The sequence below is a fragment of the Pezoporus flaviventris genome, unplaced genomic scaffold (assembly GCF_033815535.1).
Source record: "Pezoporus flaviventris isolate CSIRO_AGI_PZ_B2104156 unplaced genomic scaffold, CSIRO_AGI_Pfla_v1 ptg000030l, whole genome shotgun sequence".
NCBI lineage: Eukaryota > Metazoa > Chordata > Aves > Psittaciformes > Psittacidae > Pezoporus > Pezoporus flaviventris.
In genome coordinates this window covers 3,679,104-3,800,999 of record NW_026892578.1, presented here as the reverse complement: position 1 = coordinate 3,800,999, position 121,896 = coordinate 3,679,104, and the positions used below count along the sequence as shown (strand labels likewise).

General features: G+C 39.2%; 1 protein-coding gene across 1 annotated transcript; it reads left to right on the top strand.

Annotated features, from left to right (window-relative positions):
* Positions 1–687: 687 nt before the first annotated feature.
* Positions 688–113,582, top strand: GABRB3 (gamma-aminobutyric acid type A receptor subunit beta3). Its single transcript, XM_061459747.1, has 9 exons — positions 688–1,116; positions 1,270–1,361; positions 1,520–1,587; positions 82,974–83,194; positions 87,234–87,316; positions 88,402–88,539; positions 97,638–97,790; positions 101,800–102,044; positions 113,008–113,582. Exons 1-9 carry the CDS (start codon positions 1,037–1,039, stop codon positions 113,356–113,358), a joined length of 1,431 nt encoding a protein of 476 aa, XP_061315731.1. The 5' UTR covers positions 688–1,036; the 3' UTR covers positions 113,359–113,582.
* The last annotated feature ends 8,314 nt before the right edge of the window (positions 113,583–121,896 follow it).

Below are 121,896 nucleotides of genomic sequence, written 5' to 3'. Positions count from 1 at the left end.
CACAGGCGACACATCAAGGAGCCAACAGCTTCCACCGTGGGGCCCTTTGGCATCAGTGCAGCTTCCCTTCATCACTGCCCTGCATAACAAGCCTCGATAGGCATGCTTTAAAGACAGTGGAGGTTTTGCCTGGCAAAACACAATCATCTAGGTCTGTGTTGATGGCATCCTCACAGGCACTGTTGAAGAGAGGCTCGGGCACAGCGCTGAACACACACCCGACTCCCAGCCGTGGCGCGGACGCTCCCTGGCCCTTTGCGATCCGGGCTAGGGCTCCCAGCCCGTCTCCCTCTCCTGCCCCAGCGGCCCCCCCTAGACCCTGCTTCCTGGGGCAGGTGGGCGCAGGGTCCCCGCACGGCGCAAGCAGAGGGGCAGGAGACGGCGGCCCGGCTCCAGTGGGGTCCCACCGCGGGGACCCCCTCACCCTCCCGAAGAAAAGGAGCCGGCTGCGGGGAGGGGGCTGCGAGGGAGTACCTGAGGGCAGGTGCCTCGGGGCCCGTGCCGTGGCCGGCGGGGCGGACGTGCCCCGAGGCGGTGCCGGGGGTGCCACCGCCCGCTACTGCCGGCCCGGTCCCGACAAGCCCCGCTGCCCACCGCGCCCGTCCTCGGGGTGTCCGCCGGGAGGGACGGTGGCAGCGCCCTCCCTCCCTCGCTCTCCTCCCCTTATCTTCTCTCCCCTCCCCTCCCTTCCCCTCCCGGCTGGCGGGAAGGCAGCTGGGCGGGCGGCGGCGTACGGGGACAGCGGGCGGAGGGGAGGCAGGCGGCCGGGCTCCGGCGGAGGGCGGCTTCCTCCGGGGCTCGGCGGCGTCCGGCCGCGGGGTGGGCGCACCCGGGTGCGCGGGCTATTCCCGCGGGCCCAGCAGTGGTGTTGGGACAGGGGGTGGGGGGATTTTTATTTGGGGGGGGGGGGGGGGGGAACGGCCAAGTGGGGGTATTACGGGAACTGTCGCCTCCGCCTCTTCCTCAGTGGCAGCCGGGGCAGCCGGATCGCGGCGGCTGCTGCTGCTGCTGCTCGGAGGGACCGCGGAGCGGAGGGATGTGGGGCTTTGGAGGAGGCAGGATCTTCGGGATCTTCTCCGCTCCCGTCCTGGTGGCCGTAGTCTGCTGCGCCCAGAGGTAGGAGCCAGCATTCCCCGGCGGCGCGGGGTGCGTTTCGGCAGGAGAGCAAGCTGATGCTCCCCCCTCAAGCGCCTACCATCGCCACCGATCCCGCGCGCCCCGTCCTCTGCTTCACCCGCTCGACACCCCCCGTCTCTCTCGCCCCCACAGTGTGAACGATCCCGGCAACATGTCCTTCGTGAAAGAAACTGTGGATAAATTGTTGAAGGGCTACGACATCCGCCTCCGGCCGGATTTCGGAGGTGAGTCGCCCTGTCCGGGCTAACCACCCGGAGCACCCCTCATCCTCCCTGCTCTCCCCCGGCCTGCCGCCACTCCCGCACGGCGGCCCCAGCTCCCGCGGCCCCTCTCGCCTCCAGGTCACGGAGCAGCGGTGGGTAACAGTGTCATCTTCCCGCAGGTCCGCCCGTCTGCGTGGGGATGAACATAGACATTGCCAGCATCGACATGGTTTCTGAAGTCAACATGGTGAGTAGCGGGAGGCCCCGGCCGGCGCCGGGGCTACCGCCCGTTCCTCGTCCCTCCCTTCACCCGAAGTCGGTGCCGCCTGGGCTGGCTGCTGCCGGGCTGCGCCGTGCGGCGGACGCTGTCCTCTGCTTGAAAACTTTATTTCCCCGGAGACGCCCCTTCCCTTTCCCCCTCTCATTGCCGCGGCTGTGCGCGGTTGGTCCGGCCGAGCCTGGGGATGCCGGGCCGCCTGACACCCCCGTCTTCTTCCTCTTCCCGGTCTTCCTCCCGGAGCTTGCTGGGGCTCCGCCAGGCCCCCGGCAGCTGCCGCGGTTTCGCAGCCGGCGGGACGCGGAGCGGAGCGGAGCGGGCTGGCGGAGGCGGTCGCAGGGTTCCCGGGGCGGGCGGCATCAGTGCTGCCCGCATCATTCCGCTCCTTGAGCTGTTCCGGGGGAAAAAAGCCCACCAAGCCAGCTTGTCTGTGGATAAACTCTGACATGTGTGAGCGTATTAATTATTGTCTACGGCAGGCGCGATTGCCTGTGGACCTCGGAAGAATTGTAATTTTGCTTCGCGGAGTGATGCTGTGCGGGGCTGCCAGGTTCGCTGAGGAGAAGGGTGTTAGTGTTTCTGCATTTCGGTCCCCCCGTCTGTATAGTTCGGTGATTTGAGGCGAACAGATAGAATTGAGGTTTCTTGTTCTAGTCCTGAATCTGATGTGGATTTTTCATGTTCCTGAGCAAATTACTCCTTCCCTCTGTATCTCAGATTCCTCGTTCTATTCTTAGTTTTGCAAACCTGAGGTAAAAAGACCAGCCTACTCTGCAGTGGTGTAGTTACATTCATGGCATTAAGAGTAATAATCTGCACGTTTGAAAGCTGAGCTCTCTTTCAATAAATATGACACTAACACCGCACTACCCCTCCTTCAGTGCAGTGTTGCAGTGTTACAAGCTGGCATAGCTTGGCTTTATGCATGATCCGTGTATCTTCATTAATCCTGCCCCTTCTGTTTCCCACTATACCCAAAATTCTCAGATAGAAACTTCTGTTCTACTTCCAATCTTTTAAGAAGTGGTTTTAACAGAGACACCTGTTACCTGCTTGCAGTTAAAAGTGCCACTCTGCCTCTTTACTCATTCAGGAAGGATATACAAGACAGTTCTTAATTATAAGAGTTTATTTTAGGCTTCCTGCAGATTCAGGCAGCTGTAGGGAAACCTTGTCTATTCCACAGGCTTTTCTGTATCTGTAGGATTGCTTCTCAGAAAGATGGAAGCCGAGTCTTTGAAGGGTAATTGAAAAGTCTGACTCCAGTATCCCCACTGCCACCTTCCCCACCTTTGGCTAAGCTCCAGGCTTAGGGAAGCACTACAATGCACATTAAATTAATATATAACACTTTGTGTATGTGAAATGCAATAAAATCAGAGAAAGGCAGACTGAGGCCAGAAAAAAAAAAAATAAATGAGGGGATGTATCCTGCATTTTGTGGCCTTTTTATTTTCCCTCCTCCAGCTGTGGGAAAGCCTGTTAGTTTTAAATAACAGCTTGCCCAGTCCACTGTAGCAGGGCTATAAGGAAAAGTAAGTAATTACACTACTTGTGATGTTGCTGGATTGGGTAATTAGATCTTGAATTATACAGGAACTCTTCAAGAGGATGGGTGCTATCCCTTTCCCCTGGACAGTGAGATAGTGTACCAATTGCTGAATTTTCTAGCAGCCCCACAAGTAAGTGTCTGCTCTTTTCTGTCAGTTGGCAGAGCTGTAAAGAAGTGGGTTTTCCCATGCCTTCTCATGGAGCAGTGCAAAGTCTGAAAAATATCAATATAGATCTTGCAACAGAAACAAATATGTGTTTCTGAAGGGAGATGTTGAAGTACTGTTGCAAAACATGGATTAATTTGCTTCAAGAAAAAAAGAGTAGAAAGAGCTTCTGAATGTGGAACACCTTACTACAACTGGAGTTTCAGCTGAACTTGCATCTTCTCCCTGTGAAAGAAGTAATCTTTGACTAAGCACAAGTACTGCTCAAGTTGATTACTTCCACTTATTTTAGGTAACTTCCTACTGATCTGCTGATTCTTGAGTAAATACCAAGAAACAGTGAATGAGAATGATCAGAAGGAGCTTTTCAAGATTACTGAAGTAATAGTAATATAGTGATAGTAATGATAGTAATGTGGAGGGGGGAAGGAAGGTCACAGTTTGAAGACCTAAGGCATAGCTGTTGAACTTAATGCTGGTTACTAACAAAACTTTTAATCTTTGGCATATTCTTTTTGCAAAAGATGAACTGTAGTAGTATGGACATTAATTTCTTTGATTTAAAACTAGACATTTGTGTAACCTTTATAAATTAGCTTGTTAAAATTCATCTCTATATTAAAAAGAAAATAACCAGAGAATTAACATTCTTCAATGTTATGAATATATATAAAAAGTTATTACAGCAAGTTTTATTATACTGCCTTCTAGGCAGCCTGTAATGTAGCTTTCAGTGATATGATGGCAATTCTTTGTAACAAGAATTATGGCTTGTATCATATTCTTTTCTATTCTTAATCAAACTGTAGGCTCGCATATAATGTATTCCTCTATGAATCTTCAGTTACTAGTTACTCTGGCTTTCCAGCACTTAAAAAATTTGTGTATCTTTAGTATTTCTGTTAAAAATTATTAAAAATCTTTTGGCCTTCTTACATCAAGGCTACCTGTAGCTATTTTTCAGAATAAACTTATTGAATAGTAAGGTGCCGCTTCCTCAGATTACATGGAACAGTTAACATTTTTCTTTGCTTTTGATGATGAAATGCTAAGCTGGATCAGGAGGACTGATGCAAGTATCAGGACTGCACAGCGTGTAATTGTTTTATTGAAAAGTTTTAAGTAAGCGGTTTCTATTTGATCGCATAACCTCTTGAAAATATCGATTATCATAGTTGAAAGTGTTACTCTACTATTTACATCATACTGAAAATACTAAACATTTATTAAGTAAAAATACTGTGCTTTGATAGTTATACTTTGAGTTATGGTAGCAAGAATTAATTAATGAAGTTGCATCTAAGTAGTGCATTGTTCAAGGAAGGTCTGCAGTCTGTTAATGTCCTGTACAAATATATTGAGATATATATATGTGTATCACCGCATGTGCTTTATTTCCCTGTGCATGCTTTCCCGTTATTATTTGCTTATTTCACAAATCATATCTGTAATTTAGTACTGAAGTACCTACCTATTTTTGTGCATGCTTCCGATAATTGCATTTAAAACTGCTATAACGTGCATCTCCAAACAAAATAGTAATCAATAATGGCAGACATAATACTGAGAAACTACTGTTGGTCATCTTATAAATAACGAGTATGAAAGATTACTGTTGTCAGATTTCAATAATTTAGCGTTATAATTTATCATTTTACATGATTTGGGTTGACTGTGTTCTGCACTTTCTGTGTTTTAGAGGCATGTTTTGCTTAGACAATGTGAATTGAAAAAGAAATAGTTCTTGTGCTTTTTACTAGTCTGTCAACCTATTTCTGATCAGACAATATCCACAATTTGTGATTTTTTTTTTTAATAATCTGATTCTTGTTCAACATTTGCTCTGTGAATCAAATGTGTTAGTTCCACGCATATAATTTTGAAGAACCCAAATAATCCTGTAGCTTTTTATCCTTAGGAAGTTAAATAATCAATGCACTGAATCTCCACATAACCTCCTCTTTAAACTCATTTGTTATAGCTGTAAGACTAAGGTGCTGTGCTTTCATTTTGCAGTCATTTTAGGATATGTTTTATAGTTTATAGAAGATAATGCTATAAAGTGGATAGAAAAAAACAAGGAGATCAGTTCAAATATGAACCTTTCTCCTTAGATATAATATTTTGCACAGAATAGTATGGTCTCCTGAAAGACAGCAAACTTGTGCTACTGCTCTCTGGAGTGCTGACTACATTCTCTTTGAGTATAGAGGGGACTTCAGAGCTGCTCATCCAGGGTTTTTCAGCCTCTAATATCAATATAACCAGCAAAACTCAGGAAGCATCATTGGCTGTATGGTCATCCTGCTGTTTTGAGAATACTGTAAGCAGAAAATGAGGTTGACATATGGTCAGACCGTAAAACTTACGAGTTGTTGTTTCTGAAAAAGATTGTAATCTGTTCTATGCTAACACTGTAATTTTTTATTTTTACATATGTTCCATTATAAAACTGCAAGTATGCGTATGGACTTCATTGTGTCCCTGCTGATTTTCAAAGCAATTTTGACATCCATCTGACAAACTGTTTTATTTGCTGCTCTAAGGTCAACAGAAGTTCTTACTCACTGTGAGCAAATATCATCTACTATTCCTTAGGTAGCAATGAATAGGTAATTACTCTTAGGTGAATTAATTCATACTTTACTTGAAGTACTGAAGGTGCAGAACCTTCTCACATCTCACTTTAGGTATGTAAAAAATGGGGTGGGATTCAGTTTATGTAAATTGAGATGTATGCAATTAGATGACCAAATGAGAGCCGGATTGCTAAATTCTAAAGCCATAGTTAACGGAGGTCTAGAACAAAATGTGGTGTCTTAGGCAAAGGTGTCTACTGTCATTTTTGTTTCATCATGTTGTATGTGCCCTACAATTTCCAGTCCAGGTTGTCACAGATCTCTCTCAAGTCCTCTGCCATGTCTGTGTTCTCTGTGCATGTGTTATACATGACATCAACTCCTGAAGTTTAAACAACTGACTCTTACTCTTGTGAATACAAGTGGTGGAGCCCAGAGAGCTATTTATCTTAAAGAAGACACTTTAATAGTGCTTCTTAGATATTTTAGGTGCCTCAGGGTATCCTGTTTGAACTCAAGCTGCCTCTTCAGAAGGGTAGGGTACTCCCATAGATACTGTGCTGTACCTATCAGCCATATGCAGGGGTCTTGCATAATCCAGGACATCCAGAATGGCACCAGACACCCTTACTTGGGTAAGTGAATTGTTCTCTAGCTTTCTGGCTAAAGCTCATCCTCCAGGCTCCCTCTGGAATCAGAAGCAGGCAGGCACTAGTATCTTAGACATCATGTAGACTTTTTGTGCTTTGTGTTTTGGTGGTTTTGTTTGGTTGTTTTTTTTTTTTTTTTTTGTTTGTTTGTTTCTGTTTTTGGTTTTGTTTTCTTTTTAAGATGGAAGGATTCATCTTTCTAGGACGTGTCCATCATTCCTGAATGGCTATGAAGAGAGTCAAAGTATCTTGGTTAGTCTTTGAGTAGGTGTAGCAAGACACAGAGAAATGTAACCTATGTTTCCTATCATAAATGTAGCTTATATTTCCTGTCATAAACAGCTAATTTCTAAATAATTGGCAAACAGAATCTCAAAGTAACAGAATCTCAAAGTTACCTCATGCAGGAAATAACTGCTTTGTGACATACTTTGCTTTGAAGTTTCAGATGGAGAAATTAAATGAGTTGTACTAATAGAGTGATTACATAATCATTTTTATTGCAAGCACAAGTTTTCTATCTAGAAGATTCATGTGTGCACTGCTTGATCACAAATAGAATAGATTGCTGATTTTTTGCTTTTATATATTTTATAATTTGATGTACATAGGGAGAATAGTAGATCATGCTAAATAGTGCAGAGAGACCATGTAAATAATTTCATGTGTATATATATATTTATGTATATGTTTGATAGATAATATAAGTTAAAAAGGGAAGAAGAAGAAATAAATACTGCCCAAGTGGGGAAGCATCTATCTCCTGAGGCCCCGCAAAGCATGCTATCACTGTGCTGGTGATGACCAGCATCCATCCACTAAGAGATGGCAGCAACAGTTACTGCTCCTGGAGGACAGTTTATCTTGTATCTTAGCAGGTTACCTTCTCTCTAGTTGCCAGATGGCAACCAAAACATCCTTCCTTCTAATCCTCTGTCTCAGCCCCATTCATTTTTCTTCCTCGGGACAGGACCTATGAACTCCCCCAGCCTGCCTCACTCTGTCTCTCCACTCCTGTCATGTTTCATAGTTCCCATTGACAGAGTGAGAGAAGTGCTAGTAGCAGACAGCATGATAGAAGAATGACTCCTGTTTGACCAGAGGAATTGATGACAGGCTTCTGCTTATCTGCAGAGGAAAGCAGCTGTTGTAAAGGGGAAGAAATACCTGCTTATGTAGAGACAAAGAGGTAGTTAATGTTGCTGGGAGGTGGCAGTAGGCTTTTAAAAAGCCAACTCCAGCTGCCAGCGTTGGATTGTCTGGTCTTGGATGATGAAATAGATACAATCTGTGCTGACATAAATCTAGAATAACTGCATATATTTCAGGGGACAAAAAGGGAATTCAAAATTTTGTTTACAAATTAGAGGAATGGCCCTAAGAAGGGGCAGCCACAAAGTGCTACATTTTGTAAGGAAGGTAGAATCCACTATTTATAATGGTACAGAATCGCCTAAGCAACAGTGCAGAAAAAAAGAATACAGAGGTTTTACTGGGCCAGAGTCTAAAGCAATCCAAGTTAATCCAGGTCACAGGTGCAATACAATTGAAAAAAGGTGCAGCTTACTCCTGAGTACATAAATAGAAGTGTCATTCACAAGACACAGGGGTTTCTCTGTCCGCCATTAGTGACGGCTGTGGAGGAATGCTGTGTCCTGTGTTTTCGTGCTCGCTTCAGGGAGATGGAAGTGAACAGGAGGTTTAAGGAAGGGAAACAAATGTTTCTAATTAAAATAATTAGAAAATGGGGCGTATGTGGTGATGTTGAAGTAAATGGTTTTGTTTAGCACTGAAAAATGGGATGGAGAAAGGACATAAATTTCCCAATATGTGGGAAGCTGGTGGTGAGAGAATGATGATCAGCTGCTCTTTGGAACCAGTTGAAGTAAGACCTGAAGGAATTAATTAGTTGATTTCAGATTAGTTTTCAGCTAGCTAGTGTTATAGCATCTCCTTTGTTGCAGATTTTCAAGAAGAGACCAGAAAAATACCTCTTCCAATGTTGTTGCTCTTGTTTCTGGAGAAGCTGGGCTAGGTGGTACTTTGGGAGCTTTTCCAGCACTGTATTTCTGTGAATCTGTGCTCTGATTTAATCACTGTTTTTGTCAGTCCTCCTCTGAGTTGTATACGCAAGTGTGTCTTGGTGTGGTTTCAGGTATCACTGCTGGTCTCATGCTGATGCTGCAGAAGATGAGGAGTTTCCTGTAGATTATTTATAATATATGCTAGTGTAACAAGGATAGTCCATACCATGTGAGGTGTCATAAGTTGCCAACATTATGTATCTATCTTCATCATGTTCTGGCTATCCCTGCACTGATTGCAACAGGCATTGCGTGTATGTCCTTTCAAATATACAGGAGTTGTAAAGTACAAGGTCAGGACTTCTGTGCATGTAACTTCTGTGCATGTAACTTCTGTGCATGTAACTTCTGTGCATGTAACTTCTGTGCATGTAACTTCTGTGCGTAAGGAAATTTTTACTTTTGTTAGCAACCTTTCACTGTGCCCACATAATGAAGAAGTACAGTAATTTAAGTTATACAGGAGTGGAAGATTTACAGAAGCTTTATGGATTTATACCTACTCCATGCCTAGCAGTTTTTCCCATTACTTTGAAGAAGAGAGGAAGCAAAGAGTTATATTTATATGAAGGTTTCTATCCATGCACTGAGTGAGTGCTTATTCAGGTAATTTTATGTCTTTAATCATACAGAAAGCTCAGCAATATGATAAAGCCATGGCAGACAATCTCATGTTTCACAGAAGCAACCTACAGACACAGGTCCACCCAGCCAAGTGTCCTGACTCTCATACTGGCTGGTAGGGAAGAATGAAATAAACATGCGTTAATAGCTCTCTAGTGTACTCTTGAAGCCTCCCATGATTTGTGACTTCAGACTTCCTGTATCTCAAGACTCTTTGATCATGTGCCACCGGAGCATTGGGATCATTTAGTAATGATACACTCTTCCCCACAATTTTCATTTTAATAGAGATGTGATTATATAAAGTATTTAAACTTGGGAAGGATCAAGTGCAATCCATTAATACTGAAGGGTAATAAAAACTTTCAGGGGGAGAGGTTGAGTAATATTTAGCTACCGTTAGGGGTTTCAGCTTATCCAGGACAAACTTTCTTTTTTTCTCCCCTATGACACGGAGTCATAAAAAATAGCTGAGAGAAGAATCATTTCAAAAGGAGAGTTCATTTAGTATTTGTAATTGAATTTCACAGCTCCTCATAACTACAGATATTGCAAGGAAAAAATCCCCAAGTCTAGGCATGTCTAATTCATTATTCACTATTACGGATTCGAGCCGATAATTTTGGCAAAATAATTTGTTCTCTCAGCAGTTAGGAACCAGTTACAGGTTGCTGTGATAATGTAACCTGCAATATGAATGTAATATTGCATACAGCAGAGAGGGAAGGTAAAACAGCTGTGCTGGGAGGTCTGCAGTTACACTGGATAATTGGCAGTTCAATAGCACTTAATGACTTTTTTTCTTTATACTAATATGAATGTTGAATTTTCATTAGTTCATGGGTATGTCTCCATGGCACAATACAGCACTCCGCAGAGATGCAAGAGGTACTTCTGGTGCAGTTAGTACAGCTTCTGGAAGCTGTAAAGTTATGTCATTACAGAGCTCCATACAGGATTTTGTATCAGTGGGAGTTAGGTCCTTGATTATGACTTGTTTTACAAGCTTTAAAGAGGTTATCCAGCATATGACCAGCATCCAGCCAGCGCTGGTAATCTTCTCCCCTTAAAAGAGAGAAGTGCTTCTATAAGACGGATATTTTTGTTGTAAGGCAGGTATTTAAGATAGTAAGGATAACTGGCCCTCCAGAAATGCTCATCTAGAAGTGCTAACAAGGTAAGGGGATTGAGAAGAGAATGCAAGGAGTTGGCTGACCTAGGATAAATGAGCAGTTTTTAGTTAATGTTGGGATGAATGAATTCCACATATTGTTCGTCCTTAACCTGCTGGGGTGAATTCCATGTATTGTTCCTCCTTAACCTGCCTTTTCACAGGTAAATAGAAGAGTCTCCTGAACTGATACACAGTTGATCTTTAGCAGCAGTAAGTAATGTTACCCAGTAGGTTAATGCATGCAAAATTTTGTATGTGGTTTCAATTATGGAAGGTTTTTCAGGTAGGCTTTGTGTGAGTCCTGATTGGAAACACATGTAGGACAGAGAAGATAACCTTTAAAAGCAAGCTCAAATCCATGTGATTAGAAATAGGACATCCCTTGTTCTTTTAACTGAGATGTAAGATAGCCCCACTATTACACTCTGCTTGTCTGTTAACCCTAGAGTTACTTGAAAGGAGCAGCTTGAGTCACACATAGTTATTTCCTCACCACAAGGGATATTTTAACATATCCCATTCAGGTGGTTACTTGCCCATAATAGGCCTGGCAATTGAGCTCATTGCTTAGTTATAATGTCAAATGTTGAATTGTAATCCAATTCACAGACCACATGAGCTTCACTGGGCAGGTCTTTGGGACTGAGCTGGTACAGAATCAGAGCTGAGAGCTTCCCCTTGTAGCAGCTGAGCTTGGCTATGCAGGGAAGCTGAGCCCCTCTCACATTTTTCAGTGGGAAAATAGGTTGAAAGAGTCAGAAATTGAATCTTCCAGACTTAGAATGCTGAAATGTGAACTAGTGGAAACCATTTTTTGACTTAATCTGAAGTTATTTTGTAAGCATATAGCTATTTTTCTTGGTGGTTTCTGATGCCACTGTGCCTCTTAATATGCACAGAAATTTTGAAGTTGAAAATAATAGACAGTACAAACATGCATTTGAATTCTGAATTCTAAAATACACCAAGTCAAGATGGGATTACTGAGTAATGCAGTTAAGCCTTGTTATTCATTAAAGATCCAAAAGGTGAACTTAGACTTTTTTTTGTAATATAACACAATGACATTTCTCTGCATCAGCAATGATTTGTTTTAGCTTCTGACCTCCTAGGCTGTTCAGATAGCAATACTTGGCCTTTCCAAGCATTTTCCAGTCATGTAAAATAGGCTTTCTATTTGGATGACAAAACCATCTCCCAATGTTTTGGGATGGAATGACTGGAACTTCATATAGGACTTGGAAATTAGATATGACCCTCAATTTTCTTTTCTAAAGGACCCATAAGCTATGCATCTGCTAGATTTATGGATTGTGATGCTCCTGATGATCTGTAGAATGTCAAGACTTCTGTGCTTAGAGCATGGCACATGAGCTCAGGCATGCACCAGCTGTATGTTAATCATTAGCATGGGTTCGGCTCAGCATTTTCCTAGGTTATGCTTGGGTACTCTGGAGGTTAGCACATGCTGCCTCCATTCCCAGTAGGCAGCTAGAATGCAGCTACTTTTCCTGTGAAATGAGTTAATGTAGGTAGAAGCAAGCTGTGCCATGACACACCATGTCCTACCACTTGTCCTTTGGACCAGAAAGCTACCTGTCTCACTTTATTTGCTAGGCTAGGTATATCCAGAAAGTTCAACTTCCTGCATCCAAGTGAAGTTATGTCATCACCTTTTCTAAGGGGAGAGCTGTGACTCTCCAGAGGGGATGCATCCTATCTGAATGGCAGTACCTATATTAGAAGATAACTCATAGAGGGCTTGTTTCTTTCCATTCTCTGTACAGGGAGCATGGCATGGGTGAAATGCCTGTCTGTTTTGCTCCTGGCAGTAGATGAAATGAATACTACCCGACTGTCTTCTTGACTCTGCCCTGCTCTGAGAGCTCTTTGTTTCTCTAGAGAAAATAGGTGGACAAATATTCTCTGCATGTCGGCGAAACTGCTGTTGCAAACTTGTTTTTCAGGGATGAGCTCTCTCTCTTGGTCTTGCTTGGCTTCATAGCCATTGACTGTGACTTCCCCCAAAGTTTGAAAGCTGCGTGTTAAGCAGAGCAAAAAGCTCTGGTAGTTCAGCAACGGCTACTGAGGAAGAGAAGAAGGAACTTGAGGGGGCATCTGAGCCAGCTACACTGGGCAGTTAACATGCACTTAAATTGAGATGCAGATGTTCGTGACATTTTAGGTAGATAATAGTTGTTCTGTGGAGGACTTCCAGAGTTCTTATCTTCATGAAAATAAACTAAAGAAAGTACCAGTCCTCTAAGCAGCCTTTGTTAGGTACCTAGAATGTAGGTGGAAGTTAATTGCCTAGATGAGGTGGATTGGACTTCACCTTCACTTCATGTGACAGAGAAAGCAAGTTGTCCTTGGGCAGAGAGGACTTATGGAACATAAAGAGAAGTAGTTAGTAGTACCTGTGTGTTTGTGTGATGAATGAGAATTGAGTAATTAAGAGAAATATTTTATTTCCTTTTAATAAAAAAAATGGTGTCTCCTTTGGCATTTCTTCAATTATTTTGAGTTGAGTTAGTTTGGGAATAGATTGGCTATATTTAAAATGTTGATTATCTGTCTACAATTCTTCTTCTAAACCCTCCCCCTTAAATGGGCAGGAAAAAAAAAAAAGGGGAATAAAAAGATGGGCAGTGAATTAGAAAATGCATTTAAGAAAGTTGATCAGCTTATCTTTCCAGTAGACCCACTTTAGTCGCATGCTCATGTATTATTAACCTGACTGTAAAGTACTGCATCAAGTTTGATACTGTACGTCTTTCCCGGCATACCCTTTTAGGTGGTGTCAGGTGCCTTTCGAATTGGATGCTGATGCTGTAATTTTGAAAGGAGAGCCAGAAGTTTGCATCAGTAAACTATTTTTTTATCTTTACATTAAAAAAAAAAAACCTCTGAAGAAGACTCCTTTTGCTTACCTTCCTAAAGAAATAATGTAACCTTAACACTCATGGTGTTACCCCTTTCTTTAATTAGTCACATCTAAAAGGATCTCATTTATAGTCTTACCTTATATTCCTCTAATTTACCCACAGAGACACATGAATAATGTCATTTAGTAACCTGCTGGCACAAAGGTTTCTATATGTGAAAAGTGGTTTAACTGAAAAAAGAATTACTCCACTCAAATGTAAGTATACCTATTAATTTGACTGCTGGTGCTCAATGAACAGCTGTCGTTATGACACAAGTCATAATCATTTGTTACTACTTTTCCCTAAAAGTTCCTGAATGATTTTTTTCTAATAGCTGAAGAAAATGACCACATCTCATGAGGCTCCTGTAGGAATCTGTCTCAATTTTTCTTTGTCTTCTCTCTGGACTCTTGATTATTCACATCTATTGTTCCCCAAAGCAGGAGGCTGCATTTTTCTCATAGTTATCTTTCTAGTCTTTTTCCTAAGGTGCTTAGTCTATAAAATAAAGCAACAAACCCCAAACAAACAACAAACTGTTGTGCGAAAACCAGATGCCTCCCTCTCCCTGAAAACGCTGCTGAATTAAGCTAAATACAAATGTAGCTTGCTATTTTCTGACACAAAATTAGCTAGTCCTTCTGAGCTTGGCTGTAGCTGATGCTTGCTGTTGCGAAGCATGGTAATAAATGAGTTTTAAAGCTCTTTACAACGCTGTATATTGTTTGATTGTAGCATTTACAGAGCTATATTAAATGTCATCTGCACCTTGCTATATGTAGCATTGTTGAATCCAATATGTGTCTTACACATTGATATGTTATTGTGATCTCCTTCATGATAATAAAACCAAATCAAACCTGAAATAAAATGTTGCGATGAATCTGTACTTAATGGCAGATCACTTCTGAGGAATTCGATTAAGACACAGCAATAATGCAGTAACAGTGTTGAAGATTCAGAAGATAGATTTAGTTAATTGCTTCTAGAGGACACAAAATGAAACACTACCTTTCAGAGATGAGTGATAAATCTTCGGATACATGGAAATAATGGGTGTGAGGAACTGAGTAGTTGTAACGATGATGAAGGCAATCAAAGGATGAAAGTGTCAGGGTTACTTTTCAATCTGTCATTGAATTGTGGTCATCTTTCACTGCAACCAGATTTTGTCCTAGTTTCTACTGAGACAACTAGTATATTTTCATTTTTTCCTCCCGGTTGTCTGTTGCTGAATCTTCTTGTCAGTTACTCTTCAGTCATCTTTTTGTCAGCAGTATGATAATTTTTCATCAGTTCTTCAGCACAACCAGCCCATTGCCAGTTAGGCTTTCTCATATTCTTCAAGACGCCCTTGCCTATGCTCAACACTCAGCTCCAAATCCTTTTCTGTGTGTCCTTTTCTACTAGTGTGGCATGGCTGTCAGTACAGGCATGTTAATTTGTTGAAAACAGAAAATGCTTATTTTTAACGATATTGTTATGCTATGTCTTATTTTTTTGTTTATTTTGACTTGAACAGCAGACTTCTGTGCTGTACAAATAAATATAAGAAAGGTCAAATTTTAAAAGACTTGAGGGACAAGACGTTTGCAAAAAAATTCCTCCAGTTTACTTCAACCTGTGCTTTTCCTGTAGTGAGCCATACTATAAACTGTGACTGTTTCTGCTGGAGTTAGAAAGCACAGGGAAGGAAGATGGGGGGAGAAGGGAATTGTTCAATTTTTAGATTACTGTAAGATTGTAGTGAAGTGAAAGTTCGATTTTATTTGGTTATCATTGCTCAGCAGGGACAGAGCATGTTTATTATTTTTCACAAAAAAACATTGGTAAAGACACAGTTACTTAGAAGGCGCTTCAGTCTCTGTGTGATCAAAAATATGTATTCAGTATTCCTCCAAGACACTTATTGATTGACTGAAAAAACTCGAGGGGAGATTATTCTAATTACATCATATCAGGCTTCTGAGGAACACATTTCCCTTCCCCTTCCCCTTTCCTTCCGAAACACAGGGTCAAATTTGGCTATTACATGCAGTGATGCATTTTCAGTGGTGTCAAAGAGAAGAGGTTTCATTCCATCCTCTGTCAGCTTTCACACAGACTGGCAAAAGCAAAGGAATTCCAGCACTAATGCCAATATTCTGACTGTCAGCTTGTCCCATTGTGTCTTCATAGGATGGCACGAAATCTACAGACATGCAGATCTCCATGCCAAGGCCAGGGTTTTTAAACAGCTAGTTATCATAGCCTAATTTTTTAGGTGCTTTGAAGGGAGAGAAGTGGCCATGCCTTCCATCCTGTGTATATTCCCTGGAAAACTAGGAATACATTGTGAGTATTGGAGAGTGTGTTAAAAGCAACAGAAGAGTTACATGCATTTACAAGACTAAATTCCAAAAATACTTTGAATCTTAATTTCTTTGAAAACCTTCTTTTCAGACATTAATTCTGTTGATCATCCCATGATTTGTACAAATTTCAGGTCTTGTTTTACCCTCCCCTTGTTTCTAAAAGCAGCAAACCCCACAGCCGAGCTGTGGCTGGTATTCAGTTCAACATCTTCATACAGATGCAAATGGTATTGCATACTCTTTAGCTTTACAAGAACACTGGCTGGAGCTCTCAGATGCTGATGTGTTGGTAAACCTTGCACTTGTGCATTAATCACTCTCGGGCTTATCTTTGTTGTTGTTAACTAAGTGTTCTCTTTAGTGGCCAACAACTGTAATGTCGGTCATGATTCCTGCTGATACATAGTCTAGTGTTGTACTGTATGTTTTGTGTATGAAAAGGCTTTTTTAATCCAGAGGTCTAGAAAATAACCTGATACTTTTCTAGAGTCTACTTTATTGGCTGTTGTCTCAGTGCAGGAGAGTAAGAAGCTGACGATTCCCTTTGGGCACAATGTTAGAAATACCTCCCTGGAGCTAATACACCTTTTCTGTCTAGGTGGGATATGGAGAGAAGCTTATTAGCATGAACAGGGGACAGAATCTGTGTGCAGTAGGGTCTATTTGACACTTACATGACTCGGCCAGCGTTGCATTTCTATAGTCCTTGATCTGCTGCTGTTCATGCTGGGAGCTGGCTCCGTCTGGCCAGTTTGAGATCAGAGGAACAAGATGCTGATTTAAGAAAACTTCCAGTTTTACCCTTCAGCTGCTCTGACTGTAAGCTCTATCTGATGAAGATCTGATCACTACATTTTCAGAGCAACGTTTTCTTAATTCTTTTCTAGCAAAACTGTCAGTGAAAAATAGCAGAAATCTGAATAAAAAAGTTTGTTCAACTCAGTGTATAGGATCTACCAGAAGGTCCAACACCATTTTTTTCTTGGTTTGCCTTCATGGGTATAAACAAACTAACTAGAGCATTAGACACTGGCAAAAGGGAGAAAAAAAGTTGTATTCATTATTCAATAATCTGCAGAGGCTCAGCATCATTTACAGTTAGTGTACATCCCAAAGAAATTATTAGAGACTTGACAGTTCAACAGTTACTGCCAGGCTATGAAGAAATATCCCAAGGAACCAAACTAAATTTGACCTGCATTCGTGTGCTTGTGTGCCTGTGTCTGTGTTTCTTATACTGTCCCACCATGACCTTCAGCTCCTTCTCTTGACTTACACAAAAAAGGAAGGGACGCACACACAGATATTGCTGCCAATAGGCTACTTCGCTACAGTTCTGGAAAGTGTTCCTGAGTGCTGCAGGTCCAGCCAACCTTACCAATAAATTCTTGGTGTGCTTCGTGGGGTGGCTTTGGACCCTGCCAGCTGGCGCTTCCTCAGAGGCTTCCTTCAGAAGCCTGCACAGGCCGAAGACACTTCTGATACCCGGCTAGCATACAGCCACCCCTTTTTGGAGGGTGAAAAAGTCTCATAGTACAGACTAGAGATGTTCTTGCCACATGGCCTCAGTGCCAGGATGTATTTTTAATATCCTAGTCATAGTTAATTCACTAGTAGAGACATAGCCATGGAGTCTCTGAGAAATTTATATATTGACCTATAGGCCTAATAAATTCAGCTTTTTTTTTTCTGTACCAGGTGTACTGGCTGTTCTGCATTGAACCTTATTAAACATCCTCACTAAGCCATTCCTGTTGAACTTTTAAACGAAGGTGAATTCTCAGAAGGAATTCAGAGCTGGTGAAAATTCCCCACAGTTTTTTTTGTGACAAAAGGCTCCAGTGGTGTTTGCTGTTCAGCTTTTCCCAAAGAATTTTTTTTTTTCTGAAGGAAATGCATGACTAGAGATCAACAAACCCCAGACCCATAGCTCATGCAGGTTGTCCCTTTTGGGTGTGGTGGCCAGCTCTGTGGACACCATCACCCTACACTTTTCCTCCTTGACACCGTTAGAGCCTTTCTGTGATGCAAACTTTCCTTCCACTTTTTGTTGTAGCACTCTAAATAAATATTTGATGTTCAGTGCATGAGAGATGAGGGAGAAAATGTCAATGAAGTTAAGACAGATAAAAATTTGTTTGATGTGTACTGATCAAACCAGGTAATTTTTAACTTTAAGTGCTACATAGATTATTTTGCAGGCTTTATGTTAACAGAAGTGGGAAACTGTCTATTTTGGAAACATGTCAGTGGAGAATGAAGCCAGCTGACATCTCTGTTTCTAGCAGCAATCTGTAAGATTACCATTAAAAAATGTCTTCTCCACACTGAGCTGATCAGACTTATCTGTGTATTCTGCAGGCTGACCTTTGAGCTGCTCATGGGGTCCAGAGGGTCTGATTCTGCCCACAGGTATTTCTTCTCTATTGAAAAGCCTGACAAGCGAGGTGTGGGTGGAGGATAGTTTACAAAACCAAGGTCCAATACTGTATGTCTGTAAGGGAACTGCTTACCAGAATGCCATGTTAACCAAGCATTTAAAATAACTGTGGAAATAGCTTTCATTGATAGGTCTCAAAGTTCATTCTAAAGGAGTTAAACAGGAATTAAAAGGTGTGGAGCCACAGATGAGAGAAGAACCATGTCCTACATCCTTCAGCAGACCAGTGACAGACCCTGCTTTCCTGAGATGTGGTCCAGTTTTTGGTGACGAAGGCTAGTACTGTGCAACCCAGTAGGTGCAGACCTGCAGAATGCAGCTGGGTACTCAATGTCCATATCAAATCCTGGGTGTTTGTTTTGTAGAAGTAGTTCTGGTTTGGTTTGGTGGGTTGCATAACAATTTATAGTTCGAGCTTTGGTGTGCTTGTAGAAAGCACCTCTGGTTTGGGCACAACCAAAAGGGGTAAAGCTGACATGCTCTCAAAACAGCTTTGCAGTGTGAACCAAGGTATAGTAAGGGAGAACAGTTGGCAGATTCACTTCAAAAGCATGTTCCCATTTTGAAGTACAGTGCTAATATAGATAGCTCAAGCCATACTGACTGCCAATTTTAAAATGAATTGTCATTTCATTTTGGGACACTGAAGCACATCTCCATCTGATGTGTTATTTATTCATCACTTAATTAGCAACTAGTTGTAAAGTGATATCTTCATCTTTGTTCTCATCTGTGCTGTTCACAAGAAGCAGTGGTAAAGGGGTGTGAGAATTGTTGTATCAACTCATACCAAATGTCTTCTAGCCCAGTATACCTCTGACTTGGTCCAATATCAGATGTTTAATGAGTAACACAAAAAAGTGATACTTCCCTGGAAAAATCTCCCCAGCCCCCATGATTTTCAATCCAGGAATATTGCAGATGGTTGCAGTTGGTTTCTTAATGATTAAACTAAAGGATATTAAAATAAATTATTGCACTTATTTAGCTAATATGCTCCTAGATAAAGGATATATCTATATATAGGTTTTGGCTGCGTTTTTCCTTGTAGGTCATACTTTCTGCAGCATTTTGTTATAATGCACATCATCATCATTGTTAGTTGTGCTTATTAAATCCCCAGAGCTGTCCAGTGTTAATCACTGACATTGCAGTGAAATCTAACTCCTTTCACTCACGCAGATTTCTGGTAGATGCTTGCTTTCACTGTTTCCTCTGAATGCCAGAAAACTTCAATGTACAAACAGTATGAAGCAGTGTGTGTCTGCCTGCAACTGTAAGGGGGAAAACTGCATACTCTCCCCTAAATATCTGGACTTTTCTAATCTGTGTATCTCAGAGCAGCACCTCTTTTGCTTTAAATTGCACTAGTCCTTAAAAATCTTTCTGAAGTAATGCTTGAGTTATGCTATTGGGAATTCAAGAAGAGAAAATCTGAATGTCTATGGATAGTCAGTTGTGGATTAATTTATGCTTGAGATTGCTTTTCCTCAAGATCCTTTTGCCTACAATACTGAGTTCTGCAGTATAAGGTATAGGAGTGCGTAATCCCCAAAATGAGAGTTTCTGATTACTTCAATGAACTTTAAAAAAAGAAACTGTAATACATTTTGAAAGGTGTTAAAATGTGTATTTTTGAATACAGAATAAGAATTGAGAGTTCTTTCAAGAACTGGCAACTCCTCCCTTTCCAAAAAGATAAAGCTTCACAACGAAGTAATTGTGAAATCCAGGACAGAAAATTGGATTGCATCTCTTTAAAGGGACAGCATATTTTTTACTTGCATCATAAACAGGTGGAGAACAGGATATTTTTCCTGTGTTCAGAGTATTCTTGAGGTATAGAGCCCTTATTCAAGAGTTGGTGATGAGTTCCCAGGTGTCTCAGATTAGGCATAATTTGTGGTTCCTTGTACAAACAGAACTTTCACTGAGATACAGTCTTAATTGTGCAGTATGTACTTTCTCACATTCTTCACCTCAGCATCTTCTTCGCCGTTATCTACCCTGTAACTGGCATACAGGTTTCCATTAAGTCAATCATTGCAGCATCAGGTATGCTGAAAAACAAGAGGAGAATGGAGAGTGGGCAAAGGGAGAAGCTAATCCTCACAATAGTTTTCTCAGTCTGTTGTGGTGCTACAGACTGCTCAAATTATTTTCTAGTGGGTTATTTCAAGGTCTTCCAAGACTATTTTGATGGAATGACCAGGTGGTGCAAGAGGAGTCACAAGTGCCTGTATGTTCTCCACCCCTCCTTAAACCACAGCTGTGGGTTGTCAGACTCCAGTGTGGATTCTTGCCACAATCAGATGGGCAGACAATAGACTCATGGTGATTTTCATGGAATCAGAGCTGTTATTCTTACAGTGCGTGTGAAGTACCCCTGTAGAAGCCTTCCAAAAGTCATCTGGAGTGTAGGAGAGTACACCAGGCTTAATAAGTAGACTTATTGAGATGCGCAGTCTTCTCTTGGGGCTACTCCCAGATGTAAGCCATTAATTGAGCTGTGTGGGAACCAGACTGTCTATTTAATGGCAATTTTATTATTTACATGTTTATTTTGGCCTAGAATAAGCAAAACCTAATATTAAATATTTTCAATAGAACATTTTAAAAAATATTTCTTGGGAGCAGTCAAAATGCTTTTTATCATAATGCTGATTTTTTTTTTCTTCAATGTAGTGCTAATTTATCATGCAACTATACTGAAATACTTACTGAAATATTGCAACAAACATTGATTTTCTTCAAACAGGTTTTTCCTAAATGACATTTTGTCAAAATCAATATATTCTGGCAGATGAAGTATAATTTTGATTCCATACTACTTTTTAGCAATGTGTAAACAACTGCAGCGCTATTGGAATCTGCTCATCATGGTGCTGAGCAAAGTGCAAATGAGTGAGTAACAAAACTGGTATCTTTGTGCCTGCTGAATCGTTCTAGTACAAGTGGGAAAATAAAGACTTAAAATAGCCTTTATTTACTTCCTACCATGTAGGAGCAGTAACAGAGCTAACTCCAGGAAAGCAGAAGTACATTGAAGCCTGAGCTTTCAAGTTCTTATTTTCACTGCTATTTTAGACAGCACGGGTTAACACTACTGTTTTAGAATGTGACGATCACACCTTTGCTTTGTAACTATATTCTATGTCGTGCTCTAACAAATCTCTGCTTGAAATTAATTTATTACATTGGTACACTTGGTTATTTATTTGTTTGTTTCTATGTTAGCCTTTTTTCCAAAGAAGCTTCTGTGGAACAGGTTAGTCCTTCACAGTGGAATCCAGTTGCATCAAATACTTTCAGAGAAGTAAATATTTACATACCTATTAAAATATTTCTCTTAGAATTTATAGCTACAATCAGTTCTGACTCACTAACCTCAAAAGATTGGGTATAAATGTACCCTATCAGGCACACCTTTATGATGTTTTGTAAACTTACCTACACTCAACAAAGGGCTGCTAATTTTACAGTATTATTTGCTGTATTATGTTAGCTGAATGAATATATAGGTCAATATTTGGTCCTCACTCTGGACAGGGACAGATGTGAAGGGATGTTACTATCTTTTGACTGATGAGTTCTAGGTGGGAGGTGTAGTGTGGTTGTAGCAGCCAGCGGGGTAATGGTGTATCCTTAAACACACAGTAAGCTGGATGAACTGAAGTGGAGCCTGACTACGTGTGATTTTCTGCACTGGGAATGTGAAAGTCTTTAGCTGATGCATGCTTAGGTTGTGCTATTAATTCCTATCCAGGTATCACAAAAATCACAGAAAGCCCTAGACTCTCAGGACAGACTTATTAGTGGGGCCATACTGGGATAATTTCATACTCCTTAAGATCCTGCTGTCATGCCTACAGTCCAAGCTCAGGAAAATAGCTCCAGGTGCACACAGTGATGTGGCATTTGTAAAGACCATGTCATTGCATTGGAGTGATTACTACTGGAAGAGCAAGTCAGCATTAGAAATTGCTCTAAAAATGGAGACTGAATCTCCTGTTTGATGCATAATTTGCCTATTTCTGTCTGTGATAGATTAAGTAAACTTTTTTATGCTTTAACCATCACAGACTATGTGATATATGTGTCTAAAATATGTATATTTTATATCCTCAGTATCATGTGGCTACATGTATTAGTGAATTATAGTGAGGAGGACAGTAAATCCTAATTGAAAGGCTTTGAAGTTGAACCATTTTCAGTGCTGTCTTCCAATGAGGGTGCTTGTAACAAGCACTGAGCTGCCTTCATTGCAGAACCTCATGAACTGCTGCAGAAAGTTTTTTTCCTCTTTTTGGTGCTGACACATGACACATGTCTCAGATGCTGGCCCCCTTCCTCAGATGCTGTCGTGCACCAGATACAGACGACAAACTAATTTCTTATCTGAAATAATTCCATGGCCCAACACATGTGCCTCTATCCACAATGCCTCACTTCTGAAATCAGTAATACTGTGGCACTTTATATTAATTGGGAATTAGATTTTGTTTGTTTTTAAGATGTTGTGTGTCTAGAATACCTTTATTAGTTATATATATGGGAAAAGAATGTTTACAGTGAGTGGAATGACGATTGCAAGACATCTTAGAATCAATATTTTAGAAACATGTTGATTTTGAAATCATTTCACAGAAGAATACAGTAAAACAGGGAGGCAAAGATCCCAATTTCAAAAATGTCTCTGTAGTGGCTACTAAAAATATTTTAGCATAAAAAATGAGTTCTTACAATTTTAACTGTCTTAACTGATGTATTAGACCTCCAGTACTGGATGCATGTTAGATAAGAATAAATGTAAAAATGTAATATGTAAAATGTAATACTTCAGACAAGCTCATAATTATTTATTACTTGTTGATCCCTTAATAGAACATTAGTCATCTGAGTTTTCATTTTATTTTCCTTCAAGATATCTCATAATTTTAAAAATAAAAAATGACAGACTTTAAAAATTCTACATAAATGTGTCCTGGCCTGTTATTTAATTTTTCAAAATGACATTTTGGTTTTGTTCAGATTGTGTTTCTGCTTGAAGAGTTCATACACATTTTTGTAGTGTCTGAACTGCTCCTGCTTGTAAGGTAGGTATTTGCCTCCAAGGTACAGTCCTGTGTTGCACTCAGTCTTCTAAAAATCCAGTTAACATTTTAGAAAGGTAAAATCATCAATAATTCTATGTTCTTAAAGAGGAGTAAGTAAAATAAATGAACACTAAATCTTATATTGTTTCACTCAACACTGTTGTTCCTATGCATTAAAGAGTACTGTTTTAAAGAGTATTCTTTCAGATCAGTAGTGCTAGTAAAAGTAACTCCTGTTTCCATTCCCATTGTGATAATTTTTCTTCCAAGTACTTAATTGGACAAGATTATCATGTAAAAAAAGTTGTTTACTTGCATGTGTATTTAGTTTTCCAAGAGTTGTTGAGGATTTCTTAATAATAAATTGAATTACTACAAGCAAAATGTAGAAAAGTAGCACTAAAAAAAAAAACCTGCCAAAAAACCCGCAACTTTCTTTCATGCAATTTCAGTATTATTTTTAAAGTTTTGAAAACCAGCTGTAGACTTTTACTTATTAACAAGTTGCAGTTAAAACTCTAAGATATACTCTCCATTGTTTTTACTGCAAAGCCTGATAAAAGTAATAGCAATTCTAACAGTATCCCTTCTGACATTTATTTTAAATGGTCTTTCATGCTTGAAAAGCTCATAATAAATTTCTAATGCTCATGTCAATGAAGTTTATTTCATTGCACTTTCACTGCAGTGACACATAGTGCATACCATAGCACAACAGAGTGGCCACTGGAGGAAGAACCCTCTAAATAAGACGTGAGTGACTTCCAACTCCCACAGAAATACCGAATATCTCTGGAGGCTCTAAGTTTTCTGCTTTAACGTAGAAAACCTGCCTTGACTCCAGTAATAAATTCCTAATCCCTTCGTTGTCATCTGTTAGAAGTGTGGATGATTTCTGACTAGAATCCTTCATCTTGGCTTAAATGTTTTTATCATATTCTTGAGTGGAAGTATGAGCAAATGCAGCTTAACCTTTTGGGGATAGAAGCTATTTTAAAATACAGAATTTTCATGCTATTTTTACTATTTTCTGTATTGTGAAGAAGCAGAGAAATAGAGTTGGGGAAAAAGATAAATTATTCTTGCTTCAATCCTAAATCTACTGCTTCCATTCAAAATTAGATAGAGCTTGAAATACTTACTGTCCCCCCAGAGGCACTAGATTAAATCAAATGGAGATTACTTAACTCTCCCAGTTAATACATTTGAGAAATTGCGGGAGGAGCCAGTTGCACTGGTGTGAGTGTTGAAGTAGTGAAGGACTGCTCCCATGCTCCTGGAGCCTTCTGTGAGGACTGTACATGGGTCTGGGTACTAGTGCCACTCACCACAGGCTATGGGATGGTGCAGCGGCTCTGGTCTTTTAACCTCTTTTCCCTCTTGCTGACAGCACTGACCCTTGTACTTGCCTCAAAGACAGACTGCCGACTGCAAAGGGAAGGAACAGATACAAGAAACATCACGCTGTTGGTCAGCGTTGGCAGTATTCTCTTCTCTGTTGAAACACATTTAGCCAGTGCAGGAGTGCAGCCTGAAGGCCCCCAGTTTGTAATCTGGCAGCAGGAAGTTTCCTTTCAGTTCATCTGTTGAAAACCACCTTGGAAATGATGGCATCCTGGCTATTCCAGTCATGCTTTTGCAGGAGTCCTTCCTACTTTGTTTATAGTGGCATTAAGGCAGAGCAGTGTAGAAGGGGTGGAGAACAAGGGGAGAACCTTGCCAGGGTTGTTCAAATTGGAAACCATATTTTAAGGCATAGGTTCAGCATCTCTGTCACTCACACTGTGGCCAGCAGAGTTAAAGACACTCCTGATGTTAAATGGTTTCCAAATAAAAGTGGATAAATACGCTTTTCTGACTTGGTGTTGTGATTGGGGAAGAAATGCTCTTAAAAGGATTTATTTGTGGAAAAGTTTAACAGATACAGTTTCGAGATTCATGGTCCATTTAAAAATACAATTTGACAAATGACCTTACGCTTTCAGATAGACAGTAAAATATGAGTAAAGCGTTATTTTTCCCTTTGATTGTTCTCATACATGGCTAGTTCAAGTGCAACATCATTCTTACATAGAGTACTAATTGCCATATTGTTTTATTCCATGTAATCGTTTTACATTTTTAATTTTAAAACCATAATAAACATTTTGTAGGAAGATCAGAAATGAAAGTCAAAATAATTGCCAATAATTAATTATGAATTGTTTACTTCTCAATGAAGGGATAGCAAATTGACTTAAGATTTAGGTGACATCACAACAATAGTTTCTGTGATCACCTGATAAACTCTAAGTTAACACCTAATCCTGAGATAATCTCTGCTTGTAGTGTGCAGGTATTGAAAAGAGTAAGAGCAGTTCAGAGGCATTACAGGAGACATAATATACACATACCATAAAAATAATGTATATGGTGGTGGTTTAGAAAAAGTGGGAAGGAGAGGTGATCTGTAGGATATATCGGGCTGTGGAGGAGACTTACAGTTAAGTAGTGGAAATCTCCATTTTTAAACTGCATACCAGCAGCTCAGGAAGAAACAGGATCAGTCAGTATCTTTTGCCATGTCCAAGTAAACAAAAAACCCCCACAATCTCACTTCATTCAGCAGAAATTTCCATATTTGTTTTTTGTTCTTTCAGCCCTTGTGAGATAGTCCCCCTCATCCTCTTTTCCTGTGCACCTTCATTTGGAAGCTTTGTGTGTGAGGGTTTGTAGGTGAAGCAGAGTGTCATCTGCACTTCTGGCTCCAAGGCTGAGGCATCAGTAAATGAACAGCAGCAGACGCTTTAAAAAAGAGACTTTGGGAAGGATCTGAAGCCTTAGGGTGCTCAGTTCAGGGCTGTGTCTGAATATCAAGACCAAAGAGCCCAGGTCAGCAGAAGCTGGGGGAGGAAATGATTTGCAGAGTGTTTTTTTAGACAGAATCATAGAACGATAGAATGGCTAGGGTTGGAAAGGACCTTAAGATCATGTAGTTCCACCCCCCCTGCCTTGGGCAGGGACACTTCCTATTAGCCCGGGTTGCTCAAAGTGTCATCCAGCCTGGCCTTGAACACAGCTGCCTAGGTCACCCTATTCCAGTGCCTCACCACCCTCACAGTAAAGAACTTCTTCCTTTTTATCTAACCTGAACTTCTCCTGTTTAAGTTTAAACCCATTGCTTCTTGTCCTGTTGCTACAGTCCCTAATGAAGAGTCCCTCTCCAGCATCCTTGTAGGCCCCTTCAGATACTGGAAGGCTGCTATGAGGTCTCCACGCAGCCTTCTCTTCTCCAGGCTGAACAGCCCCAATTTTCTCAGCCTATCTTCATACAGGAGGTGCTCCAGTCCCCGATCATCCTTTTTGCCCTTTGGACTTGCTTCGACAGCTCCATGCCCTTCTTATGTTAAAGACACCAGAACTGTACACCATACTCCAAGTAGGGTCTCACAAGAGCAGAGTAGAAGGACAGGATCACCTCCTTCAACCTGCTGGTCATGCTTGGATGCTTGTTAGTACCAGTGTGTGCGGAGTCTGGAGAGCATTCAAATCTTTTTATTTCCTAAACCTACCTTTTAAGCTTGAAAAATATAATTTGAATGTACCTACCTCATTTGAGTAAGACATTTTTCTTCAGTGCTGCTGTGATCCTTAGCACTGCCAAATGGTGGAGAGTGTAGAAGTGTTAGGGTTGGTCAGGGATTATCTGGCAGAAGGTGCAGTGCTGTGCGAGAGGGTGGCAGTGCTCTGTTTTATGGCCAGATGCCAGATGCAAAATCTAATGATGGCTATTGCATCTTGAAACTGATTACAAAGCTGAATTGTATTAGTGCTTGTCAGATATAAAACCAATTTGTAAGGTATTTTGTTGTTTTATGGGTTTTGAGCAGTGAGAATTCATTTTTTAAAGGTTTGTTGTTTGTTTTTGTTCAGGTTTTTTCTGCAACTGTTAAGGGCCAGAAGCTTCTAGAAAACCTGAAATTCTGTAATTTATATGACTCCAAAACTAGAGTTTCTTTCCTGTACCTTTCTTTTTTTATGCTGAGCTCCTGCATAGAGGTTTGTACCTCTGAACAGAAGTTCTCTACTCCAGAAGACTGTATGCCCATAAGCATGTAGATAGGGTAAGACATCAGAGGGAAGTAGTTAGGACTGAGAAGCAGAATTACAGGGGTGAACTTGGAACATTTCATCATACATAAAATATGAAAGACAAAAAGAAGGGAAAAAGTGTTTTTAAAAATCATAGGAGTTTGTTAGGGTTTATTTTTTCCCTGAATTTTGAGTGAAGGCAACATTATTTTTGATTCTTTTCTCATGAGGTTGTGCTTTTAAAAGTCTTTATGCAGGGCCTTCTTGATGTGAATTTGGAATAATGGAAGTTGTAACAGTTGTAAGTAAGTTATAACAGCTTCTTCCAGTTATGGTATAAGAAGCATATTATACAGGCTTTACAAAGTAAGTAGTAGCTAAGTTTCTTTTGCATATAGTGCAAAGTTAATTTTTCCCTTCTGGTAGGGTGTAGAAAGATTTGATTACAGAAGTGGATAGTTCTTAATTTTGTAGCAGTTTTACTTACCAGCTGAGCGACTGGAGCATTCAGAAAGCATTTCTACCTGTGTATTTTACAATAAGCTGATCTAAAAATGTTGGTGAAGGAAAGGATCCAAATCATCTGAAAGATAAAATGAACTTACTATTCTTCCTCCCAGTGAGACCTCACTGGCCAGACAGCTCTGAAGCTCAGCCATTTTATTTAAATGTTCAGACAATTCATAGAGAACGGCAACAAAACAGGTTGCATTGAAATCTGTTGACCCATATATTATTTAGAAAACACAACAAACAGTACTCCCACTGTTTAGTATTTTTATAGGCAGTTGTGATGTCTGCATGGTGTTTCTCAAGAGTATGGGCAGCGTAGTTTAGTGTCTCATTCATTAACTTCAGCTTGTCTACACTGTGGCAGCCTTCGGTTTGAAGACATCTTTTGTTATAATTGAGAATTGTATTTGCATATGTGCAATAGGCTCCCTTTTTTTCAGACAATGAAACCAGATTACGAACCAATAAATGCCTATGGCGTGCATATTTAGAGTCAGTGCTTACGCTTCAGTGGGCTCTTCAGCATTTGTCCACTTAGTGAACTGCTAGCTTTTTAACTAACTCAATGTGCATATATTGAAGATATTTGAAATGATAAAATATGCAATGAAACTGAGTTGGAAGTTGCAGTCCTACTATATATGTTAATCACAAATATTACTCATTTTAGGTTACTTGGATAACAGCTAAAATGTAATTAAATTGAATCAGGGTTGCAAGGCATGTTTAGGAAAAACTTTGTTGTATAATGAAAAGGGAGAACAAATGTGACCTGGATTGTCTGCCACTTTGAGCTTGAGTATTAGTTTACTAGGACTACTTCAAACCATTTATTTGATGTCTGTCTCCATTTCTTTGAAAAATAAGGGGTGGAATGGTAGCTGCTGGAAACTTGGGAAAGATTGTGCTTGGTGTTTGCAAAGGTTTCAGTCTGTATGGAAAGCTGCTGCCAAACCACTTCAAAGCCTGATAGATGCTAGCATATTGAATTAAGGTAATTGATTGTATCTGGGACAAATTCTTTGATTTGGAGAAAGAAGGAAAAAACTATTTTAAGCTTTGTAACATTCTACATATTAAGGTGATCGAATTGCTGAATTTTCTCACAGTGATCAGAGTATACAACTCAGCTGTTTTTGCATTTTAGGGAGAGCTTGAGCACAGGCCTCAGTGCTTCATTTTTAAAGTAAAATGAAACTTATTTTCTTTTCCTCATCCTCTCAGTACTACTGTGCACTTTCAAGGGCTGTATCACAAGTTCCACTTCAGATTTTCACATTCCAAGGTGGACAAACCCACTTAAGAAAACATCAACCTGAATTACTCATGCTCACAACTACAAAACTTTGAGGTATCTTGAGGAGAAGCTGCAAGTAAACAAATGCATTAAAGTCAACATTTAGTGCAGAATATAGATATGCACTACTAGAAATGCAAAGTAGTTTACTTTGATGATAGTGAATGTTTTAGATAAAAGAACAAAAAGAATATTACTGCATACAGAGTTCAAGAACAGTTACACCGATAAAAATCCTATTTTTCTCATTTCCATTTCCCTGATGACAATACTTGTCATAACTTACGATTTTAATAATTTTGGAGTTGGATTAAATGTGGCAAATATTTCACCTGGGTCTTAAGTACAAAACTCCTTCTGCCTTCTATTATCCTACTGAGATGTGTAGTAGGCTTTTAGTGAAGGACTGCTTTGACTTACCCTGTTTATGCCAGGCTGGAATTTTGATTAGTTAAGATGAAAATGTCTTCTTTGCCTTTGCCATTGTAAAGAGTATGTAAAATAAAGACCGAGTGCTTTGAGCTATACGGATGATTTGTTAATGTTTGTACTCCTTTTAGTAATGTTGAGATATGGTGCCATCATTGTATCCTCATAAAATGTAATTAGGTATTGAATGTTTGCTTTCAGAAATGTTCATCCTGAGCTGCCTTTTTTCAAGAAGTCTGACAGTGGGCTGTGAAATGGAGCATACTCAGTTCTCCCACTGCACCACATCCCACAATATCTTCTTCCAGAAATGTTTAGTAATGTCTTAGTGTTTAGTTAACAGATGTTATTTACTTTGCTGCATACTGCAGGTGAGAGGCATCAAACCACTTACCTATGTTCTTCAAAATATATTTAAGTTCCTAGCTCTATCAGGTTTAGGAAGATGATGGCTGAAGTGATATGCTTGCCAAAATGGAATGAGTGATGAAAAAATCCACATCCACTAATAATTTTATATAATATAATTTTAGAATATAATATAATTTTATATAATATAATTACTTTCTGTAATTATAAAAAAGTCCAATAATTTACTCCTCAGGTGAAATATGGCTACCTAGCTCCATAGGATATAGTTTCTTTTTCTTTTTTTTTTTTTTTTTTACTTGTAGTAGCTTTTGGCTTAGACAACACTCCAAGTGAACAGTGCAGTAGTAGTATAGATACTGAAGATAAGTTTAAAGAGAAATCTCTATTTCTGATGCAATGAGCAAAAATGGGGTTAAAAAATGATCCTAGGGCCCTTTGCCCTTCTTCTTCAACTTTGTCTTCATTTTCTTTACCACCTCTGCCTTCTTGTATCATCCACTTTCACCAGAATACTTGTCTGATATTTCTGGAGTGCAGTTTTTGTGCTTTTTTGTTTCTCTATTTTCCTCCCTGTTGGTAAAATGTCAGAGTGTTTTTCTCCTAGAATTTTTCAGGCTTCCCTGTTCAGAGCAAGGCAATGATAGAATAGTGTTAATGGCCCTTTCCTGAAAATACCCCACATTCAAAAACAAAATAGCTTGCGCTACATTTGCAGCCATCAACTTCAGTGGCTGCAAACCATTTCAATATGGTGGATTTCCTTGTCACCCAAACCAAAATTGGTTGGAACAGGCTGTGTTTCTCTGTGAAGTTTAATCTAATTAGGACTGGCAATTCCAAGGGTGTATTGCAGCACGCAGTGGCTGAGCTTATTGGAGTGATGGTGTTGCCATCCTTATACAGCCATTGTGTTTTCAGGACTTGGCTAGAGTACTGCTGTGCCATGATGCACTCCTGGTGCTGCACCATGGGCATGAGAGACGTCTGTGGGACCTTTTAACTATCTGTTCTCATTTGTATGATGTATTTGCTGGGTTTACCGAATCCTATGTGTATCACCTACCACATAGAAAAACTTCACAACAATTAGAAAGCCTGCAAAAGAATTAGAAAATCATAGAAAATTAGAAATTAGAAAACCATAGAGAAACCTGCAAGAGAGAAAACGATTTCTCTCTTACACTCAATCAGATTACTTTTGAACACAGATGTGCTCCAACATTGCTCATAACTTGAATACATAGCAATGCAGTACTTTGCATATAGACACTAAAATAGCCTTATGAAGCAGATCTTGATTTGCCAAATTTCAACTGTCAGCTTTCTCTGTCTGTCCATATGGATGTTAAAGACACACCCTGGCACACAATCAGGAGATAAATGTGGGATCGTTTTAGTCCTGAAGCGAATCGGGAGGTACCTCCCCAAAATAAGTCAGACAGTTTGCACTGTATGTGAGAGACCTTATATTCTGTAAATGGCTGGGTTTTTGTCCATTGGCATGTCCATGTCAGATAGATCTTAGCTCGTATCAAAAATAACTGAAGGGCTGATGGTTCCATCCCATGGTAAAAAAATCAGAAGTGAGTTCCTGTGATTTTGGAGAAGGCACTGTTTATGGCACTGCACTGTTACCTGAGCAGGCATTGCTTGTATTTATACTGCTGCTGTGTGTGCCTTCTAGAAGTGCTGAAGCAATTTAAGTTTTGCCCATAGAAATACTCTGGGCATAAGAACATTAAGCTTGCAAACTGGAAGTCATGCCTTTTACATAAGGTTTAGTAGTACAGTAGGAAAAACACTGGCTTTGCCAGTTTTCGACTGATGAACCTTAATTTAAGAGGCTGTTTCTGCCCTTCTAATGCCACTGGTTAGTAGCTTACTCTTAGTTCTCTTAGTGGATGGAATTATGACTCCATCTAATCCTGCCATCATAAGGGATGGCTTTCAGAATTTTTATGGTACTCATGTGGTCCCAGTCTCCGTTCCTATGCTTATAAATCTGTGGTGAATTTACTTAAATGCAGCCAGTATTTCACCTGTTTAAAGAGTAAAGGACTTCACCATGTCTTATGTGCAACATGATTAAAGTGAGGAGGATATGATCAGTAAGGAGTTAAATAATTTAACCCTCAGGGTTAGGGCTGCACAGAACACAATTCAGGCTGAAATTATTCAAGTATTTGTTAATCTTGCTTATTGCTGTGTCCAATGAAAAGTGCTCCCTTCCCCCGTGAGACACAGAACTCCAAAATCCTGAAAATATCTTCACAGCAAAATGTCAGCAGGATAAATTAGCTTAGACAGACAGTCCTATAACTGCAGCTATAGCCATGAAATAATCTTCAAATAACCTGCCTGGGTTTTCGTTAGAGATTATTTTTGTATTGTTTATCCTTACACATTATGTTGTCCTACATTGGGAAAACCCAGCTTTTTTTAAAGCATTCACTTGATACAAATAATAGTTTTCCATTCCATAAACAATTCTCCTAAGCTTGTTTGGTTTGTCAGGCTGGTCTGTATAATTTGGGAAACAAATCTATAGTAGCAAATGTTTCCATTAGTTTTTCTCAGCCAATCCACAGATGGAAAAACACTGGGTGAATTGTAAGCAATGATGTTTGTTTAATGACTCCTTGCTGCTGAGAGTGCCCATGTGGCAGTAAATGAGTCAAGATGATGAGATGCACAGATACCTGTACAGGTTTGTGTGTAATAAACAGTTCTTGAAGAACATTTTGTGATGCATGAGCCAATGGGTGCTGCTGCATCCTTCACCTTGTACACTGTTGTTGCTCAAGAACATGCTTGGAGCTGAGGAACTTCTCTGGTTACCCAGCAAAGAGGTAAAATCTGTGAATCATACACTTCTGCGATTCAGGCATCCCATTCCAGCTGGAGTGGTGAGGTTAATGCCAGCTCAGCAGTTGCGCAAATGAAAATGGATTTTCAAACTAGAAACACCGGTTTTGACAAGGCTGCGTTCTTTTGTGGGTGCTGGCATCTGTGTTGGGTATTTTGCCGATTAGTACTCATGATGTTGATGGATTGCACTAACCCATCTTTTTACTGTTCCTGTTACTTCAGCATTATCACTTTGTGATTTTGATATTTATGATGGCTCAAGTTCTAGAGGACCTTCTAATGTATACATTGGGTAGCAAAACTGTTGTAGCAGCTATTTTGCTTCTCTCAAACTTCTGTTATGTTGTGGAAATCCCAGTTGCCTGTGTCATCCAGTGTGTGTTTTAAGTAGTCAGGAGTGTGATTAGACATGGACCTTTTTCTACGCAAAAGTGATTTTTCTACTCAAAAGAAAAAAATTAAGAAAATTTTTAATTAACACCTAAATAATTGCAAATAGCTTGGGGATGTGTTTTTAAAAAACTCTAGATTTCTGAGATTTCCTTAATTTCCTTCATTTTGTTCATTTCTTTTTCAAATCAAACCTTTGCTTTAGTAAAAAACACTATGAAATTTCACTTTGAGAAGAGAAAGAATAGGATCTGATTCTGATATTCCTACTGTTGTTACTCAGTTCTCTTACATATGGGCTTCTAGTGGCCTGTGATAGGCTTACTATAGCAGAATGAAGACACTGGAACCTACTCATCCCTACAGTATTCTTACTGCACTTTAGCAAGCTTTTGGAATACAGTATAATCAGTATAATATACAGTAATACAGTATAATATAATAATGATACAATTTGCCTTAAAAGAATCCCCTCTCCCATTCCCACTCACATACATACTTTTGCTTGCTTTCCTCTTAGGTAAAGCATGTCTTGACTGTCACTTTCTTGTGAAGAGTTTTTCCAGATCTCCTTAGGAAATTTTTGTTTCGTAAAAATAAATAAATAAATAAATGAGAAAAAAAGATTATTCTTGCCCAGATAGTTTAATTCCTTCTGAAGAAGATGTCTTTCTCTTTTTGGATATTTACATAAAACCAGTGGTTGATCATTAACACTGAAGTATGCTGCTTTCTTTTTACTCAGCTCCTAATGATCCAGAAAGTTATTAAAATTCTTAGTCAGTAGATATAGTTTAAGAGACCCAGACTGTCCAGAGGGCCGTAGACAGAGATTGCTCTTAAAAATGCAAGACATGTAAACTAATTTTTGCCAGCAGTTAATCAATAGTATGAAAAGTAGAAAACTTCTGACAGAGTAATAACTTTTAATTATTGTTCTGTCATTCTGGTAGATAGAAGTTCCTCTAAATCTGTGTTGAAAACAACAGAGTTTCATGTATTGTTATGACATTTTCTAGGCCTGTCAAATCATGGGTGATCAGATTTTTTTTCTTGGTTCTAGGCTCTGCCTCCCTTTCGGAGCTGGAATGTTCTCAGTGCATTTAATGCTATTTAATGCTATAAATGCACACTGCCTAATTATTCTTTTCTTAGGAAACATCCCTTTTATTTTTCCTTTTTAATCACACAGTATAGCAAATATACACTTTAAGAAATACTTAGGAATATTAATTGATTTTTTTTTTCTACTGGTTATACATTCATTTTCTATTTTACTAAAACAAGCACGCATGTGTATTTGACTAATCCTTTTCTTCTGTTTTGGTTTTAAATAGTAGATTGCAGTCGGCATCATGTGCGCACAAAGGAATTAATGGATTGTAAGAACATCCTTTCAGCCTTGGCTATGCTACCTGAGTATCTTGTTACCATATTGTAGGGGAAGACAATAAATTTCCAATTAAATTGCGCCAGTAAGTACAAATTACTCTCATTTTTAAATATGGTAGACAAGGAGGCAACATTGATCCTAGAAGGTTTGTGATTGATAGGCAAAAATGGTTGCTGGGAGTATGTATGTGTGCCCTAACTTTTCTCAGTATTCAACATGAGGAAAAGCTAGGTAGTTGCAGAGAGACTAATCTGCTCCAAGACTGAAACCGGGAACACAAAACATAGCAGAATAGCAACAGGCAAGGTTGTACATCACAACAGAATGATAGTATTTTAGAACATTAGACTAGTCAAAACTGGGGAGGGGGAGGAGGGGGAAAACCAAACACAAAACCCCACAGAGCCCTTTTGTAGTTTACTAATAACAAAATATCAGAAAATCCTGCATGATAATCTATGTCAGCTAAAGAAGATTGACTTGGAGCTTCAAGGAACACCTCAGGTAATGCAGTTTCTGCTGCATACAGATGCTTTACTTATTTTGTGCTGCTTCAGCACTTTTCAAAATGAAGTCATTGTCACTTAAGTGAACTTATGTAATTCAACACATTTAGCTGATAAATTGATCCAAAGTCTTCCTTGTGTGTATTCACTGGAATTGCACCACAGGTGAAATTGGCTCCTTTTTTTTTTTCTTTTTTTCTTTTTTTCCTCCAGTACTGAATTATAATCTGAGTTACTATTTTGCATCAAAAGGCAAATGCTAATAATAGCAATCAGCTTGTTTAGTCCAACATTCTAAGTGTGTTAGTGGCATAATGATTTCAGATATTATGCTTTATCAGCAAGATGCTTGGGGGTGGTGCCAGCTGAAGAGTATGTAGTGTAAACACCAGTGACATACTAACATAAAGATTTTTTCGTATTCATTAAATGTACAACGGTTTAAAAACTATTAACATAAGGTTGTCCTCATTCAGTCCCTGACTCACTTTATTAACAATAACTGTAAGATTTGCTTGAAGAAATTGCCAGTAGAAAGGTTTGCTTTCTCACTGCTGCATTAATCTAAGATTCTACACATGGCTTAAATTATAAATGATGGAAAACAGAGAAGAGTAGAGGAATGTAATTAAATTACATGACCAAGTTGTCTCAGTCCAAACACCTTTGGTCAAAAACTGTGCCAGCAATTGCTGTCACAGTGTTCAGGTTGACCCCCACTGAAATACAGCTAAAAAGTACTGTTTGAATTTTAGAAAACAGAACTGTAAATAAAGATCTGGTGAATAATATTAGCAATCAAAAAAAGAATTTACAGCTACTAACTGAAGTTTTGTTTGTGTATATCATAGGTTACACACTTCTTGATGTAATATCTTGCTATGAATTCTGCAAAACTGCCTATCTACTAGTTCCCTTACTGCACACTCAGGGGTGTTAGGACACTCTAAAAGGTTTTGCCTGAATGGCCCATTACTCATAAAAACAGATTTCCCCACATGGGGGAATGCACAAAATGGTTATTTGGAGTTTTCTGGCTCTTGCTTTCTCAGGTGACAGTCTGACTCTTCTGTGTTGCAGAGCTACATGTCCTTCTTCAAGCTCATCCTTCATCCCAGACTGGTGTCGAAAAATAAAGCTCTGGAGGCAGTACTTTTCAGATGAGATAATGTGTGTCAGCTACATATTTCATCTGTATCTTACATACTCTTGTAAATACTATTTTGTAAAAAAAGAAAAAAAAGAAACAACTCCCAAAGCCTTAGGCTTTATTATTTTCTTCTCTACTTGTTCATGAATAGACTTGTATTTTTGTTCATTTTGATTCTTACTTTTTCTTCAAAGTTCATCTGTCTTGGATATTTTATGATGTTCATGTTAAAACTGTTATGATGCTTTGGTGCATCAATGATATTTTCTTTAGTAGGAGTTTTTATTATGAAACACACATGAAACAACATAAAAGGAAATTAAAAAATCTTATCTTAAAAAATTGTTTGATATCAAAACTGCTGAAAATAATAATTTATCTTGGTAATCTATTCAATAGAAGATAAGACCTGATTTCTAAACATATGCTGCCCTTCTGAATTTAATGTTAGTGAAGTGACACCAGAATTCACAGATTTAAAAATTAAGGACAACTCATTGACGTCTTGTTTCAGGGAAGAGTGGGCTCACTGCTGCGGGTACTGGGATGACATATCATCAGTATTTTCTCTACTGGCAAAGGTGGCTTTGGTGCTTTCTCCTTCCTGTGGCCCCAACTACTCTGTCCCCTTTGCCACAACTTTGCAAGGCTGATGGTTGTGGCAGTGCAGTGTTTTGTCCAGCTCTGTCAATTATTTTTTCAACTAGTGTGCTTCAGAGAGAAGCTCTGTATCCATTGCACTGGTACAACTGAGGGACAGCATGCAGTGATAGGGAAATAAGGATACAGAAAGTTGAAACAAGTGTTTTATAGGTTTATAGGAGTATGATTTCAATTTCTGTTTTTTTTTTTTTAGCAAGTTTTAGTTAATGTGAGAGAGCAATCCGCTGACCTTGCAAAACCTTTTGAAAGTTTCCCAGAACTGGGATGCACCATCTTCAGAAGTTCTGGTTTCTGGCTTTCTCTTCTAGAGCTAGTCACTGCTTGGGTTTAAGTTTTCACTGAAATTTTCTATTAAAGTTATTTCCACTTTTAAATCCCATCCTGATTACAGTGTTACAGGGGTAACAGATCTCGTATGCTCATTCACTAACCTGTTGTCCTTTTTTAAGGGAGTTTAACACATAAAGATGCTTTGGGCGTATATCAGCTGTCTAACTAGCAGCATTTTTCAGTTCGGGCTGAAAATGGAGCATTTACATTAAATAACTGTTCCTTTTCCCAGGAGAAGAAGTTCATAGTGCTGAATCTCATTATTATATCTGAATATAAATAAACAAAGTCCACGATTTTCCTAACATACACATGCAGAACTGGTCATCACATGAAAACATAAATCTGAACAGTCACGGTGACTAGCACTAGCTCTTGGTAAAGACAAGGCACAAGTGTACATGAATAAGCCTTGGGTAATTGTGCCCCTGGCTCAACCAACCAACAATTGCTCTTGCTGAAGACATGGAGCTAGCTGCCCTCACTAAATGAGAAGCTGGGTAGTACCTCAGCATCAAGTGACTGTACTCAAAATCCTGCATTCCTATTCATGAAGTAAACTGTATTGGTTAAATCTACTTGCCTAGTATCTTACATGGTTTTGTACTTCACTGGTAGATTGGCTTGAGGACAGTCACAGCTGAGGTGCTGAGTTACAAATGGAATTGCAGGACTTGAGTCAACTATGATCATCTGTCCATCTACTGTCTGCCTAAGCCAATTACATATGCTATTCTTTTTCTATCATTTCCTCTCCTGTTCTGCTACCTCTCTTCTGGCATTTGTTGCCTTGCCACTTATTTTTCATGCTGCCTTATGTATCTATATATAGAAAGCATGGCACTCTGTGTGACACTAATATGACTTCTGTTGCTGTCATGCTCTCCTTTCTGCTTCCTTTTGTTTTTTTTCTTTAGTGTTTCTTGGTGTAGTAAGTGCTTTGGTTTAGGAGCTAGCTCAGAGACCTCTGTTGTGGAATCCTGTTTTAAATTAATCCTGTAGTGCAGTCTTCATAAATGACTAGCATTTAAATATAGCATATTTAAATAGCATCTTCTGAATTTTGTTATGATGAGCATTGCATGTAAGTGCCATGCATTCAGCATAGCAAAATAATTTTTAAATGGTCAAAGAGAGTTCTTTAAGGAATGAGGCGGGGAAAAAAAGTCTTTACTATGCTATTTTTCAGTTCTGTTGTGAGAAACTGTTTTACAAGGAAACCATACCTGTGTCTTTAAAAATCATAATTAACATCACAGAAACATCACTGACTTCTATTCATAGGTTATAACAATGCAGTTGTCTTGCTGAAAACCTTGTATTTATTAATTTTAATAAATAGAACCTGCTGGAATAAAATATTCTACTATCAGGGACAAATTATTTTTATTTTAATAGAACTTGCATTCAAGAAATGTATCAGGTAAAATGTCAAATCTATGTGGAAGATGTAAATAGATGGTACACACTGCAGTGAGGACTGTTTGACGAGAAGTAATTTCTGAGTGTAGTGAAAGTGATGCTTTCATCTGACGAAGTAATTTTTCTTGAAAACTAAAAATAGCTTCTTATTCAGATAGATTATCTGCCAATGTTGCATAGAAACCATTTTTCTCTATTACTGTACTTATGTAACACTGGCTTCAGGCTGAAAAGCACAATTGTATTTTTGTTAAATTAGTAGTTTAAGGTCAGGTTTTTTCTCCCTCTGCTGCTTTATAGATATGTGCAAGTCTTATTTCATGTAACCTCTGTGCCTTTGTGTGACATACTCAACTTCTTTAATACAATGGAAGGTTCGCAGTAAAATGCTGTGGAAGGTGGACTTCTGCGCTTCGTTAAGCTGATGTAAGTTACAGCTTCTTTTGTGAGCTCTCTGTGGATCGCAGAGGATGGTATTGGTATAAAAATTTAGGAGTTGAATTTAAATAATTCCATTTTTCTGTATTGCTGATGAAAATGAACTCATATCTCAGAGTTACTGAACTGGGTTTTATTTTTTTGTTCTTTTTTGTGCTGTTGCTCCACATTAATATCTTTTGGACAGACCCAGAGCTGTTTGGATAACAGACTTTTCAGTGCTTTTGAATCTTTGAGTTTTAGTTGTATTTAGCATTCAATTTCATCCCCTTTCAATGATTATTTCTCTGTGAGGGAAACACTTTTGTTATTACCTTTAGTTATTGAAATGCATTCTGAATTATGATTTTAGCTTTATAATAAAGACTTTTCCTCTAATTTATTTTCTGTATGTTTTTTCTGCAAAACACCAGGACTAAACATTTGAAGAGGAATTTTCATGGGTCTGTGGGTTCTCTGTACTACTTCATGATTTTCTGTTTCCCCTGCCTGTCCCCCAGCCTTTGGAGCGCTGTGTATGTCCACCTTGGCAGTTGCTGAGTGCTCCTGCCACCTGCGTGTATTGATGGTTGATCTTCAGAGATACAAAGCTGGAATAAGTAAGGCTGTGGTCCTCAGTGTTTATTAACACAGCATCTGTATCTCTTAATGCTGTGATACGCCTTTATTATAGATGCAGAGATACTTTCGACTGGGAAGGAATATATGTCCTCTGAAGAAAAGAAAAATTAAATCTTTGTGATAATGACTTGGAAGTGAACCATTTGACTGAGATGGAGCGTCATATGAAATGGTGCTTCTGTCCTGAAATCTGGCTTGGCTGGAGTGTAAGAACAGGTGGTTGTATAAAGAAAAGACTGCACATAGGCTCTCAGATTGAACCTAAGCTTGTTCAGAGATCATAAATGGGTTCTACCCCTTTATTTTAAGAAAGTACTCTAATGTGTAAATCTTGAGGTTATATACTTGTGTTAGCTGTGGTCTGAAATCCTTTTTTTCTCATCTTTTTAAAAATCCAGTTCCAGCATCCCTATAAACATACTTTGGGAAGCCTTTTGCTACCGGTCATGGTTTCACAACAAGCAAAACCTGCGAAGGTCCTGCAAGCTCAGATAGATGTGCCAGTTACAAGCCATTTTTTAACATGTACAGCTGGCCCTTATCACAGTCTGTGAGCAGAAGTACTCAGAGAAAAGACTCCAAGACATGCCTTGAATGATGGTCCCCAGCTTCCTATTCAAGGGGTTTGGCTGATAAGTGCTGTGACTGTTTTCTGGCCTTTGTAGCATCACCTGGAAGATCTCTTGGGTCCACCTTTTTAGGCATAAGATGCAAAGGGCCAGAGGTGCAGCATAGGCACAAGCTTCAACATGCTAAATCTCTTTCCACTGAAATTACATTTTCCCGCTGAAACCTGAAAGAAATTTCCCTGATTTAGTTACTTGTGTCATCCTGAAAATGTCATGTAAGGCACTGCTGGCTGTAAAACTTCCTAGCCAGTCGCCTTCAAAAAACGTATGTCACTCAGCAAGGTGGAAGAGAACTCAGTTCCACCCTTTTAAGAACCTTGTTACTCCCTTGTTTCTTCCAAAGCTGCATTTGCCTGTAGTTTCGTGTAAGGATTAGGACTCCGAATCTTGTTTAGTCATTTTGCATCCTTTAAAAATCTTTCAAAGGTCATAAGATTCTTCTTACTTTCCTAATTAGCAACAAATAATATCCCAGAATGCCTTCCTGCTTTTTCTAATGGCCCTTTTCAGCTACATCTCACTTCAGATGAGGTTTATTTGAAATTTCCAGAACAGACGAGTTTTGGAGATGCAACATGGCAAAATGTGCTAAGAGGCTCTTCAAAACATAATTAGCACCTATTTGTCCTGTGTCTCCTATCTTACAAGTGGCTTTACCAAGCACTCTCAAATTTGGGCCAAAGAAAGGTCTGCTAATGAGAAAAGTCTGCAATATCTGAAAAGAAACAAGCATTTTGTTGTGTTAGGGGGTGGTTCTTTTGGTGGTGGTGGTGGTGATGGGATTTGTTTGCTTGGTTTGTTTTGGGGGTTTTATGTTTTTTTTTGTTTTTTGTTTGTTTGTTTGTTTAGTTTTTTTGGGGGTTTTTTTTGGTAGGATCTAAAGGCTCAGGGTGGGGTTGAGAACCCTGGAAGAAAAGCAAAGAAGTGCCAAACAGTAAATGATTACGTCTTTGCCTCATTCTCCTTCTGCTCTCCTATAGCAGAAGATACTCTAAAACACTGAAAATCACTGAGTTTCTTATTCTTGTAAAAAATTAAGTTAAAGGATCAAAGGAACAAATCTCACTGAAATGTTTTCCCTGTTCCTAGAAGAAAATCTTAAATGCATAGCTTCTTTCCCATGAAAAAAAACAGATTAAAAATGCCAAATCAGAAAAGCATCTTAATTGTGCAATTTCCTTCAGCTACAGAGCTTTTAGTCCCCCTGCATTTTCCATTCACCTATAGTGAGGCAGCCTGACAGGACTGCTGTGCACAGCTATTAGGTTTAATTGCAATGGCTTTACTTTGCTTTTCTTTAACCAGAACTATTTGTACCTAAAAATAGAGCAATTATTTTCTGATTTAGATATAACATCTCTAGGAGCTTAACGGGTTACATACTGTTTGCAGCTGAATAGAGATTTGCAAAACACTTACAAGGGAGCAACTCTATTTGTCGGGAAGCTACAAGTTCTCAGTTGGGGAATTGTTTTAGATGATCAGCCCATGTTTGAGTGCTTTTTCTTTTAATTTTTACTCTTTAGTCCTTCCCTTCTTCAGCCCTCATTTCCTGGTTTTGTGTGTGTTTTTTTTGTTTTGTTTTGGTTTTTTTGTGGTTTGTTTTTTTTTTTTTTGGGGGGGGGGCGGGTGTTGCTTTGTGGGGGTTTTTTTTTTGTTTGTTTTTTATGTGTTCTTTTTTTTTAATTTTTAGCAAATGATGCATTTGATGTACAAGAAGGAACAATGTAGACCTCATTAAACATAAATGTTCAGTTAAAATTAGATGATTGCTGTTTAGCATTTTATATGCCTTGTGTAAAGAATAGGGGACAACTCACATAGTTGAGGCAAAGACAAATATGATTGGTGGTGCCCTGTCCTGTCCCCCCAAATGAAGGACAAGCCTTGCCAACTTACCACTTCAAAAGTGCGTACTCTAGGCCAGCTACCTATAGCCAGCTACATCTATTGCAGCTGACAGGGTGTTTCTCCACTGATTTTGGCAAAGTGGACTCAAGGTTACTATACAATGAATAAACTAAAATTTGCTAAGAGCAACACTAAGTTCATCACCACCTGCCAAATGTTTTTTCTTTCTATTTGTTATGGTAAGTTAATTAACGTATCAAACAGATGGTTTTGTGATAGAACACTGTTAGCTAAAAAGACCTTATGGCCAAAGCCAGTTTATGTAAAGAGCTCCATTAGTTTATTGATCACCATATCGTTTGAGTAAGTACATCATAAGAAACAGCTAGATTGAAAACCATAGTCAGCTAGTGGCACTCCTGTCTCAAGGTACAATTCAATCATTTCTGCTTGAAAATTCTACCTTTAGCTGTTACATACTTGAATGAATGGTATGTGCTTTCCAAGCATCTTACTAGCAGGGGTTATCCCGCTCTGCTGAGAGAGTTCTTGTCTTTCTACATTACTCCAATTCCAGCAAGCAACCGTTCAAATCTAGGAAAATATTCATATTCAGCATTTTGTCTGTGGATTTCCAAGTTTTAATTTGATTAAAGACTGTGACTTTAGCATCCTGAGAAGCAGCATAATTATACAGGCGGTGGAAAAGCAGGCTGGAATTTGCTCAGGAGCTCATGTCAGAACCCCAGGTCACCTGGAGTGCCAGCAGGGGTATTGGGGTTGCTGTATTATTGCTTTCCCTAGGCTGGATACAAAATCACACCTATCTTGTCAGCAATGCAAAATTCTTCCCAGTCCCCACTGCTACAATTCTGTTAGTGTCTGAAGGAAGACATGTCTAAGGGTGAAGTGGTAATTTGTTCTCTAACTTTGGCCTCCCAGCTGAGATTTGTCCCAGTGGTGTAATTTAGATCTTATTCACAGCAGCTCACTTAGGTGTGTCTTCAACCTGGAGCATGTACGTTGTCGCCTTTGCTTCTTTGTGACCTCTGCCTAGGCATAAATTTAGGAATGTACTGAAATGTTTTGGACAGTGTGTATTCATTTAGACAAGCTTAAGAAAAGCTTCTTAATCAGCTCTCACCACTGGTACCTTAACTATGTTTGTGATAAGCTTTTAAAGACTTCATTAAGGAGAATGAAATATTGCATACAAGCTGTGAGCCACACTTCATATGGGAATGACTGTCTAACACTTGCAGCCCACACTGGATTTAGACAAATGGTTTGCAAGGAAAAGGAACTCAGCTGTCCATTTTTTCATGTTCTTTCTAAAACTAAATACATTTAAAAGTCTCTAGAAGGGAGCTCTTCAGCCAGTTAGCACATTATATCAATGGGAATGGTAATTGCTATTGGTTACTCAATGTTTTCTATAGTGTTTCTACAGATTTTCATTTTGCAGCTATTGCAATTACACTAATTATTCACATAAATGCACCCTGTACTTGTAGATAGATATCTTTTTGTTTGAAGAATTTACATACTAATGGAATCTTTTCAATACAAATTAGGCCAGCTTGAACTATTTAAGTTAATTTATATAATAGACCTTGCCTATGAAGCTTAGCATTTTGGTCTTCATTATAAACAAGAGTATCTGGGAGTACACTGGTTACTCCTGTGAAGCCTTCCTACTGTGAAGAGGGAGTGAAGTTTTGTTTGTTTAGATTTTTTTAAAAGTTTCAATTTACCATTACTGCTTGCTGCTGTTTTACTTGCCTGGCTTATTTTCCCACCTATTGCCATTTAAAACAAGGAACACAGAGACAGTGGGGTTAGATGTTAACATGCAAATTCAAAGGGAAAGCCACTTGCTCTGTTTAACAATATGAACTGATGCTTTAAAAAATTATCTACTTCAGTGCTAATTTTACCTTTTGATGGAAGTTGGTTTTTAAATATGTAAAACGTAATGAGAGGGCAAAGCCATCATCAGTAGCTTAGAAAAGTTGTCTTGTTTGCCTCAGAATAATTGTGTGACCTGCCTCTTAAAGCCAGGTCTGCTTAATTAGCAAACTACCTAGAAACACAGGAGAGTGCTGCAGAAACTAGCCAGCGGTTTAGCTGCGGGAACTCCTGAAGGTTGGTGGGAGCTTGGAGGAAAAGTACAGTCCTTTTAGTTCGCAAATGTTTTTAGGGCTGAAGACACCTAGAAGCCCAGAAACTACCCATCCAAGATTCTGCTGAAAGAAAACAACTGAGTCAAATAGTCTCAGAAGACAAAATTGCTATCTTATGAAAATGTGTGGCATAATAGGGAACACTCTGTGGAGGGCTTTACAAGGTACATACTAACAGCGGTAACATCTTTCATTAGTCAATTCATGTTCAATATTGATTACTAAGAGAAAGACAACTCTTAGATTCTGCAGAGGAAGAGGAATATTGACTTAAAGAAAATCAAACAGCCTCCTCTTCCTGCCCCTCCAGTAGTGTTTACTCAGAATGGAATTCTTTAAACAGTCTAAATTTCATGGTTCAGTGAATGAAGACTCTGTGGACTGTGCCACTACTACAAGAAAGAGACAGTTCAGTATCTTTTCAGATAAAGCTGTAGACTTTAGCAAAAAGGCCCTTATTTAAGTCAAAAATAACAATTGTAGCCCATGCTAATTACATTATGCACACTCCAACAACTGATAGCCATTGACCTGTATGGAACATTTCCAGTTACAAACTGATTAAAGCCGCTTCAGGCAATCATTCTTTTTTACGAGGAAGCCCTGATGCCTGATGTAATGACCTGACCAATGCTAAGTGAATGCAAAGCCCTCAAAGCAGAGTGGTACAAATATAGACAGCCAAAAGGCCATGCACTGGATGCTTATCAGCTGTGAATGCTGAGAGCAGGTTTCACAGCCATGAATAATTCTCAGCTGGCTAGTCATCCTTAGCACATTCCCATGTAGCCAAGTATATAGCGGCTAATTTATTTCTGGGCTGAACCAGATAAGTTTTAAAAAATGTCTTAGTTTCCAGGGTGGTGCAGGAAGTTACATTTATATCTTACTTGACTTTGATAAGTGAGTGAAAAGCATTAGTGGAAAGTCATTGCTCTGCTCATGGCAGCTCAAGCACTGCATCTCTTCCTCCAGCCATTTGCTAGTCCTGGGTTAAAAAGAGATGGAAGACTGGGAACCCCACTTTCTGGTGTAGGTTTCTGCGTACAGAAGGTGTGTCACCTTTCCTGTCAACAGTCCTTGAGGACTCCAATGTAAAATGTAGGTATTTACATAATTAGGATACACATTTAAGGGCCACTAAACATGAGACTGTAACTATGTTTGACATCCTGTAGAGCCCTGAAGGCTTTAGCAAACTGATTTGCTGTATGTGAATAATGTAGTTGTCATAAATTGAAGTTACCTTTCCTGTATCTATATTTGACAGTATGAAGCAAAAATTGCCATATGCTGCATGCCACGCACCCGGACGTGAGCATTTCATAGAATCATAGAATAGTTTGGGTTGGAAGGGACCTTCAGAGGTCATCTAGTCCAACGCCCCTTCAATCAGCAGGGCCATCTTCAACTAGATCAGCTTGCTCAGAGCCACATCCAGCCTGGCCTTGAATGCCTCTAGGGGTGGCTTATCCACCACCTCTCTGGACAGCCTGTGCCAGGGTTTCAACACCCTCCTAAAATATTTCTTCATCACATCATTTATCCAGGTTGCTTTGGTTCTTTATATGCCAGTCTTCTATACCCCATCAAGGTGATATAAAACTTTCCCCACACCAATGCTGCCATGAATGGTTAGAGTGAATGCATTTCTGAATTATCCTTTTAATTTTCTCTTTATTATTTTCAAGATGGTGAAGTCATTAAAATTCATGGGTTTAATGCTTTTTTACTCTGCTGCATTGCTAAATAACTTCCCCCCTCCGCCCCCCTTCCCATTTAGGAAAAAGGAGTAAGGCTAACTAATGTAGTTATATATTAAAACCACTTATCAGTGTTTTATATTAAGTGATAAAATGTTTGCTTGAAATTTTCAGATGCTAATTATTCTTTGGGGGGGGGGGGGGGGGAGAAAATTATTATGGATGGTAAGGTTTTGGTGGGTGTTTCAAAATCCAGCAAAGGTTAAGTTAGAAGGAGGAGGACGAGCAGAGCAGTAAACAGTGATGAAGAGTCTGAAACTGTTTGCAATTCAGTAGGTTCCATGCTTCCAAGCTCAATATAAGTCAGATCAGCTACCTTACCTCACTGATCCTTTCAGACCACTTATATTGCAGGTTGCTGCTGCTGGTCACAAAAGCAGGAAAGCAAGGTGAAGTCATGAATAGCAGGAGAGGAAAAGTGAAGGAATTTCAGAGCTGTTGGGAAACAGGAAAAAGTTACTATCCCTATTTTCTGTAATATCCTTATCTGCTTTCCTCTACTTGACTGGACCATCTATGATTTTATTTAGATTAAAGGAGGATGTACACATTTGGTTGTGGAGCCTAATGGATGATAGTATCCCAATCTAAACAAATAGAAATTCAAGCCTATACAGACATATTGGAATGAAGCAGCGTCCATTCTCCATCCCTGTTCATTCAAAACAGATTCACAGTGACCCACATGTCATGTAAACCCTTTATGATTTTCTTTTTTTTTTTTTTTTTTTTTTGGGGGGGGGGGGGGTTGGGGTGGGTTGTGTTTTGGTTTGTTGTTTTGGTTTGTTGTTTTTTTTCTTTCTTCTGCCCAAGAGGGTTCTGGCCTGTTGCTATAACAACCCCATAGCATCATCAGAGTACCAAACACAAACAGCTAATCCAGACCGTTGAGCCTCAGTTCACCCTCTTTCACTGAGTCCTGTGTATCCTTTCAACAATAGTTTTATGTGACGTGCACTGAGGATTCACGTGGGCCTCCACACAGATTAAAGTTTCCACCAGACAGCACTCAGCATAACATTATCCTATGCAGCTTCTCTGTGTTTCTACTTGGTGATTATTAGAGCGAAGATTAGTGTTAGACATATGATTTTAAACAAATGAAACAAGCAGTATACATTTGCACTGTGAAATTTAATTACATTATTGTGTAAATGAGATTGTTTTTTTTTCTTAAGTTATCTGGGCAGTAGTTTATCCAGCTATAATTAAATCCACAAACAAGGGAGAACGAGCTGCAAGATTATGCAAGACTCATGTTTAGGATATACTGTGGCTGTGTCACTGGAAAACAACCAGTGAAACAGCATTTCCATGGCTGGCATGAAACTGGTACATCTTTTTTCTTCCTTGAAGAATCTGTTTCAGATTCCTTAAGTACTGTATTTTACTGCAACATCTGGGAGATGGAGAGAACATAGGTTTTCAGAATTACAGAAAATGATGTGCCAGCCCCCAGGTAGGAGAGTTAGCTTGTTATTTCCTTTCCACAGAGCATCTCAGTTTGGCTGGGCAGAAATTGTCTTCCCCAGCACCAGGGAGAAACAAATGTGGACTATGAGTTAGTGAGAGGAGCTTCCAGTTAAAGAAGAAGATGTCATAGTGAGCCATTTTCCTTATTTAAAGTCATTGTTTTCCAACAGATGTGGAACACAGCTCTTTATGGGGTTTGAAAGAAAGGCCACTGAAGATCATGGTCTTTCCCAATATATCCTTTGACTTGCAAACCAGCTGGAGTAGTTTTCTTCCTCATTTTCTCTTTGGTCTCTATAGGTTTCTTTTGGAGTGGTGTTTTTTTCCTTCTCTAAGTATATTGAAATTAGAGTTGTCTTTTTGTTTTTTTGTGTTTGTGAAAAAAGTGAGTTTGATTCGGAAGACGCTCTTCAGTTTCCAAAGGAATAATAATAATAATAAAAAAGACTATTTAAGTCAGAATAATTAAATAGAAGAGTTTTCATTTTATTTTATAGACCTTCAGTGGGCATGCTTACACATGGACATCTGAAGATCAGTTCCTTTCTTTGTTGAAGTGGGATTTGACTCATCTACTGTTTGGAAGACATAACCAGGAGCATAGCTCACTCACTGTCCTGAGAGTGTCTCCCATTTGACAATGTTGTACTTGGTGTGTAACACTTTGGTGTTTGCTGAAGGAGCTCAGTGTACAGGTGAATGTGCTAGCCATCTGGTAACAGAATTAACTTCATGTTTGCTTCCTAATGGGTCCCTGAGCATTTGTATATTTTAAACCTAATGGAAGAGCAAGAAGCCTTAAAGATAAGAGTGGCTTAAAGGCATTTCAAAATACCCTTCAGAATACCCCTTGCAGGGACACTTGTCTGAGACATCTGAATTGAAATCTCTACAACTAAAGCCAGCTAGCATCCCTCTTAGATGTCTTAATGGATTAAAAAAAAACAAAACACCTCCCTTTTTGCCTGCCTTCTTTCTTGCAGTGGAGTAGTTCAAAGTCCAACTTCTTGCTTCTGTTACTTTGATTGTATTTAAAACGTTTGAAATGTCTGGTGATAAGTAGCTGCTGTCTCATTAGCATCCTTTCTAATGACGATCTTGCAGCTGATTTGATTAACCCTGCTTGAGGATTCAAAGAGGTGTAACTTGTTGGCATAGGTCGGCAGTCTCCCATGCATTTTGGTACTGTGACAGGGAAACAGGCAAAGCAAGACCTGTGTGGCTAGTGCTCTCCCACCCAAATTTGGGTGGGGAATAGGGTATGGATGGAAGTTCAGTTCCACACTTCCCAGGAATCTGGCTCATGGAGCGCACGGAGGAGTAGCTAGAAGCAGTTGTCTGGAGCAGAGCACTTGCTGCTGAGACTCGCTGTTCTTCTCCCTTGGATGTGATACGTAGGCATGTTTCCTGAGCCTACCTTATACATAGACCCTGGAAGAAGGCAGAGTGGGTCTCTGAAGTACCCTCTTGGTATTTCCAAACTGTTGTTTTTTTCTTGGTTTTTTTTCTTAATTGTTAATTAGAATGGTTAATTCTCTTGTCTTTTTTGTACAAGTGACCTATGTTTTCTCACATTTTCCCAAATTAAGAGGTACTGTGTTATGTACTGAGCTTTAGGGGGAAAGGCAAAACTATCACCTATTTAGCATAGCTAGTCTGAGCAGAAAAATGTTCACTTAGAATTTTATATATGTTTTTCTGATCATATTTGTAAATAATGCCTGTGTAAGCAATTTTATTTTTTTTTACTTAAAAGCAGATTGTTTCTGATCATATTCTTAGCACACTTTGATCAAAATTGCTCTAAGTCCTGTATAGCTGTATTAATTTTGCCTTATTTCCCTGCTGAGGTAGCTGACCACAAAGGAATTACAGCAATACACTTCACAGTTAATGCCTGAAACATAGGAAGTCCTGCCTCTAGGTTTGTTTGCATCTGCTTGGTTGGTTGGTTTGGTTTTCCCTGGTACTGTTTATGAGTGGGTGATGACCACTGCCCTGTGTTTGTCTCTGATTTGCCAAAGCCTTAAGTTTGATCTACAGATGCCTGAAAAAGCCCATCTGTCATCAGTATAGCAAGCCTTCTGATGTTAACCTGTTTTCCCAGGGGGGGTAAAATTGCTCCTCATGTCATGTACTGGTATTTAGGCTGATCTTGGCTTTCCTTGTGTTTTTGACAAGAAAGGCAGAATTCAGATTCAGTCTCTGCAGTTGCTGTTCCTGTCCGTAGCTGCTCTGATACAACCCATGCACCCACAAGTTTTATAGTAATGCTCCTGATCTGTGGTTGCCTGCCAGGCAGCTGTGTGCACTGGAGGCAGCCTGGGAATTCTGTGAAAGGGGATAGAGCACAAGAGTGGCTGGGGGCTTTTCCAGGACTGCCTTGTACTCTGATGTATAGATCTGTACATAGTCTGTCATAGTTTGTTTACAGATGAAGTAACTTGCTTTAAGCCTTTCTTCTCTCCAGAGAACCAGTGAAAGCTTCCCTTACCTGTGCCAAGCATAGGTAGTTTTGTACAGCAGCAGCTGTACTGGGGCTGTAGTGTGAGACAGCACCAAACCAGACAATTATTTTCAACTTGCCATCCAATTCAGCCTTGATCCACAGGAGTTAGATTACATACAGTCTTTTAAGCTCTCCCACCCAAATATTCTTACGTGGAGCTTCTGATTTCCTTGGCTATAATGGCCTGAATCTTACTGAATTTCCCTTCCTTCTCTTCTTGCCTGTCCTCCTCTCAATCTCTTGGCAGCCACCAATAGAAGTCAGCTCAATGGTGAACCTGTCACAAGCCAGAATCTGTAGCAATGTCTGTACTGCAGCTTTGCCTACAGAAGGTTGCTTTCATGATTGTCCTCTGTAACACAGATGTATCCTTCCAGTACATTTGTCCTGATCAAATTCCCCCAGCTAATGTACTTAGGAATGTCTGCAACGTCTTCTCCCGGTTTCTAAAGGTCACTCGCTTAGGATGGTCTTCTTTTTATTTCTTCTCACTAGATTTTTTTCATGAGGGTGAATGGAGTTCATCATGAAGAGTTGATATAGTGGTGGTCATACTTTGTCCCAGAACTAAATCGTAAAATTATTTAGATTGGAAAAGACCCTTAAGATCATCAAGTCCAGCTGTTAGATCATCGAGTCCAACTATTAAGTTGGAGTTACTTACTTTTTTGGATTTTTATTAAGGACTTCCAAACCAGCTTCAAATGGTGTTAAGACAAAAAAACTTGACAGAAGCCACACAATAACTGAGCAGTTTTTCTATTCATATTGCCTTTTTCAAATCCCCAAATTTCATTCAACAGCTCTTCAATAATTATCTTGTAAAAAAAATTAATAATATATAGAATTGCCTAAATTGGACAACAGTTTGCACAGAGTATTATTTTGCCCTTCTGTTTAAAAGCTTGTATCATATAGCTCTGCTACCCATCCAGTATTCCTTACATCAAGTTTTAATGACTCCATAAAGTGAGTGATGTCTGACAGATACATTTTTGGTATTAATTTGCTTAAGTACTTCGATTTAATGAGAATGACTGAATCTTTTCCTGTTGTTCTTGCTGGCTCTGCTTTGTGAATTTTTGAAGATTACTTCTGTATACAAGAGCTGAATAGGATATAAACATTCCTGTATTCTCCAGACAGACATATGCTTGAATACATAAACTTACACGTTTTATCTGGTTTAATAGGTAGAAACTGTACTATCAGTATAATTAAGTTATATTTTGATACTTCTAAGTACTTGGAAGAAGCTGGCGTGCATGAATCAGTAGACTGTAGTTGCAAAAGCACAGGTGTCAGGCATGTAATTCTAACAGACAAATTCTAAACTGGCAAGATTAATTATTCTCGAAGATACTATTTCCAGCTGGTAATATGCTGTACATATAGAGATATTAGGAACTGATATGTTTGCCTATTCATGGTAAAATCCTGCCCGCTTTGAAGACTTTGGCAGTGAGCTGTTCAGGAAAGTGAGTGTTTATCCTATCAGTGCACATATCGTCAAGCATTGTTTGTCTGGAGGTGCTTACAGCTTTGGGAGTTGAAACCCCCATTCTGGTAACTTTTCTCTGAAGATGTCTGTGTGGGAAAGTTGGAAATGGACATCATAGACATGGGCTGAAAAGGAATTGAATCAGTTAAGTATTTCTTTTATCTTTTATCTTGTTTCTCTTTTGACTCATTTGTAAAGAAAAATGAAACCCTGATAGAGAAACAGCAGGGGCTTCTTCTATGACTGAATTAGCAAAATAGAACAGAAAGTGGGAGAAGTTATATGGGAGGCATGAAATTTGTTTGACATCGGAATCTGTGGCCTGTACTTTTTGCCTACTGCTTGTGACTCAGTCAGCTATTTCAGTCTAATGTTTCTGCAACTTCTCAACTTCTGCAATTTTTGCTCATCTCTGTTTTGTTGTTTTTTTTTTTTTTTTTTTTTTTTTAATTTGTATTAATTTTGTAGTAGAGAGGGTTGGAGCCCTTTGCTCACTTATCTTATCTACTGTCCCTTTGGGTGTGGGATTTACTCTGTCTGGTGTCCTGGTACAGTCACAGGAAGGGAGTGGGTAGTCTGATGGTCATGTGTCCTATCTGCAATCCTGTGCAGAAATCTTAGATACCCAAGAAGATATCTAAGTTTGTGTATCTATCTTGGTAACTGAACCCTGTCCACAGGTACCAAGGGGACACGTGAATCAGCTTCCAGGCCAGCTGAAGGCGTTACTGGGAGGTGTTATGAGGCACAGGACTAGATAAAAACAAGGTCTGCCATAGTCACCAGAGTGCAGAAATGCACTAGGCTTCAGCAGAACAAATTTTAGTGTCAGAGAGCCATTCACCTCTGTATATTTACACCTATTGTAAGGAAATGCTTGGCAGGCACTTTTTTCCCCCACATTGTGCCTCTCACATGGAAATACTTCCTTGGCTTTATAATTGATAAGTCCTTCAGACCAAGAGTTAATTTCTCTTTAAAAATAAAAAGAAGCCTAGGTTGGGCTTAGGGTCTAATTTTAAATAAAAATTTGTTTTATACTGTTAATTATTTTATCACTGTTCACTTATTCTCTTTTTATCTACAATACATAAAAAAGGATTTCTAATAAATATGAAATTACAGCTTTAAATAGTCTGAAAAAATTAAGCTAATGATAGTGTGTACAAACAATTTAATTACCACCTTGGGATGAAAATTTATAGAGTGTATTTCTAAGATGATAACAACACACCAATGCTTGTCCAGTAGTCTGTGAATCTGTCTGGCTAATGTAACTGCCAGAACCAATTTGAGATGAAGTAGGTGTCTTGTTTCTTGCTTTATTTCTACAAGCAAATGTGTCGTGAAATTTTTATAGAGGCATATGGTGTACTTGAAGAGGTTAGTTATCTGTTTACTATCTTGAGTGGTAAGTAGACAAGCTTTCCTATTTACAGATCATTTGGCGGCAGCAGGAAAGTGAAATATAAAGCTTTTTCTAAACCTATTGTAAACAAATATCAACTATTCAGCTCTAGAAATATAATTAGGGGCTGAAATGGAAAAGAATTGCTTGTGATTATGTAGTGAAAATTTGTGCATTTGAAATAGACATTTGATTCAGATTCTGAGGGATTTAGTTCAGAAGTGGCTTTGTTTCAACCCCAATTAGTCCAAGTTGAATAACTTGTCTGTGGAAACTGAATTGGGGTTCATATGAGGTGCCTGAATTATGAGTGCATTTTTCCTAGGTTGCATGTGCAGTCAATGGAAAGAGAAGTGCACCCCCAGAGGCTTCAGCTTGTCTGAGATCTAAATGGCCCTCTGGAGTACCTTGTCTTTCTTTACTGGCCTGGGGCATTTACACAGCTCACTTTTGTAAGTGTTTAAAATTCAGCAGGATGAGCCTGGGCCTAAGGACTTATGCTCTCTGAAGAAGTAATAGATGTTTTCTTTTTCTTTTTCCTGTCATTCATGAAAAAGAAAATGTTGTTGTCATATAGCCTGTATCTAGAATCGCTCTCCTGGGTGAACTTCTCATGGGGTACCGTTTCTGTTGTCATTCAAGATCCACTTGAGTTTCTGTTCATTGCCTACAGTGCATAATGGCTCAAGTGATGAACTTTGTCTTTTTTGATAAGAAAAGAAAAAAGAGGGAAGAGGAGAGGTGGGGCAAGGAGAAAGGGTGAGAAAGTGGGGCTAGGGAAAGGGAGAGGAAGGAGAAGGGAGAGGAAAAAGGCAAGTTTAAAGGAAAAATAATCAATGGTTTAGAGTGGGCGAATTTGAATTAATATTAAGCAGTCAGCAAGCTACTAGAAGGTTCAAAAATGGTGTTTTAATCTGGTTGCCTGAAGGTGCCAAGCATTCAGTTCATAAGTCATCTTGTGTCAAGTACCCAGTAGAGTGAAAATGTTCTTTTTCTTGAAAGATGTGAAATGGGTTACAAATTGCAAGGTCACAAGCTCCTGTGCAGGTGCCAGATCCTGAAAGCTCTGAAAAAACAAAACCTTGAGCACTAACTGTGCTATAAGTAACGCACTATATTATGGACTAGAATTATTTTGTAAAGAGCCACTGAAAAAATCTTAAGAAATCCTTGTAAAATAAGTACTGTTTATTTTGTAAGTGCAAGGAAAACAAACTAACAACAAACCAACTTACCCCCTTTCTAAGTTAGTTTATCTCATAATCAATATTTGCATTCCTAAATAAGCTAAACCTATTTTCTTTTTATGTATATATTCTTTCAACTGATGTTTATACACAAACATCAAACCAACAGCACAAGGATTATAGATCTAGTTGGAATTGTGTTAAATTTTTACCAACTGTAAGTAATAAGTGTCTGATGGATAGAATTTTCTTTTCCTTTTCATTTGTAACTTGTTGTGTTGTTTTCTTCATTAACAATCAAAAAGGAAATAAAATGTTCTACTAACCATTGCCACGGATTTTCTATCCTGTTTATATGTATTGTAATTTGTTTTATGAAAGACAAAGGGAAAGCTTGTACTGGCATTCTAGTAAGTGATTAGAAAGTGGGTAAGTTGTTGGCTTTTTTATCGCACAATCAAACCAAACAGTAGTTATTCTACAAGGATTTCTTACTAGTTGTCTCACTATTTATATCTGTTGTCAAATCAGTATTGCATACCAGGGACATATATCCCGATTTACCAAAGTCAGTTTACCGAAGTCATTTTGGTACTCTTTTTATCCTAGTCCTGTTTCTGATGAGTTCTTGGGCTTTATGTACTGCCAATGAGAGTAACATCAGCAAACCAAGTGTTGAGGACAGTGTGAATATTAAAATGTTTTATAAGGCAATAAAAATGTTCTGAAATAGTTTTTTTTTCAGCTAAAATAGTTTTTCTGCAAACTTCCCAAGTGTTCTAAGTCCAGCAGCCCACAGGCTATCCAAGACAGCTGCAAATAAACGTGGGAGTACAGAAGGGAAAATAGGATGCATTTTTGTCAAAGGGAAAATTATTTGGCAGGTATACAGTCTTTGAATTTGTGCCAGCCAGATTATATTGGTAGACAAAGATCACATAATAGTAGAAAGCTGCCGAAAGAGAACTGTGCAAGGAAGAAATGTGTTTATCTCATGTTTAAGGGGATGCAAATGATGTGTGTTGTGTACGTCAAATATCCTCAGTAGCATTGGGGTGGGTTCACTTTTTCCCTAAAGCTGACATGGAAATTTGGCAGACACTGTAGTTTGATTAATGTAATTAATTCTTTTTTTCTAAATAAGGTAACTTTTAAATCAAGCTTGCTTTAATATTTTCATTGAGATTGTTTAATTGAACAAGCAGACAAGCAAATACCAGATAACACATTGCATCCTGTTGCTTGCTCTTATCCTGTGGCTGCTAATACTTAAGATTTATGTCAGTGACAAAGTAAAATTGCTGATAGGAAGGTGAGCACTAAAAAATGCAAAAATACTGTATCTATAGTGCACAATATAAACTTTATTATTTTTTTTTACAAGGAGTACAATAAAATCTGCATAGCAGGCTGACAGCTCTACTGCCTTCAGCTATCTCATACATCTCCCTGGCTTTAGCCAAGTTGTATCATTGCTTTTATACAGATATTCGTTGTGTCAGCTGACATTTTACTGCTTTTTATTTTTTTGCAGCCTGAAACAGCAGTCACTGGTTCTGAAAGAAAAAGGTGCTTTCACCTGCTACCCCCAGCATTTGCATTAAGCTGAAGAGGTTTGCTATTTCTAAGCAGACTTGATTTTTAAATTCATTTGATTTCTAAACATAGTAATAACAAAATCTTGTATGAGCAAGAAATGAGCAAATCCTGGATTTTAATCACGCACTCCAGTTAGTTATGAGCTGATGTTTTCCTGAATTGGAAACACTGAGAGGGTAGTGCAGCTCTAGGAATGAGCTGATTCAGCCCTTGAGTTCAATACATAGGCAATTGGGACCTTATTTGTTTACCCTTTCTTTATATTACAAGTGTAAAGTAACACTTTCTTTTTTTGCTCTGCATCCACAGGGTGTCAATTGCTTCTACTTCAATAGTGGAATAAACCTCAAAAACTGAAGTGAAAAATAAAGGTTTTACTAAAAAATATTTCAGCCATTCTAAAACACATTAATGCATAAACAGTCTTTGAGCATTTTTCTGTTAATCTTTTCCATTAGTCTGGTGCTTCACAGTGTGTATTTCAGACAAAATCAATTTTGTAAATACTAAAAAATTAAATTGTTTTTGTGAATATTAATTAATCATTAAAACTGTAACAACACATGCAGATGTTACTGTGCTGAGATTCATGCAGTTCGATAACATGCAGGCTCTTGTTACGTTCCTGGGTAGAAAGGGAAATGAGTCATTTTGGTGTTATTTTGTCCAGACATGGTGTTTATTTACAAAGAAAACACACAAAGGCAAGAATAGATACAAAGTCCTGTTTTCCTGGTCACACTGCATAAACAATAGGAATCTCCCTTGTATTCAGAACTAAGTTGGTCACTGACATAAGTACTCTACCCAAAATCCTGCCCATGATGGGTCTTGGCTTTCTCCCAGGGCTGCACATGCAGATGTCTCCCCATCGAGAATGCAAATGATAATGTGTGCCTGGACTTGTGCAAACCATTTGACACTATGGTGCATGATATCCTTGTCTCTAAATTGGAAAGATGATAGGAAGAGCCGACATCGAAGGATCAAAAAGCGACATCGCTATGAACGCTTTGCTGCCACAAGCCAGTTATCCCTGTGGTAACCTTTCTGATACCTCCTGCTTAAAACCCAAAAAGCCAGAAGGATTGTGAGGCCCTGCTTTGAGACAGGTTAGTTTTACCCTACTGATGATGTGTTATTGCAATAGTAATCCTGCTCACTACGAGAGGAACCGCAGGTTCAGACCCCTGGTTCATGAGCTTGGCTGAGGAGCCACTGGCACGAGGCTACCATTTGTGGGCTTATGACTGAACGCCTCTAAGTCAGAATCCCGCCTAGACGCTTGATGTTGTGCTGTTGCGTCATCGGTCGCTCGAGATTGACCCAGGAAATGACAGTGTTGTTCAGAATGTGTGGATTAAAGGCCTTCCTGAATATTCGTTAGTGAAGACAGGCCTTCTTCATCGGAGAAGGAAAACTCCTATCTTCAAACCTGGGCTGGTGGAGCTCGCCTAGCCTTGTATGGTCTTCCATTGAAGAGAAGGACACTCTTACAAAACCTACGACCTGAGGACTTTGCTGTCACCGTCCTAGCTAGCTAGGCCATGGCAGTTAAACCTCAGGTGTAAAGGGTGGGGCAGTTCTGCGCAAGCTGCGCCTCACCTAAAACATCCACTGCGCAGGCTGGAAGGGCTCACTCTCACTTGTCTGTATGGGCAGGCGAGGGTCTAAACGGTAGGTGACCAGGTGGATGGGAAGCTGCAGATCCAACCTTGCATGCAGGGCATGCTACCAGCGCATGGGTAGATCGAGATCGCTCAGGAGTTGATAGTCCTGGTCGGACACTTCCTGATTGCCTAAGCACCCTTTCTTCCACCCAGATTTGCATACCCCACATGCCCTTGGTCATCGTGCTTGTAGTAAGCGTGGTTAAAGCCCTTCCCAAATTTTTGCTCTCGAAGCCAAGCCATCAATCAGTCAATCAAATCGGAAAGTCATGGGTTTGATGGATAGACCACTCAGTCGATAATGAATTAGCTGGTGGTTGCACTCAGAGAGTTGTGGTCAACAGCTCAAAGTCCAAGTAGAGATCAGTGACTAGTGGTGCTCCTCAGGGATTGCTACTGGGACCAATCCTGTTCAACATCTTTGTCAGCGACATGGACAGTAGGTTTGAGTGCAACCTCAAGTTTGCTGATGACACCAGCTGTAGGGTGTGGTTGACACACTGGAGGGAAGGAATGCCATCCAGAAGGACCTTGACATGCTTTAGAGGTGGGGCACTGCCAACCTCATGAAGTTCAACAAAGCCAAGTGCAAGGTCCTGCACTTAGGTAGGGGCAATCCCAAGAACAAGTACACACTGGGTAGGGAATGGATTGAGAGCAGCCCTGCAGAGAAGGACTTGGGGGTGCTGGTTGATGAGAAGCTGAACATGAGCCAGCAGTGTGCACTTGCAGCCCAGAAAGCCAGCCGTATCCTGGGCTGCATCAAAAGGAGCGTGACCAGCAGGGTGAAGGGGGTGATCCTGCCCCTCTACTCTGCTGTCGTGAGACCCCACCTGAAATAGTGCATACATCTCAGGGGCCCCAAACACAAGAGGGATGTGGACCTGCCTGACTGAGTTCAGAGGAGGTCTAGGGAGATGTCAGAGGTCTGGAGCACCTCTCCAATGGAGACTGGCTGAGACAGTTGGGCTTTTTCAGCCTGGAGAAGAAAAGGCTCCTGGGAGATCTGATAGCAGCTTCCAGTACCTAAGGGAGCCTGCAACAAACGGGAGAGGGACTTTTAAAAAGAGCAAGCAGTGATAGGTCAAGGGGAAATGTCTTTAAAGTGAAAAATAGATTTAAGTTAGATAGAAGGAAGAAGTTCTTTACTGTGAGGGTGGTGAGGCACTGGCACAGGTTGCCTGAGAAGCTGTGGCTGCCCCATCCCTGGCAGTGTTCAAGGCGAGGTTGGATGGGGCTTTGAGAAACTTGGTCTAGCGGAAGGTGTCCCTGCCCATGACAGGAAACTAGATGATCTTTTAGGTTCCTTCCAATCCAAAACATTCTGTGATTCTATGATTTTTACTCTGGCTCTTTCTTTCTTTAATGTGCATGTTTATAAAGAAATTAAATGTCAAACATACGTATTTTCAAATTGTTCTTGGACAATACATAATCCTTTTTTGCTGACCTGAAGCATGTGTAAGGTGCTGTTCTGCTAGTGTTTCAGCTATTTCTATTCTTTCCTTGTAGGTCTGGGTTCTCTTGTAAAAGCATTCCTGCGCAAGTATCATACTTCCATTTGACTGAAGTACTTGCCAGGCTTCTTAAGGGAAGTGCATTAGAGTTTGTTTTTTTTTTTTTCCCTCTGGCTTCAGGAAGGCATATGATAGAAAAATATTTTTAGTGTCAATCTCTATTGCACATGGGTAACATCCTGCGTTGCTTTTATTTATACTGGTTTAAAATACATTGGCTAATGACACGGTATCACATGATGGTGATATATAATAAAAATATTTATTTCTTTCATTGCCAAACAAGGGAGAACATAACCCCTCAAGCCAATCTGTCTGACTTCATTGCAACAGAGCATTTTTATTTCCCAGTCATTTCCATCTCTGCTGCATGGGATGTTTCTATGCTGTAACTAAATCGTACACATACAAAAGGGTAAAACTCAGTTGTAGTGTGTTCTGGGAAGCCTTTTCTTGTGAAGTGATAGCTACACAAAATTAATGCGGTTTCATCATTATGGTTGGAGGCCCTTGTAACAACTGCACTGCATGTTTAAAAAAATGTTAGGGCTGAAGTTCTAATGTCAAGGTTTTATGGTTGTTGCAGTCTGTTTCTGAGAAAGAAAACAGCAAAGAACTTTGGAAGTTATTTAGTAGCTTAAAAACTTACAGAATAAGAATAATATTGCTGGACCAAGATTGCTGAGTAAGTATTTTAATTACTCTCAACAATTACCCTGAGGTCCTCTTGAGGAACTGATTTGAAATCTATGTAATTCAAAGAAGAGTCTCCAAATGAATAATTGCCATTTCCTTGATGCTGTATGTGTAACTATCCAGGTAGTTAGGCTTGAATACAAAGTTAAAACATGCAGCAATATCAGCCTCTGGGAGCTGCCAGAGAGAGAGGGATCAGTAACCAAAGTTACCATTTTTTACCTGCTTGTAATTCTTAGAATAAGTTAATTTGATCCTGGGTGGCTCAGTTTGTATGTAAAACCCTGAGCATTTTGATAAAGTCATTAATTGTTAATGTGGCTTCAATGATGTGTATTTTTTCTCCATGGGGTTTGGAGTGGTTAGATTAGTGAGGTTTAAACTAGTTGCATCTAACAGTGAATAAATACAGCTGATGCATAGAAGTATGGCAAGAGCCAAGGCACAGCAACCAGCAAAGTTCCTAAGATCAGCCTTTCAACATTGCCTGACTGCTTGTTATTCACAGCACTGTTATAAGGAAGAGAACTACTTAGTAAAACACATTCACATAAATACAAGTATTGGCTTGTGGAAAAAGATTGATTCCAGCACCTTATAATGCTGTGTTTCAGTTTCTGCACTGCTACATCTGTGTGAATTCAGACTAAATCCACAGCAGAGAAATAAGGAGGAATCTATTGCTCTGGTCTGATAATACTGTAGCAACAAGTGTAATCTAAAAAGCACAAAGTGGCAGAAACAAGTATAGGAGAATACATTTAGAGGAAGAAATATGATTTATGTGGTAAGAGGAATGCATTTAAAAATCACAGACCAAATCAGACACAATCAGAAACAAAAGTATGGCAAAGAGGATAATGCTCCAGTGGCACAGACCATATAATGGATGACTGTAGGTGGAATACTAAAAAAACTCCAATAAATAAAGAATTTGCCTGAGCATAAACTCAGTTTATAGAAAGAAATATTTAGCAGAAAAAGCCACTATTTGCCCTGAAAGGAGGGAAGCATGCATGTTTAATTCTGGGGTGTATTTAATCTTGCATCATACCATTCTTCATGAATCATTATTTTATTGTTTACTGGGAGAAACTTACATCTTTACAGCAGCAGAACTCCATCTGAACCTGTAGAGTTCTAATAGCATCACATTAGCTGAGTCTGGCCCATTATTTGTAAGTTGTCTGTCTGAGCTCAGCCCAGAATCTGAATCACACAACAGAAGTATTTTAAAGTGTGCAGCTCTCCTGCTATGACTCTACTCTAGAGAATGCTTATCCAGGCATGGACATGCCATACATCTGGTGCATTAAAGCTATGAATGTGCTCTCATCCTGTCGAAGTACAATAGTAACTGAACGTACATGTAAATCACACTGTCACTGTTGTTGCAGTTTTTCATTGGTATCTTCTCCTTTTAATGCTTCCTAACAGTCACAAATTGAACAGAATCCTTGAGTGCAAGAATAAGCATATTAAAATAAAACTTATAATGTTGACATGATGATGTAGAAACAGTCAGAAAGCAGCAGCTGCTTATACCCGGACTGTAACTTACACCCTGGTTTTGCCAAGTGTTGGGGTGCCAAAGCAGAGCTTTAACTCTGCTTTGTGTCTTCTTTCTTCATTAGCCTGCCTTGTAAGTTCTTCACTGAGCATCGGTCACACTTAGATCCTGATACTGAGGCATCAGCTGGCTCCTGTGAAACTCTGAAGTCCAGATCACAAAGGCACAGAGACTTGCAACTCCTATTTACCGACCCATCACACCACTCAAAGTACACCCTCAAAGTGGGCACTTTTCTCCCTTTCTCATACTCCTGGGCCTTTAGATCACTTTTTGGTGAGGCTGCCCATCAGCATATGGCATCAGCCATCTCTACACACTGCAGGAGTGCAGTTTGTCACTGTCATCCCTTCAGCATCAGTAGACTCCATGCACATGATTTCACACACACTTAAGGTCTGTGATTTGGTTTCCAAACGCGCACTGATATGTGTGTGCAGTGTGAAATACACACTTGAATAGGGGTCCTAGTTTTGGCTGGGATACAGTTCATTTTCTTCCTAGTAGCTGGTGCAGTGCCGTGTTTCGGCTTTAGTCTGAGAGCAGTGCTGATAACACACTGATGTTTTTAGTCGTTGCTAAGTAATACTTACCCTGATCAAGGACTTTTCAGTCTCATGCTCTGCCAGTGAGGAGGGGCACGGGAAGTTGGGAGGGAGCAGAGACAGGACACCTGACCCAAACTAGCCAGAGGGTTATTCCATGCCACAGCACATCATGTCCAGTATATAAACTGGAGGGAGTTACCTGGAAGGAACCAATTGCTTCTCGGGTCAGGCTGGGTATCGGTCAGTGGGTGGTGAGAAATTATATTGTGCATCACTGCTGTTTATTGTGGGGTTTCTTTTGCTTTTGCCTTTTAAGTTTATATTTTCTTCCTTTGTTATTGCCCTAATAATTATTATTAGTAGTAGTACTAGTAGCATTATACTGTACTCTAGTTATTAAACTGTTCTTCCCTGAACCTGTGGGATTTGTATTCTCTATACTCTCCTCCCCATCCCGCCTGGGGAGGTGGGAGGAGGGAGGGAATGAGTGAGTGGCTGTGTGGTACAAGAGTTACCAGCTGGGTCTAAACCGCGACTGAGATATGTAAATAGCTTTATGTCTTTAGCTCTAAGCGTGCTTGGACAAGCGCCACAACTTCAGGTTTAATTGAGATTTTTGTTTTTAACAGCATAAATCATCTAAAATAAACAGCTTGAATCTTTCATGAGTGACAATCCATGACAGCAACCAGTGAGTCAGATCAACATTATGTAGGAAACTGATGCTTCTAAATGTAATAATTACTTTTTTTTTTCTAATAAGTTAGAAAAATTCTGATTAATTCCCATGGAAATTTGAACAATTTAATTGATGAGAGCTTTGGTAAGGAGTTTAAGATCATAAGTAGTTTAGGAGCTTACCTCTAACTGCAGGTAGACACCTTCGGAAAAAAAAGACCTATATTTTTATACAAATTGGAGTTTATGTTAGGACTTTCTGCGAAAGGTTCTTGCTAAATAACGAAGAAATGTGGCTGAGTGGTTCTTGATGCAATTAATTGTAAACTGTTTTAGATTACATCTGAACATGGAGTGTTTCCTTCCCTAGGATCAAGGTAAGCAATGTGAATGAATTGCTATGCTGAAGGTACACATGTTCTCTCAATCTTGTTACTCATTTTAAAGGAAATCAGTGTGCAGGGAGATAGTCACAGTAGACTCCATTTTTCATTTCACCGACCTAAATGAGCCAGTGTTTTATTCAGAAGATGGATTCTCTCTTCCCTTGGATTTTCATTAGCCCTTCACTACATCTTTTCCATTTTAAGTTTTTGAGGAAAGGTGTCCAGAACTTACAGTGTATTTTAGGTAAAATTTTAACTTCAACCTTGAAATTTTAACCTTGTGCAGTGGCATTGCTACTTCTGTCACTAGCTGCATGCTGAGATTACAATAGCATCTTTCACATAAACATTTCATTGATAACTCAAAGTGCTCTTGCAACTACCCAAAATACCCAACTTCATCTTCTATGATTTCTACCAAATAACTGATCAGCTAACATTGTTGTTCTTAGTCCCTACATGCATTACTTTCCAATTCTGTGCTTCAAACTTCCAATTTCAAACTGCTTTTATCCTCTTTGACTTAAAGGAGGACTTAACTAAGTAGGAGTAACTGCAGTATTTCCCAGATGTGACAATCGAAGAAATTCTAGCCTTATGAAAGGCAGGGGCTAATTCCTTACAGTTTTCAGTATATTTTGCATTTGTTGTTACTGGAAAACATGCAAATGACACGACATTTTGTAGCCGTTTGAAGACTATTCCTGCAAAGGAAGGTCAATCAATTTTGAAGAAAATTGAGAAGTATGTAAAATAAATTCTTGTACTCCAAAAACCCAATAATGTCTACTGATATTTAAAAAAATCAATTTTAATTAAATTAGCCTTTTAGGATACATAGCCTTAGATAAAGGTTTTGAAACAATAGCTCCAAGCAGTGACTCTTCATATACTTCATATGGCTTCTGTATGATCAGCAAATTACTTTTTTGAAATAGTAATGTTAACTATAAACTAGTAGCTTTTTAAAGCCTAGGTAGGGGAGCCATGTTACTGAAAATGTGAGTTAGTGTGGCATGAAGATACTGGATGCTTCTCTTATATACAGTAGCATGGAACCAAGATTTAAAGACTGCATGCCTGCACATACAAATGCATGTATGTTCTGTGTATCTGGTACGAAAGATAAATCCTTTGAATTTAATTATCTTATCGTAGACTCACTTTATTAATCCTTCTGAAATATTTCTACCATGTCATGTTACTGTAATAATAACATATACATCAATAATTCTTGCAAAGGCCTTTTTTAAGCATAAAATATATTGCTCCACCGGGGAACAGAGTCTGAATTCAAAGAAAGTAAATTCTTTTGTTAGTGTAAACGCATTTGTTAGTTAGTTGTAAAAGATAACCAACCAAGCATGCTCTTCAAATGCATCCATTTTCATCATTGCGACCAGATTTCTAAGAGCTTTCTTCCAGTACGGCATAAAATATTTTAATGTGTTCAACATCCAACAGCTTCAACTCTGAAGGCGAGTGGCTGAATTTAGGACCATGTAAAAATGCTGTCCATATAGGAATGATTCCTTTGTGAGATAAACCTGGGAAAGCATGAAAAAGAGATAACGTAAAACTGGGTTATATACTGAATTAAAAATCACACATACGTTTAATTTCTGAGTTTAAGATACAGTTTACTTTTTGTTGGTTTATGTAAGTAATGATTTGATAATTCTTTTTGCACTAGTAGATGATAACTGCAATTATAATTAGGAAAAGGCACAAATTTATAGTCATTACAGAAACTCACTAATTGTGTAGAAAAAGTATCTGTTTACATAAAAAGGAATAGTAACAAAATTCACTATAACACACTAAAATGAATGGGTAATTTTTAGCTTGTTCATTTATTTGCAGTGTCATACAGTATAGTTTTAGGTACAACTTTCTCATTTAGCAGAATTTGAACTGCTTACAGGTTTTGTACCATGTAGAAAATTTTATATTTGGTTATGAGCAGAGCCATTTTGTCTACATTCTTTGAATAAAATCAGATTATCTAATAGTGAAACAAACATTCTTAAAATTTAAACCACTAACAGAATTTATCTGGTTTGAACAGATTTTTTAAAGTCAAATATTTCCTTCTTTACCTGCATGATCTGCATTCTGTGTAAGAGAGGTGATAACCTAACCGACTTTGCTTTGGTGTGAATAGTGTGACTTCTTTATTTGTTTGAGATTATGTTGCTCTTGTAACAGTTTTCAGAGTTCAGCTTTTGCTGATCAGATCACCCTAGAAACCCATTGCACCCTCTTTCTGCCATATAACCCCAGAGTCCAGAGACATTACAGCTTGCTGTCGTGCAGAGCAGCAGCCTTGCCAGGGACAGGGCAGACTACAGTCAGTCAGAAATATGAACACAAAGCTGGCAGCTGCTCCCTTGCACAGCAGCAAGACCCTGCACATCAGGCGAACAGTGTTACCTGCCTGCAGGCTTGCATGGTGATAGCCAGCTGTGTGGCAGAAGTTTGTCCCTGGGCATGGCAGCAAGTCCAAGAGCTGTGCTGTCAGTAACTGACCCAAATTCCAGGGCTACAGACGTAAGGGAGAGCAGTGGAGAGGCTGCGCGAGGGACTATGGGATTGGCGATCCCAGTTTGAGGAGACAGACATAACTGGAGAATCATTCTGCAGGGGATTTATAGTTAAACTTCCATCTCCTGACATAGACCAGAAATCCATAGAATAGTTGTGCTGTGTTAAAAAGGGTAAGTGCACTACTTTAAATGGGGTTTAAACAAATGTAAAATTTTTCAACATATAAAAAACACTCAAATAAAATGGGAATGGTGGTGTGGTAGGAAAGTAAGAATATTACTGCTATCAATTTTCCAATTACTTTGGAAAGCACATGGTTCTGATTTTGAGCTCCAAACTAATTTAAATCTTCAAACAATATTTGCACTTGCAATAATGTATCACTTGTGTTTATTTGCTAACTTCCCACCTATAAAATAGGTATTTTAACTATCTGATTCATTGCCATATCGTTTAGTTCAAAGGCATTTTACCTTCTACTTCACAAAAACTTTACTTTTTCATGTTCTTATTCATGCTATGCATATACAAGTATCGAAAGATAGTAATTAGATGCATTTGCTTACATTTGCCAGGAGCAGATGTTGGACAAATTAAAGTAAACACACTATCACTCAACATCATTAAAGAAGCGACCCTGTAATAATTTCTGAACTTTGACAGGCAGTTAAATATTCTGCATTGGCATATTTGTGCTATTTGCAAAGATCACATGTGCAAAATTACCTTCATATGCAGTTGAATAAAAAATGAATTACTCAAGTGTTGCAGGTGACAACTTCTAGTTTCTTTCTTTCTGTAACAATAAGTTGTCAGCCCTGGCAGTAATGCTTATTAACACAACAGGACAGCAACACAGCACAACACAAGAGATTCCACTTAAACTTGAGAAGGAACTTCTTCTCAGTGAGGGTGACGGAACACTGGAACAGGCTGCCCAGGGAGGTTATAGAGTCTCCTTCCCTGGAGACATTCAAAACCTGCCTGGACACATTCCTGTGTAACATTATCTAGGTGTTCCTGCTCCGGCAGGGGGATTGGACTAGATGATCTTTTGAGGTCCCTTCCAATCTCTAGCATACTGTGATACTGTGATACAACAGGACAGCAACACAACACAACACGACACAACCACATCAGCCCATGAACAATGCTGCAAAGTCCTAATAGCTCACTAGAAAGAAGATAAGGACATGCGAATGGCTTTATGTACTTAAGACCAAAAGTCCATCTTTCTTGATATTCAGTTCCCAACTGTGGGCAACAGTGAAGGCTCAAGAAGCGTGTAAAAGTAGAATAAGACTAAATTGTGTTATTTCTTTGATATTCTCCCAGCATCAAACTATGAAACTGCTCAGGGTTTTCCTGGGACCTCTGTGTATTTCAGTGCCAAGCAGTGGGTAAGAACTGCCTAGAACAGTATCCTTTTGTTTGTTTTGAGCCCAGCGTCTGGCAATTTCTTTTGCTGCTGTTTCTTACAAGTTAGGAGCTGTTAATAGCTGTTGGCCTCCTCCACAACATTATTACAGCTATCTACAGTGTATCTCCTAGTTGCTTCTTTACTAGGCAGAAAAGGCCTTGCATGTTTTGTCTGTCTTTATATGGGAGATGTTCTATGCCTTTCATTCCCCTTGATGCAATTACTGCATCAAGTAATTCAGTAACTGGGGGACAGGGACCAGAACTGAATGCAGTATTCAATACGTAAGTAAACTAAAACAATGCAGTGCAGTGACTTTTTTTCCTTTTTTTTTTCCCCAAAGTGTCTTAAGGTTCTGTTTGCTTATTTTGACTTTACAGAACATGGAACTGATCTCTTCATAAAACTGCTGATTAATATCACAACATTTTTTTCCTGAGTGGTCATAGGTCAGAACCTACCACTTAGTACATAGTTAGGACTGCTTTTGCATCAGCATTGAATTTTACCTGTTTCATCACTCAGGCATTTAGAATGCTGCTGTTTTTCTGCACGTCCTCATATTCGTATCTTTCATTTTTACTGTTTGGAGAAATGTTGTAGCAAATATAAGCACATTAATGTGCGTTCCCCTGTCTGTGCCATTTATGAGGGTGATGACAAGAATGAAGTCCTGCACAGATCGCCATTCAGGTCTGCAAGTGACCTCCTGCTGTTGTGAAAAATGACTGCTAGGCTCTTTTGTTCACTTCTGTTATTTTACCTGGTCATTAATCCATGGCAGGAAATACTTTCTTGTTCTATGAGGCTTTCTTTAAGACTATTTGATGATTTATAATAGGTGTTCATGCCTTTAGCAAATTATTGCTTATGTGGCTCTGACTTGCTTTTCTATGTTATCTTCTAACCTGTTTTCTCTCCTTTGGGTGTGACTTCTTGGGTTTGAAGTCTTTCTAGTCCTAATGAAATTGTTTAATTAACTTTTTTGGGGGGTTTTGTTTGTTACTCAACAGTGAGTTTTAATATAAAGAAGTTCATATTATGATCATCAGAAACAATCTTTTTTCCAGCTTGGAAGCAAGTGGCGTCAGTTTTATACAATTGAATATTAAATACTACCTTTATGTCATTTTAGACTTTTCTTACTTTTAAAAGGTGATTTCCCAATTTCATCAGGGATATGGAGCAGTTGTTCTTTCACAGCATTTCGACCCATGAGTTGCACATGGCTCCGAACAAAGTCAAGTGTGTCTTGCCTTGTTTTAGCTTTCACCAAAAGCTCCTCCATAAATCAGTCTTTTGTGGTGTCCTTTAATCTCTGCATCACACCCCAACCTGACATTTACCTAATCGATGTGGGGGTGACTGAAGTTCTTGATTACTGATTTGAGTTTCTTCTGTCTCTTCAATCTCTCTTGGCACCTCACTGACACTGTTGTCATCCTGATTAGGGAGTAACAATTTATGTCTAATACTTATGTAGGCCTGGTGTCTTAATCCATAGAGATGATATATAACATTCAGTACAGTTAACTATCTGATGCAAAGCTTGCTTTAACATGCACTACATCTTTTCTTTTCTTGCCTGTGTAGTTTGTTACATGTTTCCATTGACTGCTTTCCTTCCATCAAGTCGCTGATGCTCCTGTTAGGTTAATGTTCTCACTTAAAACTAGGTATGCTAGTTCCTTCATCTCACTTAAAAATCTCCAGCATTTCAATAGTATTATGTATGCAGTTGTTCTGGTTGCTTATTTGTCTATGCTATTTTTAAATGGTATTTTTGGGTGCAGAATGAGCTTAATTTGTGTCCTAAATGAGTTTTAGCAGTTTCTGTCTTTTTTATTTCTCAAGGATATAAAGCTTTCTTCAATTTCACCCCTATGCAGTTCATCCCTCAAGCAGATTTTCTTCTGCACCTGTTGGCTTTCCCATAGTCTTTTATTCATACGTTCTCTGGTAACCTCCTTTTTTATTTGTTCCAGTAGCTTTACCTGAGTCCTATTTTTGCTGTACAGACTTTAACAAAGTTTGTCCTGCTCCTTATAATCTAAACCCTTCATCCCTATGCTGTTGCCTGAAGGACTGATTCTCCAGCCAGCATGAAAAAGCATGCTGGAGCAAGAGCAAAGGTAGATGATCAAGGATATATTTTCGTATTTGAGGAGGCCATCTGATTACCATAACTGAGGTGCTATGCAGAATGCTAATCTCTGGCCGAAAACAATGTTATATAATGTACCTTGCTCATGCTCCTTTATTCATTTTTGTTCACCCAAAGGCCTTGTGGGCAAAATGATTTCTCACCTCTTAAATGCACTTTGGTACTTCTGAGTTATTTAACAATAGCAGATGAATTAGGTAAGTAATTGAGCAGTGGTTATAGGCTGTACCTACGGCAGGGAAGACTCTGTTTCTTTAAAAATATGGTCTGTGTCTTTCCTTTTGAATTTGAGGACTGCTTCTGAAATCAGTGTGTTCACCTAGTACAGATTTATAAGAGTAATTTGCTGCAGGAGAAGTATTACATACAGCCCAGTAACTGTCAAGTGAGAGAAAAACTCTTTGTGTAAGGGAGGGTATACAGACTGAGTTTTAATTTCTCAAAAGTTTTAACGAAATTTCCAAGGCAATGAAAAATACTTGCCTTTTGTCCTTCCAGTTTTTACCACACTAGGAGGAATGTTGCAATACACAAGCAGCCCTTTTTACATTTGATTACCAGAAGTGAACATAAGGCAAAATACATTCCCAGTTTTTCATCTTTGCAAGTATCTTGAATTGCACATATGTGTTGATGTCCAAAACAGCCTACAATAGGCAAGTATTTTATCTATACATACATCATACAACATATAACTATACATACATCATACAACCATAGAATCATAGAATGGTTTGAGTTGTAAGCAATCTTAAAGTTCATCCAGTTCCAAGCCCCTGCCATAGTCAGGGACACCTTCCACTAGACCACATTGCCCAAAGCCCCATCTGGCCGGGCCTTGAACATTACCAGGGATGAGACAGCCACAGCTTCTCTGGGCAATGTGTTCCAGTGCCTCACTATCCTTACCATGAAGAACTTCTTCCTAACATCTGATCTAAATCTACCCTCTTTTGGTTTAGAACTCTCACCCCTTGTCCTATCACTGCTTGCTCTTTCTGGGTTGCAAGCACACACTCACTGCCTCCTCACATTGCGCTGCTCATCAACCAACACCCACCCCCAAGTCCTTCTCCTCAGTGCTGCTCTCAATCCACCAATACACTTGGCTTGTTGAACTTTATGAGATTTGCACGAAGGGCAAAGTGACCAGCGCATTAGGTATCAGTTTTGCTCTAAGTATCCTAAGTAGAAACAAAGCCCTAGGAGTACCTACTGCCATCCAAGAACTCCGCTTTAAAAAATCCGGCTACTGAAAGTGGAAGTTTTGAACATTTGTGACTAGATATGTGCTTCATGTCAGTTGTTTAGACTATCCTGTTTGAGGCTTCAGCAGTCAGGAAGCGTTGGTTTGAAACTCTCCTCATTTTTCTCTATGCAGTGACACATTTTGATTCCCTGATTCTAAAAGCTATTAGCAGATCTTTGTGGGATGTTCAGATCATGTGCAGGAGGGTAGACGGTCCCTCAGCAAGACGTTTCCCTTGAAAATCACTCACAGCCTCATTTTTTAAAGGGCACTGGCAGGGGACACCCTCTTTCCCACTTCTTTCACAAGTTTTTATGTGTACAAGTAGTTTGTGTTGAATATCATGTATTAATATTGTCATATTTCCTCTTGAATGCAGTATTTGGCTTTTTTTACCCATTTATTTATTTTGCACTTTACCAAGTTTTATGAGGATAACCATGTCATGGGATGAGTTTATCCTACCCACAGCAATGAATTTTTAGTAAATGCATTGTTTTTATTTTGACTTAGCATGCATTCCAGTTTTGTTACTGCAAGATGTAAAGTTGGATTTAGTATTGCTGATAGAATGAAAGGGTGAAGTGAGGGAAGCTGGCAGTGTAAGTAATGTGTCTGGAGGGAAAGGAATAGGATGCACAGGGCACTTCACTGATCACCTTTATGACTCTTGGCTGCTGCAGAGTTTGTTTCCTTACTCAAAAAGGAACACATAATATCCTGGTCCCAATGAACTGCCCATTTATGTATAAAGAGTCACAGTTGCTCTGGACACCCTGTCATGATGTCCGAGTGCCAGCGGCTCCCAGAGAGGGCAGCAAGTCAGGGTTCTTTTTGACACCACTCCCACCTAGCAGCAGGGCAGTGGGCAAACAGCCCCAGCCCTGGACAACAGGCACTTCCCTGGGGATGGCAAAAGACTGAGGTCGGGCTGGGACATGGGCTTTTGGGTGGGCTTGGCTTGATAGGACCCATGGGCAGGCAGGGCAGGACTGTGAGATGCTGAAGACCACCTCTGCTGTGGTGTTGCTGGGGCAGGAGTTGATGGCTTGAGGGGCTGATATGGGGTTCTGGCCCCTGGGCAGGATGGGGGAACCCTGGGGAGTCAAAATGGGGCAGTGATGTCTGGGGGTGCCCTCCAAGCCTGGAACACCAATATGAAAATACATGGATCATGTTGCAAGTTGCACATTTTAAAGCACTTTAATGTGTTCTCACTATCTTTCTCAAAAAAGCGTTTTGTTCATGGTGTCTGTCTTGAATGGGATTTCCTGTAAGACTATCTGCTGGTTCAGATAATCACAGGCAGCAAGTAGAAATTTGGGCATCAGCCTTGCTGCTCTAGTGCCAGTGAGACTGGCTGTCTCCCAGAGTCAGCAAATGAATAGCTTTGGAGGTGAGAAAATTTTAAAAGTTCTTCCCACAGGAAACAGATCTTTTTTTAACCAAAAAGTGTGGACGTGAACAGATACGTATTTCTGTTTTAATTCAACTCCATGTTTCCCTTAGCTCTCTGTTCTTAAATATGGGTTTGAGTTACTTGTTATCTGTGGTTATCATGAGTTCTGGAGTGCTTTTAGAAAGGTCTTTTTACAATTCTACGCTGATAAAATGACTGTAGACTTTTCAGACTGAAATATGGGTTTACTGAAAGTTGTTTTGGATGGTTTTCATGTTCATAGCAAATAAGAGGTGCATGAGCTATATGTTTATGGTCACAGTGTTTAAAATGCATCTGTGTATGCCCAGCTATGGAGGCTTGTGAGTACCTCTATCACAGCTGTCCTGGAACACCTTGCAGATTCTAAAAGAATTATGCATGCAATAGCCTACAAAATAGGAAGACCAGAACAAATATGACAAATAATATCAACCTACAGGGCTTTGAGTTGCTTTTTTTTTTCCTTTCCAGATTTTTATTGATAATTCAAGTAATGCGATAGAGATAAGTTGATATTTTTATGGAAAAAACAAAGTAGAAGTGTGAGAAGCCCTTCATTCTCTAAAATGGGTACCTGGTAGATCCCACATTTTTAGCTTCTGTTCATATCTCATAACCAAAAAAAAAACAAAACCCATAGCTTTAAGATTTTAGGACACTAGCTCATTTCTCCAGCTCGTCAGTGGCACATCCTGCTATGGTGTAGGAGGCACAATCCATTAGTTGTCAGTTCCCATCTCTCTAAGGTCAGCTGTCTCAATTGTAGGAACCAGCTGACAGCTGATAAAGGTTGATTTTTTTTCTTCCCTGTAGGTTATCAGTATTTCAATTAGTGCAATTAAATGTACCTGTTTTATTAAGGTCCTGTCAACTCTAAAATAAATAAATTTGTGCTTCATGAAGCAATTTCAGTGCCTCACTAAGCCTAATGTTATTTTTCTTTCTTATAATTCCTTTAGGAGTTGTGTGTATATATTCTGACAATCATTTTTAGAGTTTTTAAGTATAGCATCTAAACATTTGACATTTCTATTTCTATTCTTTTTTAGGAGGGCTCCATCAGATACTGAATTTAATGTTCTATCTGTCCATCATCAAGGGGATTTTGATTGCAGTTTGGCACACAGTCATTAGACAGCTCTTCAGGGATGTAGTGAAAGACCATACTTCTTTTAGCTAGCTTTCTACCACTAGATCAGAGTATGATACCCTTGATGTGTAAAGGTGAATGTTAGTTTTTCTATGACCAGTCCTTTGGGAATAGAAACTCCTGGTTACTGAGAAGCTTGTGGTGGTGTAATACCTGTGATACTCTGAAGCAGAGAAGTAATATTTGAATATTCTCCCCTCATCCCCATCTGCCAAGGATTAATATACCAGGCTGACTTTTTGTCCTGACTTTTGTCAGTGAACTGTAATCTTTGCAGGAACTTTGTTCTTTCTCTCTCTGTATCCACCTACCAAAGCTCAGACCAAGCACTCACTTCCTTGTCAGTGGGTGTCCTCTGATGTTCAGATGAGAGAACACCCCATGGGCACGAAGACATCCCTTTCAGTTTGTTGCAGGCAGAGGAACATGGATTGAGAAGCGTCAATACCCAGCTTTTGAAGAGTAAGCTCCTGTGGCTATGGCAGGAAGGTGCAGTAGGGCAGGACCCACCAAGGGTATGCAGGTGCTCCCTGAATTCCTGTTGGGAAGCTTCTCTTTTGTTGCAGTGACCACCACTGTCCCTGAAAAGCTGGGGAGATGATGCTTTGACTGGTTGCTATGTCAACCATGCTCCCTTCGCCTGAGGAAAGCAGAGCACTGGTTGGTATGGCAACCCTCCTTGGAGAACCCAGAGATGCTTGGTGGGGACAAGCTCTGTGGAGAAGGCACTGTGGTTATGGTAGAGATGGAAACTCTTGTGCCAAAGTATGTGAGAGGGCAGGACAGACCCACGCAATCACACATTTATTTGGAGAATTTTGTTGTGTAGCATCAAGTGGGTTCTTGGAGGTTAAATATTTCCTTAGATCTATTTATAACACCATCCTTGTGTGCTTCAGTAGAACAGGAAAAAAATCATGGTAATTTTGGTACAACGGATCCAAGACAACATGGATTCGTAGAAGGTCACACTGAAATTGGTGTAATTGAGCTTCTTTAGCACTGAAAATTCTATTTCTTAACAGAATAGTATTTTAGCCACATATTTGAGAAAATATGTGCCATGTTTTCAATGTGTCACTGTTGTAGGGTTTTTGAGTGGTGTCAGAGAAAAACCCAAGTCAGGATCGGTGAGGTGAATCCTTACTGTAACAGCAAGTAGACCAAGAAACATGTCCTGGGTTCAGTGATTAAACCATGACAGAACATTAGAGGATGGTGCTTTGGTGCATGCACATGTGCACACACATTGCATCTGTGTGCATGCACATGTCTCCTTCCATTCACTGACAATTAAGTACCTAATATATGGTTTAGACATTGGGTCTAAACCATACATTTTACCTGTCAACAGGTAAAACATAATTAATTTTTTACTTTAATAAAATTTTTAATATGGAAGGTGCTGAAGCTTTTAGAAATTTCTGAATGCTGAGAAAAATGTTTAATTGATCATCTCACACAACTGAACACTATTGCTGGTAAATTCTCACTTCCTAAGGTTAACCTTTCTGAATACATCTTTATTAAGTTCATATTTAGCTATGTGAATTAATGTGTGCATGAATGTATTTCTCAGGTCTCTTCTGTGTATGGTAGAGGGACAGATTTACAGCTGTTCTGTCAAAACACAGGCTGCATGAGTTTGGCTTTGCAACTCACTTTGGGCTTATTGGGAAGAAAGTAACTCAGTCATTAATGCTTCAGAAACAGCTCCTTATACTACAGCAGCCATATCTAATTTTTGAAATTGTATGGAAGGTGAGGGAAAGGATCTTGAAGTTATACAAAGGCTAAGGCATGGATTTTCAGTGCATCTTTTTATTCAGTGAGTGACTATTTACTTTATTAACTCATCAAAAATAAATAATCCAAAAGCTGATGGTATTTATCATGTTTGTCTGTTGGTTAAGAAAACAAGGGTGTGAATTTACATCCAAATGCAAATCTAAAACAGGAATCTGCATTTCAAGTAGATACAAAGGTGTCTTCCCAAGCGATGGAACAGATCTTTTTGCATATTTTTTCCTATATTTCCAGTGATTTTCAATACATTTATTTTGTATTAATAATTTCTTTTGGTTAACTGTCATATTAACAGTATTCCATCATAATTATTAACTGTAATATTCTATCTAGCAGTTATATTGAAGAAAAAACCCCACATTTTTAGAGCTAATAGAAAACTTGAAATTCCTTGATACATAACACAGTAAGACTGTAAAAAGTGATAGTGAATTTCAGAGCATTATTGCAGCTGTAATGTTGTTAATTTTATTTTGATGAGCAAACTATATTTTTAATTTTTCTTTCCCTTTTACTGAGTTCCAGAGAGAAAAGCTAAAATTAACAAATACTGTAATAGAAAACAAACTATTGCTTGCTTTTAGTATTACAGCGTATTAGTATTTATTGTTCATTATTCCTGTAGTCAATGCATTAGACACCATACAGTATCATTCTATAATGCATTCTGCCAGTCTGTAGGAGCTTTGTAGTTAAATCATAGTTGTACTCTTATATTCAGTCTGTGGAGAGACATGTATGTAGGAAATGCTTAAAAAATTTTTTTGAAATGGTTAGCACACTGAGTTAGCAACTCAGTATTGGCGAGTCCCTGAAATTCTTGCTTAAGATGTATTGAAATCTCAGATAAGGTAAGTGAAGAACGCAGGTATCGTAGGATCTTAGAATCATAGAATGCTTTGGGTTAGACGATATCTTAAAGATCACTTAGTTCCACCCCCCTTGCCATGGTTAGGGACACTTTCCACCAGACCAGGTTGCTCCAAGCCCCATCCAACCTCACCTTGAACACTGCCAGGGATGGAGCAGCCACAGCTTCTTGGGCAACCTGTGCTAGTGCCTCACCACTTTCATAGTAAAGAATGTCCTCCTTATATCTAACCCATATCTCTCCTCTTCCAGTTTAAAGACATTCCCCCTAGTCCTGTCACTACATGCCCTTGTGAAAAAGTCACTTTCCAGCTTTCTTGTAGGCCCCCTTTAGGTACTGGAAAGCTGCTATCAGATCTCCCAGGGGCCTTTTCTTCTCCAGGCTGAATAAGCCCAACTGTCTCAGCCAGTCTCATAGGAGAGATGCTCCAGCCTCCTGATCGTCTTCCTGGCCCTCCTCTGGACTCGCTCGCTCCAAGATGTCTATTTTCTTTCTTCTATTGGGGGCCGCAAAGCTAGATGCAGCAGAATAAAGGGGCAGAATCACCTCCTCTGACCTGTTGGTCATGCTCCTTTTGATGCTGCCCAGGATACAGTTGGCTTTCTGGGGTGTGAATACAGATTATCAGGTCATGTTGAGCTTCTCATCAACCCACATCCTCAAGTGTTACACTTTATTTAATGTGGTATCAGCCTCTTTACTGTTTTATCTAAATTAACTCCCAAGTATTGTCTACTATTTGAGGTTTTTTTCTTTTTTTTTAAATCAATTTCCTCAGGGGAAATTTTGTTAAAAAACCACCATCACACCTTTCTGTATTCCTTTCCTTCCATTACTGGCATAGTTACAGTGATACTTAAGTTTGCTTGTCACTTTTTTTTATCCTTGTACAGTGCTCCATGGTCTTTGAGTACACAAAAGAAAGCTCACATTGTCTGTATTGTCTAGCTTTTCCCATTTTGAGGACATGTCTCCTGTTCTTCAGAAGCATTGTGTTTGTCTTTCTGTCAAGATTTTGAGTGATTTTGTTACTATGCTTTACCTGAAGCATCTATTTTGATAAGAAGTGGAGAAAGGAACGGAGGACCTGGAATGTGGCATGGTGGTGTATGGGGAATGTGGCACGGTGGTGCTAAGAAAATTGTCTGCTGCTCTGTGCAGTAGTTAGTATTTCCGAAAGCTGGCAGTTCTGTGTCATATTTGACATATAATAACACCCTAATACAGTAGTTATAGTGGGATTAATCTCTTCTAGCTTTAGACATTCAGCCTCTTCACCTCTGTATCAGAGCTAGTCGTCACAAGCTCCCTCGGAGGAAGGTGGCCCTTAAAAAGCTTTGTAGACTACTTACCTAGGGATAAAAGTCCATTTTCTCATTTTACCTGATAAATAGCTAGTGCATTTTTTCCTGTCCACTCACACCATTTCTGATTTTTTCTCTAGAGTATAGAAAAGGGGAAAACTTCCTTTATGGGTACAAAGCCTAGCAAATTAGTTAATCAAAGAATGAGAACTGATACCCTTATGGGTGTTAATAAACTTAGTTTCTGCTGGCAGTGACTTTGGTAGAGCCACCCTAAGGAACTAGCCTTTCCTTCTCATTTTTCAGAGCAGCCCTTCAAAGAAGGACTTGGGGGTGTTGGTTGATGAGAAAATGAACATGAGCAGGCAGTGTGCGCTCGCAGCCCAGAAAGCCAACCGTATCCTGGGCTGCATCAAAAGGAGCATGACCAGCAGGTCAAAGGAGGTGATCCTGCCCGTCTACTCTGCTCTTGTGAGACCTCACCTGGAGTATTGTGTGCAGTTCTGGTGTCCTTAACATAAAAAGGACATGGAACTGTTGGAACAAGTCCAGAGGAGGGCCACGAGGATGATCAGGGGGCTGGAGCACCTCCCATATGAAGACAGGCTGAGAAAGTTGGGGCTGTTCAGCCTGGAGAAGAGAAGGCTGTGTGGAGACCTCATAGCAGCCTTCCAGTATCTGAAGGGGGGCTACAAGGGTGCTGGAGAGGGACTCTTCATTAGGGACTGTAGTGATAGGACAAGGGGTAATGGGTTAAAACTTAAACAGGGGAAGTTTAGATTGGATATAAGGAGGAAGTTCTTTACTGTGAGGGTGGGGAGGCACTGGAATGGGTTGCCCAGGAAGGTTGTGAATGCTCCATCTCTGGCAGTGTTCAAGGGCAGGCTGGACAGAGCCTTGGGTGAGATGGTTTAGTGTGAGGTGTCCCTGCCCACGGCAGAGATGTTGGAACTAGATGATCTTAAGGTCCTTTCCAACCCTAACTATTCTATGATTCTGTTCTGTGATTTTATTGCTCCTTGCATAACCAAGCAGTTTCAGTAAAGTTCTAATACAGGTTTGTTTCTGCTTTTTGCTTTGAGTTGATTTGAAAAAGTGGTGAACAAGCATGGTTCATATTAATTCTTTCTATCCCATCATCTTCAGAGCAGGTGAGGCTGGCAGAGCACAAATGTACAGTGATCTTTCAAGATGTGTGGTAGCACACATGCTTTCTCAGGCATTCCATTTCTACCATGTCTGTTATTCAAAGTGCAGAGTGCATCTGGTTAATATATTGCTATTGCAGAAGATGCTGCTTGAACATTTTCCTTAGTAGATACCAAGCAAAGAAGTGGGAATGAGATGATAGCTCACATGCAATAATATACTTAAAAAAAAAACGAACCCCAAACTGTTCTGGATGTCATCTCTTTCAATAGATGCAAATGTAGTCATGCATTAGCAGACATATAGACAGGAGATTTTGATTTAAAGTTAAGATGAAATAAGAAGTGGAAGTTAATTGAGAAAGCACTAATGAAATTTATACCTTCGAAGATACATTTTGGAAGTTCATGTTTCAGTCAAGACACTGAAAGTTTTTGATGTTGGCTGGCTGTTGTTTTTTCTATGTGTAATTTGTAAACCTTTTCTCTGGTGTTCCCTGTTGTAATAAATTTCATTATTTAAAAATAAAACTACAAACTAATACTGCTTGTTTTGTTACATATAATTTACTTAGCTAATTTCTTCATTTGTTAGCTGTTAACATATATTTTATCTCAAGCTAAAAAGAAAGCTAAAACTCTCTTCTGTTCAAATATACTGCTTCTCTTATATTTTGGTGCCAGCTGGTTCACTTCTTTCAATGCTGTGTAATGCCACCCTGTTTCTTTATTTTTGTTTAGCATTATATTGGGCAATACTATACATTTACACTGAGTGAGCTTTTGGTGTATTGCTCCTGTGTCCGCAGCTTTTATAAGCCCTAGCTCTTGACATTGATGTGCAAAATATTATAGAAGCCAAGCATGCAGCAAATTTTGAACATTAATAGAAAAAAGCTTTAATTGAGGTGAAACAGAACTGGCAGAGGGTATTCATTCTAATACATGAGCGTTAAAAGATTGATTGCAGACAACATAAGTAAAGATGTGGTCTTCTTGACATGCTAATGTGAGTGAGAGAAGTGCACCCAGTGTAGCATGCACCTCATTCACTGTTGAGCAGGGACCATTAGTCCCACCAAAGCAAGCTGCTGACAAAAGGGTTGTCCTCCTGAGCAGTCATGTTGAATTTGAGTTTTGAGGAATGAGCTTCCTTCCAGGCAGTTCCACATGTGCTCCTTTCTCCCATCACTGGGCCCTTTTGTTTTCAGAGGTCTCCTGTTAGTTTCCTAAAATGAGAACAGCTTGTCCTTGATATCTATAATGATTTATTTTTCTAAGCAATTAAATTTAATTTCTTAAAGCTATAGCAGCTCCTTCATTAAAGAGAATGAATCACTGAATAAAAAATGCAAAGGCTGAGAGTATGAAAGGCATGCTCAGGTTCCATTTGATTTCAAGGAAAGGCTGTAGGGCTGGAGGGAAGTAGGGCAGGATCAGTGCCTGAAATTGGGTTGGCTCCACGTGAAGCCCATTACAAAGATGGACCATTCCCCACAGCCGTCTTTAGAAAGCCTGAGCATCCTTTTCCCAAACAAGCAGCAAGCCTGAGGGGTTTGCATTACCAGCTTGTAGAAACAGATGCAAATGCAGGTATCCTGTGGCTTGCACACCTGCTGCTAAATATTTAAATATGTTTGGAGATCATATAAATTTCTTAGCATTTTGCGAAGAGTTTTATCATTTAGAGCACTTTTGTAATTTGAAAATCAAAGTTTTAATGGCCTGAAGTTAGTCTCATTTTTTTCCATTGGTAAATATATCAGATCTAAACTCAGTATTTTCTTTAATTATAAACATGCATTTCCAGATATAAGACAGAATTATTTTCAGATACTCACTTTTTATGTCATGCATAAAAATAGGGTTCCTAAAGCTGAAATGCTCTTCTGCATTTAGAAAGCTATGAAGGAAAGAAAAGACAAAGTTTTTTTCTTTTCTAAACTGCAAATGTTACTATTATTTAATGTGATATCGTTTTCAGTTTAGTGACACCTAACTTTAAAATGCTTCCAGACTCTATTTTTTTTTATAGTACCATGAAGCTAATGAATGAGACCTTGTGTCTAAGACTTTCAGTGTTTCAATATAGCGTTATTACAACATAGAATCATAGAATCAGCTAAGTTGGAAAAGACGTCTGAGATCATCAAGTCCAACCTTTACCCCAGGACTGCCAAGACTACCACTAAATCATGTCCCTAGGGGCCTCATTACACATTTTCTGAACACCTCCAGGGACACTGATGCCACCACTTCCCTGGCCAGCCTGTTCCAATACCTGATCACCCTCTCTGTGAAGAAATTTTTCCTAATATCCAATCTAAACCACCCTCTTGTGTGGACTGATTCCTTACCACTAATGTGTTGAACTGTTCTGAAATGACTAAGTTAAGGTTAGCAAATTAGAAAATGAAATAAAGAATTTTAAAATCCTAGAATCATAGAATTGTTTGGGTTGGAAGGTACCTCAAAGATCTTCTAGTTCCAAACCTCTGCCATGGGCAGGGACACCTTCCATAGACCAGGTTGCTCCAAACCCCATCCAACCTGGCCTTGAACACTGCCAGGGATGGGGCAGCCACAGCTTCTCTGGGCAACCTGTGCCAGTGTCTCTCCACCCTCACAGTAAACAACTTAATCCTTCTATCTAATCTAAATCTATCCTTTTTCACTTTAAAGTAATTCCTCATTGTCCTATCCCTACATGCCCTTTTAAAAAGTTCCACTTCAGCTTTCTATCGCTTTAGGTACTGGAAGGTTGCTCTAAGGCCTCCCATGAGCCTTTTCTTCTCCAGGCTGAACAAGCCAGGCTCTCTCAGCCTGTATTCATAGGAGAGGTGCTCCAGCCCCTGATCATCTTTGTGTCTCTCCCCTGGACTCATATGAGCAGGTCCATGTTCCTCTTGTGTTGGGGGTCGCAGAGCTGAATGCAGTACTGCAGGTGGGGTATCAAGAGACCGGAGTAGAGGGACAGAATCACCTCCTGGGTAAACAGGTCTCCTATTTCCTGACAGAGAGAGCCCACATTTTCCCTAGTCTTCTTTTTATCGCAGATATATCTACAGAAGCTGTTCTTGTTGCCCTCGACATCTCTGGCCAGATTTACTTGTATCAGGGTTTAGTTTTCCTAACCTGATCCCTGGCTTCTCAGAAAATTTCTCTGTATTCCTCCCTGTCCTAGCTTCCACCCTCCATAGGCTTCCTTCTTGTACTAGAGTTTGCCCATGAGCTCCTTGTTCATCCTTGTAGGCCTCCTGGTGTTTTTGCCTGACTTCCTCTTTGTTGGGATGCTTCTGAGCTTGGAGGAAGTGATCGTTGAATATTAATGAGCTTTCTTGGGCCCATCTTCCCTGCAGGGCTTTATCTCATGGTCCTTTACCAAGCAGATGCCTCAAGAGGCCAAAGTCTGCACTTCTGAAGTACAGGGTAAAGAGCTTGCTGTGTGCTCAATTCACTGCCCTAAGGATCTTTAACTCCACAATTCCATGGTCACTGCAGCCAAGGCTGCCCTTAAGCTTCATGTTCCCCACCAGCCACTCCTTGTTGGTGAGAAAAAGGCCCAGCACAGCCCCTTTCCTCTTTGGCTCCTCTGTCACTTGGAGAAGGAAGTTATCATCAGTGCATTCCAGGAACCTCCTGGATTCCTTATGCCCTGCTGTCTTGTCACTCCAACACATATTGGGGTGGTTGAAGTCTCTTTTGTGGACCAGGGCTTGTGAATGTGAGGCTGCTCCTATCTGTCTACAGAAGGGCCTCATCTGCTCAGTCTTCCTAGTCAGGCAGCGTGTAGTGGACCTCAATTGTATTGTCACCTGTCCCTGCTGTCTCATGAATCCTGACCTATAAGCTCTCTGTTGGCTTGTCATTCATCCCCAGGTGGAGCTCCATGCATTCCAGCTGGTCATTCACATAAAAGGCAACACTTCCTCATCTCCTCTGTGTTTCCTTCCTGAAGAGCCTGTATCCTTCGATTTCAACACTTCAGTAATAGCATCCATCCTACCACATCTCCATTACACCACTAAGACCATAGCCCTGAAGGGTGTGCACATCTCTTAACTCCTCTTGTTTATTCCCCATGCTACATGTGTTTGTGTAGAGGCATTTAAATTGCACCCTCAATGAAGCTGACTTACTGGCAGGAGTGGTTGGAATTTCTTTGTGCTGGTCATCAGATGCTGTCCTGCTGACCTTTGATCCCTTTATGGGCTCCTGGCATCTATTGCTGGCACTGGCATCAAACTGAGAGGAGTGGGATGGATTGAGGTTCCCTTCCTCTGGCAACTTAGGTTAAAGCCCTCTTCACCAAAATGGATGCTTTAGACTTCTGTATCCATGTGTAGGTTTTTATGTTCATGATCATGGCTTATAGCGGACACCATGAAACTGATGAAATGATGAATACCAAACATGGACATTGGTAGGATTTTACTATGATTTGCTGTTTTTCTAAGTACCAATGTAGCCTGTTGATGAGAAAATTTTATGTCACTGCAAGATGCAGTCTCACACAAAGGCACATGATAAATAGCATCTTTGCAGCTTATTTTTCATGCAGAAATTTGCATGCTGCTTCAAAATACTTTGCATATATTTCCATTTATGTATCATTTTTAAAAGTGAGGAAGATGGCAGTATTTACCTATTGCCTCATTTATCATTCCACAAACATCGTTATTTTGGGTAGTTGTCAGGGGAACCACGTGAAAGAAAATGAGGAGCAGGACAAAAGATACCAATACTAGCTGAATTTCTTCAGATTTGAAATGCTTCTTTAGACCAGGGTGATACCTGAATTGTTAAAATTATTTAGGAAGTGATGGGAATATTTGATGTTTTCATTAGTGTTTTGGGGGTTTTTAAATAAAATTTAAATGAAACTAACAGCAAAATAAGCTAGTAACAAGTAAAAAACAAAATTCTTCTAGTTACACCAAGTATGATTGACTGATGTGCTTTTCTTTTTTCCTCACTAGGATTACACTTTGACTATGTATTTTCAACAGTACTGGAGAGATAAGAGACTGGCTTACGCTGGTATACCTCTCAACCTCACGCTTGATAACCGAGTGGCAGATCAACTCTGGGTGCCCGACACTTATTTCTTAAATGACAAGAAATCATTTGTGCATGGTGTTACTGTGAAGAATCGAATGATTCGCCTTCACCCGGATGGAACAGTGCTTTACGGCCTCAGGTCTGTACTTCCATGATGAAGATTTTATCACTGTCATTATATATGATTGATAGTTGCTTCCTGGTACAAGGTTATTACAAACATTGGGTAGTGTGTTGTGTAACCTTCCACTGTAAGTCTGAAAGATGATTGTAGAAAATAAATGACACACTGGATGTTTCTTAATTTTGCCAAAAGTGCCTTCAGTCAGGTTTTATCTCTCTATGTAGAGTCACCGTATCTGGAAAGCCCACTGGCTATAGGAAGCAGAACAGCACACATTAGTTGTAAACCTGAAAATTTTGTCCAAAGTGTAGGTGGTAAGACTGAATGTCAGTGCTTGTGTTGTCTCTTGATGTGCCTGTAGTCTATAAAGAAAAAGACACAGTCAGCACTGGTTGAATGAATTCAGCCACAGTTAAGACCATGACTGTAGGTACTTCCATTTCCATCACTGGAAGTTTCTTGTATTTTTAAGCATTGATAATACTCAAGATTGCTGCACATAGGTACTGCTGCATAAAGAATCCCTAGTGTAAATATGAATGAGATCTGAAAAGTGATGCAGATGGATTATATGACTAGTATCATTATTTTACCTGCTTTTGTTTTTTATGAGCAGTGGCACTTCTGACCTGACCTGGATCTTGGGCCTTTACCTCTTTTCCTATTGCATATCATCCAATTATAACCTATAATTGGGTGAATCTTTCTAGACAAAATAAAAGTAGCCTCAGTCTATTATGAAACTTAAAAGAAGTTTAGGATGTTCTTGGAATTATTGTCTCTATAATTAACTAAGCTTAGCAAAAGGAGCCTTTCATCTCTCATCCTATTGACCCAGAATGGAACACTACAGATGCACAATTCTTTCCAAAGGTAGTTAAATGACAAAAAAAAGAAAGGAAAAATTTTCATTTCCATTATCTCAACAACCATCCCCACAAGCAGTGTAGCAGTGATGGAGATTAGAACTCTTATGATCATAATAACGTATAGAAGTCTTTCTGTTCCACTCTAAAAGACTTTGAAATCATTCAAGTGAGGATTATCTGCCATAAAACAGTGTATTTAAGTAAGTTATTTTCCTCTTCTTCACTATGTAAATGTCCACAAGCAGACTGCATTTCACTTCATATTATGTGCTTAATAGGGATTTCACCAGCGGTTCATGTGTGGCTCACTTCTATCCTTCCCTTTCTTCTGAAAGCTTGCAACATCCAGGGTCAGATACCCATGGTGTAATGCAGCCAAGTTATTTAGTGAAGGATAACTGCCTAAAATTAAATCTTGGCAAAATATAGGACACTGTGACCAGAAGGAAGTAAATATCTGAGCCTTAACTATGTTGATTTAGACTTTTGCTTTGTGTTGTTCTACTGCTAGCCTGTCTTCTTGTGTTGTGGTTTCAGAGCATCCTGATGGCATTGGCCTCAAGTTGTAGTCTGTAGGCACTGATTCATACTGTGGGCTGAGACAAGAACCTGAGTTTTATGTGCCACAAAACACAGGGTCACTGAGAATAATAGTGGAAATTTTGGAGGGTTACAACTGATTATGGAATATCCATGTTGCAAAGCAGTTGTGAAAGTGATCCTGAGGTCACAGTGTCTCTGTGTTCTCTAAGAGAGTGGGGAAATGGGACAGTAGCTTTTTGAAGTTCAACCCATTTCTGGGGATTTTTTCTGGGGGCCATGGCACTGAGTTTGTTCCACCTTGTTCAGAGCAATTTACAAGCATACAAGGGTACAACAGCTTTTTTTTCTCATAGTAGACCAAAAAAGAAATAATGACATAGGCTGGGGATCAAAAATAGAGTCTGACTGCTTGTGTGTTTGCCATATATAGATCTCATGTTCTCAGGAAGTACAATGCTAAATGTTAGAAATAAATAGAGTGGAGGAATATATGTATTTTGTCTGAAAGGACTTACGTAGTTATCACTCATAAATACAATGTGATGGATATTTGCAAGATGAAAAGGTTAGTTACAAATGGCCAGACAAGAAAACCACGCTTACTTCTGTTCTTTTTTGGATGAATATATTTCTGTGTCAAGATGAAAAGAGAATCAAATTAGCCATCAAGCCTGTGACGTAGTCACATAACAAGTATTTATATTGCTTAGACTGACTTATATTGTAAACTTTTGAGGGACAGAAAATATCCTTCTGTCAATTGTTTGTGCAGCACCTCCCAGCACATTCCATATGGGGTTCCTATATAATATAGCAATATAATCAAAGGCAATCAGCCTGGTAATAAAGTAGTAGAGAAGGATTTTAAACAAGTAAAAATATTTCTTTTGTGTATTGTATTTACCCACAGTGTATGTGTATCTGTGTACTACTTTACCGTTGTCTGTCTCATAATTGTTTCTCTGTCACTGCTGTGATGATGAGTTCTTGAAACCTTGTAGTCCTGCTGTGTCAGGCAGCATCCCAGCCCATAAAAAAATAAACCTGTTCTTCTTGGGAGTGCACACAAGCCTGAGCAGTTAGCATTTGCTTTCGGTGAGCATTTGTGTAAGTTAAATTTGGTTGCTTGAATGTTCATTCAGGAGGGACCTCTGAGCACTCAGCTTACTTTGAGTAAATGGGGTAAATATGTTTCTATCTATATCTAGCTGTACCTTCTTTTCTAGTGCATATTTATGAAATTAAAACCATACATTATGCTGTAGTCTAAAATTTTACTTGAGCAAGAATGTGCGTTTTCCAGTATTGGAACCCATGACACAGAGCAACTATGGTACGCTAAGAGGCCAAAATAAAGATACATTCCTTAAAAAGTCATAAGGCAATTAGTCAGTTGAATGCAAGTTTGCCAGCTGCATAATTTTTTATAATTCTGTCAAATTAATCAGTTGTAATTGCATATGTGCTCTATGTCTGGCATTTAAAGGTAGTTACACAACATAATAGTAAAGATCCTGGTACCACACTCCCTCTTGTATCAACTTAGCTCATGTGGATTCTGCTGCACAATCTTAAATGAAACCTTGGTTAAGGGATTAAAGAGAAAGCTTCAAAACAGAGAATACACATGGACAAAGCTTTTAATATTGATAGTTCTAGCTTTTAGAGGTACATTTAAGGCATTTCCTCCTTGTCACCAGAATATTGTTTGTTTAGGAACTGTGTACAAGATCCATCTCTTGTTTATATCAGAAAAAGATCAGCAAGGAATGGACCTAGTCAGTCCCAGAAGATAATTTGTGAAATATATATGAAGCCATTATAAAGAAAATTATGCATAATAAAGTACATATTGATGAAGGCTGTGATTCAGCAAAACACTGAAATACGTTAGTACAGATATATAAGTTCATTAATACATGTAAAAAAAAAAAGGTCCAATGTCATATGAAGCTGCTAATAGAACTATTTTGGTTGTGCATTTCCTTTTTTTACACCCCTGATATGCAAGAGCTTGATGGAAAATGCAGATGCATCAATAGTGAAATGTTCTGCAAATTCATCCTTAGTATGCTCAATTGCCTGCATTACAGATAAAGAAGCAAAAATATATTGTTATTTGGGGAGAAAATTTAAAATTCAATACGGTGCTTCATTACAAAATCCTCTTTAAATCTGAAGACAAGAGAAGTATACTCAACTTTGAAACAAAGTGTTTTGCTGAACTAAAGCATTTTGTCAGCATTTCAGTTTTTTTCTAGAGCTGTCACAAACCCAAGGAATCAGTTATTCATACAGCTCTAATCATTTTGACATTTGTAGCAGACTTTTTCGCTTCACATTTTCTGGTATATAGTCATATTTTTTAATCTCAGCAAATGTTTGTGTAAAACTTGCATATGTGGATACGTCCATTGAACCCCAAAGGGACTGGTTGCATAAGGGTAAGTCACAGTGAGTTGTTCATTGCAGTCACTGTAACTGCTGCTTTATTAAGCTGCTGCTCAGTGTAAAACTGTGGACCAGATCCTAAAATATTTTTAAGTTATTCTTCAGAGAGTCCTCACTTTGAAAAATAAATGACAACAGCAAAACCTGGATTACTGGCTGTGCAGTAATTCTGTTTGATGTTTGTATTTCAGAATCACAACCACTGCAGCTTGTATGATGGATTTGAGAAGATACCCATTAGATGAACAGAACTGTACTCTGGAAATAGAAAGCTGTATGTACATAAGGAAATGCATGTAAAACCTGGTTCAGATGTGGGGCAGTTTTCCTTTTATAGAACCGTGTACTATTCATACTGGTTATTTATAAGCAATATGTGAACCATGTAATTATCACCCTTTGGATTTTTTGCTTGCTTGTTTATTTGACTTTTTTAAAAAATAAAAGGCGTCATCCATTTCTAGATGGATGGATACATCCTAGAAAAATGGATTTAGGACAATGAAGTAATTTATTACTCTAGTCTACTTGGCAGTGGCAGTGACTGGATACATCAACATAAGAGAATGAATGTTCATATTTCAATCAATCAGATTCATTTTCAAGAGAGAAAAGACTGTGATACCATTTTCTTTTGGTATGCTTTATTACACACAGATAGATGGTCTTGACAGAGAAACTCCCCTTGGGCTTTCATATCTGCCCCACTTATGATTTGCAGTTGTGTTCCAAACAGAACCATATTCTCTTAAACACCAAATCTTGTCCTAGGTTTGAAATATTCAGAGGTATACTTGTGCTTCAAGAGTTCCTGCTCCATTTCTGCTGCTGTCTGGGGACTGTAAGGCATATACAGAAAATACTAGTATATATTCTATATTCAGCTACAGTCCTCCACTACAGAAGATAATGGAAATGGTGCGACTCACAGTCTTTAGTGTGAGTGGAAAAGATCTGCCTCAATTATGTTTGTCTTTATTCATTGAACAGTCCACCTTCTTGTGATTATTAGCATAAATATACACTTTGTTTCAGTGCTAAATGTATATGAAAATCATGCAACTTTACAAGTTATTGGGTAGCATTTTCCGTCTCCTTGTGGCCATTAATCTCTATGTGAATTTTATGAGTGTTACAAAAAAAAAAACAAACAGAAAACAACCAAGAATATATTGCCTCAAATTCTTGAGCAGACTGTAATAGCACAGATCTTCAGGAGAAAATAGAACAAAATACCACACAGGACTCCAGCTGTTCTGATGCTTTTCATTGTCTCAAATGACAAACTGCCTGTACTGTCTTTGAGGCTACCTTTGAGTCTGCTGTTATTTCTGACTTACTATTCTGCTCTGCCTCCAGACGGCTACACAACTGATGACATAGAGTTCTACTGGAGAGGTGGAGATAATGCAGTCACTGGCGTGGAGAGGATTGAGCTTCCTCAGTTCTCCATTGTGGAATATAGACTGGTGTCAAAAAATGTTGTCTTTGCCACAGGCAAGTATTGTCATTTGCCCATTTACTGTTTGATTTCCTCGTGTATGACAACTACATTTTTATTGATCATAATTAATCATAATAACACATAGTCTGTGTTGTGTGTTTGGCTAAAGAAATTACTTACTTGATTATACCCGGAGGCAAGAGCCCGTGAAATATAATTTCTTGTGTATTTCTCTTTTTCTTGTGTGTGTGTGATACTTAACCAGACACCTAAATATCTATGATCTAAATGCATATGAAGTCATTCACCTCTGAATCATAAGTTTTCATACAGGGTTACAGGACATACATAACTGTGTTTTGGCATACTAGGTCAAAAAGCCACTATTTTTAGAAATACCTCCCTGCAGCTTTTCAGTGCATGTTTTTATTGTTGTATAGTGAATGTAATGTCTTTTGTATCTTGATTTGCACTGATGGGTATATATAGTACTATATACACAGCCAGTGCTTTTGTCATCATTGTAAAAATGCTAAAATTAAATCCCTGGTTTTCCTTCTTGTTTCCTTGAAGTTGTAATAAAAGTAACTGGTAGCTCACAGAATTAGATGTCTTTGGGTGACAAAGCACAGTACTGAATTTTATGTTTAATATTAGACAGCAGCATAGGAAAATATTGTTATGTGTGACAAGCAGCACAGAAAGCTATCAGCAAGTGTGGGGCTACTATTTGGGACCTCCAGATTTTCAGTGCTCTTCAGACCACAGGAGTGTGCTGTTCCACCTGTCTCAATGCACTAGAACAAATGAAGCACAGCTCTATTATGTTTGTAAATATCGCTTCACCCACTCTTTGGACACAGCATCTGTTTTGAAGTACACAGAAGCACAAGTTGTATTTCAGAACAAAATGTAAATATTGCTGAGATTGAAATTAATGTGAGGGGGGTTGCCAACTGCTGCTGTTCTTGTTTATCATTGTGAATGGGTTTTTTTCTACAACAAACCAGATACTCTAATCTTATATCCTTCCTTTCTGCAGCTAGTGTCACATTTGGCAGCCAGAGTTTACCTGCCCCTATGCAAGACTGGATCTGTTTTTGTAGGATGGCTCCTTTGGATAACAATGAGAATACAGAGAACTTAGTTGGGAAGTTTTTATGGCAGTCTTAAACCACCTTTCAGTTCAGTATGAAATATTTCAGTAAAGGCATGATTTAGTAATTTAGAGAGGAGAAAGATTTGTTAATTCAGGAAAAAAAGGAAATCCAAAGAGCTGTAAGATGAATATGAGAGAGAATGAAAACTAGGATTAGACATTATTATGACCAAAGTTTCAGAATCACAACAGTTCTTTCAAAAAAAAAAAAAACGAAAACAACAAACAACCTTGTGGAAGGAGTATGAGAGTTTCATGCTTCAGGGTTTAAGACAGTTTGACATTCAGGAGTAGGATGACACAGTCACGGGAAACAGATTACTCCATGTTTCTTGTACCATTTTCTGAAGCATGTAATTTTTGTCACTGATGAAGACACAATACTGAATTTACTATTGTTTTGGTTCAGGACATTGTGAAAATGCTTGATTAATTATGAAGTTTTGTGACAAGTATTTCCATGCAGGGGAAACATCATTCCTTTTATTTTTTTTCCAAAAATCACATATTTGATTTTAAATCTGAAGCATGCTAGTTATCTGGTTGATAAAGTCAGCGCAATCTCTTCAGATTTCATCTCAAGACCCTGCTTCATTATGGTCCTAGTAATTAGGGCCATTTTCTTCATTTCTGTAGAAAATAAGTCAGGCATGCTTTCTTTTTTATTTGGCTAGGAGGTTATTGAATTCTTAAGGGAAGATATTAGTTCTTTGAGCACAACATCTCCATGAACATTTCAGAGATTTCAGTACTAGTGTGCTTTGACTGTATAAAACTGAAAGAAGACTTCAGAGTCATGCCATAAACAGCCTTCGGAGTAGTTATTTCTCCTATCCTCTATGAGGATCAGTGCTGTATAATCTTGTGTAACTTATGCAAATGGAAAAATCTGTTCCCATAGTTACTACAGAGAAGCAACAGTAAGCATGGGAAAAAACCCATAGATAATGGCAGAAAGCTGTGCAGGGCTGCAAGAATACTAGAGGAAATGCATGCATGTTAAAACATAGCATTGGAGTTAAAAATTATCTTGCCAAATTGAGTCAAAATAGGTCTGTAAAGAAAATATAAAAATCAGTATGGACAAGTGCAAAATACATACAACTAATTATTCCTATCCATATTCAGGACAGGGAATACCAGGTTAGACCAGGCGTCTGTGTAGAAATCTAGGGGCTGCTGTTGATCTCAGACTGAATATGAGCCAATGTTCAAACATCTTCTGGGGAGCAAGCAAAACAAAATTCATCCTATAAGGAGCCTTACTTGCGCTGCTAAGGCCTGAGCTGAATATCTGTGATCATGGGTACCGCTCTTCAAAACAGTTGTGGAGCAATAGAAGAGGGTCCAGGGAAAATCAGTAAGTAGGAGTTGAAGTCTAGAAAATGGAGTACCTGATCTTACTGGAGAAACAGGTATGGTCATGTACATTTAAAAAAAGAGAATACTTGGTGGTAATTAAATTCTTCAAATGTCTAGAATGTATGCAAGACACGGGCTTTAGCCTGTTCTCTTTATTCATGATGGAAAGAAGAGACAGTAGAAGTTAAATTTCTATGAAGAAGGAAAATTCTGGTTTGACTGTCTTTTTAACACAGCTGAAGTCCATACAGGCTGCTGTAAGACATCTAAAATGGCAATGGATGCCTGTGTGTCAATAACTAAATTAAGCCCATAGTCGAATAATATCAAATCAGTGCTGTCAATGGAGCCTAAAGAACAGTTCAGCTCTCAAATACCTGTATTCTGTCAATTGAATAGCTTTTAAGAAACTATTCAGTTGTCTAAGCATAGGTATCTGGTGCCTCTTGATATGCTACAGAGCATCCTGCTTAGCAATTAGGCTGCTGTTCCAGAGCCTTAGAATCATAGAATCGTAGAATGTTTAGTGTTGGAAAGAACCTTAAGATCTACTTCCAACCCCATTGCCATGTGCAGAAATGCCTCACACTAGACCATGTCGCCCAAGGCTCTGTCCAACCTGGCCTTGAACACTGCCAGGGATGGAGCATTTACCACTTCTTTGGGCAAACTGTTCCAGTGTCTCACCACCCTCACAGTAAAAAACTTCTTCCTTATACCCAGTCTGAACTTGTCCTGTTTAAGTTTGAACCTGTTACCCCTTGTCCTATTGCTGCAGTCCCTAATGAACAGTTCCTCCCCAGCAGCCAGGGATACAACTGGCTTTCTAGGCTTCAAGCAAACACTGCCAGCTGTTTGTTTGCCAGCTTCAACCAACACCTCCCAAGTCCTTCTCCATAGGGCTGCTCTGAATTTCTTCTCTGCCAAACCTGTAGTGGTGCCTTGGATTGCCCTGACCCAGGTGTAGGAGCTTGCATTTGGCATAGTTGAACTTCCTGAGGTTGGCGTTGGCCCACCTCACAAGCATGTCAAGGTACCTCTGGATAGCATCCTTTCCCTCCAGCATATCAGATGAACCATGTAATTTAGAGTCATCGGCAAACTTGCTGAGAGTGCACTCAATCCCACTGTCCATGTCACCGACAAAGATGTTGAATAGGATTGATCCCAACACCAACCCCTGAGGGACACCACTCATTACTGGTCTCCAGTTGGACATTGAGCTGTTGACTGCAACTCTCTACATGTGGCCATCCAGCCAATCCATTAAATTGATGTCTGCAACATCAAAACTGATTGTTCCAGCTAGGAGAAACAGCAAGATGTCAAATGCCTTCAGCTAGATACTAATTGCCCTCAGTGCTTTTTCTTGTTGACAAAAATCCTAGAAATACTGAGGAAGCTAGATTCGTGGTGCACCTCCCTCAGTTTTCCCATGCAAAGAATGCCTTGTCCTTTCCAAAATACTGGGTGCCAAACCTCCGCACATCATGCAGGCTATTGCCCTGGGACATGCCCAGGATTTCTTTGAATGTGTCTCAAGATTTTTATCATCTTCCACCCATCAAATTGATGAGTGGTCCGTCCATCAAACTGATGTCTCTCCAGTTTACAGACAAGGATGTCATGCAGGAGAGTGTCAAATACTTTGCACAAGTCCAGGTAGACAATATCAAGTGCTTTGCTCCTATTCATCAGTTCTGTAGCCCCATCATAGAAGGACACCAAATTGGTCAGGCATGATCTGACCTTGGCGAAGCCATGCTGGCTGTCACCAAGCACTTTGTTGTGTTTTATGTGCTTTAGCATGGTTTCCAGGAGAATCTGCTCCAAGATTTTGCCAGGCACAGAGGTGAGACTGCCTGGTCCATAGTTCACCAGGTCTTCCATTCTTCCCTTCTTAAACACAGGGGTTATGTTTCACTTTTTCCAGTCATCCAGAACTTTGCCTGACTGCCATGATTTTTCAAATATGATGGACAGTGGCTTAGCAAATTCATCCACCAGCTCCCTCAGGACCTGCAGACGGATTTCATCAGGTTCCATGGTAGTTTCTTGTGTCCTATGTGACAATACAGTGCTTCAGTATTAACTACTTAACCGGTATTAAGTTCTACTCTTCAGTAGCCTAATGCATCTCAAATGGCATTAGACACCTCTAATTTGATTGCCTGTATAGGTAATTAAATCACGCCCTTAGAATCAGCTGCCTATAAGTCTAGCTCTCCTGATCTCTAGACACCAAGAGCTTATGTGCCATCCATATGTAAATATCTGCATGGAAACCCCTGAAATTTAGAGCCTAGACCTGTGAGCTGAATCCACCGCCTAAATGTTTGTTATCCACAAATGCAAAGAAACTGAACAGGAATAGGGATGTGTAAAACACCACCTAAAAGCTTCAAGATGCGTAGCAGTCAGAGCCAGACTAGCAACCTGTTGGTAAGAGAAGGATAGTCCTAAAAGATTTGAAAATTAATTATTTGCTGTATTCTGAAAGATCAATCTGTAAAGTACATTTCCAATTAGTGGAAGAACCTTCCCAAAAGAACAGATTAAAGTAAGAATTCTGTGACTGACCAACTCTGTTATCTTGGTTCTTGAACAAAACAGCAAGAGACTAATTTAGCCTTGGAGCTAGATACTTCAGCTTGCCAGCTTTTGATGAAAATGAAAGAGAAACAAGTAATTACTTTTTACCAAGTGCCCAAATATATGAAAGAGGAATATTTTCAGCTCAGTTATTGATTATTTTCTTTTTCATGCCTGAATTCTCAATGCTGTTTTTCGATTTAAATACTTCAGGCTAAATTCTGTTGTTCCTGTACTATTTAAATTAGCCCATGGACATAAATATGTTACATGAGATGGGAGAAAGGGTAACAAATCTGGTCCTTGAGCAACAACACTGTTCTTTATGAAAAAAAAAAAAATTGATGGAAAATTAACAACTAGAATTTCCTGGTAACTAATCTCTAAATGTACTGAGCCTTAATTGACAAATCATTATCCAAGCATAATCAGGAAAGTAACAGTGTAATTGTTGAGCTCGCCAAGAAATCCGTTTTTATTAAATATATTACACAACATGGTTTCTTCTTCGATCAGAAAAGATCTGGGCTTACATGCAGATTGTTCCATGCAGGTTAGGACCCATCCTTTTCACTGAGTTTTAGCCATGCAAAGGGAAAACAAGGCAAAAAAAGGAATGTTCCTTCTTTGAATTCGTTGTTTTCCACAGATTCCCGTGGTCTGTTTGCTGAAGGTGAGATATTACAGCAGAGATAGCAGGCTGGAGGTAGGGCCAATAGATCATCTGTGAAGACATAAAACCCATACAGCTGAAAGTAATAAAAACTTCTGTAGTCTCATGGAGAGCTACCTAAAGGAGAAATCTGGCTGCATAGTATGAAAACACAAGGCTACCAGTTCATGTTTCAGTTTCAACCTGAACTATATGAACACTGAATTATTCTGAAATTCCAGAGATCCAGACCTCCCAACAAAATTTGAGCTTGGAAAATCACCATGAAACAGGATGACATTCTGTTTACCATTATAAAACTGAACAATGTGTCAACTAAGTAGCTGTAATGCCAGTAAAAGTTTTTGTTAGATTGCCCAGGAGCCACAGACCCTCAAAACCTACGCTGAGACTTGCAGGGCTGGTATTCATCTTGTTCTGGTTTAAGATGAATATAATTTCAGTGTCTGCATATGAACTAGGTGTCTTAGTTGATGGGAATCTAGTCAATAGAGTTGGTGAAGTCGGGAGACAAATTCAGTTGACCCATAGGAATCTATTTCAGGAGGAGATGGATAATTGTCTAAGTTTCATTTATTAGATTGACTAGATTAACTGACTTTCCTGGAAATGTAATGAGAGCTTAGATACCTCGCTCATTTATATGCAGTTCAGGCGAGCCGCTTAATCAGCTGCTACTTGAGATGGCATAGGGCAGCCTTCTTAGTTTCTAGCTGCTAATCAAAAAGGTGCAGGAGACACATCATATCCACCAGGTACATGATCGTGTCTGAGATGTTGTAGGGGATATCAAAAGAAGTAGTGCACCTTCAGACTCACAATTGAATCTCTCTGTTTCAGTTCAGGTCCAGCTCTAGAGCAGTCAGACAGCACTGACAGTCCTGGCCCCATGTATGGTTCTTAGGGTTCTGTCTTCTTGCTTCAGGACAAAGAACCTGGTGCTTGAAGCAACTTTATGCTGACATCCTTGGCTTTGAGACACTGTCTGGAGAGTCCACCTTTAAGTCCAGATTCCACTAATTTCAATAACTATCTTGTCTCATTAGATAGAGATAATGGGTGATGCTCACAGGTGAATCATCCAGGATAAATATCTAAAGTTTGCTCTGTCATAGTATTTCTCAGTTAAGGATTTCAGTACTGAACATGACTGACATACATGACACACTATGTCTCTCCACTGTTGACACATTATCATCTCCTCCATCCACACAATTTTCCCTGCTTTTTCAATAGCACCAAGTCCCCTCTTCTTTCTCTGAGGTTCCCCAATGTGTCCAGGGTCCTCAGCACTGGAGTGGCCCAAGAAGAGGCTTTGATTCAGTGATTCAATTCCACTGAACCTTACTGAGTGAATCCTTTAGGGTATTTATCAAAGAATCAGTATTTTATGGGAGATTTTCCAGTCATCACCTCTATCAGTGATATTCCAGCCACCCAGACCTGGACAGGACTTTTGGAAAGGAAGTGCTCTGTAGAGAATTCTTTGAGTGGGTGCTGTATTATATTAAATAATTTTCCTCAATAGAGCTTTATAAAAATTTATACTCCCTAATTTATACTATCCACTACTCTTACTGTAGAAAGGTGATCAGGTCTGCTATGTTTTTAATGTGTTTCATGATGGCAGGGTGTGTTCCTGTTTTATTTACATAGTCTGCAGACACACGGGCTCAGAAGCCATTTCATAAGAAGCTCCATGGAAAAGTTAAGCTTTTCTAACAAAAAACAAGGCATAGTTTAAAAGAGAGAATTGGTCTTTTGAAATGAAGCATTGTTCATTGGAAAACGAAGATGCTAAGCAAACTAAAGCTTAAATGTTTCTTTGCTAAAAATTATACTTACTGCTTTAGACAGCAGAAAACCCGGGTCTGATTTTCATGATAAAATAAATCAGTATGATTCCACCAAGATTCATCTTTTAGTGAAAGTAGAAGGCATTTCATCCTGGAAAAAAAAATTACTACTGATTGAAGTAATCACAGCAAACAAATATAGCTACCAGATATTTCTTCTTCCAATGGTAGTTCTTCTGAGATTTTTTGATAAAACAATTAAGGATAGTTGCATACAGCTTGATACTGCCTGGACGCTTCTGATTCCTGGAAATGGTGTAGAATTTTTTTCTGTCATATGACTCAAAGTATACTGAACTATCAAGAATGTGATGAAGAGAAATCTGCAGTTTTCTATTCCTTCTTTCACTTTCTGTCTCAGGAAATCCATCATTCTTGTGTATATGGGCAAATGTAATTTCTAATGCTTATATGCAAACATATAAACATAATTTAAGGGAAGATTTTAATGTTTCTACATGTAATCTCTCATATTTTGCACGTATTTGCATTAGAATGGGTGAGATGTAGTCTAATATATATATGCGTCCTCAATATGTGCAGAAATGTTTTTTAGGATGTTGATTTAACTAGAGCTTTTAGATGAGCTATTAAAAGTATCATATGTAAGACTAGTAAAGCAAACACTGAAATCATAGAGCTAATGTTGTGAGAATGACTACATTTTTCCTGTACAGCTGTACTCAGACTTAATCCTCTTTGGTGAAAAAAGGCACAATTTTTTTTAAACCATTTGAGATTTCTAAATATATAAAATACATTCAGTTAAGATTAACACTGATTTTGAAACACACCAATTTGAAGTTAAATAATTTTTTTAAAACACTAAAATTGAAGTTCTTAATTTTTTTCATTATTTATGTGTTCCAGTTGTAACGATTCATGAATATATATATATACTGTATGCATGTACACACACATATAAAATAATCCTTTTTTGCTTAAAATATTTTTGGAAGAAATATTCTGTCCTGTCCTAATTGAGTTAGAGGATCTGGTCTGTCTGTTAGAGGCATTTCTTTACCGGGATTCATTGCAATTTGTTTTTGACACCACAGGTAGAATGTTTCTCATAGTTCAAATGTAATTAAGAAGTACCATCTCATGAACAGCTCTTCCCTGTAAATAAATAACTATGCACATTATTAACCTCAATATAAATACTATACATAAAACTGAATATTTGAATAATCATTTTACTTGGAGACCTAAGCATCTGGTTTTAAAAACTAACTGGTGCTCACCCATCTGTTTAATAATCTAGAATAATTTACCATTTTTCTCTCTTTGCTTCTCAAATACAAATTGTTTGCACATCATCATATTCACTGCACAGTTTCCTATAATACCAACCAGTAATCTAGTGAAAGCATTTTCCCTACCGTTGTGCAGATGTCATATTACCCCATAAAACGTGTGTGCTTTAGTTTCAACAGAAACTGAAGACAAATATCTGCAAGTGTCTTCTCTTCAGTATAAATAACATTGTTTTCCCCTCCCTTTCCTCAGGTGCCTACCCAAGACTCTCACTGAGCTTCAGGTTGAAGAGAAATATTGGATACTTTATTCTTCAAACCTACATGCCCTCCATACTGATTACCATTTTATCATGGGTGTCATTCTGGATCAATTATGATGCATCAGCAGCAAGAGTTGCCCTTGGTATGTGCTAAGAATGAATGGGGCATTAAAATTTCAGACTAAATGTAGCCTTTGGAGGTCATTAAAAGACTGCAATGTGATGTCAGTATTTTGATAACCCTAAATTTCCATCAAAATCACATCATTCAGTATTGCCTCAAAAGCAATAAGGTTTCCCCTTCATGCAAGAATATAGCTACCACTAAATCTCAACATGAGCCGCTCATACAGATCTTAGCCCTTGTTCTTATCAAAGTTAATGTTGTCAGTAGCTTCAGAAAGGAGACCAGCTTCAGAATCATACTCCAAGTTCTTGAGTGTGGGCTTTTAATCCAGTTTACTGTGGGAAGATAAGTATAGCTCCAGGCCTCCTCCTGAGGTTCTGGGACTTTAACTGACAGTGGCAGGAACAGGTCTCAAGAACCATGTACTAGTTCAGAGCACAGGGGCACATCAGCTACAGGCCATTACATCCTGCTTAACCCTCAAAATGCACAGTGTTCTAAGTGCATTTTAAGTGCAGTTTAAAGTGTTGTTTAACTCATGGCAGAAAATACTAGATTTGGCACATGTTGGTGATCCCTGTCCAAGACCTATTGAGATCAAAATATCCTTTAGATAACAGAAGGTGGCTTCAGAATGATGCAGTGCAGTAGACACCCTGGAGGGAAGGAATGCCATCCAGAAGGACCTTGACAGGCTCAAGTGGTGGGCCTGTGCGAACCTCATGAAATTCAATAAGGCCAACTGCAAGGTCCTGCACCTGGGTGGGGCAATCCCAAGCACAAATACAGTCTGGGTAGGGAATGGATTGAGAGCAGCCCTGAGGAAAAAGTTTTTGGGGTGTTGGATGGGGCTTTGAGCAACCTGGTCTAATGGAAAGTGTACTTGCCCATGGCAGGTGGGTTCGAAGTAGGTGATCTTTAAGATTCCTTCCAACCCAAAACATTCTATGATTCTATGAAAATATTTCACAGGAAATACTTCATCTATTACAGAATCATAGTCACAGATAGTTATGGACAAGGAAGATGAAATGGAGCCATAAATCCTTATGGCTACGGCTGCCTATCATCTCATCTTGAATCCTGACTTCAACTCTGTGCTTCCCAATAGCAGATACCTTCCTACCCTAAACCTGTCTCTAAGACTATTCTGTATAACTTCCTGCTGTAATCTCTTCCCTTCTTCAAACACGAACATATTCCCTAGTTCTCTTATTTTTATGATATGTACTACAGCAAACCGGGACTGCAACCCATGTCCGTATGATTCCCTACCTCTGTACCCTGTACCTCCCAAGATTCCACATGCTAAAGAAGGCTGGTCAGCCACAGCTATACATTTGTGCAATATTGTCTTACTAGCACCTGAACTTGGGTAACTGGAGATACTGTAGATTAACTGCAGTTTCTGTACAGTAATTGTACAGATACTGTAGATTAGCTGGTACATACGGGTATGACACAATCTGGCATTGCCACTGAGCAGCTAGTGCATGTTCAGCAGGTTGCAGATAAGTAGTAGCTGAACAGGAGGTGGAACGTAGAGTCCAAACAGCTGTGACGTATTCAGAAATTAGCTACTGCATTTCGAAGATCCACCCGGGAGACATGATTGAGTGAAGGGAGAACTTCAAACATATCAGTCAGCATCTAATTTTACATACCAGCCAGGACTAAAGAGAATAGATGGTTAGACAAAGTTACCAGATCTAGTGATATTCTTTCCCCTTCTATGATGGATTCACATGTTTTTTGTTATTTAACAGGACTGTCTCATGTGGTCTATTTCTCTGTAACACAAGTTTATCAAGTGCTGTACTGTGATAACACAAATATTAGAATAAAAGTCAGAGAGAACATTGAAGGCAAGCCCAGGAGCCCAGATGTTCTATTACAAATTGATAGTCCTTTTGACAGGACAAAAATACATCTCATAGATTCTTCTGAGAAAACAATTAGTGCCTTGGTGATAACGTCTGTGATGCTTGTATAATAAAGTTCAGTATCATGGGTCTAATCCTATGTTCCTTTGTGTAGCCCCTCTTATGACTCAGAAGCTGATCTGAAATGGTAGCAAAGTTTAAAGGCACTATAGCACCTTTAGAGTTATGTATCTGACTGAAAAGTGCAGTACAAAGGAGGGTAAGGCCTGCTGGTCTGAGTATTTGTTAGAGGAAGGATTCTTTGTGCAATTCTTAGGGATGCAGAGACAAACTTTTACTTAACCCATACAGGAGGCCTGTGTTCTCTACAACATCCTAATTCTAGTTGATTCACTTCTACATTTTGTGCCTATCCCTTTTCCTTTGCTGCACATGCCACCTGTGCTCCAGCTTGCACTGAACCCAGTAGTTGCCTCAATGGAGGAATCCATGCATGGAGCAAACACCAGCTCATTGCAGAGACTCTGTACTACGGACAGCTGCAGACAGGGGCTGATACAGGGCTGTTCTCAGAAGAAATATTCAAACCCATCAGTTCTGCTCAGTACTGAGGTTTTGCTAGTTAGTCCTAGAAATTTCCAAAATTCGGTCTTTTGAGTGAGGGGAAAAATAACCTTGAGAGTTCTCGCACTTGGGAACAGCTGTAATCACAAGATTATCCTGTTTCTATATAACAGGTGAGTGTCAGCTACTTCTCCAGCTGTGCTTTAAAATAAATTATTGATTGTCGGAAGGGCATTTGCGTGCAGGATGCCAGGGTTTCCCATGGGATGTCTTTCTTTGTGGTTAGTGATAGCCACCTTTCTATTCAGTGTGCTTAATCTTCTGGATCTCCAAACATCTGACATCAACACACACTTGTTTCACACTTTAGGGGAAAAGCACTGAAAAACCGCATGACACTGACCTACTAAATATACAAGATATCTGTTAAAGAACCTTATAGGCTACTACTGCAGTTCCCTGGAGTGACACTGTTTACACTGACAGCTTGATTTTGAGTTATATTGTCTTTGTTTCTGTTTCTTCAGATAAAAGAAGCTGTGCTTTATAATATGGCAGCAATTTTCTTTTGTCCTTTATTTTTGTACTGCCTGCAATTTAGTGACTACTTACAAACTGATGGTATAATTATGAAATCAGAGAAAACAGCAATGGAGGGGACCTATTAGAATGTCTTGCCTTGCAATGTAGACTTATTCTATGAATCATTGTTTTCAGCCACTTGTGATTTGTAGTTCCCATAAAATTTCCAGCGGAGATACAGACCATGTAGTTTATTGTGAATTCAAGCAGACTGATAGTAAATTTGCTTTTCTTACCAGCTTTTCAAAACAGTGCTCCGTAATATATTTTCAGTTGCTATGTCCATCCTTAGGTAAATAAATGAGGTTTTGACATACCTTATAGATTTTTCTAGGTACTTTACTAGTGTTCAGTCAATCACCATAAAAATGCTGCTCTCCCCCCTTAGCTTTTTCATTGCACAAATCCACATACCTGTCTGCCTCTCACTGCTCATCTCACTTCTTTCTATGTAAAAATTAGAGTACTGCTCTAAACTAGTCATCTCCAAGTCTCTCTTCTATATTGACCTTTCCTTGAAATAGGTGTCTAAAATAGGTGGGATGAACTGCTCAAGAAGGGTGCCTGTCTCTCAACATTTGCTACAGGACTAACTTCAACCAGCTGTTTTAACTGCTGAAATTTAAAACTGCATGGGAAGAGTCTTTCACCATCTATATGAACACTCATTCTGTTGCATATCAGTTTGGTCTGATCTCTGAGGAATGGATCACCAGTACAGCTACATTGGCTTCCATGAACCTACATTAACTCATAGCAGTGGTGCCAGACCCCTTGGTAGCTGTTCCCCCAATCATGTGAAGAAAATACTGTAACAAAATAATAATGCATCAAGCTTTCATTTTGCTTTGATTTGCAGTGATGTCACCAGTGAGATATCTTTGAGAAATTTTTAAGCTTCTTCACACTGACAAGGCAGATTTGCCAAAAGGGAAAATAAAATTGAAACGTGGTGTGCCTGGAGTTGTAAGATATGTGCTCTTTTTCTTTGTGTAGGAATTACAACTGTGCTGACTATGACAACAATCAACACTCATCTGCGAGAGACTTTGCCTAAAATTCCGTATGTTAAAGCCATCGACATGTATCTCATGGGCTGCTTTGTATTTGTCTTCTTGGCCTTACTTGAATACGCCTTTGTCAACTACATTTTCTTTGGAAAAGGCCCACAAAGGCAGAAAAAACTTGCAGAAAAAACAGCAAAGGCAAACAACGATCGCTCAAAGTTTGAAGGCAACCGGGTAAGATTCTTTAATCTATATATATGTGCTCTCTATTCTTTTATTACAAAAGTATCTGTTTGAAACAAAAAAAGCTTGTGTAAAAACATCACCAACCACATCATCTTTTTGTGGACAAACTTGGGCATTTTTATATTCAAGAACCTACTCAGAAGAATATATTTTTAGGCATACAGAAATCGAAGGAGTATGACAAGTAATTGTAAGAAGAAGAAAACAATGGGAGTGCAGCTAGCTTGAATATAAAGGCTCAGATCCACAAAGGCATTTATTTTTCTAAATCCAATATAATTTAGCTGTGATTTTGTTTAAGTATATACATAAGGCAACCCAGGATCTGAGCATACTTTTTCTCACTTCAATTACAGCAGACACATTTAGAACGGGAGAGAACAGATAAAGGATTAGTTCTGCCATGCTAATTAATTGGCCAGCATAGCTGAAACACAGTGTGTGGCATTGTCATGTGCTGGTGTTTAAGACCAGCAGAAAATTATGATTCCTAGAGAAACTTTTGGGTTTACTTTTGAAGCAAATATTAGCATGGTCTGTGCTGATTACATTCAAGCCTCTTCCCTTGCCTAGAGTATTACTTCATCCAATGAATGCCCTTTTTTTTCCCTTTGGAAGAGACATTCAAGGTATTTAACATTATATGATATTAGCAAACCATGTCAGTTTGAATAGAACATGGGGGTTTCTTTTTTTTTTGGCTAAAATGCTTCCAGGGAGGTTTCTTCATTCAGTTGCATTGAGTAAGATTGGTTTTAATATGACCTATAAATTAGAAGAGTTCACAGTGAAAGAACTACTAATTGTTTATAAAATACCAGTATCATAAAAGTAATTTCAAGCTGTATGTTTTGATCCTAATGATTCTGTCTGCTATAGTAAATGTAGTGCAGAGCTGCACCAAATTATTGACATTCATATCTGTGGAATTTTTTAATCGATAAACTCATTTTGTCCACTGTATTATGAAACCAAATTCTCATCACAGTTGGTAGCACTGCTTAGGACTAAGCTAGCAAAAAGAATGAATTCCCTTTCCTTGAAAAATAAATAGTCATAATAATAAAAAAAGCAGATGGGGAAAAAAAAAAGAGTATCAAGAGAATTAAGAGATTTGAAAGAAATTGAGAAGATTTTAGCTACAAGAGTGTAATGCAGATGTATGCACTGATGTTCAGTTCTCCCAATGGAAACCATCTGGTCAATCTTGTCCATTTAAATGATTTACATAATTCAGTGCAAGTCTTGTTAACGGGTCCAACAGCACCCTGTGCCTGACTGTTTTTCCATCTTAAGATCAATTGGTCTATATTGTTAAAAGAAGTATAAGTATCTTAACATAAAAAAATAGAGTTTCATACATAGATCATGCCATTTTTATATCCCAGATTTGATCGTACCATATATCAACCTTTTTTTGGTCACTTCTGAGTTGCAGCCCTTAACAATCTTTTCTTTCTGGACTATCCTAAGCAAATACCATGGACTGTTCTGATTTTTCTGCTGTTTTAATATCAACCATGCATGAAACAAATTAGGAAAGAGATTCAGCACACCAGAGCTGGAAGAAGAGTTTGTTACTTGTTTGCCTTGGAGTCCCAGCTGTGAAAGGGAACTCTGTAAGCTTTGTGGCAATGTATGTATTCATACTGACTATGAATATGTGCTGTTTAGATGACATAGGATAAATAAAGAGGTATGATACCATTCTGTATAGAAAACATTTTGTCTCCAGGCCTCAGCTGGTGAAGTCAATACAGCTTCATTGCTGTTACTGGATTCAGTGCTTTCAGAGAAGCAGTGCCAGCATACAACAGGAAAAGGCAGGAACATTAGGTACAGCTGATCAGAAATCTTCCTTTGAAAAAAAAACATAGAAAATGTAGATTCAGTGGATGTAGGATGTTAAATCTGAATTTCTCATTTTAGAAAGCCTGTCTAATGCAAAGCAGAAGGAATTTATCAGAGCACGTAAGAGGTCCCATTGCTTTCAGGATGAGCAGCTCAGGGAAAATCCATCTAGCAGATCTACATTGGACAGAGTTTATCAGGGCTTCCAGACACCACAGCCCTGATGCAGGAAAATGGTTCCCATGGTAAGGCACTGGAAGAGGTTGCCCAAAGAAAATGATAAATATTCCATCCCTGGCAGCGTTCAAGGCCAGGTTGGACAAAGCCTTCTGTGACATGGTCTAGGGTGAGGCGTCCCTGCAGATGGCAGGGGTGTTGGAGCTAGATGATCTTAAGGTCCTTTCCAACCCAAACCATTCTATGATTCTGTGATTCTATGTCCACTATTCTGTACAGATACCCTTAAATACAGCAGGAGAGGTGGTCATGCCACAGTTTTTAACATACTTGCCCTGGAAGACAATATTTGAAAGCTCTGCAAGGTTTGCTCTGACCTCTTCAAGGCAGCAAAGAGGCATTAACTTCCAACCTCTCCTTTGGTGCCCTTGAAGATCATTGAGTCTGATGGAAATAATGGCTGGTTGGCAGTTTTGCTTCTTGTTTTAGAGTTTGGACTCAGGGGCTGAATGTCCTGGGAGAGGCTCATAAACTGGAGGGAGGGCACACTGCATAGCAAGGAATGCTTAGAGCCATGAAGACAGTTTTGCACAAGTTCAAGAAAATTATAGTTTTCGTGATTTCGGTGAGGCTTCGGGCTTTCACGGAGTGTATATCCATTCAGAACAGGAAGACTTCTAATCCTGGGAAATATTTCAAATCTCACATGATCTGCAGCTGACCAGCATTTTGAAAGAAAGGGAGAATGCCTAAAACCAGGCAGCCTCCTCTGCAGCTATCATCAGCACTATTTGATGACTATCAAAATGTGCTGTGCTAGAAAGAAGATTGAAAAGGGTTCGAATATAAAACTGGAAGAAGGCATTATTTTTAGTCTGTCTTGAAGACTTCCATTTTGGGTTGATTTGTGTTGCTGTTTTGTTTTAGTAACTGATTTTTTTGTATATGAAATATGTGCATGGTCTGCCTGTCACTGATTGAGGGTGCTAGCTCAGGGCACTAGCAAAAAAAAACAGACTAAACCAAATAAATAAATAAACATTAGACCATTTGTTGTCCACATCAGCTGCTGTAACTTGTGGGTGTTGTGATAGAACTGTGAACTGTGCTGTATCAAGTCCGACCTGAGTCAAGAGGGGCAGCAGTGCTGTGGAAATCACTTGTTTGCGTTGGGAGGCAGCACAGCATACTGCCTTATGCGCAGGCCCTGAGTTCAAGCATTGCTCTTGCAGTATAAGAGACTGGGAGTACTGCTGAGGCAGTGTCTGTCTCTCAAGCAAAGGCAGCAAGAGAAGGATGAGGGAAAATGCCACATTATTTTCGCACAGGAGGATTTTAGTTCATGGAAACTAGTAGAACCAGCATGGATACTGGTATTGTAGTTCACTTTTTGCATGTCAGAGAGGACTGAAGTCTGGAATACAAGCTAGCAGGCTTGGTTATAAATACTGTTTCTGTAGTAGCAAAAGCTTTTTACACTTTCTTAGTCTTATTTGGTTGTAGAGCAGGAGAATCTTAGTAACAAAGATGTTCTAGGCCACAGAATCCACAGATGTGGATATGTTTGTGTTTTATTTGATAATTGCAAACAGACAGTTGATGCTCAGTAACTCTGCTTCCTATCACATGCATTTGCATTGTCCCGCATCAGAGGCTATGGGTTTGAAAAGCCAAAACTGGTACAACCATCTCCTTGTTGCTGCTGCTGCTATGAACATGCCTCTCCAGTGCCAAGCTTTTAGGCACTTCACTCTGAGTTATTACTGATCCACTGCCACTGAGGCTTGCTGTGTTGAGGAATGCTCCACCACCAGCTGCTGCTGCTGCTGCTGCTGATTGGCTTCACTGCTCCAGTTACGGCTTTCTGTCCAGCTCTGCCCAAATGATAAAGCCAATGAGCCCATTAGCTCCAGGCATAAGGGAAAGAGTCCTCACAGCATGGAAACGGCACATGCAGTGTCCTCACATTGCAGAGGTGACAAAGAAAAGCAGTGGGGAGAGAAAAACTCTCTCCTGTATTCTCCCATGTAGCGCTGTTGAAGGTGGCATGATGACTGAGGCACATCTGACTAAAATGAACCTCTTGGAATGGTTTCAGAAGATTCAGAACTGGTGATAAGATGAAACCTGAGCAAGGCTTTACAAATGACTCATTTGTGGATCAGCAGCTGACTACAAAGAAAATGTCACATTTAGCTCTCTCTTTCTTTTGACTACCTCTGCATCACATTTAGTTTCAGATAATGCACTGTAAATAGTATTCCTCACTGAACTTTTCCAGCCTATCCCAGTAAACCATAGTTTCTGGAGGCAAACAAAGGATGATCCTTTTATTTTTTTGGTGTATAACCAATTTTCATACATGTACCAGTTTTGTATTAAAAACTCTCTCATACTCTGATACTCTGCTTCATATATCAGGACAAACCGTAGGATAAAGGAAGAACTGAGTCTTGATTTTTCATAAAATATTTCTTCTGCATATGGTATCAGTGCCTAAAATCCTCTGTTTGTGGTAAAGCTGTCACAAAAGAATAGGTGGCCTGTAAAAATGTTTTCCCTGGAAAATGATCACCATCATTACAGAACAATTCTGTTTCTCCTGTTCCCATTGGCAGATTCAGGCTTCATTTGTAGCTCTCTGTGCAGTTTCAGTTTTGCTACATGAATTGTTTATTTTAAATAAGGCTCAGATACAGCCTAATTTGCAACTAAATCAGCATGAGAGAGCTCTAAGGCAATCTTGTTGTTCACTCTTGTGATAGAGGCTACTGGCATAATCAGCTGGTGAGCATGTGTTTTGGACATAGCTCCTTCTGGGCCAGTCCACAGAGGTTATGATTTCCTCACAGTCCCCTGCTAAAAATATTGCTTCTTAGTTCAAGCTGTGGCAATTTACGTTTCCAGTTTGGTGGGACCAAAAGTTCAGCCCCAGGGTATCAAATCAGGAGGGTAACTATCGCACAAGCTCATTCAAGCTTCAACCCCCCGTGGCTGTCAGACATGTGGGAACAGCTTCCTTTGAACAAAAATAATGCATAACCCTTTATAAAAAGGCCCTTCTCTTCAGGCAGTCACTACATGTTTTTTATAGCGCTGGAGATTCCCGGCTCAAACCCCCGCTGTTGGCCAAGGCGGCAGCTTCCCACCAGGCATTGCTGAGAATAGAGGCTCAGGCCACTTACATCTACTTAGTGCTTTTAAGGAACTGTTAATTGTAGCAACCCTTCTCACAAGTGGGATTTTATTCTGAGAATGAACATCTTGGCTGCTGTGGCAGAATTACCACTCAGTTTAAATTGGGCAATATGAGAATAGCAAAACTGGCAGTATTCTCTTGTGCATCTTCATCTTTCCTGGGTACTTTTTTTGGTGCTGTTTTGAACACTGGGATATTTCTGAAACATGAGCACAGTGAGTAGGTGCCAAGTTTCGAAAAATATCCATCAAGGGTGATGAGCGCAGTTCTTGTGGGAAGAACTCTTGTCCTGTAGCGCTTATGATGAGGATGCTGAGCATGTGCTGGTGGACTCATGCATGTACTAATTTTTTTCTGCAGCCACTTTGCCCTAGTATGAATGGCGTAAATCCAGAGACAATAAGAAGGATTGTATGTGCAATCCATTGTACAGCCTAGAGACTGTAAGAATCCAGACAATGTGAAACACAGGACCATGCATTTATTTATTTATTTTTTCTCTATTCACATACTTCAATGTTAATTCTTACTTGGTGGACTGTGATATTAATATGGGAGTTCCTAATTATTTTTCTTCTTCATACTTGCCTTGTTTTTCAAGATCTTTCCATCTTCCCAGTTCTGCTGGCTACCCTGGGCTTATCTCCTAGGCTGATAGAACACAATGCTCTCTTTCAATCTTTTTTTTTCTGCTTATTAATTAATAAAAACATATTAAAACAGTAGTGAGAGAAGTATCAACTTTTAGACACAGGAAGAACACTCAATGCAATGATTCTCGTGTTTTCAGTTTTAAATTATTTCTAAAATATCCAAGGTATAATGTGGTCAGATAGTTTTGTTTTAAGCACAGATAACACTTAAGGCTCAATCGCATACTGTTCTACAAGTTGGAAAGCCAATTATATACGTAAGTAAAGAAGATAGAAACTGCTATGAGGTAGTTTACCCCTTACAAAACTGTAGACGCTAGCACCAGGGCAGGTAAGGTGAGAATCAGGGAGATGGAGTCTAGATTATAATTTACACTAAAAATAATTTCCATTTTATTATGATTTTAAGGGGAGATCCATTTCGTGGGATAATGTACTTGAATAGTAATTTTGATGTAAAATAATGCAAGACTAACTACAGAGACAGCTTTTCATGCTGTTATTTAAACCCGCTATTTGCATTTATATTGCTTCATATGATGGAAGGTGTTGACATGGTATTTAAAAATTTGGGATTTATGAACTCCTAAACATACCTATGGGGTTTGAGAAAAATGCTGCTTATTTTTCTTTTTTGTGTAGTGTAGTGAAAGACTTACGAGGAAAAAGATTTAATTGTAAAGTACTCCTTAAAATTTATGGAATATTAATCAGAAAACTAAATGAACCTGAAATAATTCAGACATTACCTAATAGTAAATCAAGCCTTATGGTAGTTTCCTGACCCTAGTAAAGTGTTCTCTCACTGGCATTGAAGCTGAGGTTTTCCAGAAATCTTAATTGAGGAAAGGTATTCTATAGCAGATCTTGTCTTTCATTTCTCTAAAAGTATAATACTTAACATCTAAATGAGTCAGTATCTTGTTTCAAATTGAGAAGTAGATTTAGGACTTTTCAAGTGTAAAAGTTTAGACTTTCATACCCACAACATACAAATTAGCTGGTGACATGGTGTTCCTCCAAGAGCAAGTATCAGAGGTTCTTTGTGAACTTTATGTTATTTCTCCTGTTTCTGACTTCAGTTATGTAAGTTATGGTAATATTTGTGTGATGATATTAGGCTGCTAGTGTCTTCAGATTTTTTTATTTGTACTGTAATACGTGTAGTTCAGAAATGGTGAACTTTCAAAAGTTAATCTATTCTTCTGTGCCTGAAACATCTCACAGCATTTCATGCTTCTCAGCCTCCAGAGTATGTGAGATTCAGTCACTTCACCCTAGTGCAGGAGCTGTTGTTCAGAGGTGGGAAGGATGGGGTTTGATTAAAATGGATTCTGAAATGTAAGCATCAGTTTTGCACATTTGGATCCATAATGCTTCAGCAGGGAATTATGAATTGGTACTCAGCTGTTTCTCTCTGCTTTGATGACCTCATGGGGTAACACTCCTTGGAAGCAATCAGCCCTGGCTTGTGTTGAAGAGAAGATGGGAGTACCAGCAGTGGGGACCACAGTGAGAAAATGGGAATGAATGGCTTCAGGTGGAACCAGAGTGGGCAGAAAGGAGAATACAAGAAGCATGGAGGCACAGGGTTTGCAGAGAAGGCAAAAAGGAGAAATGTTTAAGTTAAATAAGGGTGATAAGGTTTGAGAGGAAATCATTCAAATCTACAAAGTCATCTCTCCAATTTATAAGCAATGTTTGAGAGCAAAGCCTACCATTAACATTTTTGGGGTAATTTCCAGTGCACAGACAAGGACATTTTTGAGCTAGGTGATGAAATTTTATTCTAAGGCTCATAAGGAGCAAAACAAAAGTTTCAACAAAAACATTGGCCTTGTTCATCATGTGTATCCATGGCTAATCTGTTTAGCTACTTATCTCAATCTGTATCTGTAATATTTTCCCGGGAGCCACTGAGCAACATTCATGTTCACTCATGGAGGATTTTGCCTTACCTCTATATTCAGGCAAACATGAGTTGACTTGCACAGGATACCCTACCATTATTGGTTTGCTTCTTCATTCACTGAGAGAGCTTGTGTACATTTGTCAAAGTCATTTAAATTGTTGCTTAGACCATTCAGAAGTCATGCTTTTGTGCATACTTTTTAACATTTTGCATACATTAAGTATTCATACTTCACAACATCACCTTAAGATTGTCACAAAGCATTATCATATATTGCTCTAATGTGGTTGAATGTTTAGGTAGTTTATCTAAAACCACTGAAGGTATCAATATAATTTTTAAGAATGGATCTCAAGAGTATATGTGGACCAGAAGCCTGAATTCAGTTTTTGCAGACCCCTTCTTCTCTCCATCTGCTCGTTCCTTGTATTTGACATGCAAGTCTGTTGCTCTATTAACAAGGAGATTCATTTCAGAAGTATGTCTCCAAATATGTTTCACTTGCGATATTTAGGGAATACATGCTGTCATGCAACTTCATAGGATATAATGGCATTTTCAGACAAAGCATTTACACAAATGTTGCAACATTTTTTACAACTTTTCTAGTTTGATTTATAAGTGCAGTCACAAGCGGTGACAAGTGGCCACATCATTGGGAGATCAAAGGCAGAAGCCATGTTAGGATGGCATGTAAGGTTGACAGACAAAAATGAAGGCGGCTATGAAGTGTAATGAAATAAATGGAATAAAATTAATTCCTTGGGCAGGAGAAGCCAGAATATATAAGTGTACCCTCCAGAATACAAGCTTTCAGCCAACACCTCACTTAACAAAAATCCAGGCTCAGTGTAGAAGGACAAAGTACCCATGGATGGGCTAATGTCTGTATATATGTAGGTGGCAGGCAGAATTTGGAAGCCCTGAGGGAAAGGGCAGCTGACACCTGTGGTGGTGGAAGGAAAGGGAGTAGAAACCTGCAAAGACAAGGCAGTGCTGTCAGGATGGAGCCCAGCAAAACAGCCTCTGCTGGGGCATTGTTAGTAAGCCGAAAGATATTACTCAAAAGTGTGGGAGGAGATGGGAAAGGACACGACATGTGATGCTGTGGGGTCTGGATGACAGATTTAGTTTTAAGGTTCATATGAAAAATGCAGATTATGGAGATATTTTACACAATGCTGTCACAAATCCTGATCATAATTTGTAATCTTTGTGGAAATAAACCCAAACGAAACAGCAAAACCAACAACCAACCAACAAAACAGAGAAATCTGAATCTATTCCTTTCAGAGACCACCATCAGTAGTGATGCTATTCATGGCTGTATTTTACAGCTGTGTGTATTCCCTGGTCACAGATACTGCTCAACAGCATGAACTCATTTCTACAAACCTCAGGCTTGTACTTTTGCACCCAATGGGTTTCTGCCATGAGGAAAATAAATTCTTCTTAATCACTTCTGAGGCTTCTCCACCCCATTATTTTGGTTCACATTGTTTATTTTTATTTATAGGCACTAATCAGCATAATGTGCTGTTGTTGCCTACAACTGCAGGATTTGTTGGACACCTTAGGACATTTTTTCCCTACTTGCCTGTATGTCAGTCATAGCATTTTATATTCCTTTTCCATTTGCAAGAAGCTTGGCAAAGCATTACTGATGAACTATCATAATTGTTTTCTCTGATAAAAGATAAGCTGTAGCTTCAATACTTAATGAAAGAAATATACACGTTACAAAATTTTAACAGGATTGAAAAAAAGCTAAATGCATATGGACAGCCACAGCCACACATATTTTTAATGCACCACACAAAGCTTGCAAAAGATGTGTTATCAGATGACTGTACAAGCTTCAAAAGGCTATGACAACAGTGTGTTTTATGAACCACTTTTAAACAGATGCTGCTAGGATGAATATATTTGACTGCTGCATTTAACACAGCTAGATCATGTGGCAGATTAGAAATACATATTAATTACAGGGTAAATTCTGGATGATAAATTATATATGTAAAACCGGAAATTATGCTGTATGGCATGATTCACTGTGTCTGACATAGGGAAGTGAGTTCACATGAACAGTCACACATGCATTAACTGGCTGAAAATACCCAGCACAGAGTATTTTACCTTCATCTGTCATTTTCCTTTTCTAAAAACTAGCAAGAAAGTTGAAGTTGATCCCAGCATCAGCTGTGTTCTCCCCCCTTCCTCCAGCATTCAAGGCACGGGGCACAAGGGGTCATGATGCCTCACCACTGTAGCTACCAAATACTGACTAAGACAGCTTAATTTGAGACTTCCTGTTAGTGCCACTGATGGGAACTGAAGGTTTTTCTGGAATGAAAGAGCCAAACCCAACTCTGTGCAACTCTTCCGTTATTGCTGCTCAGGGGGTCTGGAGGCTATGAATGATCACAACCTTCCTCTTAATTACTAAAAATGGTATCACATTGCTCACCTGTGCTCAACGCTGTGCTCACTGCCTGTTGGATATGGAGGTGGAAGGGAAGAGTGCCACCTATTTTCTCAGTTCAGCAGATTTCTTCTACGTCTAAGTTCACTGGACTTTAAGATCACTTACCCAAGAGGTAAAACCCTACAGTTAAGCATTGCCATGATTGGAAAACTGTGCAAATGACCATGCAAGGAAAAGTTGAAGAGAAAACTTGCAAATAAACTCTATGCAAAATGCAAAGAGTGCAGCTGTTCTTGTGATTTTAGCAAGCTTCACAGGCACTTTTTCCAGCTGGTTTTAAATCACAGATAGAAAAAAGGTAGTCCAGTTTAATTTAATTTTCTGCTATAGCAGAGGCAGAATCCATCCCTTTTCCCCCATTGCCAGCAATGTGGAGATTTCACTGAACTACACCACCCTTTAAAACGCATCTGGTTTAGAGGGAGAGGGAAACGATTATTTTTGCCAAATGCAGTTTGTACTGGAGATTGGTAGTATGATGATATGCCTGTTTGTAAAAGTATTTAAGGCATATGAGTATTACCCTTTTTTTTTTTCCTAAGATTATCACATGCTTAAAATGAATACACACTTTCTTAAAATATGTATGGGTTTGGAGATTTAAATACACCCACATTCTGCTGATAAATGTCAAGTCTTTTGAAGCAATTTATATTTCTGGTTTTGCCCCCTAGGTGGACACCCATGGAAACATTCTGTTAACATCGCTAGAAATTCACAACGAGGTGGCAAGCAACGAGGTCACCACCAGTGTTACGGAAGCCCGAAATTCAACGATATCCTTTGACAACTCAGGAATACAGTACAGAAAACAAAGCTCACATCGCGAAAGCCTTGGGAGACGTTCGTCAGAAAGACCAGGCCCCCACAGCAGGAGGGGCCATTTACGAAGGAGGTCTTCACAATTGAAAATAAAAATCCCTGATCTAACAGATGTGAATGCCATCGACAGATGGTCAAGAATGGTTTTTCCGTTCACATTTTCTCTTTTCAACCTAATTTACTGGCTATACTATGTTAACTGAGTGACTGAACTTTTTTAAAGGACTTCAATTGTAACCAGAGAAATACTACTTGCTTGCACAGTTTATATATATATTTATACATAAATATATATATATGAACTTATAGACCATACTCATGTATGTGTGAATACATGTAGCAAAGAATTGTGTGTACTTAAAAGCACATACTGCAAAGCAAATGTATATGTATGCACACACACATGTACACGTTGTTTCTGAGGTTATGGACAGAGGAACTTTTTAAATCAAAAGGCAGGTGTTGTCAAAACAGCAAGCCTTGAGAAAGTAAGTGTTGTATATTATCCCTACAAGACTTTGATTGTCATAGAAATTTTCAAACAGCTGTAAACATGTATAAAGTCAGTACTGAGTAACATTGTTTGTAAATGCTGCCATACACACTAATCGTAAAGCACTAGAGTTACACTGGTAAGTTTAAAGTAAGTCATTTATACTGCAGATCCATCAACTATGATTTCACTGAGCCAAATTTATTTTTCTTTGCTAAAATTTCTTGGGTTTATATATGTCATACTTTTTTCCCCACTCCTGAATGGACGTTGTTTTTAATGATCTCTTGCTTTCTCTTCTGTAGTAAGCAAGGTGATCATGGGAGTGTTGCTCTAGGTCTTTGGAGACAAACACACATTCATAATATTTCAAACAAGCATTGTAAGTGTCCATCAACAGTGAAATGAATCTTTTGTAAGTACTGTAAATGTACAGCACATTTCCCTTCCCTTGGACTGGTTCCAGCTGCCATGTCATTTTGAAAGAGAACAGCACATTTTTAGTATAATTTAGCTGAGAATTCAACTTCTGTCAATGTGTTCTACATCTGTTGTAGATTTAAAGATTGTTATTCCAGTGAAAGCATAGATGTCTCAGGTTATTTGCTACTTTGACATGAAACCACCTAGCTGTAGCCTTTTTTAAACATGCATTCACATAATTTAACATTCTTATAACATTGTATGTTAATGTAAAATATATTTGCATAATATGCATATAAGTATATTTTCTGAATATTTTTCCTCCCTGTGCTTGCTATTGTGACTGCATGCTATGTCATATTTTTGTTTCTGTGATATTACAACTTTTTATTCTCTAGAATTGAGTGAATAGAGCACTTCTGATACTTTGATTCAGTAATGGAGCATTTTCATATTTTATTTATATGCTGAAAGTATATACACGTCCACTTACCAAGGTAGTGTGCTATCATCACAAATCAGAAGAGATTGCAAACAGTATGTTTTGTTTCAGCATTAACTAAATTCTAACATATCCTTCATGCAAATGTGACCATTTTGGTTTTCATCTCAATTCAGTCTCTCACTGCCATTCCAACTTTTTTCAGTCTAGTAGATTGTAGTTGTCAAGGTATGCCAGTTGCAGATCTGTAAACTTAATTTGCTATTTATCAGAACTAAAACTTTCTAAAGAAAAGAAGATATATTTTTTGTAAACAGTGTTTCTATCATGTACATTCTCAATAACAACAAAAACAGTAGCATAAATAGATCTTTAAAAAAAAAAAATAAAAAATTCAGGCTTAGCCCTGCCAGTTCTCTGCATGTAGAATTCCTCTGGACATGAATAGGAATTTGGGGCAGAGAGAGAGCTTTGGATGCTAGCTAGAGACGCCTATGGGAGAAAAATGTGTGGATATGCATCTACCAAAAACACCAAAAAGCGATGAAGCTGAAAAGGCTGCTTTAGCTCTGTAATGACCCGCATTCTCCTTAGTACTTGATTTGTCTGTGAGTAGAGCAATGATACTTGTGTTGGTGCCGTGTACAGTCCCTTACTGTTCCCACCCCTGACTATCTGCAGCTGAACTATGAAATTTTGCTCTGAGCTGAAATGCAGCATAGATGAACCTGGATTGCTAAATCTGTGTTGCAATCTCATCCTCAGGGCTGCTCCTTGAACAGGAATGGGCTCCACTCAGTTGCCTTGCAGTAAAGCTGCAATGTGATCCCCAGCTGCTGTCGTGTGCAGGATCAGCACCGCAGTCCTGCTGCATCCTTGGCAGTGGTGCAAAGTGGCTCTAACTGCAGTGTTTAAGCACTATATCTGCAGACAACTATTCAGTATGAAGAGCCTCAAAGGAGCCCATATAGCTGGAGCAGAAAAACTTTGCTTTTAAAAGCTCCTCAGTATTATCTCCCATTGGTAAACCACAGTGTATTATGAGCTCTCTAATACCGCTTCAAACTGCGAAGGGATTAGAGAGCACATTGTCATCATTATAATCAAAGTCACTAAACAATTAACACCCTCCCAAAGTACAGATTTGGTAGAACTGCTGAAAAGACCTCCCAAGTTTTTATCCTAATGACAAAATAGAATTAAACAAGAAGATCTGTTTTTTTATAAAAATGTTAAATGGAAGGCTTTGCTTTAGAAAATTACCCTAATGAAATTATCATCAAGCAAGACTTTCAGTAAGTGCCCCAAAGAACTACCCTGAAAATGGTATTTAAAAGAAAAGTGGTCCCACCCTCATGGTTTAATCACAGTTAAATTCTCTGTTTTCTTCAAGTCCCAGCTCCTGTAGATCCTGTGGTCAAGCAGAGATCTTCAACAAGAAGAGACTGTTTAGTTGTGATCAAAATGGGTACTCCAAATCCCGGTGAAATCAGTTCTCCAGTGGCTTCAGTTAGGATTTCCAAGCAGGTGGAAAATCACTGTCTAGCGAGAGCAAAGGGGCAAGGTGCATTTTTGGGACCATGTATAGGCAAGAGAACTCAGTGTCTGAGGACTCCCCCTCTCTTACCCTTTGCACAACTGGAGAGTAGTGTGTTACCGCAGACCCTTCTTTGAAAGTGAACACCCCACCTTGCGTGTCATTGCAAAAAGTGGGCATTTGCACATTTCAGAGTTTTCATGATATTTCATTGGCCCAGTTGAGTTACGTGGGGCAGAAACAGATTGAACTTTGGACAGATCAAAGTCTTGGTTTGTCTTGAAAAAAAACAGGAAAATCTCACTTAAGGTTAATACTTCATCTCTAACATGCATTTTTGTGCCTTTTTTTGCCAATTCCCTTCCTCCAGTCCCAGCACCACTTCTTGCACACAGACACACACACACACGTGTTAAAAACAGTGTTTGCCTTGACCTCCCATTTTCTGGCTTTTGTCCTTTTATGCTAGCTGCAGTGTATGATTTTAACCGTAGATGGCTTTAAGACTAAAAATGGTAATTTCAACCAAATTGAACCAGAATCATGTATTCATGGCTAATTAACTCCTTTCTAACTCAACACTACTATAAATAACACTTACACACCATTTGTTTGTAAAATGTATTTAAAAATAAAAGGAACTATCTTGTGTTATAGCCCAAAGGGTCAATAAACAGTAGAAATATTAAGGTGGTTTAAGTTGATTTCATCCCATTGTAAAGATAAACCAAAACCCAGTCTTTTTTGCTTAAGGCACATCTATGTATTTTTGGTATTCAACAGTGAAAAAAGAAACAGAATAGTAAAATGGAAAGATGAATAGATGCTTTATGAAAATATTGATGAATGAACATTTATTAAAAAGGATTTAAAGATTAATTGTTTACTTTTTTTTTTCTGGGGATGGAGGGAGTGTGATGACTGTCTAAATTTTAATTTTAATTACATGCTAAATATCATTCAATTGTTAGTGTTACACAATTAAAAAACCCACCCAAAACTAACAAAAATTAAAGCATTTTCTTATTGACACAGAAGTAGCAAAAGGGATTCTTAAGCATTAAACTACTATATTTCTTGGTGTTTTCTATGGTAGGTTATAGAAAAGGGAATTCACTGCATCCACTGTCTTAGCAGAACTCTTAATAGCAAACCACCCTCTGTTCAAGCTGGGGCATTGCCAGTTAGGAGCAAAAAGTTTGCCCTCTGCTTGCATGAAAGCTCTACCAGCCCAGGAAGCAAAAGAGTACTCGATACCAAAACAAGACAGTTCTGTCCTGTTTATTTGTTTCATTAATTAAGTTATAAATATTTCAAAACCAAAAAAAAAAAAAAAAATCCTTTCTCCAGCTATACTAATTGTATCAGGACTGCTGATTGTGTTCATTATGTTTTTTATTGCTAAATATTAGTAAGTTATTTTAGAGGAGTCAGGATAAGAACAGATTCCAGGATAGGTTTTTCAAGTCTTCTGGACAGTATTTCACCAATCCCTTTCCCCAAAACCAAGAAATATTCTCAAGATTTGGAAAGCAGTCCATCCTTCTAATCAATTGCCATGCTTTGTGTTAGAACAAGCTGTCACGCACTTGTTTAATCTCATAGTAGCTAATATTACATGTCACAACTTGTAGTAGGTAAAATATTCAGCACCATAGATGTGATTGCAAGGCCTTTGAAGTTAACAGAACAGCTCCCTCTGACTTCAGCACATTTCTGCTCAGTTTTAGCAACGCATCCCAGATCATAAGTAACATCTATTTATTCTAGTCCAGAGTAGGAAAAGTTAATGATGTACCAAGCTTAGTTGTGATTGGGAATATCTGGGAAGAGATGTATTTCTTTGTGTATTTTGGAGCTGATGTAGGATAAACACGACCAATTAACTGATTAAGTACTACTTATTAACTTAAAGGATTTCAGGTACTACTAGAAATTATTTGCTGTTTTCCCCAAATAAATATGGTCCTATTAGTATCAAGACTATTTCCACAGATGTTGGCTTTATACAGCATCACTTGTCATACTTGAAAACTAAAGCCACGTGGATGAGATATGTAATGATACAAAAATAAAAACTACTGCCCCTAGAATCAGCCAGAGTTTAAATTATTGCCTAATTAACTGAACTTTATGTAATGCTTAAGCAAGCACAGCATTTGTTTGAACAACGTCCCTTACCTTGCAATGACCTAATGCTTTTACTCCAGCCTAATTTAGATTATCATCTTCCATTCTCCCATGGAAAGAAGGGAAAACCCCAAAAGTGGCTGCTTAGGCCAAGTTTGGCCCTGACCTCTCATAGCTCCAGTGAGCTACAGGGAGAGGTGCTTTGCTTTCCCTAGACAGAACTCCCCACAGCCACTCAGGTCCCTGCTCTGAATCCCTCCTTAGACTCCAGAGGGAGCCTTAGGCTAAACTCTAAATTATCCCCCAGCTCACCACCAGCAGTTGGCTTCTTTCAGATGTTATTGCTCCTGCCGCAAAAACTGGGAGATAAAGGAGCTATTATCCTAGCTGGCAGAAGCACACCGGCAAACAGCATGCATACTCGGGGCTATGATACATCACAGAATCATAGAATCATAGTATCATTTAGGTTGGAAAAGACCTTTAGGTTATTCATTCTAATAGTGCATTTAAATATATCTCCATTTATGTCCTAGCCTTCAAGAGTTAGCACACTTGTCTCCAGCTGCTGATGCTTTCCGTGTGAATGTACTTGGGAGTCTGTGGCAGAGCATGGGAAGTTTTCTAAAGTCTTTAAAACAGTTCAGCAGCGTTTCCCTGAGTGTTTTCTCTGTCCTTCACCCATATCACAGGTCAGAGTTTATATCACCCGTGCACTAGGTTAACCATCTGTCTACAGATTACCGAGAGCCCAAGCCTGCAGACATGTGCTACCAAGTGATGACTTGCTCAGCTATACCATTAGGTCTTCTGCTTGTTAGAAAGTATCTCACAGATCAGATGCTATATTAGTCTAATAGCTAACTGCTGCTTCACACTTCCTCCATCTAAAATGCCAATTTCACTATAGACCCCATTTTCATCTCCTTTGAGAATTACAAGAAAAAGAGGAATTTGCAGGCTGTTGGGCAATTACAAACCTCTCTGTCTGTACGCGAAGGCTCAAATTTTGCTTCAGGTTATACATTTAATCCACAGGGACAAAAGCAATTTGGTACAAAATTCTTCCTGCTTAGGGCAACTCTTAATGAGTTTGTAGTCCAAAATGTAATGTAGATAGATGCAAATGTACTTAATTTTAAGTACTTTTTTCAGTTACCACTGAAGCCTGGACAGCTCTAGGCTGCTAGCAATGAAGATCCTGGACAGTTCCACACTGGAGGCCTTTTTTCTTCCAGGGATATTTAATATGAAAGGCATTAACAACTGTGGGAGCAGGAATCAGCATGCAGTAAATCTTCCAGTGCATGCAGCCCAAGAGCTAGGATGGAGTCAGGCACTTGTGCTCCTCTGACTTCCAAAGGTCTTTGCTCTTGGCTGAGCAGCTGGAGAGTTTTGATGGTGTCATGGTTTAAGCCCAGCTGGTAGCTCAGAAGCTTGAAGCTGCTCCCTCACTCACTCCCCCCCTTTCCTTGCCCGCCAAGGAGAATCGAAATAATGTAACTCCCATGGGTTGAGATAAGAACAGTCCAGTAACTAAGGTATAACACAAATCACTGCTGCTACCACCAATAATAATAATGATAAGGGAAATAACAAGGGAAGAGAATATGAAACTAAAAAGGGAAGGAAATAAAATAAATACACTAAACACAAGTGATGCACAATACAAATGCTCACCACCCGCTGACTGATACCCAGCCTGACCCTAGCAGCGATCTAGGGCTGTCAGATCACTCCCCACAACTGGCCATGGTGTGCTGTGGTATGGAATACCACTTTGGCTAGCTTGGGTCAGGTGTCCTGTCTCTGCTTCCTCCTGGCTTCCCGTGCCCCTCCTCACTGGCAGAGTATGAGAAACTGAAAAATCCTTGATCAGGGTAAGCACTACTTAGCAACAACTAAAAACATCAGTGTGTTATCAGCACTGTTCTCAGACTAAAGCTGAAAACACAGCACTGCACCAGCTACTAAGGAGAAAAATCACTATTACAGCTGAACCAGGACAGATGGTAATTCCAGCTCAGCTGAGGATGGTCCCAAGACATGACCCAGAGGACCCTTTGGGCAAGTACTCTGGGCATCTTCCTCTGATATAAAAAGCTGGCAAAGCACTACATCTAACTGCATCTTAGATAGAGGGGAGCCTCCTGTCAAGAAAAGGCTTTGGGTGCCAAGCAGGTATCTGTGAGTGCCTTGAAGGCATGGATTCTCCCTAAGCTCTGTGTTTCATGCCACTGCTCCTAGATAGTTGCACACTGGGTGCACTGTTTTGCCTCAGAGCTGTCTTATTGCCCTGTGGCTGCAGAGGACACATGGGCTGAATTTGTTCCATCTCTCGTGGCACATTTGGACTGAGGCCCCTCAGTCGTAGACCCTATTTATAACCAACCATAATACAATCATCCTGAGGGCTATTTAAAGCCAGCATCTGGGCTTTACTTTCAGTAGTTTTTAGTTTTAATTCTTTGACTAGCTGCAAAACCAACCCTCAGATAAATTTCTAAGTGACAACAGAGGGAACTGTGTGCACAACAATGCTGCTGCATGGTGCTCTGCAGCCGAAGTTGCAGTGCTTGAAGTTTGCATGTGTCAGGGAGCACAACAGACAAATGATGCCAGAGAAATGCAAATAATTCCTACACTTGCCTAGTTTGATAACATTTTGGACTAAACTGTTGAAGCTGCAGATGACAAAAGACATCCTGCTATGCAAGTGATCCCATATCACGATCAACACCATCCCACTCGCCTTCTCTTCAGTACTGGTGAGAGCCAAATGTGGGCTTGCAGCTTTGGCTGGAAACTCAGGGCCACGGTGGTTGCTGGGAAATAACTTCTGATTGCTTATTGCTATTGCAAAACTGTGGCATGACTTCATTTGAAAATGGGAACAATTTCAAGACACGTTTTCCCATGAACTTAACACTCCTGACTTTGCCTTGTTCTAAGCTGGAAGCTACCGCATCGTTAACTTGTTTTTAAATTACCATTTATTTTTTCATTCTTTAATGTGAAACACTGAGAGTTTTTGTTGGTTTATCTAAAATTACAATAACCATTTGCATCAGGAAAGTAATTATTCCATCTAATAAATGCATATACAACCACACATAGTGCAAGCTACTAATAGTGAAACAATCTAAAGGACACTCATAACCTGCTACTATGGCTAGGATATTATTTAAAATACTGTCAACAATTCAGTTTGCAAAGTCTACTTAGTTTATAATGACACTGATTAGGTTTTCTCTATGGGCATTTAATACAGCATATTTCCATGTATCTCATTTGCTTTGACAAGGCAGATTTTGGAGAAGCCAATGCTGTAACAATTTCCTAATGACCTCACTGATGTTAGATTTCTCCTGATCATCATTTCTTGCAGACCTGTAACATTGTGAATGCAGATGACAGTTTTGACATTCACAAAGATGTACGTTTAATTATCATCTTGATTACTTGAGCTGGAAAGCCAGATGCCTAAATATCATGAAAGGTCGAGTAGAACAAATCCCAATAGTTGGTATTTTTTAGTGTTAGAAATGCTGCTTGGATTGAAAGGCAACTTAAAGAATAACAACAGGTAATTGGAAAATCAAGGGCTTTTTTTGTTTGCATAACCCTCTTCCTGTACAAAGAGTTGTTTAAATATTGTTTAAGCAAGAATCTGGTCCTAAAAATGCATGAATTGGAGCTGGAATACCAAAGACATG

Excerpts from the sequence above, each read along its gene's own strand:
- GABRB3 (XM_061459747.1), top strand. The coding sequence starts at position 1,037 with ATGTGGGGCTTTGGAGGAGGCAGGATCTTCGGGATCTTCTCCGCTCCC. Across the intron at positions 1,588-82,973 it reads TGGTTTCTGAAGTCAACATG|GATTACACTTTGACTATGTA; the intron begins GTGAGTAGCGGG and ends TTTCCTCACTAG. Across the intron at positions 102,045-113,007 it reads CAAAGTTTGAAGGCAACCGG|GTGGACACCCATGGAAACAT; the intron begins GTAAGATTCTTT and ends TTTGCCCCCTAG.